Source organism: Pongo abelii, chromosome 16, assembly GCF_028885655.2.
Source record: "Pongo abelii isolate AG06213 chromosome 16, NHGRI_mPonAbe1-v2.0_pri, whole genome shotgun sequence".
NCBI classification, from domain to species: Eukaryota; Metazoa; Chordata; class Mammalia; order Primates; family Hominidae; genus Pongo; species Pongo abelii.
The window spans coordinates 82,203,130-82,333,275 of record NC_072001.2 but is presented as its reverse complement, the minus strand read 5'-3'; the positions used below and the strand labels follow the sequence as shown (position 1 = coordinate 82,333,275).

Genomic DNA, 130,146 nt, shown 5'->3' with positions numbered 1-130,146 from the left:
TAGGGTGATAAAGACCACGAGGACAACCATCAGGTGAACACTGAGGCTGGGACATCTAGCCTGAAACTTGGATAATGCAAAGCTAGACACCTATTGTTAAGGAAGCTGTGAGGTCATCACTCACTCACTCACCTTGAGAGGGAGCCGGGACTCCTCTTATAGGCCTGCTGGGCACCCCTCACAGATGGAAATAAAGGAAAATCTTGAGTTCCTTCAAGGGAAATTCCAGGTACCTAGCTCTCCCTGAGAAGCAAATAAGAAACTTGATAAGCAAGAAGGTAACAGTAGCCTGAAACAATAGCCAAGGAAGTTAGAATGATGGGATGTTCCCTATGGAAACCAAAGATAACCTCTTAATACATGCTATTTTTCAGAAACCCAGATGACCCTGGCACATAGTCCTCAGGTAAGGGGGAACCAGACTAACCGCTGTCCCCCACTCTTTGCTCTTCCTGAGGGGCCTGGAGGAGGTCATGCCCACGAGCCAAAGCTAACATTCTTTTCTGCTGATCCCAAATGTTTAGACAGAGCTTCTCTTCCTTAACCAATTACAAATCAGAAAATCTTTGAATCCACCTATGACCCATGTCCCCCTCCCCAAGATGTCTCGACTTCTTAGGTCCAACCAAATACATAGCCTCCATGTTTTGGAGGTTTGTTGGTAGTGTTTTTGTTTTTGTTTTTTGTTTTTTTTTTTTTTGAGAGAGAGAGAGAGTCTCGCTCTGTCACCCAGGCTGGCGTGATCTCGCTCACTGCAAGCTCCGCCTCCCGGGTTCATGCCATTCTCCTGCCTCAGCCTCCTGAGTAGCTGGGACTACAGGCGCCCGCCACCACGCCCGGCTAATTTTTTGTATTTTTAGTAGAGACAGGGTTTCACTGTGTTAGCCAGGATGGTCTCGGTCTCCTGACCTCGTGATCCACCCGCCTCAACCTCCCAAAGTGCTAGGATTACAGGCGTGAGCCACCGCGCCCGGCCTGGTGGTGGTGGTGGTGGTGGTGGTGGTGGTGGTGGTGGTGGTGGTAGTGGTGTTTATTTGAGACAGGGTCTCACTCTGTTGCCCAGGCTGGAGTGCAGTGGCGTGAATCATAGCTCATTGAAGCCTCAACCTGCTAGGCTCAGGTGATCCTCTTGCCTCCGCCTCCCGAGTAGCTAGGCCCACAGGTATGTGCCACCTTGCCCAGCCTGCCTCCATGTATTGATTTATGACATTGCCTGTAACCTCTGCCTCTTCACCTTTAAAAGCCCTTGCTGTAAGCCAGGGGGAATTCAGGTCTTAAGCATGAGCTGCCCGATCCTCCTTGCTGGGTGCCCTGCAATCATTGCCTCCCTTTCTCTGACTGCAATCCCAGTGCCAGTGTTTGGCTTTGCTGTACCAGGTGGGCAGACCCAAGTTCTGTTTGGTAACAACCTGCTGCAGATGGTCAGTGTTCTGATCCGGCAGGAGGCACTGGGCAATTCTCAGGGGATTTTTCAGGACCTACACTAGGATGAGGCAAGAGAAGCACCCACCCAGGCATAACAGTTAAGGGGCCACCAAAAAAAAAAAAAAAAAAAAAGTATTATTATTGAAATGAATAACATTTTACGGCAATATTTTAAAAAGTCAAAATTTACAATAAAATCCACAATGACCAAAATACCAAAATAATCAAAGACAGGATCAATATTTCTGGTGTTCTTATTTTGCCTCACACTTCAAAATGGCAGACACTGGGCCTCTTGGCCCTTGGTCAATGAATCATAAAATACTTCTATTGTCACGAAAGGAAATAGCACTCCAGGCTCCAGGCTAGTTCCTGGGGAGAGAGGCAGTGGGTTTGGTTAGCTTCTCTGTTTACTGGTGGATGTATGTGGTTGGTTGGATTTTTAGGGTCTCCCCTCCCAACTCTATGAAGGAGTTTTTTAAGGTCAGATGAAAATTTGCACCTGGCCTATTAGCATTCTTTGGTGTAAGTGGGTTTCACAATAGCAGATGGTGTCACCTGTTGATGTATGACTGCCCCTCAGCAGGCTTCATGCTCTTGCCTGGTGTTTAATGATTACAGTCTCTTTCCCAAGAGTGGCCCTGTGGAGGCCTCCCTGGCTGCCAGGCCAATAACAAGCTGAAGAGGCAGGTTGTTATTGTCAGGGGAGTATGAAGGTGCCACCCAGAACCACCCAGCCTTCAAGTATTCATGAAGCGCCTGTGTGTGCATACCCAGGTAACAAGCATCTAACCAGCTCCTGACCTCCCCGAGCCCATGACCCAGCTGAAGAGTGGAAAACCACAAGTCAAATAACGTGTGTCTAGCTCCTAGCCCACACATCGCTCCAGACTCCAGATCCTTATAGCCAACCACCTAGAAGCCATCTCAATTTGGGGGCCCTATGTCCACCTCCAACTCACCTGGACCAAACTGACCTCATCTTCTCCATCACATCTCAGTTCCCTCAACTCCCCCACTCAGTTGTGCAGGCCAGAAACCCAGAGGTCACCCCTAAGCCCTCATCTTTCTCTTCCTTCCCACAAAGGGTCACCACATCCAGTCAACATTAACCTCCAATTATCTTTATGATAGAGGCAGGAGGCAGAGAAATTCTAGGCAGACAAGGGCAGGTCCCCAGCAAAACCCCACCTTCCAGCTGAAAACTCTGAAACCCACAGCCCAAAATGAGAACTTATATCCCTGTTTGCCTGCTCTCTCCCAATTGGTTCTTTCTGAACAATGTTTTTTTTTTACCAATCAAATGTTGCCTTTTCGAAAACCACCTATGGCCCGCCCCACCCCCCATCCTGTGCCTATAAAGACCCCCAGATTCAGTTGGTAGAGGGGAAGAAGTGGCTTGACTGGAGAGAGGCAACTTGACTTCAGAGGAATGGCTGGACTTCAAAGGAGAGACAACTTAACCCAGAGAAGAGCCAGCTGGAGACAGCTGGACTTCAGGGAAGATAACCTGCCCATCCCACCACCTCTCCAGCTCCCCTCTCCGCTGAGAGCCGTTTCCACCACTAAATAAAATTCTCTGCCTCCACCATTCGTCAAGTGTCTATGTGACCTCATTCTTCTTGGACACTGGACAAGGGCTTGGGACCCACTTGGTACCCAAAAAAGGCTGTCACACTGGCCCATTGCCCTCGCTGGTGGAGGGCAACCACCCCACATGATGAGGCAAGGGACTCACTGAGCTGATAACACATCACTGTCCATGGACAGTGAAGCTAAGAAAGCATTGTAACACGCCCTGTGGGGTTTCAGGGGTCACAAGCACCTCCACCTGGGTGCCGCTGCGGCGCCTGCACAGAGCCTGCTCCTGCTAGTGCTCAAAGCAGCCAACCGGAGCTCACACTTGTTCACCCACGCCTGATCTGCCCGTGGGGCCTGCATGGAGCCATTATGCTAAGTGAAATAAGCCAGTCACAAAAGAACAAATTCTGTATGACACCAACTCATATGAAGTACCTAAAGTAGTCAAATTCATAGGGACAGTAAAATCGTGGCTGGCAGGGGCAGAAGGAATTTATTGTTTGATAAATATAGAGTTTCAGTTTTGCAAGGTGAAAAGAATTCTGGAGATGGACAGTAGTGGTAGCTGCACAATAATGTAAAATTCCTTAATGCTACTGAAACATACATTTAAAAGTGGTTAAGGCCTGGCACAGTGGCTCATGCCTGTAATCCCAGCACTTTGGGAAGCCAAGGCGAGTGGATCACTTGAGGTCAGGAGTTCGAAACCAGCCTGGCCATCATGGTGAAACCCCATTTCTACCAAAAATACAAAAATTGGTCAGGTGCACTGGCTCATGCCTGTAATCCCAGCATTTTGGGAGGCCGAGGCAGGTGGATCTTGAGGTCAGGAGTTCAAGACCAACCTCGCTAAGATGGTGAAACCGCATCTCTACTAAAAATACAAAAATTAGCCAGGCATGGTGGCATGCACCTGTAGTCCCAGCTACTCGGGAGGTTTGAGACAGGAGAATCGCTTGAACCCAGGAGGCGAAGGTTGCAGTGAATGGATATCATGCCACCGCACTCCAGCCTGGGCAACAGAGCAAGACTCTGTCTCAAAAAAAAAATAAGAGTAAGATGGTATATTTTATGTTATATGTATTTTACCACAATAAAAAATTTTAAATAACAACAAACCCATAATGCATAATGCATTATGCATTAACTTTTCAAAATAAAAAATAACCATTTTCCAAAACAAATAGCTTAGTGAGAAGACTAGCATCATTTTACATTTTTGCAAATCTCTTTAATATGTAGCTTAACAGAAGCAGCTGCTTCTGAATTCAATCAGCTATGATATCACAGGCCACGTAGACTTTGGAAAACTACTGTATGCTCATGAGAGAATAAGAAGGGAAAGGACAGATAATGTCTTAACATTGGTACAGAAATTGTCTCTACCTCACAAACGCCTTTCTTTTGAAAACCACCACTCTGCACCAAGCCTTGACTGGACTTGTGTAATCTTTTTTGTTTTTGTTTTGGAGACAGAGTCTCACTCTATCCCCCAGGCTGGAGTGCAGTGGTGGTGCCATCTCAGCTCACTGCAGCCTCCGCCTCCCCAGGCTCAAGCGATTCTCCTGCCTCAGCCTCCCGAGTATCTGAAAGTACAGGCCCACACCACCGATTCCAGCTGTTTTTTTTTTTTTTAATTTTTAGTAGAGACCAGGTTTCACCACGTTGGCCAGGCTGGTCTCGAACTCCTGACCTCAGGTGATCCACCCACCTCAGCCTCCCAAAGTGCTGAGATTACAGGAGTGAGCCACCGTGCCCACTAGACCTATATAATCTTGCCCTCTCAAACTCTCAGTCTTTCTGCATCCTTTCTTGGGCATTAATCTTCCTTTCAATCCTTTTTTCAGCTAGAGCCGAAGTGATCTTTCCAAACACCAATCTGATCATATTGCTCTTCTCCTTTAAATTCTCTAAGGGCACCCCATTCCTCTCAGGATAAAGTTCAAAATCTTTAATGTGGTCTCCAAAGAGGGGACCTGTGGTTTCCTTGTCTACCTCCTCTCTCCTGGCTTCCTGGGCTCCAGCCACACAAGCCTTCACTCTGTGTTTCCAACCAAGCTTCTTTCCAACTCTGAGCCTTTGCACATGCTATTCCCACTTTTCCTCAATATTTATCAGTTGGTCTTTCAAGACACCACACCTCTGTCATACTTTCTCATGCCTCCTGTTTCTTTTCCTTACATAATTTGTTACTTAATTCCTATCTTCCTCACTAAAGCATAAACTCCACAAGGGCAAAAACATGGCTGCTTTATTCAACACTGCCTGGTATATTGTCAAATTCTACAGTGAAGGTTTATCGAATAAATGAACCAGGTCTTTTCTATTCAAAATGTGACTCCTAAACCAGCAACATCTGGATGGCCTAGGAATTTATTAGAAATGCAGAATCTCAGGTCACAGCTAGAATTCCTGTATCAGAATCTGCATTTTTTGCTTTTTTTTTTTTTTTTTTTTTTTTTGAGACAGAGTCTCACTCTGTCGCTCAGGCTGGAGTGCAGTGGCGTGATCCCGGCTCGCTGCAACCTCCACCTCCCTGGTTCAAGCAATTCCCCTGGTTCAAGCAATTCCCCTGCCTCAGCCTCCTGAGTAGCTGGGATTACAGGCGCAAGCCATTGCCACCATGCCCGGCTAATTTTTTTGTATTTTTATTAGAGACAGGGTTCACCATGTTGGCCAGACTGGTCACGAACTCCTGACCTCAGGCAATCTGCTCACCTCGGCGTCCCAAAGTACTGGGATTACAGGTGTGAGCCACTGCGCCCAGCCAAGAATCTACAGTTTAACAACACCCCCAGGTGATTTGTATACACTTGACCATTTTAGAAGCACTGGTATAATATTGTAAAACAGTGATACTCTGTCTCAAAAAAAAAAAAGAAAAAGGAAAACCCTCCTACACATGCCCCAATGTAACCGTTCCCTATAGAAAGACCCTGTAAAACTAACCCACACACTACTCTTGAGGAGTAGCTGTTCCTTTTCCTTTCTTGGTTCTGGTTCCCTTGGGCACAAGCTAAAATAAACTTTCTTTGCTACTGTGTCTGGTGATCTCTCTTGATTTCTATCCTGAGAGATTATAAAAACCCAGGTTGCCACTAACAAAAACACCTACCACACCTAACTGTTTATTTTACTCTCAGCATGGTGGGCACCATCATCCCCATTTTGCAGATGAGGAAACCGAGACTGTTGCACAGCAAGTGTCCAGCTCGAAGTTAATAATAAATGTCAGAGCAAGGGTCTCCTATCAGGTTCACCTTCCCTTCCCACTTCCCTGCCTTCGTCAAAGCTGTTCCCTCCACCCTGAGCACCATTTTTGCTCTGTCTTTTCTGCCTTTCCAAATCCCATCCTTCTTCAAATGTCCTTCCCTCCAGGAAGCCTTTCCTGATTTTCTCCCAGCCAAGGGCTTCATCTGTACCCATCTCAGGTCAATAGGCTCTACCTGATGGCACAGACCCATGTCACTTCCTTCACACGAGATTCTACATGGGCCAGGGAAGTCTGACTTGGCTGTTGTCTCATGCAGCTCCCTGATCCATGTCTGACCCATGGGAAATGCTCAGGAATCAGGTCTGATTCAAAGTGAGGCTCCATGAAAAAGGAGATAAAGTGGACTTCACCCAAATTATAACTTCTGTGCATCAAAGGACATCATTAAGAAAATGAAAGGACAACCTATAGGAGGGCAGAAAATATTTGCAAATCAAGTATCTCACAATGGTTTAGTATTCAGAACACACAGAGAACCCCTATAACTCAACAACAAAAACCAGACAACCCAATTAAAAATCAATTAGCCAGGCGTGGTGGTGGGCACCTATAATCCCAGATACTTGGGGGGCTGAGGCAGGAGAATCGCTTGAACCCAGGAGGTGGAGGTTTCAGTGAGCCAAGATCAGGCCATTGCACTCCAGCCTGGGAAACAGAGCAAAGACTTCATCTAAAAAAAAAAAAATAGACAAAAGATTTGAATAGATATTTCTCCAGAGAAAATGCACAAATGGCCAACAAGCACATGAAAAGATGTTCAATAACACTGGTCATTAGGGAAACACACATCAAAACCACAATGAGATACCACTTCATGCCTACTAGAAGAGTTATGATCTTAAAAAAATGGAAAATAATAAGCGTCAGTGAGAATATGGAAAAATAAGAACCCTCATACATTGCTGGTGGAAATGCTAAATGGTTCGGCTGCTGTGAAAAAATAGTCTGGCGGTTTCTCAAAAAATAAACAGAGTCACCATATGACCCAGCAATTCCACTCCTAGGTTTATATCCAAGAGAAACAAAAATATGTCTTCACAGAAACTGGTACACAAATGTTCATAGCAGCATTATTCATAATAGCCAAAAGGTGAAAACAGGCCAAATGTCCATCAACAGATGAGTGGATTTTAAAAACGTAGTATAGGCCAGGTGTGGGGTGGCTCACACCTGTAATCCTAGCACTTTCGGAGGCTGAGGCTGAGGATGAATTGTTTGAGCTCAGGAGTTCCAGATCAGCCTGGGCAGTACTGTGAAACCTTGTCTCTACAAAAAAAAAATACAAAAATCAGCTGGGCATGGTGGGGAGTGCCTGTGGTCCCAGCTACTCAGGAGACTGAGGTGGGAGGATCGCCTGAGCCTGGGAGATGGAGGATTCAGTGAACTATGATCACACCACCGCACTCCAGGCTGGGCAACAGAGGGAGACTCTGTCTCAAAACCCTGTCTCAAAAACAAAAACAGGCCCCGTCGCTACTAAAAATACAAAAATTAGCTGGACGTGGTGGCATGCACCTGTAACCCCAGCTACTCAGGGTGGCTGACACAGGAGAATCACTTGAACCCAGAGGCAGAGGTTGCAGTGAGCCGAGATTGCACCACTGCACTCCAGCCCGGGTGACAGAGCGAGACTCCGTCTCAAAACACACACACACACACACACACACACACACACAACACAGTATAGCCATACAATAAAATATTACTCAGCTTTAAAAAGAAATAAGTACTAACGCATGTTATAACTTGGAAGAAACCTAGAAAACATTATGCTAAGTGAGAGAAGAGAGACACAAAAGGTCTCTTATCATATGATTCCTCTTACATGAAGTGTCCAGAATAGGCAAATCCATAGAGACAGAAAGCCAAGTAGTGGGTGCCAGGGGAATGGGGTGGGGAGAGGAGAATGAGGAATAATTAGTTCATGGGTATGGGATGTTCTTTGCAGGTGATGAAAAAGTTTGGAAACTAGAGAGAGGTGATAGTTGCACAACATTATAAATGCACTAAACACCACTGAATTATATGCTTTAAAATGGCCAATTTCATGTTATGTGAATTTTGCCTCAACAAAACAAGAGGAAAACTGGCTGTAGCTGCTCATTCACAAAGCACTTCAGATGTGATCAGGAGAGTATGTCGATTAATGGGATAACTGAATTGCGTACCTTAAAATGGTTGAGTATATGATATATGAATTTCACTTTAATTTTTTAAAAGCTAAAAAAAAAAGAAAGAAAGAAAGAGGGATTGGCAAGGGAGAGCTTCTCAGAGGAAGGGTCTTAAACTTGTTCTTGAAGGAATAGAAGCAGCCCAGGGTTTCTGGAGAGAAGAGGGGCTGGGGTGACCCAGATAAGGTAGATTGTAAGTGATGGGTTGAGCTGCAATGGGGTGAGGAGTCCAGGGAGAGAGGGGCCCCTGGGGGCGGCGGGGAGGTAGAGGCAGGTGGCGGGTGGTTGGGCCTGGGTATGGGGCTGGGTGGGTGGCTGGTCCCGGAAGTGTGCAGAGGCACCACAATAGGGCTTGGTGCTGAAATCTTGCAGGCTCAGTTCCTACCTGGCCTGATTCCATTTTCATTCAGTCAAGCCCTTATCAGCCCTTGTTTGCTTGTCTACTATGCAATTATTACCCAAATCAGACCAAGTGACTCATGACCCAGAAATAGTCAAGGCCCTTCTCATTGCCAGGAAGGGGAGTTAGAAATGTTCTGCTCACGTCGGGCAGGTCCAGGCAAACTTGCAATCCTCTCTGGTCACTGCCTCTTCTGGGTCTCTCCATGGCCCCAGCTGTGCCTTTCTATTTCTTTGTTCCCTCTAAACCTTGCACCCACCTGCAAACACCATCCACCCATTTTTGCTTCTCTCGAGAGACTTCTCAAGGCACCCACAAGCCTAATCAGGAGGTGAGCACAGCGCCTCCAAATGTCTCTATTCCAGGACCCAAAGCCCTTCAAACATCACCTTCAATGCCACAAGCCTTTTACCATCTGACTCAGAATAAACAGTAACAACCACTGCTACTGCTACTGCTACCGTTTGTGTTGTACCCACAGAGAGCCAGGCTCTGTGTTTGAGCACTAACACATGAGTGTGTTCCATTTCACTGAAGACACAGGAAACCAGGGGAGTGATTTTCAAAATATTTAACCACCCGTGTGGCGTGGGCACTGAACCACTCAGACTAACAGCCAAGCTGGTACAAACTGGCTAAAGATCAGTCAGCTGCAGGAAACCCAGAAAAGTCACAAAGGATTAAACATGAGTGTGTGGTGCAGATTATTAATTCAGGAGTTCAGGAAGAGGAAGTTTCCATAGAGGAGCAATTCAACTGGAGTGAAATTTGGAATGGGTTGGCGAGGGTGTGGCTAAGAAAGAGGAGAGGTGGGCAGAAGAATTGAGATGGCGCTGTGTTCAGGACAGGAAGTAGACCTGTGAACTGATGCTGAGTGCAGTGGTGGTCGGCATTACAAGCAGGATAAGGATAAATCACAGAGGGTCCTAAGTGCAAAGCAAAGGAGTATAGGATGTGAAAATCTGTGAACAAAGAGAGACTGAAGGAGGCCCTGGAGAAGAAACAACTGGAGGCTGTAACTGTGGGATTCAGAACTCCTGCCTCTGAACTCCAACTTCCCCTAGGGGCAGGAATTGTGCCAACTAACCTGGGATAAGCTCACACTGCACAGGAGTTTGCAGCTTGCAGAAAAGTCCAGAAATGAGTACTCTATTACAGGGCCAGGACTAGGGTGAGAGCAGTGAGGCATACTACTGAGGTGCAAAATGTAAGGGAGTGCCCAAAAATGCAGTAATCAAGATAAATAATACTTGAATGCAATATGTTTTAAAATGAAAAGTTAATGCAAAAAACACATGGTGAGCAAAATGTCACATTTTAAAAATAAATATGGGATCAGGCAGTTGCTCACGCCTGCAATCCCAGCACTTTGAGAGGTCGAGGTGGGCGGATCATCTGAGGTCAGGAGTTTGAGAACAGCCTGGCCAACATGGTGAAACCCTGTCTCTACTAAAAATACAAAAATTAGCCAGGCGTGGTGGTGTGTGCCTGTGATCCCAGCTACTCAGGAGGCTGAGACGGGAGAATTGCTTGAACCTGGGAGGCGGAGGTTGCAGTGAGCCGAGATAGCGCCATTGTACTACAGCCTGGGCAACAAGAGTGAAACTCCATCTCAAAAACAAATAAATAAATAATCGACCTTTGCACTTGCACAGCATAACCTCGCTGCTTCACCCTGATCCTGGCTGTGATGAAACACCAGCTTCTGGACTTTTCTGCAGGTCTCCACACTTTTCTTGGCTGTGGGTGCAGCATCTCCAGGTTTGGCCAAAGAGTTGGTGTTCTCCATGTTCTCTGACTTTCCAGGGGACAAACAGTGCCTTCTCATTCAGTCAATGGACATTTTTCAGGCTGTACTTCTCTGACCCACAGCCAAGGGAAGTAACCAAGGTGGCTAGGCAGGATGTCTCCTGGCCAACAGAACTAACAAGAGTTCAAATTCACATTACAAGGCAACTGAAGCTGCTTTGGCAGCTGAACCTCCTTGATGCAGACTTACACCCCTACTGTATTCGTTACCTTTTCCATTCTACAAACTTTGGTCACTCATCCCTGCATCCATCCATCCAACAATACAGCTGTTTGTCCATCTTGCCATGGACAGAGCCGTCTATCCAGCCATCCCTTCTTCTATTCATTCATCCACACGTGCCTCCAAACACATAGCCAGGCACCCAACCACTGAGCCAATGCTCTACCCACCTACCATATAAAATCAGCCCGTGGCTGTGGAAGGAGTCCCACCTCTTACCAGCCGACTTCTCCAAGTCTCAATCTCTTCATCTGAAAATTGAGTATGTGTATGCTCATAAGGGCCTTCACAGGGTTGTTATGAGCAGTAAATAACAAAACCCATGTGAATGGTGGCTATTATATTACCATGGTAAGAAAATGAATGTGGCGAAAGGCCCAGCTTGTCTGCTACAACGTTGGCTCTAACAGGTGATCTGGAAAATCAGTCAAACCAGTAGTTAACAGTTGTGGGGGGTGGGGGAGGGGGGTGATAAAGTTGTGTTATCCTTTTTGTTATCCCTAGATTCAGCTTAAGAAAAAGAATAAATGGATGTGGGGCAGGTAACAACGACTAGAACATTCATGCAGGAGGCATTCTGCATGCAGGCAGTGACTGCAGATTCCAGGACCTGTGGTTAGTGGACTCCTACTGATGTTTCTGGGAACTCTAGACCTGGAAGTTCAGGAAGGTAGGCAAGCCTCAGGACTCACCGTCATCACTTGTTCCCATGGGGCAAATGCTTTAGTGGAGTAGAACTCTGGACTCAGGTAGCCAGGGGTTCAAATCCCACTCTTACTTACTTGTGTGGCCTTAGACAATGTACATAAGTGCCTCAATTACCCCATCCATACAATGGGGAGTAAGAAGTGAAGACTCTGCTGATGTGCTGGCTGAGGCCTATAATCCTAGCACTTTGGGAGGCCGAGGCAGGTGGGTTGCCAGAGCTCAGGAGTTTGAGACCCGCCTGGGCAACATGGAGAAACCCCGTCTCTACTAAGATACAAAAAATTAGCTGGGCATGGTGGTGGGTCCCTGTAATCCCAGCCACTTAAGAGGCTGAAGCAGGAGAATTGCTTGAACTGGGGAGGTGGAGGTTGCAGTGAGCCGAGATCGTGCCATTGCACTCCAGCCTGGGTGACAGAGTGAGACTCTGTCTCCAAAAAAACTAAATAAATAAAAATAAAATAAAAGGTGAAGAGTCACAAAGTTTATTTGTGTGAGGCACTTGGAGCAGGGTCCAACACATCCCCATAAGAGGTCATGACTCTGACCACGGATACACCTGTTCTTTGCCCTTGGCCTCCCAGCCCCCATATGCACCAGACCCTCAGGCCAATGAGGCACCTGCCAGTTTGGGTGTTTCATCTGGTATATTGGTTTCCTCCTATTGTTGTGTTCTAATTACCACAAACTTAGAGGCTTATAACAGCACAAATGTATTCTACGGAAGTTCTGTAAGTCAGAAGTCCTTGTGGACTTGGTTGGTTCCCTGGAGGGTGTTGGGGAGAATCTGCTTGCAAGCTCATTCAGAGGGCTGGCAGAACGCAGTTCCATGGTGGTGAAGGGCTGAGATCCTGGTTTCCTTGCTGGCTGTCACTACAGTTATTTCCAGCTTCTAGAGGTTGCCTGTGTACCTTGGCTTTTGGCCCCCTTCAAAGCCAGCAGTGGCAGATAGAGTCCTTCTCATGATTCAGCACTCTCTGACCCCACCTGCCTCATCCTCCCCTCTGACTTCTCCGACCTCTCCTTCTGCCCCATCTCTCCGACTCTTCTCCTATGCTCTTCTGCTTCTAAAGGCCCACATGATTCCATAGGGCCCCTTGGATAACTCAGGATAATCCTATTTAAAGTCAGCTGATTCAAACGTTGATTCCATCTGCAAAGTCCTCCATGGCAGTCGCTAGATCGCGCTTGAGTGAATAGGAAGCTTTTGAGTTCTGCCTACCAGCCCTGTCCAGCCAAGACTGTGCCAGCAGCTCCAGTCCTCAGCCTCATTTCTGTAGAGGTGCAGAGGACTGGAACCACGGAGAAGCCCTCCAGCCAACTGGAGCCAGAGGGTCAGACAAACTCACCATGAAAGTGTGTGCAGGTAGCAAAGGACAAAAAGCACACAACGGAGCATCAGAAAAGCCCATGCATGGGGGGAGTCACTATTCTGGTGCCATGCTCAGGGCCAGGTATTTTACCTATAACTATATTTGAACTACATGACCGTATCTAACTACCCTGGAAAGCAGGGACACTTGCTCCATTTTACAGATAAGGAAACTGAGGCCCGGGGGTGGGGGCGGGCGGGAACCATTTGCTTAGGTCACACAGTGAATCTGTAGTAGGGCTAGAACCAAACATTGGTCTCCAATTAACCAGGTCAGTGCCCTCCATATCTCAGCACCCAGGGGCCCTGGCCTGCTGGAACGATCCACAAAGGAGGGTCACCAGGGACCTAGCGCAGGAGGCAGCTCTGGGGCCTGAGGTCTAGTATGCAGAGCTTTCAATTCCGACATCCTCCAAGTGGCTGGGATGGGCAGAGGAGTGAAGCATTCCAGGTACACATGAAGGGCAGGACATCTGCCTAGGGAGGACACCTTTATCCCAAGGCCAGCGACTCCTGTTCCAAATAGTAACTAAGCAGGGTCTTTTCTGAGACATATGCCTCAAAGCACAGAGAGATTGGTCACACCCAGAGGGGCATCCAGACAGAGATGGAGTCACAACCTAACGAAGATCTGCTTTATCTGAAAAAAGGTGCCTGCTGGAGCTCACCCTGGTTCCATGGAGATTCCATGTCCACGTGCCACACTGGCCACAGGAGAGGAGACAGACCGTGGGGGAGGCTCTTTAAATGCACATTTCTGAGCCCTACCCAGACCCAGTAGGTCATATCCCAGGAAAGAAGTCCAGGAATCTGCTTCCCCAGGTGCCTGAGAGGCAGAGTCTGGGCTAGAACATCAGGGGATGAAACACCAGTTGGAGGGAGGCCACGAAAGAGCTCAGATATGGCTCTACTCACAGGTTGGAAAGACACATTTTTAAAAAGAGAGGGCAGGGCACAGAGGCTCACATCTCTAATCCTAGTACTCTGGGAGGCTGAGGCAGGAGGATCACTTGAGCCCAGGAGTTTGAGACCTCATCTCTACTAAAAATACAAAAAAATTAGCTGGGCGTGATGGTACGAGCCTGTGGTCCCAGCTACTCAAAAGGCTGATGTGGGAGGATCTCCTGAGCCTGGGAGGCCAAGGCTGCAGTGAACTGTGATGGTGCCACTGAACTCCAACCTGGGTGGCAAGAGAGCCAGGCCCTGTCTCAAAATAAATAAATAAAAATTAAAAAATGAAGAGACAGAGAAAGAGCAAGCCCAGAGCAGAGAGCACTGCAGTAGGTCAAGGCTGGGTTCAGACACTCTCTGCGCACAGACTGGGAAAGTTACCATCTACTCTTGGGGCCTCAGTTTTCTCATCTGTAAAATGGGGGGTCAACAACATGCCACTTTGCGAGGTGATGATGTAAGTGAAGAACAGGGCGTCACTGGGCATTCGAGGCTACGGCACAGGCTGGTCTGAATCACCCTCTCCTCACCCAAAGCAGTGACAGCACCAGCCTCCTCAGCCTGGAATGCATGTTCTTCTGTCTGTCTCACACCCAGACCTTTACATACCATCTTCTTTAGCTTTGCAAACTACAGAGAATGGCCCTCCAGCTCTTAATGTAGCTTCCTCAGCAGAAAGACTAAAATGTCTATTGAGGGGGCAAAACAATTCACAAGGAGGTCGTCTAGCCTCTTCAGTCGTTAAGTCCACTCCAAGCAAAAGGGAAGCCAGGGAAATGTGGTTAACCAGGGCAGGGAGACGTGGGGAGTGTGGGGGAAAGTCCGAGGTGGAGACACACAGGGATGTGGGGGGTGTGAGGTGGGGACATGCAGGGATGTGGGGGGTATGAGGTGGGGACACGCAGGGAGATGGGGCTGCAAGGTGGAGACACGCAGGGACCTGAGGGGATGTGAGGTGGGGACAGGCAGGAAGATGGGAGGTGCAAGGCGGGGACAGGCAGGGACATAGGGGTGTGAGGTGGGGAAATGCAGGAAGATGGGGGGATGTGAGGTGGGGACTGGCAGGGATATGGGGGTGTGAGGTGGAGGCAGGCAGAGACATAGGGGTGTAAGGTGGCGACAGGCAGGGACATAGGGGTGTGAGGTGGGGATAGGCAGGGATATGGGGGTGTGAGGTGGAGGCAGACAGAGACATGGGGGTGTGAGGTGGGGACAGGCAGGGACATGGGGTGTGGTGGGGATAGGCAGGGAGATGGGGGGTGCGAGGTGGGGACAGGCAGGGACATAGGGGGTGTGAGGTGGGGACAGGCAGGGACATAAGGGTGTGAGGTGGAGACAGGCAGGGACATGGGGGGTGCGAGGTGGGGACAGGCAGGGAGATGGGGGTTGTGAGTTGGGGACAGGCAGGGAGATGGGGGGTGCAAGGTGGGGACAAGCAGGGACATAAGGGTGTGAGGTGGAGACAGGCAGGGACATAGGGGGTGCGAGGTAGGGACAGGCAGGGAGATGGGGGGTGCGAGGTGGGGACAAGCAGGGACATAAGGATGTGAGGTGGAGACAGGCAGGGAGATGGGAGGTGTGAGGTGGGGACAGGCAGGGACATGGGGGATGTGAGGTGGGGACAGGCAGGGACATGGGGGTGGGAGGTGGGGACAGGCAGGGACATGGGGGGTGGGAGGTGGGGACAGGCAGGGACATAGGGGTGTGAGGTGGAGACAGGCAGGGAGATGGGGGGTGTGAGGTGGGGACAGGCAGGGACATGGGGGGTGTGAGGTGGGGACAGGCAGGAACATAGGGGTGTGAGGTGGGGACAGGCAGGAAGATGGGAGGTGCAAGGCGGGGACAGGCAGGGACATAGGGGTGTGAGGTGGGGACAGGCAGGGACATAGGGGTGTGAGGTGGGGACAGGCAGGGAGATGGGGGGTGTGAGGTGGGGACAGGCAGGGACATGGGGGTTGTGAGGTGGGGACAGGCAGGGACATAGGGGTGTGGTGGGGCCAGGCAGGGAGATTGGGGGTACGAGGTGGGGACAGGCAGGGAGATGGGGGTGTGAGGTGGGGACAGGCAGGAAGATGGGAGGTGCAAGACGGGGACAGGCAGGGACATAGGGGTGTGAGTTGGGGAAATGCAGGGAGATGGGGGGATGCAAGGTGGGGGCCAGCAGGGATATGGGGGTGTGAGGTGGAGGCAGACAGAGACATGGGGGTATGAGGTGGGGACAGGCAGGGACATAGGGGTGTGGTTGGGATAGGCAGGGAGATGGGGAGTATGAGGTGGGGACAGGCAGGGACATGGTGGCTGTGAGGTGGGGACAGGCAGATACATAAGGGTGTGAGGTGGAGACAGGCGGGGACATGGGGGGTGCGAGGTGGTGACAGGCAGGGACATGGGGGGTGTGAGGTGGGGACAGGCAGGGACATGGGGGGTGCGAGGTGGGGACAGGCAGGGACATAAGGGTGTGAGTTGGGGACAGGCAGGGAGATGGGGGGGTGCGAGGTGGGGACAAGCAGGGACATAAGGGTGTGAGGTGGGGACAGGCAAGGACATGGGGGGTGCAAGGTGGGGACAGGCTGGGACATGGGGGTGGGAGGTGGGGACAGGCAGGGACATAGGGGGTGGGAGGTGGGGACAGGCTGGGACATGGGGGTGGGAGGTGGGGACAGGCAGGGACATAGGGGGTGGGAGGTGGGCACATTCAGGGAGATGGGGGGTGCGAGGTGGAGACAGGCAGGGAGATGGGGGGGTGCGAGGTGGGGACAAGCAGGGACATAAGGGTGTGAGGTGGGGACAGGCAGGGACATGGGGGGTGCGAGGTGGGGACAGGCAGGGACATGGGGGTGGGAGGTGGGGACAGGCAGGGACATAGGGGGTGCGAGGTGGGGACAGGCAGGGAGATGGAGGGTGCAAGGTGAAGACAGGCAGGGACACGGTGTGAGGTGGGGACAGGCAAGGACATGGGGGGTGCGAGTCGGGGATAGGCAGGGAGATGGGGGGGTGCGAGGTGGGGACACGCAGGGAGATGGGGGACGTGGGGATGGCGACACGCTGGGAGAGGAAGAGGCCAGGCTGAGACCTCCCCGCGCGGTGCCAGCCAGACCAGGCAGATCCAGGACTCAGCCAGGCCTGATAGCCAGATAAGCCCTTCCTCCCACAGGAGATAAGGGAGCGACGCGGCCGGGCGATAGGTGAACTAGAGCTGGCGGGTTAGTTGGCACCGCCCCCTCCCGCGAGCCCAGCCTGGGGGGAGTCCCGCCCACCCCGCCCCGCGCTCGCTCCGCCCCGCCCCGCGTTCGCACCCCCACTCCGCGCTCCCGCCGCTCCGCCGCGCTCGTGCCGCTCCGCCGCGCTCCCAGTCGCTGCTCTGGGCCGCCACCTCCGCGGACCCTGAGCGCCAGAGCCCAGCCGCCACCGCCGCGATGTGGGCCGCGCTGCCGCTGCTCTGCGCCGGGGCCTGCCTCCTGGGATCCCCCGTCTGCGGCGCCGCCGAACTGTCCGTGAACTCCTTAGGTACGCAGAGGGGGCGCCGCCCGAGAGGGGGCTAGCAGGCCCTAGAGTGGACGCTGGGAGAACTTGGCCAGGGGCGCACTGGGCTCCGGAGGAACGGGGCAGAGCTTTCCCCGGTGAGAGGCCAGGAACTCTGCGTGCTGGCACGGGGAGGGGTAAACTGCATTATAGGCGGGGGGTCTCGGAGGGTGGGCGGCTTGTAGGACCAGAGGAGCAGATGGGCTGAGTGTCCAGGGTCCCACTTAGCCAGGTGGCTCTCCAGCCTAGAATACCAAAGGAGCCCGCAGCTCCTTCCGCCTTCCCCAACTGGGGACACAGAGTGTCACACAGAGGACTCTGATCTGTCCCTGCCAGAGGTCAGCAAGGACTTCCCAGCCTTCTCTAGCAGCTTCCCCCGGGACTTGGCACACAGGGGATCCCCGTAGTGTCTTGGGAGTCCCATCTGTAGAGTAGGTTGGACGGGCTGTTTGGAAGAGTGAATCCCTGTGCAACGGCACCAGGGAAAGCACTCAGACCAGCAGCGCTTTTAACCGCACCCCAGGGCCCATGGTGTCAGGTGGAGCCCCAGGACTCCTCTTGTTGGCCAGGTTGGCTGCGACTGGTCCAGCTTCGTGCTGCCCTTGCATCCTGTCTACTGCCCGGGCTCAGGCACCTCCCCTGGCTGAAGGCAAGGAGCCTGCTCTTCCCTACTGCCTCCCTCCTTTCCTACTGCCCCTGGTCCAAGCCTCAGCCCACAGGCTCTGAACTTAAAGACCACCTGCCCCCTTCACAGAGAAAAGTAGCCAAGAAACAACCCGAGGAGCCACGAACCTATAGGGAGGGGGGTGCCCTGAGCTCTGGAGCAACGGGACAGGGCTTTCCCCCACCTAGAGGCTCAGGGGATGGGACAGAAATCACTGAGGCTGAATCTGGGCCAGAGGGTTGCCTCATTCCTTCCCACCTATTTATTAAAAAGGCCCCCCAGCCTTGCAAACCTCAGTGGGCGCCCAGCTCCAGGTCAGTTCCCGCCCAAGGAAAACCTAGCTGCCCCAAGCGAGGGCTGCCTGGAGAAGGCTGGCGCTGAGAGGCTGTCTGAATTCCAGAGCAGGGCTTGGCAAACTTTTTCTGGAAAAGACCAGACGGTAAATAACTTAGGCTTTACGGTGGTCTCTGTAGCAGCTGCTACCTCTGCCATGGTCGTGTGATAGCAACCATAGATGGTATGGAAGTGAGTGAGTATAACTGGGTTCTAATAAATGATTTTTATGGCCACTGAAATTTCAGTTTCAAGTGATTTTTGGGTGCTACGAAATATATTTCTTCTAACCATTTAAAAGCATAAGAAACTGTTTGTAGCTCAGGAGCTGTACAAAAACAGGAGCCAGGGACCGGGTGTGGTGGCTCACACCTGTAATCTCAGGACTTTGGGAGACCTAGGCAGTCCGATCACTTTAGGTCAGGAGTTCAAGACCAGCCTGGCCAACATGGTGAAACCCTGACTTTACTAAAAATACAAAAATTAGCTGGGTGTGGTAGCCAGGCGCCTCTAATCCCAGGTACTCGGGAGGCTGGGTCAGGAGAATCGCTTGAAACTGAGAGGTGGCGATCACTCCAGCCTGGGTGACAGAGAAAGACTCCATCTAAAACAAACAAACAAACAAACAGGGAAACACTGTAGTTTCCTGAAACCTGCTCTAAATCCAGGCAAGGCATTATGGCACTTTTAAAAGTCCTGACTAGATTGGAATGGATCTATTTGAGGGTAGGGCACGGTTCACCAGCAGATTATTCTGGCCCCAGAATAATCTCCCCAGAGGCAAACTGGTAGTCAATTGTCCTAAACTCAAACCCCGCCTCCAACTCTTGTCCTGAGTTGAGGTCTGTCTTCCTCTAAAGCCCTCAGCTGCAGCGGGGCCCTTAATCAACATCTGGAATCCCCTGAAACCCTAAAGGGAGCCATGTTGGGGGAATGTGCATTTTCCCCAGGGAAAACGGCCGTAGATTGGTCTCTGGAACAGGTTCGAGACCCAAAAACGGAGATCTAAATGCTGTGTGGTAGTGATCTTCACACTGGAGGTGTGGATCCTTGGGGAAACACAAAGATATTTCCAGTGATGCCGGCAGAGAGTGTTCTGGAAATCCATTTACAGACCTTTTATTTCCAAATGTCCTCTTTGCTAAAACTGGGAGAGAGCCCCTGAAGGCAAGGGGGAGCCTCTTTCCTCTCATTCAATCTGAACCTGAACCCATGGGTATAAAAACAATAGGGACGGCAAACAAAAAGACAAAATGGTAATAAATCGTTCATATCTGGCATTCTCAATTCCTCAAGGAAACTGAATTGAAGAGGAGAGGACTTCATGGGGATATCAACTGATGGGGTCTTAAAAATAATGTTGAGTGAGGCCAGGCGTGGGGGCTCATGCCTGTGATCCCAGCACTTTGGGAGGCCAAGGTGAGTGGATCACCTGAGGTCAGAAGTTTCAGACCAGATTGGCTAACATGGTGAAACCCCATCTCTACTAAAAATATAAAAATTAGCTGGGCATGGCACCTGTAATCCCAGCTACTTGGGAGGCTGAGATAGAATTGCTTGAACCGGGGAGGTGGAGGTTGCAGTGAGCGGATATCGTGCCGCTGCCCTCCAGCCTGGGCAACAGAGCCAGACTCCTTCTCAAAAAAAAGAAAAAGGAAGGGAGGGAGGGATGGCTGAGTGACAGAGCACTATGGGATTGGATGCATAGAAAGGAGTGCAAAGAATTAAGTGGCACTGCTCTTAAAAACTGCCTCCATTCCCAGCTGCTTATTTGAGCAGGGTTTCCCAGCCCTTTGACCTATAAGAAACAAAAATAAGACCAGAATTAATGCTGAACCTTTTCTCAACCAAACAATATTCACTCATAAAAATATAAATCCATTGCGGGGGATGGGCAGTAGAGTCCTGTTTATCACATTAAGAGATGCATTTCTGATACAATTTTACTTTTGATGTTTAACAATTACTTTTCATAATGTATAATACATTTGAAATGTTTTAATCAGTTGGGACACTAATAATTATGATTACTCAATCCAGAATAAATGTGTTTTTTTTTGAGACGGAGTCTCACTCTGTCGCCCAGGCTGGAGTGCAGTGGCGCGATCTTGGCTCACTGCAAGCCCTGTCTCCCGGGTTCACGCCATTCTCCTGCCTCAGCCTCCTGAGTAGCTGGGACTACAGGCACTCACCACCACGCCCAGCTAATTTTTTTTTTTTTTTTTGTATTTTTAGTAGAGTTGGGGTTTCACTGTGTTAGCCAGGATGGTCTCGATCTTCTGACCTCGTGATCCGCCCGTCTCAGCCTCTCAAAGTGCTGGGATTACAGGCATGAGCCACCACACCCGGCTCCAGAATAAATTTTTATAATATTCACAGATGTATGGGTCACAGGTAGTAAAAATAATTTAAATTTTTTTTTTTTTTAGACAGAGTCTCACTTTGTCACCCAGGCTGGAGTGCAGTGGCACGATCTCAGCTACTGCAACCTCTGCCTCCCGGGTTCAAGCAATTCTTCTGCCTCAGCCTGCCAAGTAGCTGGGACTACAGGTGCATGCCACCATGCCTGGCTAATTTTTGTATTTTTAGCAGAGATTCACCATGTTGGCCAGGCTGGTCACAAACTCCTGACCTCATGATCCACCCGCCTCAGCCTCCCAAAGTGCTGGGATTACAGGCATGAGCCACGGCGCCCAGCCAAAATAAATAATTTAAATTTAAACTTTTTGTTGTTGTTGCAGAAAAGAATGTGAAGGTGATCAAGTATAAAAATGTACGTTCCCTTAGGATAAAATTCTGCCAGGTGGGGATGGAGATAGGTGTTCGAGGAGAAAAAGAAACTCTGTATAATATCTCACTCTTTTTTGTTTTGTTTTCTTTATTTGAGATGGAGTTTTGCTCTTGTCACCCAGGCTGGAGTGCAGTGGCACGATCTCGGCTCACAGCAGCCTCTGCCTCCCGGGTTCAAGTGATCCTCCTGCCTCAGCCTCCTGAGTAGCTGGGATTACAGGTGCCCGCCACCATGCCCAGCTAATTTTTGTATTTTTAGTGGAGATGGGGTTTCGCCGTGTTGGCCAAGTTGGTCATGAGCTCCTGACCTCAGGTGATCTGCCCACCTCGGCCTCCCAAAGTGCCGGGATTACAGGCATGAGCCACCACACCCAGCCTAAATACCTGACTCTTATAGAAAAGTTTGTTCATGTTATTGATGGTGGATAGCAAATCATCATGGTATTTAGATTCCACTGGCTAGCTTTAAAAGAATGATATAACAATCTTATTTTTAGAGATTTTTTTTTTTTTTTTTTTTTTTGAGACAAGGTCTCACTCCTGTCACCTAGGCGGGAATGCAGTGGCGCTATCACAGCTCATTGCAGCCTCAACCTCCTGGGCTCAAGTGATCCTCCCGTCTAATTTTTTTTATTTTTTTGTAGAGACGAGATCTCCCTTTGTTGCCCAGACTGGTCCCAAACTCCTAGCCTCAAGGGATTCACCCATGTCAGCTTCCCAAAGTACTGAGATTATAGGCTTGGGCCACACTGCCAGGCCTTATTTTTAAATCTCAATATTTATAAGTTGGAATATGTCTTTGGAGGTATTCAAATTTACAATGAAATGTTTAGATAAGAACATACATGGGGAAATACGGCAGGAATCCAAAAACAAATGGCTGGCCTGCTTTTGTAAAATATTTTGTCTTGTTTGTTTCATTATGTTTTTGATAATATCTGTACATATTTGGGGGTACATGTGAGGTTTCGTTTTTGTGAAGTCTTGCGGGAACGCAGTCCTACCCATTAATGTTCACATTCTCAGTGGCTGCCTCTGAGCCGCAGGGGGAGAGTTGAGTAGTTGTGGCAGAGACCATATAGACGGCAAAGCCTGAAATATTTACTACCTGTCCCCATGAGGAAAAACAGTGCTTGCCCTTGGAATAGATAGGTTTGTTTTTTGTTATTGTTGTTTTTGTTTTTGAGACGGAGGCTCTCTCTGTCGCCCAGGCTGGAGTGCAGTGGCACGATCTCGGCTCACTGCAACCTCTGCCTCCTGGGTTCAAGCGATTCTCCAGCCTTAGCCTCCCGAGTAGCTGGGATTACAGGCACATGCCACCATACCCAGCTAATTTTTATATTTTTGTGGAGACGGGATTTCGCCATGTTGGCCAAGCTGGTCTTGAACTCCTGACCTCAGGCAATCGGCCCACCTCGGCCTCCCAAAGTGCTGGGATTACAGGCATGAGCCACCGCGCCCAGCTGGAGTAGATAGCTTTTTAAATTAACTTTTTACCGAAATATAACATCATACAGAAAGGGGCACAAATCACTGAGTATGCATTTCCATGAATTTTTGCAATCTAAACACACTCAGTTAACCAGCGCCCAGATGAAGAAACGGGACATGAGCAGCACCCCAGAAGTGCTTTCTGCACCCCCACCCAGTAGGCATAACCACCATCCTGACTTTCAACACCATTGACTAATAGTATATACTTTTTCACATTAATTTGGGGTACAAAAGGAAGAGTCGGAGTTTCTTTTTGCATTCTGCATTATATAACACCGTTTTTGGTGTTTTAAATTTAGCCCAGTTTTTGAAAATGCAAATCAGTTCTAAAGTGCCCTACTTTGCTATGGACTCAACATTACTGTGATGCGCCCAGACCTAATTTTTTTTTTTTTTTTAACAGAAAAGTTTCACTTCAAGTCATGGATGTCTAAGGTCAGTGCCCAACTTCTTCTTTCTGAAGTTTTTCATTTCACAAAGTTTCCTGTTATCAAACCAAACTGTCCCAGATTTGAGACAGTGAAAGAGGGAATTTCCAACTTTGCCTAGTGGGGCCTTTCCAGACGTTGAATTGGCCAAACACTGGGAAAGATACAGTTAAGTAAATTCCTTCCAAATAGTGGTCCCAAGTGATTAACTTGGCTGACAGCCTTCCAAGCCCTGGGATTCGTTTCTGTATTTTGTTTCCAAAGCACATTGTGGAGAATGTAAATTAGTACAACCATTGTAAAAAAAACAGTATGGAGGTTCCATCAAAAACTCAAAACAAAACTACCATATGACCCAGCAAGCCTACTACTGAGTATATATCCAAAAGAGAGGAAATTAGTATAATGGAGAGATATCTGCACCCTCATGTTTATTGCAGAACTAGTCACAATAGCCAAGATATGGAATCAACCTAAGTGCCTATCAATGGGTAAAGCAAATGTGGTGTGTATACACAATGGAATATTATTCAGCCATAACAAAGAATGAAATTCTGTCATTTGCAGCAACATGGATGGAACTGGAGGTCATTATGTTTGGTGAAATAAGCCAAGCATAGAAAGGCAAATATTGTATGTTCTCACTCATATGCAGGAGATAAAAAAGTGGATCTCGTGAAGAAAGACAGTAGAATGGTGACTACCAGAGGTTAGGAAGGGCAGGGAAGCAGGGATGAAGATAAACTGATTCATGAGTACAAAAAAAAATTTTTTTTTTTGAGACAGAGTCTCACTTTGTCACCCAGGCTGAAATGCAGTGGCACACCCTCGGCTCACTGCAACCTCCACCTTCTGGGTTCAAGCGATTCTCATGCCTCAGCCTCCTGAGTAGCTGGGATTACAAGTGCCTGCCACCATGCCCAGCTAATTTTTGTATTTTTAGTAGAGATGGGGGTTCGCCATGTTGGCCAGGTGGGTCTTGAACTCCTGACCTCAGGTGGTCCACCCGCCTCAGCCTCCCAAAGTGCTGGGATTACAGGCGTGAGCCACTGCGCCTGGCCCAAAAATAATTAGATAGAAGAAATGAGAACAAGTATTCAACAAACAAGTAGATTCGACTGTAGTAAGCAATAATTTATTGTGTATTTCCAAATAGCTAGTAGAGAATAATTTGAATGTTCCCGGCATAAAGAAATGTTTAAAGCAATGGATATCCCAATTACCTTGATTTGATTATTAACACATTATATGAATGTATCGAAATATTACATGTACCAAAAAAAGTACATCAGTTATATATCAATAAAAAATTATACACATTTGTTTTTAGAAAACCAAAGCACACTGTGTACTGGTTGCAGAATCAGTTGGGGAACACCAGTGCATGTGCTTTTGAAAAATGGTGATTTTTGCTGTAAACTTGACCCAGCACCAGCAGTGGCATCCAGGAGTGCCCCGCATGTGGCAGGTTTGTTCACCAGTGCCTCTCGGACCGCAAGCTGACTTTCACGCAGCTGCATGGTCTTCATTCTGGCCACAGGTCCCTGAAAACGGGGTTGTTTTGTAACTTCCCAAATTTCTCAGCAGTGCCCCGCCCAGTAACAGAGATTTGGCCTGAGAATCATAGCAGAAAGAAAACCTTCATCTTTCCTCTTATGAAAACAAAAAGGTCTCCCTCTAGGGAGCTGCAGCCTGTTTCCATGACTTGCTGTCGGCGTGTTTTGTTTTAGCACCGTAAGACCTACAGCACGGATGAGTACCACCACAGGCTGCAGACGTTTGCCAGCAACTGGAGGAAGATAAATGCCCACAACAATGGGAACCACACATTTAAAAGTATGTGGAACGCCTTCCTTCCTTCCTGGAAGGATGTCAGTTAGTGACCCAGCCCATGAAAGGGCCCGCTGGGGGCTGGTGGGTGGAGGGAGCAGAAGCCCAGGCTCTGAAGCTGTGTTTGGCTGACCTCAGATTGTGGCTCCACTGTTACTCTCTGTGTAATGTGGGATCGTAAATTTGGGACAAAGCTGGTACCCCTCTGGGTGGTTGTGAAGTTTACAAGAGACTCTGTAGAAGCCCCTGCCCCATTCCTGCCATCCGAGGGTCCAGCCTGGAAGCCAAGGTCTGTCTTTGGATTGTTGCGGGGGGTAGGGGTTGCTTATGGGCTCAGAGCAGCCCCTGGGAGCATCTGCCTTTACTCTGGATTAATTTCACTAGAAACTCACACACACAGGCTGGGCGTGGTGGCTCACACCTGTAATTCCAGCACTTTGGTAGGCCAAGATGGCTGGATCACCTGAGGTCGGGAGTTCAAGACCAGCCTAACCAACATGGAGAAACCCCATCTCTACCAAAAATACAAAATTAGCTGGGCTTGGTGGCGCATGTCTGTAATCCCAGCTATTTGGGAGGCTGAGGCAGGAGAATCACTTGATCCTGGGAGGCGGAGGTTGCGGTGAGCCGAGATAATGCCATTGCACTCCCTCCTGGGCAACAAGAGTGAAACTCCATCTCAAAAAAAAAGAAACTCACACACACGTCCAGCGTATTTCCTGAGGGCTCTGAGAAATATTGGTAGTTGACTAAATTGGTAATAAAGGCATCAAGCATGAGCTGGAAAGAAACTTGGGCTTGAACCTCATTTTTGCCCAGTCCTAGCCTGTGACCTTCAGGGATGCTAACATCGGCAGTAAAGAGGAAATGAGGCCAGGTGTGGTGGCCTACACCTATAATCCCTAAAGACAGGGTCAGGAGTTTGAGACCAGCCTGGCCAATGTGGTAAAACACCATCTCTACTAAAAATACAAAAATTAGCCAGGCATGGTGGCAGGTGCCTGTAGTCCCAGCTACTAGGGAAGCTGAGGCAGGAGAATCGCTTGAACCCGGGAGGCAGAGGTTGCAGTGAGCCAAGATCGCGCCACTGCCTCCAGCCTGGGTGACAGAGTGAGACTCTGTCTCAAAAAAAAAAAAAGAAAAGAAAAGAAAAAGCAAAAATGATCACGCATCCCTGCTGGGGCTGTGTAGAGACCAAATTAGGCAGCAAGTGGGAAGGCCCCTGGCACCAGTGGAGTGGTTCTTTACCTAGCCATGCATCAGACTCACGGGGGGAGTATCTAAAAAAGTAAGTGCCCAGGCCCCACCCCAGACTAACTGCATTAGTATCTCTGGAGTACAGCCTGGACATCTATCCCATTGAAAAAGCTCCCCCGGTATTTTGGCAGCACTGTTAAGGGCTGACCTTAGTATACTGACTTATATTAAATACAAAAACTTAAAGGAGATGGGTTGCAGTGGTTCTAAATAGGACACAGGTAAACAGGAAGTTTCATCACTTTTTCTTATTTTTTCATTAGTGATTCACTAACCACTTGTTTTGGTTTTTTCCTTCTTTTTTGTAGTGGCGCTGAACCAATTTTCAGACATGAGCTTTGCTGAAATAAAACACAAGTATCTTTGGTCAGAGCCTCAGGTAGGTATAATTCATTGCAACCAAATCTGAATCCTTTTACTGAAACCTTTGGAATAAATTTGGAGCCTGCTCTGCTTCTAGGCAGACTCAGTCCCATCCCCAGATGCAGCTGAGGGTATCCCCAGATTCTTTGGGGAACCAGAGGAGTCAGCTCTCAGCAGTTCCTCAGTCCAGGCACATGGTCTTAGCATTATGGACCCTTAACTTAGGGCTACCAGATTAAAATATAGATACTCAGTTAAAAATGAATTTCAGATAAACAACAAGTAATCCTTTAGCATAAGTATATTCTAAATATTGCACAGGATATACTTACACTACAAAGTTATTTGTTGTTTACCTGAAATTCAAATTTAACTAGGTGAGCTGTATTTTTATTTGCTATATCTGTCTACCCTATCCTAACGCTCTGGACTCTCAAGGGGACGTGTCATTTAGCATTTGGGACCGGTAGACAGGAGAGGGAAGGTTCTGACAGCTGCAGCCTTTCTCATTCTCTCTTGGTGATTCCATGTTTATACATTTCTTCTTCTTGTTGTCAGAAAGGTTTTTGGTTTTTGGTTTTGTTTATTTTCCTGAAAATAATGTGTTTGGTTGTTCCAGAATTGCTCAGCCACCAAAAGTAACTACCTTCGAGGTACTGGTCCCTACCCACCTTCCGTGGACTGGCGGAAAAAAGGAAATTTTGTCTCACCTGTGAAAAATCAGGTATGCCTGGCAATCTCCATCCTCTCCCTGCAAAACAGCCAGACTCCCAGACAATACACCAGGAAGAACAACTCAAAAGGTCCACAAAACCACCACAAGCACATCCCTGCCTCTCTTTGCCCTCAGCATCTCTCCAGCCCTCTTCCTTTGAGGGGCCAGGGAGGTCAGCACTTCTCTAGGCTGCTCTGGAGGATGGAAAAGTTCCTCTTTATTGGGCTAAAGTTTACTCCCTTCCTTCCCCACGCCCCAGATTTTCCCATTGGTCCCAGGTCTCTCCTACAGAGCCATCCAAAACGTTATGTTCCCTGTGCCCATCTGGACACCAGAACCTCATGCATCTCCTCTTCCCGCCTCCATCTTCTCCGAGCCACCAGGGTCCAGCCCCTGCCCTGGCTGGCCGCCTCCCTCTGGTTAGTCCATGTGTCATGCATCAGCAAGCTTCTCATGGCAGGGGCTGGCCTCCGTGGCCCTCGCTGTGGGGCACAGAGGGCTTGGCAAGGTGAGTGGCCCCGCCTTCCTCCATGGGGGAGTGGTCTGGGGGGGGTCTCAGCACAGGCCCTGTCCCAGAGAGTCTGGACCCTGCCCCCGCTGTTCTCCCGGCCTGCTGCGGCCCCTCCCCTAGCAGGGAACCTGCTGTGGCCTTCTTCAGAAAGATGCCGACCTCTGGACTCTAGGAAATATGAGGTGAAGGTTTCCTTCCTGGAAACTCCTGGCTTTCCATCGAAATTCTCCATGAGAAATGTTTTTTCACTTTCCAAAAAGCCATGCAGCACAGCTTTAAATCCTCCCGGGCTTGCAGTGTTCCTGGAGCCTGCCAACTGCGGGATGTTTAACTAGCACCAGGAGCCAAAGCAAACCTCCCCTTGCAGCAGGAGGTGGAGTAGAAGCCTGTCTTTGCCCCGTGACCTTTTTAGACCCTCTGAGAACCACATGACAAGTCAGAGCAACACGTAACCTAAACCTGCTCACCACTTGGACAGGTGGGAAAGAGAGGCCCACCAAGAATTTTCCAAGTCCTCCTGTTAACTGATCCTGGGCCATCAGGCAGGACGCAGCCGGCTGGGCTGAGGGAGCGGAATGAGGTGCTTCCTGTCGCAGATGTGTGCCATCTCGTCCTGTGGCCGCTGTGTGGGTATAGAGACGGACAGCAGCCACAGCGTCCATCAGCTCAGCACCCCCCTTGAGAGCTTCTCACTTTACAGAGGGGGAGTCTGAGAGGGAGGGTAGTTTGCCTGAGGTCCAAGATAAGTGAGTGACAAAGGGGACTCAAAACCAGGCCCCTGCCCCAAGTCTAGCACCTAAGGGTCAGCCCAGCTCCGCCTCCTTCAGCAGTGAGCATAGTCTCCCCCGAAGTGGCCACGTCTGCCTCGTTGACTGTCTCATGGACCCTCTCACCAGGCTGTCCCTCCCTCCCCCAGCTGAGAGAGAGATGTGAAGGGAAGAGATTGGATGAGGCCAGTGTGAACCTGGGGTGATGACCTGGGAGGCAGGAAGGGGACTTAGAGACATTTCAGAAGTAGAAGCTGGAAGACTGAACCAGCAAGGTGAGGAAACAGAGATGAACCTGAGAGAAATCCTTACAGCAGCCACGAGCATTGTGCCCACGGGGGTGACTGCCTGACCAGCAGAATCTGACCTAACCCTGCTAGCGTCCTGCAAGCAGGAACCCTCGCCATTCCCACTTTACAAGCAATGAAGCCAAGGCTTCGAGAGGGGAAGTGACTTGCCCAGGTCACCCACCTGGTGTGTGGCAGAGCTGGGATGTGAACCAGGCAGGCAGGCTGCAGCCCCCCACACCTAACCCTCATGTTATTCTGGAGGTGTGAATAAGGGGGCTAGGCAGCGGCAATGAACTGTTAGAAGGTGGGGAGATGGGTGGATGGGGCGGGTCCCCCAGAGTCTGGGGTGTCAGGGGTGTCTGGGTGGGGTTGTCTGGCAGTTAGTTGGATGTCTGAGCCTGAGTGGAGGTCAGCACTGGGCTAGGGTTTGGGGAGCTGTTAGTTTAACAGGACCGTGGGCAGAATGAGACTGGAGGTGGAAAGGTGAGAGAAGGTTCTAAAAGCAGAACTTTGGGGCATCCTTCTGCGGGGAACCAGTGGGGAAAAGAGGAGCCAGCTGAAGATCGAGAAGGAAGACAGCCAGAAGACTGTAGAATGGGGTGGGGGACTCCAGGCCCTGGCAGGATGGTGGGGATTGGCCACCAAGAGGTGGGGATTGGGAGTCCACAGGCGCTGGTCAGATGCCACCTGCTGTTCCTGCTCCTTTGCAAGCCTCTCAGGACTTGTGAGGCTCAGAATGAACAGATCTGGAACAGGTCTTTGTAAACTGTCGAGGCACCTGGGGACTCGGGGGCTCTGGCAGGGTCAGCAGAGGAAGGCAGAAGGCAGGGCTGTCTCACGGCATCCCCGTCACTGATGTCCTCTGCCCTCCCCTGGCCTTTCCAGGGTGCCTGTGGCAGTTGCTGGACTTTCTCCACCACAGGGGCCCTGGAGTCTGCGATCGCCATTGCAACTGGGAAGATGCTGTCCTTGGTAAGAAATCAGCCGCGGGCCACCCCCTGCAGAGGACACCCCATCCTGATGCGGGCCAGGCCTGGGCCTTTGGTTTCCCTGGAGCATTGTCTAAGGGCGCTGTTTCAGGTGGACCCAGATGCCCCAGCCTTGTGGACATCTGGCATGAGAATCTCAATTGATGCTTTTCCCGGGAAGGATCTGAGTTTATTAAGGAACCGGCCCAAGGGCTCATTCTTAGATGGATCTGGGTGGTCCTTAGCTTGACAGCCTAGAGCCTTCCTGGCGGAGGGGTTCAGAAAGGCGGAGCCTGCCTGGTGGGTAGCCAACTAGGAGCTACACCCTTCCCAGCAGCCTCAGTTGTCTTCATGAGGGAACAGCCAGGACCTATGCATCCATCCCCTCGCCCACAAGAGAGGGATGATGCCCCTGAAGGAACTGTCCTAGCCCTGCCTCTGTGTAGAAAGGAGGGAAAGTGCACAGCCGGCCTGGTGACGCCATGAGGACCCTGGGTTGTGGACAGGTGGGGGTAGGGTCTCTGGCTGGGCCTGTTTCCCCCATCCTATACACCGCTGTGGGACCCCACGCTCTGCATCGTATGGACACACCTACGGGGCAGGGGTTTGGACCCAACAGCCCTTGCCCCCTCTCACCTTCCCTGGCTGCCCCTGCTTACTGAGCCCCTCCCGACATGTGCCGGCTGCTGGGCTGGCACTGCAGGACATACAGCAATTGTCCCTGCCCTTGGGGAGTTTATAATTTGGTCACCTTGACACAGCACTGATGGGGCCTCAGATGTGGCTCAGCCAGGGAGGCTCAGCGCCTCGCGCCAAAGCCTTGATGGCTTCTCAGCTCGCAGGTCACTGGGTTGTGTCCTTCTTCCAGGCCGAACAGCAGCTGGTGGACTGCGCCCAGGACTTCAATAATCATGGCTGCCAAGGGTACGTCTCTGACCAGAAGGGGCCCAAAACTTCCTCATTTCCCACTGACCGCTTCGACAGGATCCAGTGTGTGCTGGCTCTGCCACAGATATAACCCACCACTGCCCTGGGTGATGGCAAAATGGTCTCTGTTGTACAGGAGCGGTCACCTCACATGGCCAGGTCTCATAGCCAGGACAGGGCAGAGCTGGAATCTGAGTCCAGGCCTCTGTCCTCTCTCCACTGTATCACCTGGCTCTCCACAGTGCAGTTGGCCTCACCCGCCACCAAGGCCTCTGGGAGTGTGGCCAAAAGAATTTAATAGAGTGAGCAACACACCATTACACATCATCCTCCAAACCCGAGATCCACACACAGATACAGGGTTGGCCTTTAGATGAACTCACTAAAGTCCCAGCCTCCCAAGCTCATTGTGCCCTGTGAGGGTGAGGTGGCTGTGCGTAAGGGCCGTACCTTGCCTGGACCTGCTTTCCTGGCCCACTGTGAAGCAGGTTGCCAGGAATTTGCCGACATTTCTACAGTGACTCTAGCCCTCCCTTCATGCAGTGCTCTGAGACATTTCCGTGGTCTTTGCTCACCTGGCACATGGTGTGCATAAAGCCAGGCTCTTGGGGTGCCCTGCCTCAGCTCCCCTCCACCTCCCTGGGGCACATCCCTCTCCCAGACCCCAGCCCCTCTGAGCTGGCTCTTCCTCCTGCAGGGAGCCGTGCTGCAGCCAAGTCCTGGGGACCCAGGGGTGACGTCATAGCCTGCTCTCAGATCCACCATCATGCTCAGTGTCCCCTCACTTTTGGTCTGTTTCTGCTCCACAGCTTAGAAACCCGACCCATAACAAAGTCTGACATTTGGGCACTCTGGGGTCCCACTGTTTTTATTTTTTATTTTATTTTTTTTTTTTTTTTTTGAGACGGAGTCTCAATCTGTTGCCCAGGCTGGAGTGCAGTGGCGCGATCTCAGCTCATTGCAAGCGCCGCCTCCTGGATTCACGCCATTCTCCTGCCTCAGCCTCCCAGGGAGCTGGGATTACAGGTGTGCGCCACCACGCCCAGCTAATTTTTGTATTTTTAGTAGAGACGGGGTTTCACCATGTTGGCCAGGCTAGTCTCGAACCCCTGACCTCAGGTGATCTGCCTGCCTTGGCCTCCCAAAGTGCTGGGATTACAGGTGTGAGCCACCACATCCAGCCTGTTTTTCAAAGGAGTCTATTTGCTTTGGTTCAGGACAGTACTTCCTTTTCTCATTCATACAACAAATATCACAGAGCACCCGCTGTGTGCAGGCCCTGGGGATACAGCGCTCAGCAGAACTGGAGGAACGGGCATTCTGGCAGGCTTAGAGAGACCACGGTCAAGGCTAGACTAGGTCAGGCAGTGCGGAATGCTATGGAGAGAAACAGAGAAGGGACGGGGATTGCTGGGCAGCTGCTGAGTTTTTGTTTATTCTGGGAGGCCATGTGATGTAGAAAAAGACCCACTTTTGGAACCACTTCCCAGCTTTAGCTGTGTGGCCCTGGCCAGGTTATTTGGCCTCTTTGCCTCAGCAAATGACAGCATCCACCACACAGGGTCGACACAAGGGGTCAGGGAGTCATGCCTGGGAAGCATCTGCCCAGGGGCTCGGCTGTGGCGATGACAGTGCTCTGGACTGATGCTGTTGACCATGGTGTGGGGCTGTGCACTCCTGACAGAGCGGCTGGCCTTGAGGGGTCTCTATCCCACTGAGGCACGTTTGGGCTGGTCCTTGGACTCCGGTGGCCTCACCTGAGTTTGCTGAGTCTTATCCCAAGGCTGGGCCTCTCAGAGATCCCCTCTGCCACTGGGACATGCCCAACCAAGTCCCCAGCCTGCCAGGCCAGATATCTCACCGCCCCAGTCCCCGAGGGCCCCGCCTCTATCAGGACGGCCCCGGGTGGGCTCACCTGTGTGTACTTCTTGCAGGGGTCTCCCCAGCCAGGCTTTCGAGTACATCCTGTACAACAAGGGGATCATGGGTGAAGACACCTACCCCTACCAGGGCAAGGTAACTCCAACAGCCTCCACTCTGTCTTCTTGGCGTACAGCATGCCTAGCTTCACTCCCTCCCCAGTCTTGGAAGACATCCCTTCTCCCCCCACCTCCCTCCCGCCAGAATTCTCACAATTGTCTGTTCTCTCCAAATTCTTCCTTCCCCTCCTCCACCCACCTGAGCCCACTGCTCTCACCAGTCCAGGGGCCTCTTATTATTCTCACCCCATACCTGCTCTGCGGCACCATCTCTTTCCTTCCCGAGCCAGACTTCTCAGGACCCCTCCTTCCCCCCACCTGCCCCATCTTCCTGGCTCCTCTCCCTCCTGCCACGAGCGCCATCCTCTCGCCTCTCACCTCTGTCCATGCAGTTGGCCTCTTGTGCCAAGGACCCTTTGGGGGCCTACCCCCGCCCCTACCCTATCGAGGCTGCTGGGCCTCCCACCATCACCTCCGCCCAGCCTGGCCACAGCCAAGCGCCTTCTTTCCCCGAGACCTGTTGCTCCTCCTTTATTTCCCCTCGTGGTGACGAGTGGCAGTGGCCTCCCTCAGAATTTCCTGGGTGTCCACAGTCCTGTTGGGCCGGTCCCCGTCCCCACCCCACCCTGCCGCCAGCCTGCTGACCACCACAGACCTCACACGACTCCCTTGGCCCATCTGTGTCGCTGACCACTCAGACCGGGGCCTCCATCCAGACCCCTGAGGGTGGCCTCCCCCAGGCCTCTCAGACCCAGCTCAGACCCCACACCTGCCTCGATCAGAACGCCGCAGAGGCTCCATGCGGCCTTCGGGAGAAAGCCCAGACTCCAACTCAGTCTCCCTGTCTCTTTTACTCTCCCTTTTTTTTTTTTGAGACAGAGTCTTGCTCTGTTGCCCAGGCTGGAGTGCAATGGCGCAATCTCGGCTCACTGCAACCTCCGCCTCCTGAGTTCAAGCAGTTAACTGCCTCAACCTCCTGAGTAGCTGGGAGTACAGGCACCCGCCACCATGCCCAGCTAATTTTTTATATTTTTAGTAGAGACAGGGTTTCACCATCTTGGCCAGACTGGTATTGAACTCCTGGCCTTGTGATCTACCGCCTTGGCCTCCCAAAGTGCTGTGATTACAGGCGTGAGCCACCGTGCCCAGCCAACTCTCCCTTCTTAACCTCACGCCCAGGCCCAGCCGCATGCTGGTTCCTAAATGCCAGGTCCTACCCTCCCTCCAGTCCCGTCCCTTGTCCTGCTGCCTTCTCTCCTGCCTTGAAAGGGCTGCGCTTCCCTCCTTGTGACCTTACCCCTGCACCTGCTTCTTGCCAGCGTTGTTTCCTGGGCTGAGACTGTCCCCACTCCCCTGCCACACAGGCTCTGATTCGGCTTCCACTTCTCAGCAAGTTTCCTCAGGCCGGGTGAGGCCCCTCCTCAGGCTCCCACCACACACCATGTGTACCCACCTCTGCCAAAGCCAGCACAGGACCATCTGCTACCAGACCCTAAGCTCCTTGAGGACAAGGATGCTCTAATTCTCTCTGAAATTATCCCATCCCCCAGGCCCTGGCACAACTTGTTTTGTTTAGTAAATGTTATTGAACTGCGTGGGGAGGCTGAGACTTCAGGTCCCTAACCTGTATTTCATGCCCTTTGCATCCTCAACAGGATGGTTATTGCAAGTTCCGACCTGGAGAGGCCATCGGCTTTGTCAAGGATGTAGCCAACATCACAATCGTGAGTGCCGATCCCCCTCTGGGATGGGGAATGTGTCCTGATGAGGAGGCCTCTATCACGCTGTTGGACAGCCAACGGGTCCAGCAAGGCAGCCCTTCTGGCAGCACATCCCTTTGACGAGTTCATATTATCACTGGGTCGTCTCAGTCGCTGTGATGGTGGCGAGGCAGGAGATGGGAGGGAGAGCGCAAACTGGCAGGCAGGCACTCTGGTTCTGAACTCCAGATCCACACATGCCTTCATTCTTGTGGTTCTATTTTCTTGCCTGTAAAATGCAAGCAATTGTCCACATCCTGCAGAAGAGGGTATGAGCACGTGCTTGACACAGCGTGTGTGAGACTGAGGAGGGTGTGTGTCACTCAGGATGAGCCAGGTTCTGTTGCAATAACAACCGTGCCCAATCTGCAAGGCTGACAACAGTCAAAGGGTGTGTGGCACTCCTGCGCCCATGCACAGCTTAGGGAGGGTGGTGTGTGCTCGGTGTCATTGGCCTCACGCCAGGACTAGAGGGAAAGAAGGTGGTAAATGATGCCCTAGCTCTAAAGCCAAAACAAGTCGCCCAGTCACAGTTGACCTCAAGTGAATAGGGAAGTGTGGTCTTACCCTGCTTCTCCGAGAGAGAACTGGAACGTGAATGAACACCCTCGTGACTCCAGTGTGCATGCGTGCAAGTGTGGCAGGGTGTGTGAGGAGTGGAGGAATATCGCTAAGGTTGTGTGTGTGCCCACGAATATATGTACAGTTCACAAACGTGATGTCTGTGTAATGACAGCAGCTGCCATTTAGTTGAGGCATGTGCCAAGCTCTCAGCAGTAACATCCTTAACTTGATGGAGTACTTCTAGGTGCTGTACCAACCCTCAACACGCACTATCCCCTCTAGACCGGAACTGGCCCTAGGAGATGAGTATCCTTATTACCTCATTCGACAGATGAGGAAACAGGGGCTCCAAGTGGTTAAGTAACGTGCCCAAGGCCACAGAGCTAGGAAATGGATGCTGGATTTGAACTAAGAATATGTCATTCCAGAACCAGGGCTCACTGCCTTGAGAACATACAGCCCAAATCCTGTACTCAGGATGTTACCTTCTTCAGAATGTTGCCGCTGTCACTCAAGCTGGCTGCTCTGGGCCATGATATCCCACGGACAGGTGAATTGGGGCCTCAAAGGTATCCTTTTGCATGGTCCCCAGGAGAGCCTCATGGGTGACACCTGCAGGGCCCTGACGACCAGGCCAGAACTAGCATTCAGCCCTCTTGGGCAGGCCCATGGGGTGGAAATGGTGCCACCTGCAGAAGTCATCACCCCTGTGCTGGGCCGGCCTCTGTGCCCTCCATGTCTCAGATATGCCCCGACCTGTTGGGTTCACAAGGCCTTGTCCGCATACCAGGAAGGAGGGCACTCCCTTGCCAGGCAGCTGTTTGCTTTTCACAGCTGGGTCTCTGTCCACCCCTCCAGGGAGGCAGGACTGAGGGAGGCTCGGTGCCCCGTCCCTCCTGCACTTGCTTTCCTTCAGCAGGGCCCTGGCCTCAGCACAGGTAACTTCGACCCTCATTTCAGCTCCCAGAGGTCTCTTGGTTAGCGCACTTGAACCCAGCCATCCCCAACCCAGAAGCTCCAAAAAGTGCCAATGCCTGGGATCCACCCTGCAGATACTGTTGTAGTTGGTCTGGGGCACAGCCTAGACTTGGACTTGGGGTTTGTTTAAGGTTCCACATGGGGTTCTACCTGCTGCTGTCACCTGGTCTCTGCAGCTCTGTTCCAAAGCTGAAGCCTCCATGAAGCCACCCTGACTTCCCCCACCTGCCTTCCCCCTTGGAGGGGACAGGTTCTACTCAGAAGGCACGCAGCCCTCGGATGGGTCTTCTCTTGTTTCCACCACCATCTGGGACCTACTCGTCCATGGTTTATAACCCCTGTGTTCTAGCAGCAAAGCTCTGTAGACTCTGGGTTTATGGGTGTAGGGGTGAGAGCTGCTGGCCCAGGAGAGGACCTCAGGGAATGGGTGTGAATGACTGAATGAGTAGGTCCACACTGTACCCCGTGGTCCCTATCCCAGAGGGTGCAGGGTTTCCTAGGAGCAAAGTTGGGGAGAGGAACGAGAGATGGCCAGACAGACCCAGCCAGAGACAGGAAGGGAGAGAGGCTACAGGGGAGCTAGTTCTGGCCATCCATGCTGCTCTGGGCCTCTAGCCCCTAGCCTGAGGCAAAAGGCTGTACTGTGAAAGGAGTGCGGAGGTGACAGGCCGTGTGTTTCTGTCTCGGTCCTGTTTCCACAGTATGACGAGGAAGCAATGGTGGAGGCTGTGGCCCTTTACAACCCTGTGAGCTTTGCCTTTGAGGTGACTCAGGACTTCATGATGTATAAAAGGGGCATCTACTCCAGGTGAGTCAGGTTCCCAGGAGCCAGGAGGGACAGTGGGGAGGGGCTTGGTGGGCCTCCTCACACCCCATTTGTGGGACTTGGGCTCGTGGCCCAGACTCCTGTGTGTCAGGCCCTTCATGACACCTGCCAGGTGCTGGGCGTTTTGCACATCCCTCAGTTAATCCTCATACAGCCCCAAGGGCCAGGAGCCATGGCCTCTTCTCACAGCAAAGGAGAGAAGGTCAGAAGGGATACAACAGACACAGGCCACCTGGCTAGTGAGAGCTAGGGCCAAAATTTGAGAGCTCTGTGCTCCTTAACAGAAAAGCTGCCTCCAGTTTAAAAAACCCATGTTCAGGCCAGTTGTGGTGGCTCATGCCTGTACTCCCAGCACTTTGGGAGGCCAAGGCAGGCGGATCACTTGAGGCCAGGAGTTCGAGACCAGCCTGGCCAACATGGCAAAACCCCATCTGTACTAAAAATACAAAAAAAAAAAAAAAAAGCCAGGCGTGGTGGTGCATGCCTGTAATCCCAGCTACTCAGGAGGCTGAGACACAAGAATTGCTTGAACCTAGCAGGTGGAAGTAGCACTAAGCCAAGATCGTGCCACTGCACTCCAACCTTGGTGACAGAGCGAAGCTCTGTCTCAGAAAAAAAAAACAAAAACCCATGTTTAAAGATTTGAAGACGTAAAATAGGGAGAAGAGTAGCTGCCCTCACACACTAGGATCCTGTGCTGGAGGAGTCACCCTAGGCTTCTTCAGAAAAACCAAGCTTTAGCCTCTTTACTGTGGGGTTTCTCTTACCCGCACCTTTTCGCCTGCCTGGTTTGCAGCCTCATTTCCCTCCCTTCATCAGTTGCTGCCCATTAATGTCACTCATGTCTGTGCTCTCCTCTCCCTCCCTGAGGCTCTGCCCCGGCCACCACTGTCCTTGGACCCCCTAACCCCCCAACACACTGTTCCAGCCTCCACTGGGAACTGTCTGCCTTCTGAAACACTCCTCTTGCCAACGCCAACCTTTGAATACACCAGTGTCCCTGCTTTCCCAGGGTCCTACCCTGAGGGGGACCCTCATGATCTGGTCCTCCCTCTTTTTCCACACTCATCTGCCATCAAACCCGTCCCGCCGTTCCACCCTGCAGCCCCCATCCCAGCCACGCAGAAGGGTTCACAGTTCCATGGGCGTTCCCCGCCTCCTCAGGGAGCCTTCCCTGACCCACCCCACCCACCCACCACCCCGCCGCTGGGTTGGATCCCCCCGCCTCCTGGGGGCTCTGTCGCCCTCCCACTGTCACAGCCCTCAGGCCACTGTAGAGAAGCAGCCTCTTTGCCCACCTGCTCCCTGCCAAACAGGGCTTCCAAGGGATAGTTATGCATGCTGCCTGGATCCCAGCAGCTGGCCCTGGGCCTGGCGCGAGCCTATGGCCCACTTACACATCAGCTGAATTCACACCTGACCACTGCAGTTTGTTCTCTTGAATTTCTTGGAATTTCCTTATGGAGGCTAGTTCACTTTTGTAAACAGAAAAAGTTGTATTTTTGCCATAGGTATAAAGTAATATTTAATAAATGCAGTGGCGACAAGCTGTGTTAAATTCTGCCAGACATTGTTGGCTGCAGAAGGTGCAGCAGGAAGGCAGCTCTCTCCTTGCCAGGAGAGAGGGAGTGGAAAGTGTCAGGGGTGAGACATGGGCCAGCACCATCTGGAGATTCTCCTGACAGAAGCACAAGAACCAAAAGAACTGAAAGGGCCGGGTGCGGTTGCTCACACCTGTAATCCCAGCACTTTGGGAGGCCGAGGTGGGTGGATCACCTGAGGTCGGGAGCTCGAGACCAACCTAGCCAACATGATGAAACACCATCTCTACCCAAAATACAAAAATTAGCCGGGTGTGGTGGCGCACGCCTGTAATCCCAGCTACTCGGGAGTCCAAGGCAGGAGAATCGTTTGAACCCTGGAGGTGGAGGCTGCAGTGAGCAGAGATCGCACCATTGCACTCCAGCCTGGGCAACAGAGTGAGACTCCGTCTCAAAAGAAAAAAAGAACTGAAAGGAGTTCTCTCACGGTGACTAATTGTGACTAAATCACCACCTTATATGCCTCCCTCATCCGCTGTGGGGAACATTGCTCTAAAGTGCTCAAAGAGGCATTGTTGGATGGGACTGTCATTGCTTTTATCCTTCCCATATGATCACCTCTTTTTGAATTTTGTTTTCCAGTACTTCCTGCCATAAAACTCCAGATAAAGTAAACCATGCAGTACTGGCTGTTGGGTATGGAGAAAAAAATGGGATCCCTTACTGGATCGTGAAAAATTCTTGGGGTCCCCAGTGGGGAATGAACGGGTAAGCAGCTCCTAGGTCCCATCGCTGGGAGGGGGATGTTGCTCAGGCCTGGAGGCCCTGGGGGCATCACTTCCACCTCAGAGTTACGGCTTCCACAGACGAGCTGGTCAGCCAAGCCCTAGGCCAGACCAGGGGGAAAGGGAGCATGAGAATGTAGCCTCCACATCTCCAAGCCCCCATATGCAGCCCTCACAGGGCCCCAGGTCTTCAGTACACTGCAGGGGGAGCAGGAGGCCAGCTGGCTCAGAAGGACTGCTAGGAAAACAGCTCAGAACTCGGAACTCTGCTGGCACGAAATCAGTGTCTGGGAGGGTCCATCTTTGAGAAATCAAGGCAACAAATGTACCCCTGATCACTGACAGCCCCTCCTTCCAGGAGAAAAGGCTGGCATGGGGCGGCCTGGGTGTATATGCTGCTGTGCCTTTGTCCTGTCCTCCTCCCAGACTCCATGTCCTTGTCTGAAAAGGAGAGCTTTCGTGTTCCCTCGGGGTCCTGGTGATAAAATAGCTGTGTGAGGGCCCAGCCAGGGCTAAGAGGGAGCCCTCGGTAAATTTTCGGGAGAAGTGGGATATGGATCGTTCATTTGGTAGCTAAGGAGAGGGAAGAATGAATTCTTCACAAAGTCAGGTCCGTGACTTACCGGTGATCAAATAAGCTGAATGCTACTGTTTTATGAATAAATTTAGAGGGTCTCACCCCTGAAGTCAGCTCTTGGTGAGCAGCAAAACATTCTAGAAAGGCCTGTGGTGGGGAGACCGCTGGCTGGGCCTCAGCTCCTCTCTCTGCTCAGGTACTTCCTCATCGAGCGCGGAAAGAACATGTGTGGCCTGGCCGCCTGCGCCTCCTACCCCATCCCTCTGGTGTGAGCCGTGGCAGCCACAGCGCGGACTGGCGGAGAAGGAGAGGAACGGGCAGCCTAGGCCTGAGTGGAAATCCTGCCCTGGAGGAAGTTGTGGGGAGATCCACTGGGACCCCCAACATTCTGCCCTCACCTCTGTGCCCAGCCTGGACACCTACAGACAAGGAGTAGTTCCACCATGAGCTCACCCGCGTCTATGACGCAAAGATCACCAGCCATGTGCCTTAGTGTCCTTCTTAACAGACTCAAACCACATGGACCACGAATATTCTTTCTGTCCAGAAGGGCTACTTTCCACATATAGAGCTCCAGGGACTGTCTTTTCTGTATTCGTTGTTCAATAAACATTGAGTGAGCACCTCCCCAGATGGAGCATGCTGGTCCTGGGCCATGACTCAGACCAGGTCTGTCCTCGCCACTCAGTCTCCCAGGAGGGAGGCATCCGGGGGGTGCCCAGGCTCTGGCTGGGAGGATGGTGGGGGTGCTGGTGGTATTGTCCACCAGATGGGGTATCCAGGAGGAAGAGCAGGCTTAATTTGAGATCTTGACTATTTGCCCCAAACCTGAGTGGAGAGGTGGGGAGGGAGGAGAAAAACGGGCCAGGCTGCGGCAGAGGCAGGATTCAAACCCACAATGTCAGCCCAGAAGCCTGTACTTCTCTGTGTGGCCTCCCCAGTCTCAGCTTCCTACCCCTACTCAGACTCTGACCCCACCTCCACATGAGACTGCCCACCCCTTCCTCACCAACCCCTTATTTCAAACGTGCCCAGATGCTCCCATCGTTTCCACGCCATCCCTTCCCTTACCTTGCCTTTTGAGAAATCTTGACCTCTGTTTAGAGGGCGGCCATGAAGTTGCTGCTGCTTCCTGAAGCCTCCGGGCTCTGGGGTGTCTGTAGAACAAGCTGGAGCCCACCAGCCCTTTGTCCTATGGCTCACAGACTTCCTTAATGATAAAAGCTGTCATGTTATTTGGGCTTCCTGAAAAGCTAAAGGCTTGGGAATACTTGAAAAATATATATGTTCATGATAAGGCTTATTTAGATAATGCAAATATAGTTTAACTTATTAGAAAATTCTAGTAACGTAAGACCACAACCGTATAAGACAAAAAACAATCATCTTGCTGGGCATGGTGGCTCACGCCTATAATCCCAGCACTTTGAGAGGCCAAGGCAGGTGGATCACCTGAGGTCAGGAGTTTGAGACTAGCCTGGCCAACATGGTGAAACCCCGTCTCTAATAAAAATACAAAAAAAAAAAAAAAATTAGCCAGGAGTGGTAGTGCATGCCTGTAGTCCCAGCTACTTGGGAGGCTGAGGCAAGAGAATCGCTTAAGCCTGGGAGATGGAGGTTTCAGTGAGCTGAGATCACGCCACTGCACTCCAACCTCAAAAACAAAAATAATAATAATCTTAATAGACTTCATTGGATGGAATTCTAGTCTAGATTTTTAAAAAAAAAACTAACATGAAATGAAAGCATAATTTCTTTTTCTTTTTCTTTTTTTTTTTTTAAGATGTAGTCTCACTCTGTCACCCAGGCTGGAGTGCAGTGGTGTGCTCTCAGCTCACTGCAACCTCTGCCTCCACAGTTCAAGCGATTCTCCTGCCTCAGCCTCCTGAATAGCTGGGATTACAGGCATGCCCCACCACTCCTGGCTAATTTATGCATTTTTAGTAGAGATGGGGTCTCACTATGTTGGTCAAGCTGGTTTTGAACTCCTGACCTCAAGTGATCCCAAAGTGCTGGGATTACAGGAGTGTGAGCAACCGCACCCAGCCTAAAAGCATAATTTCTGAATTTGACAAAGATTCTCAAATCAATGGTCAGTTGTATAAAAGGATTTCCATTGAAGTCAGTGGTATAAAAAGATTCCCACTGAAGATACATGGCAAATAAGAGTACCATACTTGCTTACATCTATCTGGAAGATCTGGCCGCTGTGATAAATAAACCCAATTAATATTTGCAGACAGCATGATAATGTGGCTAAAAACATTCAGGAGAATCAACAAAACTTAGAACTAATGAAAGAGTTCTGAAAGTGGCTGGATACCAGAAAAAAATTCAAAAACTCAGAAGAAATACACTATTTTTTGTTACTATTGCAACTTTACTATTGCAACAAAACCAGTAGCTAGGAATAACCACCAAAAAGGTCTTATACGAAGAAAATTACTAAATTAATAACACTATAAAGGAAGACTTAGATAAATGGAGAGGCACACCATATTCTTTTTTTTTTTTTTTTTTTTTTTTGAGACGGAGTCTCACACTGTTGCCCGGGCTGGAATGCAATGGCATGATCTTGGCTCACTGCAACCTCCGCCTCCCAGGTTCACGCGATTCTCCTGCCTCAGCCACCCGAGTAGCTGGGATTACAGGTACCCACCACCACACCTGGCTAATGTTTTGTATTTTTAGTAGAGACGGGGTTTCACTACATTGGCCAGACTGGTCTCAAACTCCTGACCTCGTGATCCACCCGCCTCGACCTCCCAAAGTGCTGGGATTACATGCATGAGCCACCATGCCCGGCTGAGGCACACCATATTCTTGAATGGAAAGATTAGCATAAATAAGTTGATTATTGCCAGAAATAAAAGTACAGATGGTATATTTCCAACTAAAATCCCAATAAAATTCTGTTATCCTTTTTATCTGGGGGAAAAAAGGCCAAGGTAGTTTTATAAATGAGCAATAAGGGTGGATTTTTTTCACATATTAAAATTTACAAAATGTTAACCCTTAAAACAGTGTGCCAATTAAGAATAGATTACTCACTCAGGGTCTAGGAAGTAAGAATTCGATACATCAGTCACAGGCGAGTCCATTTTTACTATTCAATTAAAGGTGCTAGAAGCTGGGTGCGGTGGCTCACGCCTGTAATCCCAGCACTTTGGGAGGCTGAGGCAGGTGGATCACGAAGTCAGGAGTTCAAGACCAGCCTGGCCAACATAGTGAAATCCCGTCTCTACTAAAAATACAAAAATTGGCCAGGCATGGTGGCGGGTGCCTATAATCCCAGCTACTCGGGAGGCTGAGGCAGGAGAATCACTTGAACCTGGGAGGCAGAGGTTGCAGTGAGCCGAGATCGCGCCCCTGCACTCCAGCCTGGGTGACAGAGCGAGACTCCATCTCAAAAAAAAAAAAAAATAGTGCTAGAAATTGAACAGTAGGTTGGAAAAACAATTTAACCTAAATCCTCACCCAGCTCTATACTGTTTTTAAAATGAACATTTTCTTTTCTAACGGGTTTAGATATAGAACGACTGTGGAGACAGAGGAGAGTTCTTGCACACCCACACCCAGATCTCTCTGCGATGAATGTAGTAGTTTGATACAAATGTCACAATTAATGATCCAATATAGAACATTATTAACCACATTCCAATTAAATACTCATTTAAAGGGAGGGTCCTGGGTGAGGTTCCAAAGAAATTCAAATTACCACAAAAATCAAATAACTGTTTTCAAAATTAGCCTCCCCTGAGGGATTTAGGTGCTTCGCAGGGACTGTGGGCTTGGGCTGGAACACAGACCTGAGACTTTGAAGCAGAGTTCTCCTTTCCACAAGAGCCCTGAATGTCTCAAACCCAGACAATGATGAGAGTCTTTTATTATAAAAAGGCCTGCAAGCCTGATGTGGTGGCTCCCGGCTTATAATCCCAGCACTTTGGGAGGCCAAGGTGGGCAGATCACCTGAGGTCAGGAGTTCGAGACCAGCCTGGCCAGCATGGTGAAACCCTGTCTCTACTAAAAACACAAAAAAATTACCTTGGCGTGGTGGCACGCATCTATAGTCCCAGCTACTTGGGAGGTTGAGGCAGGAGAATTGCTTGAACCCAGGAGGCGGAGGTTGCGGTGAGCCGAGATCGTGCCACTGCACTCCAGCCTGGCAAGAGAGCGAGACCCCGTCTCAAAAAAAAAGAGGGGGAGGGGGTGGGGTGGGGGGCTTGCAGGGGCCAATTCCCTCCTTTTCAGCCATTTACCAAACACCTACAGACTATCCACTGTGTGCAGTCCTCTCCTGTGCCAGGCACCAGGGAGCACACAGGATGTTTATAGCATCCAGTGTTGGCAGGACTGTTGTGAAACAAGCAGAATGGCCTGTGCCTTGATGCTGTTTGGATTTAAAGAGATCGGCAGACATGGCTACATCCAACTGAGATAAGTAAATTTCAAATGCACTTGAACCCTAAGGATGCTACAGAGCCTGGTACACAGCAGGTACTGCCTAATTGGTCTCAGTCGTCACCCCTGCCCCTACTCCATGACAGGCCCCGTGCGGACCTCTAGGAATCCCAGGCCCATGGACTATGTCTTTAACACTAAGGTGCTCCTGCACTTAGGGAAAAGATAGCAGAGTTTTAAAAAAACAAAAAACAGTTAAAAGTCCAAAGGTTAAAAACAAAGACATCACAAGAAAAGAAAACTACAGAGCAATGTTCCTTATCAATACAGATGTGAAAATCCTCAATAAAATACTAGCAGACCAAATCCGGCAATATATAAAAAGAATTATATACTATCTCTACTAAAAATACAAAAGTTATTTACCATCTCTACTAAAAATACAAAAATTAGCTAGCCGTGGTGGTGTGCACCTGTAATCCCAGCTGCTCCAGAGGCTGAGGCAGGAGAACTGCTTGAACCCGGGAGGTGGAGGCTGCAGTGAGCCAAGATTGTGCCACTGCACTCCAGCCTGGGTTAAAAAAAAAAAAAAAAAAAAAAAAAAAAGGCATTACTATATGAACCCAGTAATTCCACTTCTAAGAGAATTGAAAACATGTACACACAGAAACTTGTACATGAATATTCCTAACAACATTATATATAATTGCCAAAATGTGGAAACAACCCAGATGTCTGTCAACTGACAGATAAAATATGATACATCCATACAAAGAAACATCCAGCCTAAGAAGGAAGTGCTGACACACACACCATGGATGAACGTTGGAAACATCAGGCCAAGTGAAAGAAGCTAGACGCAAAAGACGACACATTGTGTAATTCTGTCTATGAGCCAGGCACAGTGGGCTCACACCTGTAATCACAGCACTTCTGGAGGCCAAGACAGGAGAATTTCTTGAGGCCAGGAGTTGAAGACCGTCCTGGGCAACATGGCAAAACTTCATCTCTACAAAAAAATACCAAACAAACAAAAAATTAGCTGGGCATGGTAGCAGAGCCTGTAGTCCCAGCTACTCAGGAGACTGAGAGGTGGGAGGATCGCTTGAGCCCAGGAGGTCAAGGCTCCAGTGAGCCATGATTGCATCACTGCACTTCAGCCTGAGTGAAGAGCAATACTGTCTCAAAAAAAAAAAAAAAAAAAGAAAAGAAAGAAAGAAAAAAAAAAAAGGCCGGGCATGGTGGCTCACGCCTGTAATCCCAGCACTGTGGGAGGCCGAGGCGGGTGGATCACGAGGTCAGGAGATCGAGACCATCCTGACTAACACAGTGAAACCCCATCTCTACTAAAAAATACAAAAAAATTAGCCGGGCGCGGCGGCAGGTGCCTGTAGTCCCAGCTACTCCGGAGGCTGAGGCAGGAGAATGGCGGGAACCCGGGAGGCGGAGTTTGCAGTGAGCCGAGATCGCGCCACTGCGCTCCAGCCTGGGGGACAGAGTGAGACTCCATCTCAAAAAAAATAAATAAATAAAAGAAAAAGAAAAAAAGCAGCAGAAGCCTGTGTATTCAAGACTTTAAAATTTCAAGACACGTTAATTGTCGGGGCTCAGGGCATGTCCCTGCCATGGTCATTATTAGTGTGAGTGAACTAAGCATCTCCTCCCAAAACCATAGTGTCCATGACAGGAAGCCCAGCTCCTGCCAGAATATCCAGTGGAAAGAATGTTAATGGAACACAGCTTTTTGGAAGCGGACACACCTGGATTCCAATCTCAGTTCTCCCTTGAATTTTCTGTGTGACCTTGGCGGTAGGGGGGGTGGGTGTTAGTTACCCTCTCTGAGCCTCCATTTCATTGTCTACAAATTGATATAATCATATTTCCTTCGTGATTTTTAGAAGTTTTCTAATTTTTGTAGAGATGGGGTTTCACTATGTTGCCCAGGCTGGTCTCAAGCTCCTGGACTCGAGCAATCATACCGCCTCAGCCTCCCAAAGTGCAGGGATCACAGGCGTGAGCCACCGCGCCTGGCCTTCTTCACGATTTTGTGGACAGAATTGAAAAGATTTATGGAAATACTCAGCGCCACATCTGGCTCTTAGTAAGCACTCATAAAAGAGAGTTATCTTTCACTCATTTGTCCAACAATCATGTATTAAACCGCGACACATGCCCAGCCCTGCCCTAGGAGGCAGAGGCGGCACACAGCAGGGGCAAGTCAGGTCTACTAGCTGCACCTACAAACTCATGAGCTTCCTCATCCAAGTGAGTCTTTTCACTTTGCCCTGGAGACAGCCAAGAGCCATCCTGCCAGCCAGGTTTCATGTGGGACTGTTGTAAAAGTTCCATCTGCGTAGATCAAGCTCTTATTCATTAAGCACCTAGTGCAGGCCAGGCTCTGTTCTGGCACTCCAATCATCTGACTTCCTTTAGTCCTCCCTCTGGCCTATGAGGCAAGATAGTCCCATTTATAGAAGAGGAAGCTGAAACTCAGTGAGATGACGTGGCTTGCCCATGGTTATAAGCCATAGGAGAGGAACCTGGGGTGGCCTGGGCCCTAGCCAGCACATGCTCCACCCAACCAGACACCTGTGACAAGGGCTGGATTCATCAGTACGGGAACCTTCTCTTTGGTACAAATGCTGGTGGCCTCTGGGAGTGATTCAGGGGCGTGTGCAAAAATGTCCACTCATGCAGAGCCGGGTGCAAGTTGATTTGCCCCCTTTTGTGAATTCAGCCACCACTGGAGGGCACAGAAGCTACCCTGCTGGGGACCAGGCTGAAGACCTTCAGCAGTCCTAAGATCAGGGAAGATTAAGCCCCTTCTCCTACTTAGATATGTGTGTGTGAATAAAATGTAAATAAATGTATATTGCTTGAAATGTCACAAATGGGCCGGGCATGGTGGCTCATGCCTGTAATCCCAGCACTTTGGGAGGCCGAGGCGGGTGGATCACCTGAGGTTGGGAGTTCAAGACCAGCCTAAGCCACATGGAGAAACCCCACCTCTACTACAAATACAAAATTAGCCGGGCATGGTGGCGCATGCCTATAGTCCCATCTACTTGGGAGGCTGAGGCTGGAGAATCGCTTGAACCCAGGAGGTGGAGTTTGCGGTGAGTCGAGATCTCGCCATTGCACTCCAGCTTGGGCAACAAGAGCAAAACTCCATCTCAAAAAGAAAAAAAAAAGAAAGAAAAAAGAAATGTCACAAATGTACATGCATGCAAAAATTAATAGCTTCCTTCTAGGTTGTCAAATTCTAGCTAAGGTCACTGAAGAAGAATTTGGGCTGGGAGTAGCCTTGTTTTGGGTGTGTGGTGACCAACCAGCCCGATTTGCCTGGGACTGGGAGTACTTCTGGGACCTGGAACTTTTAGTGCTATTAAAACTGCAAAAAGTCTCAGGAAAATGGCCAGGCAGGGCATATGACCAGTGAAGTCATACAGAGCTGGGGTTTTAATGCTCTGCCGTCATCATCTTAAACATGCATAATTATTTTCTCTTTGAATATGTGTTTTTATAAGTGAAGTCCAAGGGGACATATGACCAGTGAAGTCATACAGAGCTGGGGTTTTAATGCTCTGCCGTCATCATCTTAAACATGCATAATTATTTTCTCTTTGAATATGTGTTTTTATAAGTGAAGTCCAAGGGGACATATGACCAGTGAAGTCATACAGAGCTGGGGTTTTAATGCTCTGCCGTCATCATCTTAAACATGCATAATTATTTTCTCTTTGAATAGGTGTTTTTGTTATAAGTGAAGTCCAAGGGGACAACTGGAGCACATGCCAGGAGGCGTGGAGCCTTGGCTGACACGTGTTACCACCTCCCACCACCTTCTTGCCTCTCTTGGCCAGTTTCTGAGCCACTCACTTCTCCAACACATGGCAGAGGCCTGAATGAGAGATCGGGAGGATTTGGAGCCAGGCACACACGCTTCATAGCAGCTCAGGATGGGGCATGGTGGTGGCTACCCCTGACCCAGGCTGGCAGCTCTATGGCATGCCAGGTTCAGTGGGGGTGAACCTCTCACCAACCCCTGATCCAGATATAAAACATGTTCCAGCACAGAGGCTGCAATCCCTGTGGGCCACCTGTCTGCATGGGTAGGAGCAGCAGGTCCATGGAAGGGGGAGACTGACTTCCTGCCCCCGCTGAGTCCAGGCATTTGTTCGCAGGCTGATGGGCCATGTGTGCATGGGGTCGCACAGCAGGACCCCAGACGCCTATGACAGCCTGTACATGTCAGGCGATTCTCCCTATGCCCAAGGGAGCACAATATTAAATAACACATGGAAAATACTAAGAGAGGTCAAGACAGAGGCCACAGGAGAAAAGAAAATATTTTGTATTTTCTCATACCTTTAATGGCACTGGTTTCCTGCTTTGTTGTTTTTTGTTTTTTTTGAGACAGAGTCTTGCTCTGTTGCCCAAGCTGCAGTGCAGTAGCGTGATCTCAGCTCACTGCAACCTCCACCTCCCAGGTTCAAGTGATTCTTATGCCTCAGCCTCCCCAGTAGCGGGGATTACAGATGCATACCATCATGCCTGGCTAATTTTTATATTTTTAGTAGAGACGGAGTTTTGCCACATTGGCCAGGCTGGTCTCGAACTCCTGGCCTCACGTCATCCACCCGCCTCGGCCTCCCAAAGTGCTGGGATTACAGGCATGAGCCACTGTGCCCAGCCCGGTTTCCCGCTTTTTGAACAAGGGGTATTTTCACTTTGATGCAGCCAGCTGTACCAAGAGAAAGTGGTCACCCTATTTGGGTCCACCTGCCTTGTAAGTGCTCTGGTGTACATAAAGCCTTCATCTGCTCTTGGGGTCACTAGCCCTGATCTTGGTGGCCACCTGTGCCAGACCCCTCATTCAGAACATGTGCCAGGTAGAGGCCCAGAAACCGATCCAGGAATCCTCACTGGCTTCCAGAGCAGAAGGCATTCACAGCTCCAGCAGGAGCCATGTCATCATTCGTGGGAATTAATCATCACCCGAACACAAAGAAGGTACAATATGGTGGTGGCCTCTGGTTGCCTGGGTTCAAATTCCAGCTCAGCCATTCACTTTATCTTGAGCAAAAATCAATAAAAACCTACTCCAGTGTCCTTGCTGTATTATGCTGGACTATGCTATTTCACATTTATTACTTCCAGCCCTTACAATGACCTATAAGGTAGGATTTATTAATATCCTCATTTGACAGGTGGGAGAATGATTCACTTTCCCAAGGCCCTACAGCTAATGCAAGAGAGCTGGGATTCAAACCCAGGTCTAACTCCTAAAATCTTTACTGCTCTTCCTTCTTACTTCCCAACTCCTGCTGTGAGCCTCAAAAATGGAGGCGAGACTAACACCTTCCTCACAGGACTGCAGCATCTACTTAACATAATGGGTGTATGACCTGAAATTTTAAGGCCAAAGTATTTTTTAAAGATGTAGCATTGTTCTAAGGCTTCCAAATAAACAGATCATTACGTTTCCCATGGTAGAGTGACATTAGGATAAAACCCCAGCCCACAGGCACCACTACAATAAACCAGGGAAGACCCCACCATCAGCAATAAACCCAGTCCCCATTACATGTAATTACACAAAAAACCAAGAGGCCAAATTCAAGTCATTCCTTATCAAATGCTTTTTTCTTTACAGATAATAAAGTAAATATGCATATTGACTCTTATGGGTACACATATATTCTTCATTACAGAAACTCACTGAACTAATGAATGAAATCAGCAATCTTACTCTTAACTTCCCATTACAACACAACTCCTGAGGTTTTTCCCCTAGCAACATCAAGAAATGCCAAGCTCATCTCAAAAGTTAAGCTGAATGGAAGGTTTACCTGGTTCCCACCAGCAGTCACTTAATTCAGTTACGGGTTGAACTCAGGATGAAATATAAACTTTTTAAAACAGACAATCATTATACATGTTTATGGGGTACAATGTGATGTTTTGATATATGTACGCATTGCAGAAAGATTAATCAAACTTACATAACCAACACCTCACCTACTTACCCCTTTTTGTGGTGAAAATGCTTAAAATCTAGTCTTTTGGCTATTTTGAAATATATGGTCACCATACTGTGCAACAGATCTCTAAAACGTCTAACTGAAAGCAACATCTTTGACCAATATCTCCCTTTCCCTATATCTCCCCCTCCGACCTCTGCTAATCAACATTCTACTCTCTGCTTCTATGAGTTCAACTTTTTAAAATTCCACATATAAGTGAAGATCATGCAGTACTTGTTTTCTGTGTCTGGCTTATTTCACTTAGCATAAAATCCTTCAGGTTCATCCATGTTATCACAATGGCAGGATTTCCTTTTTAAAGGCTGTATAGTATTCCACTGTGTATCTATACATTTTCTTTAGTAATTGTTCCTAGCATCCAAACAGCACTCAGAGTTTAGGTAAACACAAGAGTTTCAGCATGAGGCTGTGTTAGCCTGGACTGACTTGGAGAGCGGGGCCAAAGGCAACTTGCATGAAGGACCACAGGGCCGCCTGGGAAACAACAACCATGGGGGACAGAGGAGGAAGCATCCCACCAGCTGGTTAAGAATACTGAATCAGGGCTGCAGCCCTTGTGGTGACCCCACCCAAGGGCACTCCTGGCCTGCCAAGCCCAAAGCCCCTGGGCCAGAAACCTAAGGAGAAGATGGTAAAACTGACAGAGTAGGCCAGGCGCAGTGACTCACGCCTGTAATCCCAGAACTTTGCGAGGCCGAGGTGGGCGGATCACGAGGTCAGGAGTTCAAGACCAGCCTGGCCAACATGGTGAAACCCCATCTCTACAAAAATACAAAAATTAGCCAGGCATGATGACGGGTGCCTGTAATCCCAGCTACTCGGGAGGCTGAAACAAGAGAATCGCTTGAACCAGGGAGGTGGAGGTTGCAGTGAGCCGAGATTGCACCATTGCACTCCAGCCTGGGTGACAGAGTGAGACTCCGTCTCAAAAATAAAACTGACAGAGTAATTTCCCCTATGCTCCTGAGGGACTCTGAGAGCCTACAGAGATGCTGGTCTTTTGATCTCTATCAAAGGGCAAGAGAGAAGCCCTTCCTTCTTGCGAGTGAAGCAGGTTAATCAACTCAAACACTGGTGTTTTCTTGGTTTCATTTAACAGACACTTTTTATTGGCCAGGCACTGCACTAAGAAGTATACAGCACACTAACTCCCCACAGCAACCCTGTGAGGTAGATGCTATCATGATCCCCACTTTCACATGAGGAAGCCGAGGCACAGATTGGTTAAGCAACTTGCCCCAAACCACAAAATCGGTTAGTGGCAGAATCAGGGTTTATACCCGAGCCCTCCAGCTCCAGAGTCTCTGTTCTCAGCCTCCCTCTCTGCTGCCTCTCCAAAGAGGATGCAGAGTCCTTAGGATTCTTAAAAAGTCTGAAAGTGACTCAAAATGACTATGCTCTGAGGAGACCTGGCCCTGCCTGCCAGGCCCAGGGTGATAACTGAGCTCTACGTAAGTCCATCTACGGCACTGCCCCATCTAAGGCCTGGTGGGTTCCCTCCTCCTGTCCACCTTGGTAAACAAGTCCTTTATCAAGCTCTCCTCACAGTACCCAGTAGACTGTGTTCTTTCTCAGGGAGCCTAGCCGATACAAGGGAGTAGCTGAAAAGTAATATTATGGGATGCTTTTTAAAAAATAGTTCATGGCATACTTTTAAAACATTTTAAGGGAATTATGCAAATGTAGAGTGACAGAGTAAGTCTAGGCTAGAGACAGAGAACAGATTTTCATTATTATGGGGAAAATCACGTGACCAACTTCCCGTGGTTATGTGAATGTAAAGTCAGTGTGTGTTGTTCTAGGGGAAGGCTATACACAAGATCTCCGGTTTGCTGTGTGTAGTTCAGCAAAGACGATCTCTCCCGGGATTCCAGGGTGCAAGGTAGACCAATTTGCACAGGAACCCAGAGATGAAGTTGGGGACAGCCATTCGGGTGGTCTGGGATGCGCTGAAGTAGGCTCATGGCAGGAAAAGATCTTAAGGGGACTCCCTCAGAAGGGAGGGGAAGAGAGGAGGCTGGCCCCAGTTCAGGATCTAAAATTTCACGGAGGCCAGGTTCGCACAGTGGGTAGGGCTGAGTGAAGCTGCTGCAGGATTGGAAACTCTGGTGGGTGTCCTACTGTGAGGGATGATGGCTGAACATCAGGTGGCCGAGAGAGGAGCAGCTTTAGGCACTGGAGTAGGATGCCGCCTCGGCCCTGTGAAGGTGGGCGGAATGGGCTGAGCCCATGGATTGTGGAGAAACCCTTACAACAGCGACACCTTATGGCCACTATGGTAACATAATGCGCACATCTAATTTTCTGGTCTCCCAGTATGGCTTCAGAAAGACTGTTAATTCTTGGATAATGAAGAGAAAGGTGATCAAGGGGGAAGAATGAGATTCTCTGCCTATGGAAGTAAAGTCTTGCACAATCCTCTGGAAAAGTAAAAGTGCAAGAATGTGTCCCAAGTTGACACAGGTGTACCAGGAACCTCCAAGGTCCCAGATCAGTCCACCCAGAGTGAGTATCCTTGTCTCCGGCTCTGGGCTCAGAAAGGGCAGGCTGACTTAGTTCCTGAAGGAAACCATGTAGCCCTCACATATGTCACAAGCATAGCGGAAACGTGCTACCTTTATTGCTCAGGTTCACCAGGGGGCTTTGCAATGCTGAGACCATTCCTAGGCCCAGGACAATCTGCCATTAGCTCTGCCCATGGTAACTTTATGCCACAGAGCACCAGGTCAAGGACATACCAAACTTCCCTCTTCACACACAAACACACACACACGCACACACTCAGAGGTTTGTCTAAACTTAATCACCCCTAGACACACCACCAGCAACCACCCAAACCCCTCCCCAGGACTGGAAGCATATCCCAGGCTCAGCTGCCCTTCTCTGTCTCCTCCAAGGCTGCATCACAAACGCACATGCTTCTGTTCTTCTGAAACCAACCATTCATCTCACATTTCTTCTTCCTCATTTTCAATTCTGATTTTCTTAATTGTTTCCAATATTCTAAATGTCAAGAAATAAATAAGTGTAAAGACTACTGCATGGTGGCTTGCACCTGTAGTGCCAGCTACTCGGAAGGATCACATAAGCCCACAAATTTGAGGCTGCAGTGAGCTATGACCATGCCACTGCACTCCAGCCTGGTTGACAGAGCAAGACCCTGTCTTTAAAAAAAAAACTTTTTTTAATTTTAGAAAATAAAGACTACTGGCCAGGCGTGGTGGTTCACACCTGTAAACCCAGCACTGTGGGAGGCCAAGGCGGGGGGGGGGGGGCGGGGATCACCTGCGGTCAGGAGTTCAGAACCAGCCTGGTCAACATGTTGAAACCCCGTCTCTACTAAAAATACAAAAAATTAGCCAGGCATGGTGGTGGGAGCCTGTAATCCCAGCTACTCAGGAGGCTGAGGCACAGGAATCGCTTGAACTAGGGAGGCGGAGGTTGCAGTGAGCCAAGATTGTGTCACTGCACTCCAGCCTGGGCCAACAAAAGCACAACTCCTTCTCAAAAAAAAAAAAAAAAAAAAGACTACTTTCCCTTCTGCCTGGTGAACTCTTCTCCATGCATCAGATCTCAACTTCAGCATCACCTCCTGAGGAAAGCCTTCCCTGACAAGGCCCCTCTCTAGGCTATCACAGAACTTCACACAGCTGTGATTTCGTATTTTTGGCGAAGGGGGCATTTTCCTGAGTTCTGAGAGTTATTCCAGCAATTTATTGAACATGGGGAGTCATGGGAACCTCTAAATTTATAGCCAGTTGTTCCAAAGTGCAGGTGGCCTCAGGACTCTGAAATTGCAGCTGTAATTTAAAATAAGGGCTCCCTTGGTGGGGACTGTGCCCTTTAACTTGTGAGGTCTGCCCTAAATCCAAGTGATGAGTGCTAGAATTGAATTAAGATACAGCCAGTTGGAATGGAAAAAGAAAAGCCTTTGGAGGGGGAAGGGCCATGTCTTCCTTCTTTCGTTCCCACTTCAATGTTTGTGATACAGACCCTATGACAGAAGGTTCAGCAGCCACCTCGAACCACCAAAAGGTGGCCTTGGGAATAGGAACCACGGATGGAGCAAGAGGTGCCTGGGTCCTTGGCCCCATACTATCATACTGAACTTCCTGTCTCCAGACTTCAAAATGCAAGAGAAAAAAGTAAACTTTTACCTTGTTTAAGCTGCTGGTCATTTGAGGCTCTACACTCTTCACAACCTGACCAAATCCTAACTAGTATAGACAGTCAATGGGTACTTGGATTTTTTTAAGGTATTACCAGATTGCATTCCACAAAAGGCTCTAATAATCCACATTTCTACCAGCCATGATGAGTACCCTTTCTCTATATCCCTACAAGAAATGGTAGCACTGCTTTTTAACTTTTAGCAACCTGGTAAGTCTCTATCCAAATTTTCTCTATTGAATAATGCAGTTTTTACCATAAGAAATAAAGAGTAAATTTTAGGCAGGGCGCAGTGGCTCACGCCTGTAATCCCAGCACTTTGGGAGGCCAAGGAGGGCGGATCACGAGATCAGGAGATCGAGACCATCCTGGCTAACACGGCGAAACCCCGTCTCTACTAAAAATACAAAAAAAATTAGCTGGGCGTGGTGGCAGGTGCCTGTAGTCCCAGCTACTCAGGAGGCTGAGGCAGGAGAATGGCGTGAACCTGGGAGGTGGAGCTTGCAGTGAGCTGAGGTTGCACCACTGCACTCCAGCCTGGGCAACAGAGTGAGACTCCGTCTCAAAAAAAAAAAAAAAAAAAGAAAAAAGAGTAAATACTAAATGTAAGGAATGACCAAAAAATAATAACATCATGCCTAGCACATAGAAATGATAGATTCTTTCCTTGGACTTTATACCAGGCAATATCATGATTGATGAAATCTGGCTGTGTGTTACTAGATAAGCTGAAATCATACAAACAATAGGTTAAAACTATTCTGGAAAACTATACAATAAAAGTCAATCAATTTTAGCAGAGCACAGACTCTTAAAGTCAACCAAGAAACTGAAGACCAAAATGACCCTGTACTTGAAAGGGACTGAATTTGAAACCTGGAATATTCAAAGATGTTCCCTCATATGATGTTTAAAAATTACTCCAGATTTTTTTCCATTTCAATGAGTTCTCCTTTAAGACGCCTTAAAAAATATTTTAGTATATCTAATCAATATCTTCCTGAGGTACCCTACTGTTCCTCCCAGGAAAGAACAGATCATTTCAGTGAGAAAACAGTCCACTCCAACCTAGAATGTTTCACTAGGATTACGCTGTAATCCCAGGGTTTTGAGCAGGCCTTGAATTCTTTGACATTCCTCCCACTGACAGGTAGAGTCTCTGTCCCCTGCACTTGAATCTGAAAAAGCTCTATGACTCCTCTCACCAATAAAAATAGCACTTTCGGCCGGGCGCGGTGGCTCACGCCTGTAATCCCAGCACTTTGGGAGGCCGAGGCAGGCGGATCACGAGGTCAGGAGATCGAGACCATCCTGGCTAACACGATGAAACCCTGTCTCTATTAAAAAATACAAAAAAAATTAGTCAGGCGTGGTGGTGGGCACCTGTAGTCCCAGCTACTCAGGAGGCTGAGGCAGGAGAATGGTGTGAACCCGGGAGGCAGAGCTTGCAGTGAGCCGAGATTGCACCACTGCACTCCAGCCTGGGCGACAGAGCGAGACTCCGTCCCAAAAAAAAAAAAAAAAAAAATAGCACTTTCAAGCACAGCCCTTAACTAGCCTGGCAGCTTCCATTTCTTATCTCTTTGAACCCTCGCTACTGGAGTCCTGAGATACCATGTAATTAGTCCAGCCAGCCTGAGGCTGGCAAGTCACAGTATGAGATGTGCAAACCATGCAGAGAAGCCCTCGGTGGTTGAGATGCTGTGTGGAGGAAAGAGGGGCCAAGGAACACAGAGGTACGAGATACATGAGTGAAGAAGCCATCTTGGAAGCAGATCCTCCAGTTTCAGCCACGGCAGCTGACGCCAAATGGATCAAAGATGAACTGCCCAACCAAGCCTATCCTGAATTCATGATTCAGAAAGGTATGAGCAAAACAAAATGGTTGTTTTAAGCTATAAAGTTCTGGGACAGTTTGTTAGCACAGCAAAAGACAGCCAGAAATCAAACCTCATATAAAGCTTTTCAAAAAAATCAAAACAATATAACCACAATTGTGTTTTAAAATAAAATGGTAATCCCAGCACTTTGGGAGGCGAAGGCAGGCGGATCACTTGAGGTCAGGAGTTCAAGACCAGCCTGGCCAACATGGTGAAACCCCGTCTCTACTAAAAATACAAAAAAAATTAGCTGGGTTATGGTGGCACACACCTGTAATCCCAGCTACTCGGGAGGCTGAGGCAAGAGAATTGCTTGAACCTGAGAGGTGGAGGTTGTGGTGAGCCAAGACTGCACTGCACTCCAGCCTGGGCAAAAAAGCGAGACTCCCCCTCAAAAAAAAATTTTTTTTTTAAATTAAAACAAATAAATAAAATAATGCTTCTGCCTGGTCCTTTGGAAAAGCCTGCCCCAGTAAAACAAGGTTTGGCCATTTGCCTTTTCATAATCCTTCCTCCATTTGGAAGAAATATAGAAATGTGATAACTATAACAAGGAGATACTGCTACCTCTCAGCTTGGGCAATTCCGAAACCCCCAAGAGGTGATGTATATGTGTTACAAGGAGCAAAGGAGGAGAATGAAGGCAAAACTGTTCTGGGTGCTGAAACCCCTGAGGCCACTTCTGAGCATCCCCCCTCTACCCCCAAAATAGAGACTGGACCCCAACAGCTGCTGTCAGGCAGCTAACAGAACAGCAAGTCACCAGGGAGGAGGAAGACCCTTCCCCCCCACCCCCGGCCCCCGACCCTTGCCTTCCAGTTTCCCTCTAATGCCCTCTACTGGCAGAACCTAACAAGAAGCCAGCTGACAAATAATTTAGGGTCCCAGCCACAGGATCACAGAACAGGATTTAGAGCTAAGACCCAGTAACTTCATAACCAACTCAGTCCTCCCCTTAGGATGTTAGGCATCCATATACATCCTTCTACACATTTTAATCACCATATACCACCACCACTTCATGCTATAGCCTAGTAAGATACAATATCCTTCATGCAAAGGTAGACACTCTCATCCTCTTCACCAGTGTCAACAGTCTATATCCCTCACTGTGCAATGTTAATTACTCTTCTAATTCAAATGTAATCCCATCTGAATATTCTATAACATGAAAAAAGGCACAAAGCTGTTATAGTCCTTGTCTTCATCATTGGTCGTAAGACCATAGGTAGTTGATATTTCTTCTTCTGCCTGCCTGTTCCATGTTTCCTTTGCTCTCAGCCAGCACCTCAGCTGTTTTTAGTTTTGGTCTTGTTTTGTCACCAGATAGGGTGACTTCAAAACTCATTCCTAAAAGAATCTGAAACCTCAGTGGTCTTGTGTTTTTTAATTTATGTACTTTTCTATTAAACTTTACCTAGGAACACAAAACTACTAAGACATATCCCAGAGAATCCTCTGGGTTCCAGACATGGTCCTTTCTCCCCTCATTGTATAGCAGCACCCAAATTTCTTCTTGGTAATCAGAGCCGATCATCTCAGCAAGTACAGTACCTCTCTTCTTTGCCTGTTGCCTGTGGTATGAGATGACCAAAATAGCTAGCTAACTTCCAATCCAATTGACCCATCATGTTGCCTGGATGACAGAATTTCTCCTTGGGAACCAAAACCTCTATACCAACTGAACCCAAAGTTACAGGAATGGGAAGCACACATTCTGTAATTGGTTTGTGATAGTGAGAAGCCACTCCTATTAATTTCCAAACCCGTGCATTCCATGAGAGATCACCATATATGGGCCATATTCACAGCATATACTGCATCCTTTAATTAAGAACCTCAACTTTTCAGGTCTCCCAACTGGCACCACAGCTGACTCCTCAATAGCTCATTCCATTTTCTTGGGCTGATAGGGTATGCCAGAAGCAATGTTACACGGAATACCATGAATAAAGGTTTCTGGGTCCATGGATGATGGTGTTAGCAAGAGCATTAGACAGGGGAAGTATTAATATTATATTAATAAATCCAGATATCCAGAATGCATGTCTATTCCAGTGAGGAAAAACTGGCATCCCTTCGATGATGGAAGGGGTCCAACGTAATTAACCTGTCACCAGGTGGCTGGCTTGTAACCTCAGGAAACGTACCATATAAGGCGATGGCAGATTTGGCAATCGCAATGGCAAGTAGCCAAGTGTTCAGGTCACCCACTACTACATAACAAACCACTCCAAAACTTAGTAGCTTGGAATATTATTTATCTGACTCACAAGTCTGCCATTTGGGTAGGAGCTGGAGGGGACAGCTCATCTCTGTCCCATTCTGCATCAGCTGGGAGGGCTCAAAGACTGGGAGCTATAATCATCAGAAGGCTCACTCACGTCTGGCAATGATGAGACCCTAGCTGGGGACGTGGTTAAAACACCTATAATTCTTCTTATACGAGATGACACATGGAAGCCTTGTCTATCATGAATGCCCTTTGGTGAACTTTCATACAAGACACTAATATCTTCACTCTGGATCTAAAGAGGCCCATCTACGTAACTCCTCCTCAGAAATCCTTGCATCAATCTTCCATATTGTATAAGGCAGGTCAATATTTGAAAAATTTGCGTAACTCAGTAAATATTTTCCAAATGACCAATGCAAAATCTTAGAAAATCATGTATGAGCAAAATATCCATGCAAACACTAAATGATTCTAATGTAACAATTCTAATGTAACAATTTTTTAAAATTGTGATATGCTTTCACAGTCCACCTTGCAATGAACATTTAAGAAACTAACTGTAATCCCAGCACTTTGGGAGGCCGAGGCGGGTGGATCACGAGGTCAGGAGATCGAGACCATCCTGGCTAACTAAAAACTAAAAATACAAAAAAATTAGCTGGGCGTGATGGCACGCGCCTGTAGTCTCCGCTACTTGGGAGGCTGAGGCAGGAGCATTGCTTAAACCCGGCAGGTGGAGGTTGCAGTGAGATGAGACTGCACCACTGCATTCCAGCTTGGGTGACAGCGAGACTCCATCTCAAAAAACAAAAAAACAAAGTAACTTTTTCTCCATTTCCTAAGACATTTTTTGAGTTTTGTCTGAAAATGTTTTCTTGAAGGTTTTTTACTGAGTTTAGAATTTTACGTTGCGGTTTTGTTTCAGCTTTCTAAACATACTCCATTGCCTCCTGGCTTCCATTATTTGCATTGTCAAGTCTTTTTAATTGGGATGCCTTTAATATTGTCTTTAGGTTTTAATTATACACTTTTTTTTTTTTAAGACGTCTTGGCTCTGTTACCCAGGCTGAAGCAATCCTCCCACCTCTGCCTCCCAAAGTGCTAGGATTACACTAATTAAGCTGCAGTGCCTAGTCTTAATATCTTTAACTGTTTTTTATTTTTGTCATGCTTAAAGTTAACACTTTATTAACAGTTCTGCAAAGTCATCAATCTCGATTATTGCCCCATTCGCTCCTGCAATAATTATATTTTCAGTTAGGTTAACCACTGCATTGTCTATCCTTAATGTCTCTGTCCCTCAATATGCTTATTTGTTTCCTGATCTATCTTCCCACTGTTAAACCTATTGAGTTCCTATTTTAGCTACTGTGTTTTGCATGTGGAATTCTGATATGCTTTTTAAAGTTTGCTGCTTAAGTTTTTATCTCATCTCTCTAAATATAGTAAGCATAGTTTTTTAAATGTCTTACGATGTCAATATCTGACTTTCCTTACTTAAGGAATGACGTAGGGCACTTTTTGAGACAGGGTCTTACTGTGTTGCCCAGGTTGGAGTCCAGTGGTGCAATTTCAGCTCACTGCAACCTCGATCTCCTGAGCTCAAGTGATTCTCCCACCTCAGCCTCCAGAGCAGCTGGGGCCACAGGTGTGTGCCACCATGTCCAGTTCATTTTTGTGTTTTTTTGTAAACGAGGTTTTGCCATGTTGCCCAGGCTGATCATCAACTCCTAGGCTCAAGTGATCTTCCTGCCTCAGCCTCCCAAAGTGCTAAGATCATAGGCGTGAGACATTATACCCTACCAGCACTTATTTCTTAAATTAAATTGGATCTACAACAGCCTATATCCTGTTTCTGTTTCTCAAGTGAGTTGATGTTTTCTCCAAGTACTTCTATTTCTTTTTTGAGACAAGGTCTCTCTGTTGCTCAGGCTGGAGTGCAGTGAGGCAATCAGCTCACTGCAGCCTTCCTGGGCTCAAGCAATCCCCCCACATCAGCCTCCCAAGTAGTTGGGACTACAGGCACACACCACCACACCTGACTTCATGTAGTTTTGTCTCACGCAAAACTAGCTATTTGCTGCATATGTTTGTAAAATTGTTTAAACAAATAATTAAATTTGGTTCATCTTTATTCCTGGGGTATATCCTTTTGGGGTCCTAATTTCTTGGCAGATATCAGACTCCAAATCATGTCCTTTAGTCCAAGTGAGACTATCAAAAGAACCAGACCATAAGCCTCTCTGACCTTTGCAAACAACTGCAAAATAAAAGCCACACTGAATATGGACTTACAGCCCTGAAACTCAATTCTCTACCAAATGCTGGCCCATTAAGTCTTCGCCATTTTCTTAGGTCTCCAATGCCTTCAAGTAGATGTTTTATATCTCTGCTTATTTTCTAGTCTTCAGTGGAAGATTGCTCTGAATTATTTACAAAGTATGCCATTACTTTATGCTGGTCTTGGTTAAGTATATTTTGTTCCCTTTTCTCACATTTTCAATTCTTTTTACATATTTTAAAGATACTTTGTATGTAGTATCTCTGTATTACCTAGATTGAAGGCAGGCAAAATTTTGGGGTTTTCAGTTTTAGTCTCTTCCCTTTTTTTGCTCATTTATGCATTTAACAGGAAATTGTATTTGGCTGGGTACAGTGGCTCACATCTGTAATCTCAGCACTTTGGGAGGCCGAGGTGGGCGGATTACCTGAGGTCAGGAGTTCGAGACCAGCCTGCCCAACATGACAAAACCCCATCTCTACTAAAAAATACAAAAAATTAGCCAGGCGTGGTGGTGGGTGCCTGTAATACCAGCTACTCGGGAGGCTGAGGCAGGAGAATCACTTCAACCTGGGAGACGGAGGTTGCAGTGAGCAGAGATTGCGCCACTGCACTCCAGCCTGGGACACAAAAACGAAACTCCGTCTCAGAAAAAAAAAAAAAAGGAAGAAATTACCCAGGTGTGGTGGCACAAGCCTGAGAGGCTGAGGCACGAGAATCACTTGATCTTGGGAGGTGAAGGCTGCAGTGAACCGAGAAAACCGAGATCGTGACATTGCACTCCAGCCCGGGTGACAGAGTATGACTTCATCTCAAAAAAAAAAAAAAAAAAGTCATATTTTATCTTACATTTCTAGGTATTCTGTAGTCTAGCTCCCCAGGACAGATCTCCAGACCTTAAAAAAACAAACCCAGCTGGGCGCGGGGGCTCACGCCTGTAATCCCAGCACTTTGGGAAGCCGAGGCAGGCAGATTACAAGGTCTGAAGTTGGTGACCAGCCTAGCCAATATGGTGAAACCATCTCTATGAAAAATACAAAAATTAGCCAGGCATGGTGGCGGGCGCCTACAGTCCCAGCTACTCAGAAGGCTGAGGCAGAAGAATCCCTTCAACCCAGGAGGCGGAGGTTGCAGTGAGCCAAGATCATGCCACTGCACGGCCTGGGCGACAGAGAGAGACTCTGTCTCAAAAAAAAAAAAAAAACAAAAAAAAAAACAAAAAAAGCAACCCACATATGTATATACCCTAGGAAATATGGTATTTTTTCATATACTGTATTATTGTTCTCCAACTTGCTTTTTCCATTCAACAGCATGTGAAAGCAAGCTTAGAAGCAAAAAGCAAAGGAGAACTGATTGAAACACAGCATGGTGATGTGAAGACTGGGGAAGCTTGTGGGCAAAGGATTACTCAGGTGCCGAGGTAAGAGACTGAAGGCACAAACTGTTTCAGTATAATAAAGAAAATAGTTAGAATAAGAATAGTTATAATACAAATTCAATATAGAGATTATCATGGACATTATCAGTCATTAGCATAAACATTATTAATCATTGGCTTTTACTATTACTCTTTATTGTACTACTAATATAACCAAGGAATAACCAGCAGGTATAGGGTCAGGTGCTGAAGGGACATTGTGAGAAGTAACCAAGGCGGCAAGAGGTAAGCCTTCTGTCACGCCTGCACAAAGGCCAGTTGAGGGCTCCTTGGTCAAGCGGCAACACCAGTGCCTGGGAAGGCACCCGTTACTTAGCAGACCGCGAAAGGGAGTCTCCCTTTCCTTGGAGGAGTCAGGGAACACTCTGCTCCACCAGCTTCCTGTGGGAGGCTGGATATTATCCAGGCCTGCCCGCAGTCATCCGGAGGCCTAAACCCCTCCCTGTGGTGCTGTGCTTCAATGGTCACTCTCCTTGTCCACTTTCATGCTCTTCCCGTACTCCTGGTTCCTCTTGGAAGTTCTTAGAAGATAGTGGTAGAAGAAATAGTTAAAGTCTTAAAAAGTCTTTCATCTTTCTGATAAGTGCATAGAAGAAAATGCTGACGTATGCTGCCTTCCCTCTCTGCTTCGGCTACCTAAAACGGAAGAATCCCGTCTCGTGATCACATGACTTGCTTGACCTTATCAATCACTTGGACGACTCACCTTCCTTACCCTGCCCCCTTGTCTTGCATGCAATAAACATCAACGCGCCCAGTGGTCCCCTGGGCCCAGCTGTTTTCTCTCTCTTTGTCTTGTGTCTTTATTTCCTACTATCTCTCGTCTCTGCACACGGGGAGAACACCCACTAAGCCCCATAGGGCTGGACCCTACAGAAGCTGTGTTTAGCTTCAGAGTTTGTACCTTAACCTAACTTGGCCTTTACTCCCATGATTCAAAACACTATCCTACAGGAAACCATTTGTTTTAAAGGAGAAAGGAGCATGATTATTTTAATCCAGAACACTATTAAAATACATTCTCCACTGTAGACATTTAAGAGGCAGAAGGGACAGACAAAACTATTTGGTAATTCATAAGACTCAGGAATTTAATGGATATGTGTGTGGCTGGGAAACAGGGTGGTGTTTAACTCAGCTCTGTCACTTCTTAGCTAAATGACCAGACCGTAGGCAAGGTTACTAAACCTCTGTAACTAACTTTGAAATATACACTGCAAAAATGACAGCAGATATTACAACAAATGCCCATAAGACATGGCAGTTATAAGGATGCCCGAGAAAGGAGAATCAAGGGCCAGTTACCTCGATTTTGAGGAAATAATTTCAAAACTTAGAAAATATCACAACTGATTAATGGGAGAAACTATAAAAACAGAAGTGCCTGGCTTGTGCTCACTGGAAATTAACAAATTTTTTTAAAAAGAAATAAAAAACCGGGATTCGTGACCAGCCTGGCCAACATGGTGAAATCCCGTCTCTACTAAAAATACAAAAATTAACCAGTGTGGTAGCACGCACCTGTAATCCCAGCTACTCAGGAGGCTGAGGCAGGAGAACCGCTTGAACCCGGGAAGGGGAGGTTGCAGCAGGCAGAAATCACACCATTGCACTTCCAGCCTGGGCAACAGAGCAAGACTCCATCTCAAAAAAGAAAAAAAAAGGGGTGAACTTTAAAAAACTATGTATTGAAGCCGGGTATGGTGGCTCACGCCTATAATCACAGCACTTTGGGAGGCCAACACAGGCAGATCACCTGAGGTCAGGAGTTCGAGACCAGCCTGACCAACATGGAGAAACCCTGTTTCCGCTAAAAATACAAAATTGGACAGGTGTGGTGGCGCATGCCTGTAATGCCAGCTACTCGGGAGGCTGAGGCAGAATAGCTTAAACCCACGAGGCGGAGGTTGCAGTGAGCCAAGATTGCGCCATTGCACTCAGGCCTGGGCAAAAAGAGCAAAACTCCTTCTCAAAAAAACAAAACAAAACAAGAAAAACTATGTATTGGCCAGGCGCAGTGGCTCACGCCTATAATCCCAGCACTTTAGGAGGCCAAGGCGGCAGATCACTTGAGGTCAGGAGTTCAAGACCAGCCTGGCCAACATGGTGAAAACCCCGTGTCTACTAAAAATACAAAAAATTAGCAGGGTGTGGCAACAGGTGCCTGTAATCCCAGCTAATCAGGAGGCTGAGGCAGGAGAATAACTTGAACCAGGGAGGTGGAGGTTACAGTGACCTGAGATCAAGCCACTACATTCTAAAGCAAGACTCGGTCTCAAAAAAAAGAAAAACGAGAAAAAACAAAACAAAACAAAACAAAAACCTATGTATTACTTAGATATAGACCAGAACCTTTAATTAGAAGCAGTAACAGGAAAAGGACAGGATGGCAAAGAACCAGAAGAATACTTGTCAAAATGCACCCTTCATCACAAGCCATGCTTCTTCCTACCCTTCCAGTAACTCTTCCTTCAATCTACTTGAATGATTAGTTCAAGAAATAAATTGAACACTAAAAATTCTAGACTGTACTACAAGGCAGCTAATCCAGGAAAATCTCTGACATGGCTGCGACTCAATCTGCCTGGGTTGTTTAATAAACACTAGAGAGTAAAAATACCTGGAAACATGGCGGGCGTGGTGGCTCAGGCTTGTAATCCCAGCACTTTGGGAGGCTGAGATGGGTGGATCAGTTGAGGTCAGGAATTCAAGGCCAGCCTGGCGACCACGGAGAAACCCCACCTCTACTAAAAATACAAAAATTAGCTGGGCACGGTGGCTTATACCTGTAGTCCCAGCTACTCGGGAGGCTGAGGCAGGAGAATCGCTTGAACCCAGGAGGCGGAGGTTGCAGTTAGCTGGAATCACACCACTGCACTCCAGCCTGGGCAAAACACACACACACACACACGTGCGCGCCTGGCCAACACACACACACACACGCGCGCCTGGCCAGCACAGTGAAACCCCATCTCTACTAAAAACACAAAAATTAGCTGGGCATGGTGGCATATGCCTGTAATTACTCCCAGCTACCCGGAAGGCTGAGGCAGGAGAATTGCTTCAACTTGGGAGGCGGAGGTTGCAGTGAGCCGATATCGCACCACTGCACTCCAGCTTGGGCAACAGTGCAAGACTCTGTCTCAAAAAATAAAAAATTAAGAAAAAACCGTATTAAAACCTAATGGTACTAATATTAATATTCATCTAATTTCATGTTTTGGTAAGCAATCATTAATCAGTATGATTCTGATTACAGCATTCCAGCTACTTACTACTAATACGTAAGATATTCTGAAGCGACATTAAAATTACTAGTAAATGAAAACATATTCAGAATACTCTGTAGATTTAATATCCAAAGATTACTGCCTCTTTTAGTGTCATCAGGTAAACCTATCAATGCTCTTTTCTAATGCTATATTTAAATGGAGGGAGGAAGCTTAATGAAGAAAATCGACTTTCAGGTTTTGTGAAGGACGTTTAAATTTCTGAATACAGAATCCTAAGATTGTTATAATCCTCAGGACACAAATATCTATAGCAGCAGTTCTCAACGAGTGGTCCAGGGATCTCTGCAGTACCTGAGATATTTTCATGCAGCCTATGAGGTTTAAGCTATTTTAAATCATTGCCTTTTTCTCGAGTGTACATGAAATTTTCCTGAGGTTACATGATGTGTGACAGTATCATTCTGATGACTAATGAACACACATATTTTTAAGTTTTAAAGTTTTAATTTCTAGCATAGTAAATATTGATAATATAAACGAAAAGATCGAGTGCTCAACTTTTTTTTAGGAGGCAGGGTCTCGCTCTGTCACCCAGGCTGGAACACAATGGTACAATCACAGCTCACTGCAGCCTTGATATCTTGGGGTCAGGTGATTTTCCTGCCTCAGCCTCTCAGGTAGCTTGGGACCATGGGTACACGCCACCATGTCAGGCTACTTTTAAAATTATTTGTAGAGGCCGGGTACAGTGGCTCACGCCTGTAATCCCAGCACTTTGGGAGGCCGAAGCAGGTAGATCATGAGGTCAGGAGATCGAGACCATTCTGGCTAACATGGCGAAACCCCATCTCTACTAAAAATACAAAAAATTGCCAAGCGTGGTGGCGGGTGCCTGTAGTCCCAGCTACTTGGGAGGCTGAGTCTGGAGAATGGCGTGAACCCGGGACACAGAGCTTGCAGTGAGCTGAGATCGCACCACTGCACTCCAGCCTGGGCGAGAGAGAGAGACTCTGCCTCAAAAAAAAAAATTTATTTGTAGAGACAAGGTCTCCTCCCTATGTTGCCCATGCTACTTTCAAACTCCTGGGCTCAAGTAATCCTCCCATCTCAGCCTCCCAAAGTGCTGAGATTACAGGTGTGAGCCACCACGCTCGGCAAGCAAATCTTTAAATACCTAACCAGTAACCGTGAGTACACATTAAAAAAAAAATCACATCTAGGGCTCATTTTGTTAGCAAAAATATTAAAAATTAAAACAATCAAGATTAGCATGGCCCCTGTGACAAGAATGACACATAAATTCTTGAAGTGTTTCATTTTTTTAAGTCACATCTAGATAAACAAGAACATTCAACAGCTGAAAGACCCCAGGCAACAACAATCCCTATTTGTTAGAAGTCCAACTAAGTCCAACTAAATCAGTACAGTTGTGACAAAAAGGAAAGGGTAAAGAAAAAGAGAACAAGTAAGCTGAATGAAGGAGGCGGCAGGAAGACAACTATGGGTAGAAGCAGTTCCCTTCAAACAACCCAGGCAAATTCTGCTTCTTTGGAACTTACTCCTATTTCCCTCTTGCACTCATTATCCCTCTTGTACTGCTGCTGTAACTCTTGCCATCCGAACTTATCTGCTGCTTTGCATTTTAATTCTGTTTTTTGAGGGGTTTTTTTTTTTTTTTTTGAGACAGAGTTTCACTCTTGTTGCCCAGGCTGGAGTGCAATGGCGCGATCTTGACTCACTGCAACCTCCGCCTCCTGAGTTCAAGCAATTCTCCTGCCTCGGCATCCTGAGTCGCTGGGATTACAAGCATGCGCCACAACGCCCGGCTAATATTTGTATTTTTAGTAGAGATGGGGTTTCTCCATGTTCATCAGGCTGGTGTCGAACTCCTGACCTCAGGTGATCTGCCCGCCTCAGCCTCCCAAAGTGCTGGGATTACAAACTTGAGCCACTGCACCCAGCCACATTTTAATTCTTAACGTCTGCCATCCTCTACCCAAGTACAGACCACTTTAGTGTCTCTATCAAAGGGGAGAAACGTTGCCCTTTACAACTTTTGTGTTATTTTAATACTGTGTTGTCTATTGACATTTTTGGCTGTTTCTAGAGTAAACCCACAAAAATAAACAATTATAGACAGAAAAAAGCTGACCATAATTTTACACAGGTGAAAATGCCCTTAATTAATGCCCAGAGTAAGTAACAATTTGGGGAAAGTAAAAAAAACAGTCATGTAAACTTCTAACTTTTTAGCTAAGACTCAAGACAGCAAACTGCCAAAGCTGCCATGGATTAGCGCTACGTACCAAAGCTAAAGCATCTCATTCCATAAAGGCCATACCAGAAACAAAGCACGCACCTGAAAAACCACTGTCTAAATACAAGGAATACACAAATATACAATGGTTTTTGTAAGGCATCAACACAAGCACATTGTTCTTTGAAATTTAAAGAAAAAATTTATTGAAGATCTGAAAAACAATTCCTAAAAGATTGACTTTTCCAGAAAACTAGCTACACAATGCATTGCGTCTATCATGTTAAAACGTGCATTAGACACAAATACAAAAACCATGAAACAAGCCACCATTCTTCAACAATTTGAGCCAAGATAAAATGCCTAAGTAACAACATGGATGACTTGCAAAGGATGGGCTCTTTACTTTAAGCACCATTAAAAAAAAAAAAAAAAAAAAAAGCACAAATGGATGAGTGTGTTCAGTTATATACACTGAATTGAACCTTTGGCACTAGGAATCAGAGCATTTTGTCATATAGCATTAACACGTATTATAAAAGTGCGTAGTGTCAAAGGAATAGAACCACCAGCATTCAAAAGCAGCTTTGTCAACTAGGCAATAAAACACTCTACAGCATATCCCTCTGTTGTCCATCATTGAAAACACTGGCAGCAACTTTGAAATGAAGAAAAAAAAAAAAAGAAAAGAAAAGAAAAAAGGAGCTATTACCCCTTTTATTTTCTCTGTTTAAAATCAAACAGAAAACAAACATCAATTGTTATACACTAACATCTTCAAAGCACATCGTTTGTACAAGAGATAGACTAAGAACAAAAATGTGTTTACGGAGATCCAAACATAAGTGAGTGAGAGTGCCTCTCACACAGCTTTCCGATGGTACTCAGGAGGAGCCACTTCATAATCGCTGGCACTAAACAAAGTTGCAGAATTCTTTGCCAGGTACCTAAAAATAAAATATTCATTACAAAAATTTTTAAAGGTCATTATCTTGATCCAAATCTCTTCCTATACATTATATACATAAGCCACAGGAAACACTTTCCTAAAATACATTAAATCAGACATTCTCTCACAGTAAAACCACACATAATGACAATTCAGGTAAATAAGTAAGGTTATACAATGAACACTATGCATATACAAAGGAATGAACTCTGGAGTTACTCCCCTATTTCTAAACAGCAAAGAACAGTTATGTCTTCAGAATACCAACTTGGGAGCTTGAACTATCTTTAAGAAACGGTTATTATCCTATTACATGACAGCATTACCCTAAAAGAACATCTAGACATTTTCTTTAGAAAAAAATCATATCAGCCGGGAGTGGTGGCTCACACCTGTAATCCCAGTACTTTGGGAGGCCAAGGCAGGGCAATCACCTGAGGTTGGGGTTCAAGACCAGCCTGACCAACGTGGAGAAACCCGTCTCTATTAAAGACACAAAATTAGCTGGACATGGTAGCGCATGCCTGTAATCCCAGATACTTGGGAGGCTGAGACAGGAGAACTGCTTGAACCTGGAGGCAGAGGTTGTGGTGAGCTGAGATCATACCACTGTACTCCAGCGTGGACAAGCGCGAAACTCCATCTCAAAAAAAAAAAGAAAGAAAGAAAAGAAAAAAGAAAAAAATTCTATCAGGCCAAGCACAGTTGCTTACACCTGTAATCACAGCACTTTGGGGGGCTGAGGCAGAAAAATTTGAGGCCAGGAGTTCAAGACCAGCCTGGCCAACATGGCAAAACCCCATCTCTACTAAAAATACAAACATCAGTCAGGCATGGTGGTGTACACCTGTAATCCCAGCTACTTGGGAGGCTGAGGCACAAGAATCACTTGAACCCAAGAGGCGGAGGTTGTAGTGAGCCGTGATCGCATCACTGCACTCCAGCCTGGGAAGACATAGCAAGACTCCATCTCTAAATGAATAAACTTTTTTTTTTAAAAATCATTATATAAAAGGGAACGTGAAATGTCAAGTAGTAGAGCACATTCCATGAAGAAACTGAGATCCAAAGAAGGTATTTATCATTAGTAAAGCACAGACGATAAATTTTGCCTAGATTCTCAAGTCCACGTTGCAGTTTTAAATTTACTGTAAAACAACTGTAATGAGAAAATTCATATACAGAAATATACAAAGTAGAAACTGAAAACTCCCACCCTTCCTCCCAACACTACGCCCAAGAAATAACCCAGTATTAACTAAGATCCACATTGGAAAGCCAGATCTGATGCAAAGATTAAAATAATGTTTCTCTACAAGTAACAATTACACCATACTCCTCTACTACAACTTCGCTGTTTTTCAATGGAAAACATGGACATCTTTATCAGTATGTTTAGAGTGACCTCATCCTTTTAATAAGTGCTTGTTTCAAATTCTTATAATAAAAATGCCCTCCAAACACTTGTAGAAACCAGGACTGCCCTTTTCTCCATTTCTTCAAACATTTAAGCCTTAGCCAATCTGACAAGTGCTACTTTACTGACAGTTTATACTTTTATCATTATTTTTGACATATTTTTAATGGTCCTTTGTGCTGCCATTGCTGTAAATTTCCTGTCCTACTTTTCACTGGTTTGTTCATTTCTTACTGAAGAACTCTGTGTGTATTAAAGGTACCAACCATTTATCATAAATGGAACACTATAGAACTATGAAAATATTACATTTGTCCTTTCATTATCTTAACAATTTAATTTTAAACTTCATGTTCATCTAGAATTTTGGTACATGACAAGTGTGGCTTTGTTCTCTTCCAAACTGTCAGCTGTCTTATCACCAATCTACCAGACTCCACTGCTTTCCCCTACTGCACCAATACACCATCTATATACCATCTATCATTTCTGAGACTCCCATGTATTTGCACTTACTTATATTGCTCCATTACCATCTATCTATGCCTGTACCAATACAATGTTTAATGTTTTAGCATCTATACTGCCAATCCCTCCCATTACACACTAATTTTCAAATTCATGTTTATAATTTCAAGCACAGACTTACTTTAGGAAATCGTGAAGATAGTTGAGTAATAAAGCAAGGCTCTTCTCATCCAGAGGTGTATAGGCCAACATTGCTCCAATTCGTACTATTTAAACAAGAGAATTTATCGAAAGTTACATCCAAGGCAGGGGCACTACAACCATGTATTTTAATTACGTGAGCAACCACCACCAATTCCTTTAAAATATATGATTTTAGGCCGGGCATGGTAGCTCACGCCTGTAATCCCAGCACTTTGGGAGGCCGAGGTAGGCAATCACTTGAGGTCAGGAATTCAAGACCACCTTTGCCAACGTGGTGAAACCCCATCTCTACTGGAAATACAAAAATTACCACAGGTGTGGTGGCGCACACCTGTGATCCCAACTACTTGGGAGGCTGAGGCAGGAGAATTGCTTGAACCCAGGAGGTGGAGGTTACAGTGAGCCAAGATCTCACCACTGCACTCCAGCCTGGGCAACAGAGTGAGACTCTGTCTCAAAAAAAAAATTATAAAATAAAATACACGATTTTTAAAACTCTTGCTCCCAAAGACATTTTGCTATTTAACATTCTAGATAAAAATTCAAATTAAAATGGAGTCATGTTTTGGAAAGTTAATTACTTTACCTCTTATTCATTTAGAGAAGACCCCCCAAAAAGTAAAATCCATTATTTTCTACATGACATATTACCAAATAATCTCAGGAGATGTGGCGCTCCATACACCTGGGACATGGGTGCATCGGGATGATCAGCAAGAATTTCGGCATACTGTGGTCTCTCAAATTTGTAGAGTAGCTGGGTACCCAACATTACGTTGAAGTATTCTTTTATCCCTGCCACAACTTCATTAACCGCATACTCCCTGATAAATGAACAAAAATATTCCAAAACTGGTCAATAAAAATAACTGAGATAAAGAATAATTCAACCAATTTAAAGAATTAAAAGCTGAGCTAGTAATAATGAACCATAGCTGAGATTTTTTTAAAGGGCATATGAAAGCAGGGTTTGACAAACTAAAGCAATTAAGATGATTCTTACATTTTCAGATGGTTAAATTTTAAATGGTTATGCAAATACCTACATGATAGCTTAAATTTTACCTAAAATATTTACTATCTGGCCCTTTAAGAAAAAGTCAGCCAGCCAACTCCTGGGTCAAAGCAGTGAAATTCTATTTTGCTAGTTTCTGGTGGTATTAATGTTTCGGAGTCAGTACAAGTTTCAGATGACTTATTTAGAAACTTTTTTAAATGTCTTTGAGTGTATCTGAAAAATTTATATTCTTACTTATTATCTGTGTTTCCACGAGATTTCTTGTAATTTGCATAATCCTCAAGAATGGAATCCACATTCTTCTTGGCAGGAAGATAAAAGAGCTATGAAGACAAAAACATGCTTAAATATAAGCACTCTCTTTTTTAAAGAAAAATCATACCAGGCAAGTTTTTATACAAAGATCAGGTAACAGTAACAGTATTTCAAATTAGTAAAGATACTATTCAGCACTTAAAACATGGATAATGTGGCTGAGAAACTAAAAATTTAATTACAGACAGTTCCCAACTTACAATGGTTTGACTTAATTTTCCAACTCTCTGCTGGGTTTATTGGGATGTAACCCCATTCTAAGTTATGGAGCATCTATATATTTAAACAGCCAAATGAGACTCTACCTAGACATAACAGCACAGCTTTTAAAAATGTCAATCTGTTAGACACACATAACAGACGTGAATGTGCCTTTGTGGTACTACCAAGTCATCATTTACTGTTATGCATATTATTTGCTAGATCTAGTCTAAAGCATTAAAATAATTATCTTTTCATCCTCTCATCAGCATTGTCAAATACGAACTATTATTCCATTAAATGCAGAAACAGAAGCACAAAAAGGCTAAGAAACTTGTCCAAACTCACAAATAATAAGTGATACAGCCATGCTTGAATCTTCGCAGTTTAGCTGTAATTGCATAATCCTCCAAAGGATTCAAATCACAATTCAAACTATATCCACGTACTGTATATGACTAATAGGTCTCATAATCCTCAAGCAGTCCCTAATCATCTCCCCCAACTATCCCTAACCCTACCTATGCCATTTGTTTAAATAGCTTCATTTGTCCTATAAAATTCTCAATTATAGAGTTCAATGATTGACAAACATGTCACTCCATTAAACATCCTATTTCCTGCAAACTAATAATAGATCCAGGTGCTTAGTAAGATTCAGGTTCTTTTCAGGATCATGAATACCTTGCAGGTGGTGGTGTGTGCTTTCTATGGCCTACCATTAGCAATGACAATAAGACACATACTTCTTCACCTTTATGAATTTTCAGAACGAGTTCTTGCCCTAGCAATCTCCAAAAATGAATTATTTCCACCTTTATCATTACAACCTCATAAAATTTATATGTGAACTTTTATTCTTCTAAGTTACTTTTTCTGGTAGTAGTTCTAAAGTGTTCAGCCTCTAAATTAAAATATTATTTTATCAGTCATACCTTAATAATTCAAGTCAATATAACACTTTCCTTTAAAAACTTTTTTTGCTAGCAAGAATGTATCATATAGCTTAACAATCTGGGTAGCTTTTCAAGTTACCTGTTTTTGCCTGGTAATTAAGTCCCAGTCATCAACAAGCCATGGTTTTAGCTCTTCAGGAATCTTTACTTTAACTTCAACTCTGTTCATGAACGTTTCCTCCTAAATAGAAACAGGAAGAGTATTAAAAACCTAACCTTTCTTGCTAAATACCAAACATGGAGGAGAGCTGACTTTTAGAGGCACTAGGGATAAATCTTAAAAGTAGCCAAGCATACAGCTGTACTGTCATTTTTAAAAATCATTAATGAAGAAGACCATACGCAGTTTGCTGTTGGGAGAAAAGAATCTGACCTGAACTATAGTCTATTTAGTGCGTTTTCTTGTAAAGGTAAAAATTCTTCAGTAAGGTTCCTCTTGTTCAGGAATGAAACACCCTGACTTGATACATTTTAACTTAATATTTTCTTATTTAACATTGGTATCAAAACTATTCCAAACACAATCATCTTAAAGGTACATCTTTAACTCATAAAAATAAATATCTAACACCAAAGAAACAGTCTTGTAGGCGAACATGAAGCTTACACAACAAATGACCAATTGGGTAGGTAAATCTGGAGCTACAGGCGAAATAAAGATGTACAGAAATTTATCCTTTACCCCCAAAAGAGAAAATTTTTAATTTCAGGAATTAACCATGTAAGCAAATCTTGTAGAGAATCAAAGCTCCCATGGTTATGTCATGTAACTGAGACTAAAAATCCTAACATGCTATTCATAAACTCAAGAAAAACTCACATTTTCAACAGTAGGATCTACCCGGGCCCTTTTCTTCCGAGGAGGCTGAGGGGTCTCACTGGTACTGCCACCATCTCCATTTCCAGGTGCTGTAAATGTTGGTGGGGAGGGGTCTCATTTAGCTAATTTAACAAACTCCATAAGGAAAATAGTCTCTTGACACATTATCCCTTTTCATTATTTCTCCATTACACAGCTGTTACCTCAATCTAAGTTAAAGAATCATATTCCTACCAAAAATATAACTTTCATGAAGAGCTCTACCAAACATTTAGTATAGACAATATTTAGTATCACCATCTTCCATTTACTTATAAATGTTATCTTCTCAGTGGGAGACATTAAGACTAAAGCAGATGAAAATAATGCTCACAAGTTTCTCCTTGGTAAAAAGAGGTCTCTACCACCATGTACCTATTTTATAACACTGCCGTGAGACTCCTATTTGAGATAATCAATAAACATAAGCTTACTCCAAAATTTCATAGCTTTCAAAATAAAAATGTCAATGTCATAGAGGTAACATAAATTAACGTTAAGAAAGTTAATATTCTTACTTTTCTGTTTGTTCTTTTTTGTTTTCCTAAAAGGAGAGAAAAAAAAGAAAAATAATTATTTCCAGTAAAACTGCCTTTGTTTCAACTCCCTTTATCAGGGTTAAGTTCACAAAGAAATACTAACTTGGACAAAAGATCAGGTGGTAAATATGTGTCCTACTCAGACGCAAGGATTTTTACTGATAGTTGGTTAAATTCCCATCTCTCTCCACATAATAGAAAAAAATAAACCAAGCCAGGCGCAGTGGCACATGCCTGTAATCCCAGCATTTTGGGAGGTGAAGGGGGGTGGATCTCTAGAGCTCAAAATTCGAGACCAGCCTGGGCAACACGGCAAATCCCATTCTCTACAAAAAATACAAAAATTAACTGGGCATAGTGGTAAATGCCTATAGTCCCAGCTACTTGGGAAGCAGAGGTGAGAGAATTGCTTGAGCCCAGGAGGCCAAGGCTGCAGTGAGCCTTGATTGCACCACTGCACTCCAGTCTTGGTGACAGAGTGAGATCCTGTCTCAAAGACAAAAAACCAGAAAAGCAAACCAAGAACACTTTAGTAAACAACTTCGTTCTTCCAGGGTTATATTAATATATGTTATAGTATACACTACATTATTAGGCCAACTAAAAAAAAACGTGTCAAAGGTTAAAATTTTTTTCCCAATTATTTTTGTTCCCCAAAATATTTTTAGATTTGTGTATTTTTTTTGTTTAAGTCTCCTCATCTTGATTATCATCTCTAACAGCAACTTAACCTCACGTCTACTTATATACTGCCAAATGGTAAACTGCTAATTTTGCTTTATTTATTTATTTAGAGACGGAGTCTTGCTCTGTTGGGTGATCTCGGCTCACTGCAACCTCCTCCTCCTGGGTTCAAGCGATTCTCCTGCCTCAGCCTTCCAAGTAGCTGGGACTAGAGGCACCCACCACCACTCCCAGCTAATTTTTGTATTTTAATAGAGATGGGATTTCACCATGTTGGCCAGGCTGGTCTCGAACTCCTGACCTCAAGTGATTCACATACCTCGGCCTTCCAAAATGCTGCTATTACAGGCGTGTGCCACCATGCCTGGCCTAATTTTGCTTTTTTACATTATTATTTCTAGACCACAAGGGAAACATTTATAAAGACCATGATTATGGATTACTTTCGACGGAAAGATACTATAACACCTGGATTTTTTACTTTTCTGTAGCTTTAAATAATACTTATAAATGTTATTAATTAAATATATTCATTTAATTTAGGTCTTAAGGTTTGACAATTCAAATTAACTTATGTTTGGATATAAACACAAAAATCTGGCCAATCTGAAGTATAGGTTTTCTCTTGTCTCTGTTAGTTTTGTAAAAATCTGTTGGACTGTATTTCTTGGTCAAAGTCAACCATGAACTTTACTTGCACGTGTCAATATGTGGAGACCAAGAGAAACCAAGAGTCCTCATACTCAATCCTTCACCCACTCAACTCTGTAATATAAAACTAAAATACTGACAAGGTGATCTCAACTCTAAAGTAAAAGATCTATAAAATATAGATGGGTTCAGCATCCCAAAGCCAAAATGCTCCAAAAATCCCAATTTTTTCAGCCAACATGACATTCAAAGGAAATGCTCATTGAAGCATTTTGGATTTTGGATTTGGGAATGTTCAACAGGTAAGTATAACGCAAACATTTCAAAATCCAAAAAAAGTCTGGAATCTGAAACGCTTCTGGTCCGAAACCCTTCAAATAAAGGATATTCAAACCATACACCTCAATAAGCCCCAGTAGTAAGAGCTTGACATTCATGCTTCAAACGTCTAGACTCATGATCCTTCAAAAGACTCAGAAGCCAGTTTGAAGAGGCTTCTACTGTCCAAGAATGGGAAATTTAAATTTTAAAGCTTTACTTCATATATTTACTCAGCCATTATTTTTGTAGTTGAGACTGCACAATGCTGTATTTAAATGCAAGTAACTTATGGGCATACTACCACTTGGATTTCTATATAATAACTTAGCACAGTGATAAAGAATTAGTTATAAACTATTACTTTTGATAAAAATCTATCTTTTCTATATAAATAGAAAATTACTGCCTTTTAAGATGTAATTACTATTAAATCCTAATGAAATACTACACTAGTTTTCCAAAGAACCCGATCATGAAAACATGTTACCACTTATTAAAACTATGAACAATCCTCAAATAGTAATACACTTAATCCTTGCCAAACCAATTATCTTCTCACCAAAAAGAGTTTAAAAAAAAAAAAAAAAACTTCAAACATCTCCAAATGCATTAAATACTAAATACCTCCATTAGTAACACCTTACTTTTTTTAAGAGGCTAGAGCGCAGTGGTGCAATCACAGATCACTGCAGCCTAGAACTCCTGGCCTCAAGCAATCCCTCTCGCCTCAGCCTCCCAAAGCACTGGGCATAACACCTTACTTTTAAGTAGAAAAGTCAGATCAGTAAGTCTGGTAGGAAATAAAATGACCTCTTAATAAAAGTTATAATCTTTGTTTTTATTATTACAAATACTTAAGAATACTTATTAAGTTACCATCATCCACTTTCAGGTACATCAACTTTTTTTTTCTTTTTAAAAGACAGGATCTCACTCAGTCGCCAAGACTAAAGTGCAGCCTTGACCTCCTGGGCTCAAGTGATCCTCCCACATCGGCCTCTTGAATAGGTGGGACTACAAGCATGTGCCACTACCCCCCGAGCTAATTTTTTTATTTTTCTGTAGAACCAGAGGCTCCCAATGTTGCCCAAGTTGGTCTCAAACTCCTGGGCTCAAACCATCCTCCTGCCTCAGCCTCCCAAAGTAGGGAGATTACAGGTGTGAGCCACCGCACCGTCCTACATAAACTTTAAACATACAAAATGTATGCATGCACATGACTTTCTCACTCTAGGCTTCTTATCAGATGTTCTAAAATCTAGAGTTAACAAGAAGTAATGGTTTTGTGCCGGGAGCAGTGGCTCATGCCTGTAATCCCAGCACTCTGGGAGGCTGAGGCAGGTGGATCACCTGAGGTCAGGAGGTCAGCCTGACCAACACGGTGAAACCCCATCTCTACTAAAAATACAAAAATCAGCCAGGCGTGGTGGCACATGCCTGTAATCCCAGCTACTTGGGAGGCTGAAGCAGGAGAATCACTTGAACCCGGGAGGCAGAGGTTGCAGTGAGCACAGATCACACCACTGCACTCCAGCCTGGGCAACAAGAGGGAAACTCTGTCTCAAAAAAGAGCAATGGTTTTCTTGGGGGTGGGGATGGGGAGGGCAGTTATTTGAAACCTTAACTTCTCACATATTCTTATCATGAGTTTCACCAAAGTTGGGGTTAGTTCGTATGTATTTTTAGCACTTGCTTTTTAGGTTTGAAAAGGCTTGCCAAAGTTATCTCAAAACTTATAACCACTAATACTATCTTTGTAAGAGAAAACATCACACACACATATATTTATACACACAAGTTAAAGGGAGGGGGAACCTGCTGAGGAAAATTAAGGAATATGTATTTTAAACTACTTTAATGACCTGATACCTGAGGAATGGGATTCTTACCGGTTCCAACAATGTTCCAAAGTTTCCATTTCAACACAGTCTAACACACAATGAATATAAAATATTATCTTCACATATAGTATGCAAAATCAAAACAAAGAGCTTCTTACACTTCAACATTTTTCTGTTGCAGACCAGATGTCTTCTTTCCTGGGGCAGCCCCTCTCATCTTCCCCTCTGCATACTGCTCCCTTCAAAAATAATTTCAGTAATGTCAACATAAAATGAGCATTTATGTGAAAAAAAAATTATGTCAGCCTGATTCCATTAGGAATTTATACTCAAATTCTGGCACCAAGTTTTTAACAAGCTGGACAGAGACATTTCCAAAAAAATCAAACAAAACACTCAAGAAACAGCAAAAGGCTCAATTAAAATCAATGTAATAAAAAGTGACTGTAATAGACTGTTCTCATAGAATTGAAAATTCCATTTGTTTTGGAATTCACTAATCCCAGTGTTTTATTTGTTCCCATTACCATTTTAATTCTTTTGTTTGTTTTTTGTTTTTTGAGACAAGAGTTTCGCTGTGTTGCCCAGGCTACAGTGCAGTGGTGCGATTTCCGCTCACTGCAAGCTCTGCATCCCGGGTTCACGCCATTCTCCTGCCTCAGCCTCCCAAGTAGCTGGGACTACAGGCGCCCGCCACCACGCCCGGCTAATTTTTTGAATTTTTAGTAGAGACAAGGTTTCACCGTGTTAGCCAGGATGGTCTCGATCTCCTGACCTCGTGATCCACCCACCTCAGCCTCCCAAAATGCTGGGATTACAGGCGTGAGTCACTGCGCCCAGCCATCATTTTAGTTTTTTTAAATATACATTTCAACTTTGAAATTACCCTATAAATCATATAGTCTTTCAGGGTCCCTTTTCCTGTGCTTTCAGAGATGAAAAACAGAATAGGAAATGCCTCGTTTGCTTTCTTGTTTCCCCACCAAAGTTGTCTTCCAGAGCCAGAAAGATTTTTATCAGTGAGTTCATACCTATAGCAATTTCCAACAACATTCTGCTGTTTTCTACCTAGGTCTAAGATAAGCTCAAGTAATGACAGGTATGCTACTTCCTTTAACTAGATATGGCTTGATCACTTGAAGTCAAAGCTGTAACACAGCAGCTGAGAGGTACCAGGAATCATTTTATAGGCAGGGCAGCCAACATGATCTCCATTGTTCATTCCATGTCCAAAATTAATCTACAGGCATTTCTCCTTAATATTCAGTTCACAAAACAAACTTACTGATTGGCTTTTTGAAGTTCTCGCTGTTTCTGCAAATTGGTGTCCACGTATTTGAGTACTCTGCTCTCCGGAACCCACTCATCCCAACTGAAAAAGAGGAAAGTTAAAATTTAACTCAAAAATACTCTGTTCTCCAACTAATTTTCTGAGATCCAAGAGGCAAGACTGGATTTCTCTTAAGTAATTTGATGAACTGGCACTACACACATATTCTCAACTAAAATGAAAATCTAATGGAAGTCTGTTCTGTAAAAAGGAAAACTTTTTATTTTCAAAAAGCAGCATTCCAAATCTAAGCTGCCAGAGTCCAAAAGCAGATTATTCAAATCATTTTTAGAAATGGCTTAAGAGTTTGGCACTTAATGTAAGATTCACTAAGTGATTAGTCTTATGTTATCTTAAAGACTTTTATTGTCAAAAATAAAGCACAGGAGTCAAAAACTCAGTTATTTTTAAAAATTAAAACCAGCTGTGTGTAATGACAAAGTTCCATATAGCTCTTTGTGTTTCCATTTCATTATCTATGAAATGAGGATAACAACAGTACTTATCTCAAATAACTGTTATGAGAATACACGTAAAACACCTGAGAATCCCTGACACAAAACACTAAAGGTATGTCAGAAACATATAAGGAAGTCTACAATACTCAAACACCAACTAGATTGACTTAGTTAAGTTTGTAAAGTATTAAAATGATTTGACACCACTCTTCACCTTCATTCAGTCACAAATGAATACACACTAACTTTCAAGGCTGATCAGAAAGCTGGCTTTCTAAACATTAGAAGGCAGAACCAACTCTCTTAAAAATGTTAAGGCATTCTGGCACTTCAAAGAGCTTGTTCAAAACACAATTTCTGATTATGTGTTTTCTCCCCAATAATGGCAAACAAAAACAATGTTATTTCTTAGGGAATGCTAACTTTTTTTGAGCAGTAAATCTTTTCTCCTGCTGATGGAGCTCCTTTAGTGACACAATTAGGTGTACTCTCAAGGCACCCAATTACAAAAAAAAAAAATTTAAGACTTTCTTTTGTTTAATGATTTCCCACCTCTGACCTCTTATATAATACAGCCAAAAGGAAAATAATAAAAAGCAATCCTGAACATGATTTCCTAGAGAAAATTTCAAAACATGCATTTACCTAGAGGTCAGGAGGGGGTGGTGTACTGAGGGAGCTCCTTCAGGAACAGGAAAAAGGGCTACAATATCCTCATGTGTCTTCAAAGATTTTTCAGAGCGCCTGGGCCTCACAGCACTTCTGATACAGACAGCATAGTACAAAGTAATCTCAGTGACCAGGTGCAGAATTTAGCTTCAGCTTTATTAAGATTCATTTACAAATGGAGTATTTAAGTGTCTGTGTCAATAAATTCCAATGAGGTTTGAAAATTTAGAAATCTCAATCATCTATTATGTTTTTGAAAAAAGATTAACTGAAGTTTAAGAAAATTCCAATTTAGGGATTAAGGTTTTGTTGTACGAATTTTAAAAAGTACCCTGCACAAGCCATTTTCAAAATGAGATTATTTTTGAGATATTTATGTGTGTGTGTGTGTGTATATATATATACACATATATATATTTTTATATGTTTTTATATATATACACACATATTTTTATATATATATATACGTGTGTGTATATATATATATATATATATATATATATATTTTTTTTTTGAGACACAGTTGCGCTCTCGTTGCCCAGGCTGGAGTGCAATGGCGTGAGCTTGGCTCACCACAACCTCTGCCTCCTGGGTTCTAGCGGTTCTCCTGCCCCAGCCTCCTGAGTAACTGGGATTACAGGCATGCGCCACCACGCCCAGCTAATTTTGTATTTTTAGTACAGATGGGGTTTCTCCATGTTGGTCAGGCTTGTCTCGAACTCCTAGCCTCAGATGATCCGCCCACCTCGGCTTCCCAAAGTGCTGGGACTACAGGTGCGCGCCACTACACCCAGCTAATTTTTAGTAGAGATGGCGTTTCACCACATTGGCCAGGCTGGTTTTGAACTCCTGACCTGGTGATCCACCTGCCTAGGCCTCCCAAAGTGCTGGGATTACAGGCATGAGCCATCGTGCCTGGCAAGAATTTCAGCTTTTTTTTTTTTTTTTTTTTTTTTAAAAGACAGAGTCTTGCTCTGTCGCCCAGGCTGGAGTGCAGTGGCGCGATCTCAGCTCACTGCAACCTCTGCCTCCCAGGTTCAAGCGGTTCTCCTGCCTCAGCCTACCAAGTAGCTGGGATTACAGGCATGAGCCACCACACCTGGCTAATTTTTGTATTTTTACTAGAGACGGGATTTCATCATGTTGGCCAGGCTGGTCTAGAACTCCTGACCTTGTGATCCGCCCACCTCGGCCTCCCAAAGTGCTGGGATTACAGGTGTGAGCCACTGCGCCTGGCCCATAATTTCATAGTTTTCTAACGGTAATGTGACTAATTCCCAGAGTCACAATGATCCATGGGCAGTACTTACATAGAGTAAATACACGACACACTAGGTATCTGAATAACTCCTTCCTCTTTCAAAATGAATTTAAAGGTTTGTTTAAAGACTTTATAAAGCTAAGATCATTCTTTCAATATTGCATATATTTATCTACATGCCAAGTCAACCAAAGACATTTCTGATATATTAATATTCCTCAATACATCTACAAAGATAGTAACAAATCTCTAATATTTGATGCTATTTTTTCTTAACTTTCCCCAACAGTAATTAATATGTGTCAAATTAGTTGAGAACAAAAAAATCTACACAAACCTATCATTTCTTTGAGTTACTGGACTACAATACACCAAAGAGGAAAATGCCCATTATTTTTCAAAGCAATAAAACCAGAAAATACAAGCATTTGATATTTTCACAATTTGTGACAAGCTACAAATGCCGCTTACAATCCAGTCTTTGCGCTGTACACATCTATGTGTGCAATTTTATACAGTTATCTATTATATGTGAAAAAGAACTAAGCACAAAAGCTGTATTCAGTTACTAAGGTGAAATCCTAAAATAATTTTTTAAGGTTTTTAAAAATATCTTCTTTACTCTATTCCCTTGTCATAGTTTCCCTTAGTTTTTTATGTGTTCAATCGCTTTTTTTTTTTTCCCCCGAGTCTCGCTCTGTTGCCTAGGCTAGAATACAGTGGTGCAATCTCAGCTCACTGCAACCTTCGCCTCCCGGTTTCAAGCGATTCTCCTGCCTCAGCCTCCCAAGCAGCTGGGACTACAGGCGTGTGCCACCACACCTGGCTAATTTTTTTATTTTTAGTAGAGATAGGGTTTCACCATGTTGGCCAGGCTGGACTTGAAACTCCTGACCTCAAATGATCCAGTGCTGAGATTACAGGCGTGAGCTACCACACCCAGCCTCAAACACTTTTTTAAAATTTTTATTTGCTTAATTATAAGAGGGGTGTCTAGCTATGTTGCCCAGGCTGGCCTCAAACTCCTGGGCTCAACCTCAGCCTCCCAAGAAGCTAAAACTATAGGCACCACCATACTGGCTCTAAAACAATTCCCTTAAAATGCAGGAGGTGGAGGAGGGTAAGCCTAAGCCATAAATGTGCTTTGTGTTTTTCTTTGATATCCTATATGGTCTTTCCCACTCATAGTATGCATAAAATTAAGATGTTATCTTTCCTACAGAGAAATGAAATTCTCCTAACACTCTCAACTTTATCTGGATATTGTCAGAATATCAACACATAAAATATAAGTCTAATAAAGATTGAAATGCAGTTTTAGCAAGGCATTGTTTAGTAATAAAAAGCTATGAGATACACTAGGAATCACTATTTTCCTGTTTCCTAGATATTAGAATCCGTTTAGTACTAAAAGCACAGTTTACTTCTACCAAGACAGTTTTCTCCATTACTTTCCCAATTTCTCAATATTTAAAATACAAGTCCATGAGGTTGGAGTTACCTATCATTATTAAATATTACCTATCATTATTAGAAATACATGTTTTTGTTTCTTTTTAAAGGAGTCCAGGTCTTGCTCTGTCACTCAGGCTAGAGTGCAGTGGCACATCATAGCTCACTGCAGCCCTGAACTCTTGGACTCAAGTAATCCTCCTGCCTCAGCCTTCCAGGTAGCTGAGGCTACAGGTGCACACCACCACACCTCACTGATTAGAAATACTTTAATTATCATTAACTGGGGAAAAAAAACCTGCAAGTTGTCAGGATGCACTTCTATGCATTTCAGGTATCTACCTTTCCACGTTTATATTAATGGAAGTGAAAGGTCTGATAAATTCTCAGCTGAAAACATCTGATATGTGAAAACAACTTCCTAACAAAGAAAGAAAATTAACTGGGTTGGTCACCTGCATAGAGTACTAGATGAAACAAGACCAAAGTCACAGGGCCAGTGAACTTCATAGGAAAAATAAACTCTTTCCATAGTAACAGAATACTCATCAAATCAGATGGCACTGCTCCCACGGTAAACCAGGTAAAAGAGCCTGAGTCAGGTGACACAAAGCCTTAAGTTACTAGAGGACAATTCCGCAAGAACAATACTAAATAGCAATGGCAGTGCTATCTTTGAAGGACGAAGCATCATTAATAAAACGTAAAACCTCCCATAGTAAAAATTACAAGTCTTTTGATTACAATCACCAAATAGGAGACTTGGGTAAATTTTTAGACAGGGTTATTTGTGAGGCCCAAGGAGAAAAGTCCCATCACTGAAAAACAGCTCCACTGGATGGACATTCTAGAATGTGTTCAATCTATACCCACTGTCCATTCCTGGAACAAGATCAATAACATCGGTGCTTTACATATACACACACACACAAAAAGGCCGGGCAGTGGCTCACACCTGTAATCCCAGCACTTTGGGAGGCTAAGGTGGGCGGATCACCTGAGGTCAAGAGTTCAAGACAGCCTGGCCAATGTGGTGAAACTCCGTCACTAAAAACACAAAAAATTAGCTGGGCATGGTGGCAGGTGCCTGTAATCCCAGCTACTCAGGAGGCTGAGGCAGGAGAATCACTTGCACCCCCGAGGCGGAGGTTGCAGTGAGCCGAGCTCACAACATTGCACTCCAGCCTGGGCAACAAAAGCGAAACTCCATCTCTCAAAAAAGGCTTAACTCTTAAGGGTGAGAAATTAAGACTCTATAATTGAATTTGTTTCTGTGTTAAATCATGCTAAAAAGTGAGTCACATGAAGTAATTTTCTGTCAACACTAAATAATGTTTCCAAAGTTCAGAATATGGATTGGTAAATTCTGTCTTTATTTCCCAATCAAGCAACCTTTATCGTTTCCCCTTTTCTAGACAGAAAACCCAACTAGTTTTTTTTTAGCACAGCTGTTTGAAATAACATATATAATCAACATGTTTGTGGTAAGGCCAAAAAATTCAGGCTATCCTAAAAATGTGTACCAAAACCAGGAAAAAGAAACAGAAAAATGTGATGCCACACTCAACCAGAATAATTGATTGACTATATGACTATTAGATATTACACTAGAACATAATAAATACTCCCAAGAACCAAGTGTATTTAAATAAAAATGGCTCAGTACTCTAATTTCTAATAGTTTTGTCATACTACGAATGATTCACCTTTGCTTCAATGTATGTACTATATTACATTAAAACTGCAGAATAATTGAAAAGCATATGCTTAAAGCCAGTCAGTGACACAAGCTATCTTGGAAATTATAAATAAAATTATAAGATCTAATACTCACTTTTTATTCCAGCCACTGTAATGTATAAAGTATTTCACTTGTTTGTCCTTTATGGCAACCTTTACACACTGAAATTCGAAAAAAAAAAAAAAATTCACTTAGAAGTTTTTTAAAGAGACACTACCTTTTCAAATCATCCTTCAAAGACACTCTACACAAGCTTTATGGTGGCCTAAACAAAATGACTAAGAACACTAAGCTTGTAGAATAGTCAAGTTACAAAACTGCAGATTAGTCACAAAAGGTCCAACAAAGCTGAGAACCACAAGCATAAAGGGTCACCTTAAATCTTTAATCAATGGATTACAAAAGCTATCCAAGGACAGCTAATGAAAGCTATGCTTGTGTTTTCTCAGTCTGATTAGCCAGGAGCTATATTTATTTCAAAAGCAAATTCCTCTAAAGCAAAGTCTTTAAACTATATTATAAAAGAACTTCATTAGCTTATGAAAGGCAGTAAACGGACCTGTTTCTGAAAAATTAGTTTAAACAACTTGTAAAGCAATGAATTAAAAATATTTCACTTTTCTTAAAAGCAGCCAGACAAAAGGAATTACTAGAGACAAGTCATTAACTATGACAAGTGATGACTATCTGGTTTTGGATTTAAAAGTCTTTAAGAGAAAACCAAAATAACCACAACAGTTTAATTTGTTTCAATAGCTTCAATTCAAAAATTGTTCACCAGAGTGTCAGCTGCCAGGAGAAAAATCAGCCAGTTTAGTAGAGTTTGCCAAAAGTTGATACAACAATAACATTCAGGGATAAAAATGATTAACAGGACATAAATTTTTTTTTTTTTTTTTTTTTTTTTGGTAGAGACAGACAGTCTTGCTATCTTGCCCAGACTGATCTCAAACTCCTGACCTCAAGCGATCCTCCTGCCTTGGCTCCCCAAAGCCCTGGGATTACAGGCTTGTACGTCAGGGCACCTGGCCATGAGTCGTAATTTAGCACTTATAAACATTGTATCATTAAGATGTATGTACATATACACATACTTAGAAATTCCTGACCATCTCCATACATCCAAATTCAGCCATTTTAGGATTTCTTTTTTAAGAGACAGTCTCCCAAGGGGTGATGGCTCACGCCTCTAATCCCAACACTTTGGGAGGCCGAGGCGGGTGGATCACGAGGTCAGGACTTCAAGACCAGCCTGGTCAACATGGTGAAACTCCGTCTCTACTAAAACTACAAAAATTAGCTGGGCGTGGTGGCTGGCGTCTGAAATCCCAGCTACTCCGGAGGCTGAGGCAGGAGAATTGCTTCAACCCGGGAGGGGGAGGTCATAGTGAGTGGAGATTGCACCACTGCACTCCAGCCTGGGCGACAGAGTAATACCGTCTCGGGGGGCGGGGGGCGGAGGGGGGAGGATAAAAATAAAGAGAGACAGTCTCGCTTCCAGACTGGCCTTGAACTCCTGGGCTCAAGCAATCCTCTAGCCTCAGCCTTCTGAGTAGCTGAAACTACTCAGCATGTGCCACCGCGTTTGGCTCTTTAGACCTTTAAAAATACACTTCTGTGTATTTAGAACACAGAAAAAAAAAGTAGTGAAAATGGCTAATATTTAGTCAGAATTGTCTGACACTTTAAGGCTATTTTCAGACACATATAGCATAAAACTATTCACCAAGAATTTATGCAGAAATTGCATAAATTAAACATTATACTGTTTTGTATTTTACGGGTTCATTTTTAGAGCTACAATTATTTAAGGTATAGTCAAGTCTTAAATATTTGTGCTAAAAAAGTTATCAGAAACAAAACACTGAAACTTTTTTTTACTTTGGAATGCATTCTCCTGCTTACCTTCTGCTAAATGTAAAATCAGTTTTTATAACTTGAGCACACCCTGATACAAAGGGAGCCTCCCAGAATACAAACTTTGCCAGACAAACCAACAATCAAAAGTTAAATGTACTTATTTTTAATATTAGCTTTTACCTTTAACCTAATATAATTAGCTCAATGCTTACTCAGCATATATTTACTTTTAAAAGTAACTTCAGCAATGTTTTCTCACCAAGTCATTAACCACAAAATGCTCTTTGTTCCCACAACCCATCTTCCCCTTCTAACATTCCCCTCAAATGCTACTTCCAGATCAGTAAGAAAAGTGGAAGAGAGTAGCAATGTTTTAATTCATTTGAGCCACTAAGCAAAACAATAAGAATCTCAGAAAGATGAAGAAATTAACTACGAACCAAAAAAGGCAACTCTCTTACTGAGGGAACAACAAAATACTGTACTTGTATATTAAATGGTCAGATCTAACCAGTAGTTTTGGCCAACTTCTCAAAAGAAAACAAGTTTCATACCTTTGCTTCATAAAGAAGAGGCCCATGAAAGCACAGCACTCGCTCACCTGTAAAGGGAGAAAAAGTACTGGATTAATTGTAATTTCTTCTCATGTATAAGAAGATTCACATCTTAGAGAGTCATCACACTTTTATTAGGGTATTCCTAGCCAAATTAGGAAAAATGAGGACGGCTATACAGAGCACCACTTTGGCTCAAAGATACCAACAAAAACACGTTGGTATCCGATGGTAAAAACAAAAACAATTTATTAGCAGGTCAATCTACTTAAATAATCAAATCATCTATCACCTGTTAAGCACATAAGCGGACTCTCCTGCAAAGCTGTCAAGGTTGGTTGGTTGGTTGGTTTTAACTATATATCTGAAAATACAGTTTTTTAAATGCTTTCCTCATCTGTTTTTCTAAGTTGAGGACCTTTACTCTCCACTTGTATCTCTGCTTCCAACCCTTTTACTCAGTGAAATATCCTACAAATTAAAATATCAACATGCATCAGAGATTGGCTGGATTAAGGGGTCTCACTACGTTCATTCCTCAAATGTGGAATGATGTTCTAGGTGCTAAGCTGCTTCAATGAACAAACAAATGAGACAATAAAGCCTAACCTTTGGAACGTTAAGAGTCTGTGTTGAGCCTACTTCAAGACTAAACAAAATGTCAGGACCTGGAAGTCTTGGACGCAATTCTAGGCAGTACCTCAGATTACATTTGACTGTAGCTTGAAAGATTTTGCACACATTATTTTCAGTCCACTTGGTTTCAACAGACCCATGGACAACTGAAATATCCAAGAATGTCAGCTCTTTTTTAGCTCTAAAATTAAAAGAGCAGGCGGGGCGAGGTGGCTCACGCCTGTAATCCCACCACTTAGGGAGGCCGGGGTGGCTGGATCACCTGAGGTCAGGAGTTTGAGACCAGCCTGGCCAACAGGCGAAACCCTGTCTCTTCTAAAAATACAAAAATCAGCCAGGCATGGTGGTGTGTGCCTGTAATCCCAGCTATTCGGGAGACTGAGGCACGAGAATCGCTTGAACCCGGGAGGTTGAGGTTGCAGTGAGCTAAGATCGCGCCACCGCACTCCAGCCTGGGTGAGAAGGAGACGCCCTCTCAAAAAAAAAAAAAAAAAAAAAAATCAGCCGGGCATGGTGGTGTACACCTGTAGTCCCAGCTACTCGGGAGGCTGAGACATGAGAATCGCTTGAACTCAGGAGCTGGAGGTCGCAGTGAGCAGAGATCACACCACTGCACTCCAGCCCGGATGGGAGAGCAAGACTGCCTCAAAAAAAAAAAATTTTAATTTAAAATATTTTTTAAAACTATGTATTTTCAAGCCTCACCAGAGACCCACATTACGAGACTCTCCCAGAGCACGACCTATTAACTTTATTTTTAAATCAGTTCTATAATTATTTTAAGTGGTTCACTCTATAAAGAATCACTGCTAAAGGCTGCTGGACCTACACATAGCATTTCTGAATTAAAGACAGAGACCGGAAAACAGGGAGATCAAAGACTTCTCCACCGGCCCAGGAACAAGAACTAAAATGGGTAAACTATACTGCTAATAAACAGCGCCAAAGATCAGATCAAATCTGTGTTTCCTAATTTCACTCCCCTGGTACATTTTAAAGGCACTCTGAAAATGGCCTACCATTTTTTTCCCCTTGGCTGCTGCTGCCGGAAAAAAAGTGCACTGAAACCGAGGCTCTGTGACCTCCATTCTAGCTACGAGGCCCTAGTATTCTGTTGAAAAAATATACAGCTAGCTGAGGAGTATGACCCAGGACAGCAAATGCTGTCTCAAAATCAAAACAAAACAAAAAAAGAATTTCCAATGGAAAACCAAGTCCAGTGCAAAGCAATCACTATGCCTTAAGAATTGCTTATACAACATACATTGCACGCCATTATCAAATAAAAAAACTTTTTTACAAGTTTACGAGTTTTTTTTGTTTTTTTTTTTTTAACAAGTTTACAAAAATCATTAAAAACCCTATTTCTCGGCCGGGCGCGGTGGCTCGCACCTGTAATCCCAGAACTTTGCGACGCCGAAGTAGGCGGATCACGAGGTCAGGAGATCGAGACCATTCTGGCCAACATGGTGAAACCCCGTCTCTACTAAAAATACAAAAATTAGCTGGGCGTGGTAGCGCGTGCCTATAATCCCAGCTACTCAGGAGGGTGAGGCAGGAGAATTGCTTGAACCCACGAGGCGGAGGCAGGAGAATTGCTTGAACCCAGGAGGCGGAGGCTGCAGTGACCCGAGATCGCGCCACTGGACTCCAGCCTGGGCGACAGAGCAAGACTGTCTCAAAAACAAAAAACAAAACAAAACAAAAAACAAAAAAACACTACTTCTCGCCACTCTTTTTTCTACCATTACATGAACTCTGCAGTGTTTCAAGACGATTCTGTTAGCACTCATCAAATATTCCTTTTCCCTTGCAAGATATTCTCCGATCATCTTATAAATAAATAAAATCTTTTTTTTTTTTTTGAAATGGACTCTTGCTCTGTGGCCCAGGCTGGAGTGCGATGGCACGATCTCGGCCTACTGCAACCCCCGACTCCCGGGTTCAAGCGATTTCCTGTCTCAGCCGCCCGAGTAGCTGGGATTACAAGAGCCTAACACCACGCCCCGCTAATTTTTGTATTTTTAGTAGAGACTGGGTTTCACCAGGCTGGCCAGGCTGGTCTCGAACTCCTGACCTCAGGTGATCCACCGCCCCCACCCACCTCGGCCTCCCAAAGTGCTAGGATTAGAGGCGTGAGCCACCGCGCCCCGCCCACTAAAATCATTTTTAAAAGGTGGTTATACAATTTCATTTTAAACGCAAGTAGAAAACACACCTGGAAAGTAATGTTAAGTACAGACTCTCTTACACAGCTTTCAAAACCTTACCTGGGGACACCTTGGTTCCTATTCTCCAATTACACCACTTAAAACGGCACAAGGAATTCTCCTCTACTGCTATTCCTCTCTTAACTAGCAACCCTCTAGAAATAAAGCGCTTCCTCCAGAACAGCCATCCTTAGGTTGTTCCCACAGCAGGGATTAACTTTTTGTGCCTTGACAGTCTGATAAAGCCTACGAGCCGAATAGTTTCATAAATACATAAAACACACCCTAATACAAAGGAAACCAACTGTACTGAAAACACTTTAAATGTCACGTTCTATGACATTACAGGACAAACAAGACTACTCTAATTTTGAAGAAATGAGAATGATTGCGATAACTGAAAACATCTTCCATAACTGTAATGTTGGGATATGAAAATATACTGAAAATGCTAATGTGGTGGTTTTTTTCGGGGTTTGGGGGGAGCAATTACACTGTTAATTGAAATACTAAACTTAAGTAGATAGAAAAAAAAACTTCCTCATTCAATTTCAGGCACCCTCCGAATTAATGCACTGACTCTACATTAAGAATATCTGCTCTAAAATGTCTAGTAAAATAACGAATCCATAGGAGATAGAGTCAACAGCTTCTCAAGGTGGGAGAGGGGTATTAAAAGTCACACGGCCGAGAGCGATGCCTCACGCCCGTAACCCCCCACACTTTGGGAGGCCGAGAAGGGTGGATCGCTTAAGCCCAGGAGTTCGAGACCAGCCTGGGCAACATGAAACCCCGTCTCTACCAAAAATACAAAAAAAAAAAGAAAACAAAACAAAAACTCTAAAAAACAAAACAGAACAAAACAAAACAAAACTTAGCCAGGCGTGATGGCGCGCGTCTGTGATCCCAGCTACTTGGGAGGCTCGCTTTAGCCCGGGGGTGGGGCAGAGGTGAGCCGAGATAGCGTCACCGCACTACAGCCTGGGTGACAGAGACATTGTCTCAAAAATATAAACAAAAAAAGTCACTCACTAACAAAATACCTCTAAAACCTCCTTAAATATCCCATAAACTTAAAATACGCAGTACTATGGTTTGAGGTTTATGGCTCTCAAAGGAATTCTAATGCAACTCTTAAAATCCCTAGAACAAAAATCGTACGCATGCAAACATCGTATTTACGGTAACTAGCATAAATTTCCATAGCAATGAAAACGAATGTTAAAGTGTTCCTCCTTTTCAACAGGATTTTACTTCCTTTTTAGCTATCAGACCTCCACCTTATTATACGTTAATTGAAGCGTTGTGAAAATTTAAAGAGCTGCCTCCCACTGGGAGTCAATCTAACCTTACCCAAAACTCATGTCAATCGAAAACCAATTAATAAACTCAACTTTCAAGTCATTGTTAAACACTGCAACTAATCAAACAATTGCTGCATTTAAAAAATGACGTCGAGGCAATGGGACTTACAAACGCAAACGGCGTTAACACTGCATTCAGATCATTTTTATTTACTTTTTACGAGCAACTGCAAAGCGAGAGCGCACTCACATTACCATAGGATCTTGGCACTGCGCCTAAGAATAGCAGACTGATGCCTCCAGGCAACACAAAGCGGAGGAAAACGCTCATCCCACTGATCCTTTTTTTTTCTGTCCCCACCCACCACCCTGAGGTAAGCCGAGGGCCCCGGCAACCTTGTGGTCGTCGTGGAAGGGGGCGCTGCATCTGCCCGTAAGCTGTGTCTGCATACGGGACCGAGACGCCGGCGGCCATGATGGCGCCGCCATCTTGCAACGGCCATTTTACAACGCACTTCTCCCGCCCCGTGGCGCCAAACCCACCCCCATCCGCAGCTCAGAGTTGCCACCGAACGCAACCACCCCGGGGCTCCAGGAAGCACCCAACCGCCCGTCGCGGCTGCCCAAGCGGCTGGGCGCGCCGCAAGACCGCCCGAAACAGCCGCCGCCCCTCCCCCCCGCCGCCACATCACTTCCCCTAACCGCCGCCATGGCGCTCCCGTCGCCTCCTTACAATAGGCTACTCTCTCCGCGCCCTCTTCCTCAGAACAATAACAAACACTTGACGAGGGTGTGCCACGCGCCAAACGCTCTCTCTCCCACTCTAACGCCTGTGTAGCACTCTCGCTTCACAAAGCGCTTTCTCACAATGACGCATCGGAATTGCCATCCGCAATGCGCTTTCCCTGCACAAAGCACCGTCCGCCGCCTTCTCAGGGCGCAGCCCGCGCCGCCCCCGGCCCTCAAGCCTCAACCACCTCGAGCCCGCCTCCATCTCCTGCGCCGTTAGGTGCCTTTTTCCCAAAGGCGCACACTCACCCTCCTGGAATTTAGGCTTCGGGTCCTGCTTCGGCGCCATTTATAAGTGATTCGCCGCCTCCTCCTTCTCCCACCACCCCCGACTACCGCCCCCTACTCTCTACCCCACCCAACTCCGCGTCAGACGCGCCGTCAGGCACTGCCAACTCTACATCCTGGGCCGGATTTGCCAGCGCCCGCAGACCTCACAGCACCGCGACCCGCGCAGCCGCTGCTCCAGCCAACGACAGCCCGCCGCGCACGCGCCCCTGCGCCCGCGCCGCCCCAGGGCACGCCGGGACTAGTAGTTCGGAGTCGGTGGAGGCGCCCCCGGATGGGGGAGGGGCCGGCTACTCCACCCCACCCAACCCCCGTTTGTCTTCCCATCCCCCCCGGCTGCTGCGGGTTGGTAAAGCGGGGATTTGATTTCGTGGGAGGCTAAGGCGGAGTTGGCGATGGGGGAGAGTGGGGGTGGTGAGCCACCAGTGATAATAGAATGGGAAAGGCCCAGTTGCGACGTCCCTTGGGCAAATAAGCCCCCGTTGATGTTGAAGTAGCCGGAGAGAATAGGGCTGACTCGGAAACCCACATTCAATAGCATTCCGCTAGTTTTTGCATAGAAAGGTTTTAGGATCAGCAATCTGGCCACAAGAGGGTGGGAAGTGGGGTCCGCTTCTGGAAGCTTCGTTGTTTAGCAAGCCCACTGCGGAGCCTATTTGGTGGGATGGATAGCCAATTGTTGGCTCCCAGGTCTACCTCCTCTTCTCCAGCCCAGCCTTGCGGAAATGAGGAAGTTGACGTGGGAAACACTAGTCAGGCTTTAGCTTTTTGAGATAATGGAGCTCTGCTTTCTGAAAAAGGCTAGTGTGAATACGTCAACGTCTGTATTCGTACCTGCCCTGTTTGTGCTTTTTGTCACTTTAAACAAACGGATTTCTTCAATAGTATACTTTTTTTTTTCTGAGATGGAGTCTCACTCCGTTGCCCAGACTGGAGTGCAGTAGCGCGATCTCGGCTCACTGCAGCCTTCGCCTCCCAGGTTCAAGCGATTCTCCTGCCTCAGCCTCCGGAGTAGCTGGGATTACAGGCACGTGTCACCACGCCCAGCTAATTTTTGTATTTTTAGTAGATACTGGGTTTCACCATGTTGGCCAGGCTGGTCTGGAACTCCTGACCTCGTGATCCACCCGGCTTGGCCTCCCAAAGTTCTGGGATTACAGGCGTGAGCCACCGTGCCTGGCCTAAACAAATGGATTTCTTTATGTCGTTCCCTGTTCAAAAACAGCTTCGTTGGCTAATCTGCAAAATAGCACCATTTCCGTCAGTTTATTGTGAGAATTACATATACGGGCTTAGCGCAGTGCCCAACAATGAATAAGTGCTCAGTGAACTTTAAACGATAAATCTCAAAGTCCTTAGCCTGGCATTTAAATCCTTCCACAAACAGTTCTTAGCCTACCTGCGTCCCCTATGCAAACCTTTGTTCTCCTACGCAAACCTTTGTCTCCATGGCTTTTCTTTTTTTTTTTTTTTTCTTTCTGAGACGGAGTTTCCCTCTTATTAACCAGGCCGTAGTGCAATGGTGCGATCTCAGCTCACTGCAACCTCTGCCTCCCAGGTTCAAGCGATTCTCCTGCCTCAGCCTCCCGAGTAGCTGGGATTACAGGCATGTGACACCACACCGGGCTAATTTTTGTATTTTTGTAGAGATGGGGTTTCTGCATGTTGGTCAGACTGGTCTTGAACTCCCGACCTTAGGTGACCCACCCGTCTTGGCCTCCTAAGAGTGCTGGGATTATAGGCGTGAGCCACTGCGCCCAGCCTGTCTCCATGGCTTTTCTAAGCCCTCCCCTGCCCGGGTTCCACACCCCACCAATTCTGGGCCCCTCTCCATTTATCTGACTTCCATTTCTCCTTCAGTCTTTTTAACACAACCCCTTCTCTGACAACAGAAACCCACAAAAACCTTCCTTATTCCAGTTGAATATACACCATCTTGTCACGACTAATTGCAAGCTTTTCCAACCTGCCTTATTTTGTTTTTGTTTTGTTTAGGCTTTTAGCACCCTGAAGCCATGGTTTTTAGTGATAAGTGGAAAAGAGGGATGAGGAAGGGGCTTTACTGGCCCAACCAGAAACAGAAACTAAAAACCCATGACTGTATTCACTCCCTTGGACACCATTGCTAAATTGTAAAAAGGGACAAGGGCTTCTTTGGACCCCACCCCACCAAAACTGTCTTGTATACTTTTAAATTTTTTATTGAATATAAAATACATACTTTTTTTAAATTATTTTTTTGAGACAGTCTTGCTCTGTAGCCAGGCTGGAGTGCAGTGGCACAATCTCAGCTAACTGCAACCTCTGCCTCCTGGGTTCAAGCGATTCCCCTGCTTCAGCCTCCTTAGTAGCTGGGACTACGGGAGCGCACCACTACGCCCGGCTAATTTTTTGTATCTTAGTGGAGATGGGGTTTCACCATGTTGGCCAGGATGGTCTCAATCTCCTGACCTCATGATCCTCCTGCCTCGGCCTCCCAGAGTGCTGGGATTACAGACGTGAGCCACTGCGCCCGGCCAATTTTTTGTTGTTGTTGTTGTTATGAGACCAAGTCTCACTCTGTCGCCCAGGCTAGAGGGTAGTGGTGCAGTCTCAGCTCACTGCAGCCTCCACCTCCTAGATTGAAGCGATTCTTCTGCCTCAGCCTCCCAAGTAGCTGGGATTACAGGCGCATACCACTATGGCCGGCTAATTTTTGTATATTTAGTGGGGATGGGGTTTCACCATGTTGGCCAGGCTGTTCTCGAACTCCTGACCTCAGGTGATCCACCTGCCTCAGCCTCTCAAAGTGCTGGGATTACAGACGTGAGCCACTGTGCCCAGCCTGCACGAACTTTTTTGATCCAAACGTTTAAAAATACAAAAATGAAAATAGTGGGCTGGGCGTGGTGGCTCACGCCTGTAATCCCAGCACTTTGAGAAGCCAAGGCGGGCGGATCACGAGGTCAGGAGATCAAGACCATCCTGGCTAACACGGTGAAACCCCATCTCTACTAAAAATACAAAAAATTAGCTGGGCGTGGTGGCGGGCGCCTGTAGTCCCAGCTACTCAGGAGGCTGAGGCAGGAGCATGGCGTGAACCCAAGAGGCGGAGCTTGCAGTGAGCCGAGATTGCAACACTGCATTCCAGCCTGGGTGACAGAGTGAGGCTCTGTCTCGAAAAAAAAAAAGAAAATAGTGACAGTCTCTTTCCCACCTCCACCCCTCATCTGCCCAGTTCCCCCCTGTTATGAGTTATTTGGGAATCCATGAGGAGTTTTTTTATCCTGGAATTCTCTTTGTGTTATTTCTGCTTTTGTATTGAAGTCAACTTATTTGCCTTTATGTGTTAATTACACAGGTAATATTCAAATATTTGGGCTCATGATGCAACAATTGAGAAATATAAAATACAGGGCAAAACTTAAGGAACATGTTTATTCCCCCCCCCCCCCATTTACCTTCCCACCATTTGGTGTGTGCATTTTTCTCCTTTTTTTTTTTTTTTTTTTACCATAAATGGTCTGTACATATTGTTCAGTTGCATTCTTTTTTTTTTTTTTTTTTTTTTGAGATGGAGTCTCGCTCTTTCGCCAGGCTGGAGTGCAGTGGTGTGATCTTGGCTCACTGCAACCTCCACCTCCCAGATTCCAGCGATTCTCCTGCCTCAGCCTCCTGAGTAGCTGGGATTACAGGCGCCCACCACCACGCCTGGCTTATTTTTGTATTTTTAGTAGAGACAGGGTTTCACCAAGTTGGCTAGGATGGTCTCGATCTCTTGACCTTGTGATCCCCCCACCTCGACCTCCCAAAGTGCTGGGATTACAGGCATGAGCCACCACGCCCATCCCAGTTGTATTCTTTTTTAACATAATAATATATCCTGGGGATTGTTCAAATTACATATAGGTCTATCTCACCCTTTTTTTTTTTGAAACACGGTCTTGCTCTGTCTCCGAGGCTGGAGCACAGTGGCATGATCATGGCTCACTGCAGCTTGCAGTTCTTGGGTTCAAGTGATCCTCCTGCCTCAGCCTCACCAGTAGCTGGGACTGCAGGTGGATGCCACCACACCCAACTAATACTTTTATTTTTGCAGAGATGTGCTCTCGCTATGTTGACCGGGCTGGTTTCCAACTCCTAGCCTCAAGTAATCCTTCCACCTCTGCCTCCCAAAGTGCTGGGATTACAAACATGAGTACCTCACATTTTCAATAGCTTTCGACATACCATAGTATAAACATAGTATAAATATTTCAAGATTTATCTAATCTTTGTGCACATTGCTTTTTCTTTTTTTTTTTTTTAAGAGACAGGGTCTCACTATGTTGTCCAGGGTAGCGTGTCGACATAGCCAGGCTATGTTGTCCTGGCTAGAGTGTCCAGGCTGGAATCCTAGGATCAAGCAGTCCTCATGCCTCAGCTTCCAGAGTAGCTGGGAATACAGATCATGCCACCATGCCTGCCTTCTGCACTTTGCTTTTATTTTTTTAGGACCCAAGAGGTAGAATTACTAGGTCAAAGAATGTGGGCATTTTAAATTGCCTTGTGAAAGGTTTCATCATTTTACATTTCAACTAGCAATTTAAGAAAAGGCTTGTTTTTCCACATTCTTGACAAACACGGCATCATAGAGTCTCTGAAAACTGGTGGTTGTTTTTTTTGAGATGGAGTCTCACTCTGTCGCCCAGGCTGGAGTACAGTGGCACGATCTTGGCTCACCGCAACCTCTGCCACCCGAGTTCAAGCGATTCTCCTGCCTCAGCCTCCCAAGTAGCTGGGATTACAGGCACCTGCTACCGCGCCCAGCTAATATTTGTAGTTTTAGTAGAGACAGGGTTTCACCATCTTGGCCAGGCTGGTCTTGATCTCATGACCTCATGATCCACCCGCCTCGGCCTCCCAAAGTGCTGGGATTACAGGCGTGAGCCACTGCGCCCAGCCTGTTTTTGTTTTGACGTGGAGCCTCTCTCTGTCACCCAGGCTGGAGTGTAATGGCATGATCTCGGCTCACTGCAAACTCCACCTCCCGGGTTCAAGCGATTCTCCTATCTCAGCCTCCCGAGTAGCTAGGATTACAAGTGCACACTGCCATGCCCAGCTAACATTTTGTATTTTAGTAGAGACAGGATTTCACCGTGTTGCCCAGGCTGGTCTTGAACTCCTGAGCTCAGGCCATCCACCCGCCTTGGCCTCCAAAAGTGCCAGGATTACAGGTGTGAGCCACTGCGCCCCACATGAAAACTGGCTTTAATATAACAGGAACTTGTGGTGTACAAAAGAAACCAGACATGAAAGAGTATATACTTTATCAATAGTGTTAGAAATTAGGGGCACTAGGAAACTACAGAACAGTGACAGAAATGTTCTGTATCTTAATCTGGTGTGGTGAGATGGTGTTATATGTTTTACACATGTAAAAATTCATCAAGCTGTACACTTACTAGTAATGCACCTTAACAAACCTACATTATACCTCAATAAAAATATTTTTAAAGTCACTTTTTAAAGATTTTATTATGAAAAGTTCAAACATACAGAAAAGTAGAAAGAACAATACATTTTAGCCAGGTGCAGTGGCTCATGCCTGTAATCCCAACACTTTGGGAGGCCGAGGCGGGTGGGTCACAAGGTCAACAGTTTGAGACCAGCCTGGCCAACATGGTGAAACCCCATTTCTACTAAAAATATAAAAATTAGCCGGGTGCTGTGGCACATGCCTGTAGTCTCAGCTACTCAGGAGGCTGAGGCAGGAGAATCATTTGAACCCGGGAGGCAGAGGTTGCAGTGAGCCAAGATTGTGCCACTGCACTCCAGCCTGGGTGACAGAGCAAGACTCTGTCTCAGAAAAAGAAAAAGAAGAAGAAGAAGAAAAAGACGTTTTATATCACCTCCATTAAACAACTGTGAACATTTCCCTGTATGTGCCTTATATTGACATATATTTATGTGGGATGTGTGTGTAAACACATAATAACCATTCACACCTGGTTTCTTTAGTATGTACTTCCAAAATAAGCATTTTCTACATGCCGCAATACCATATCACATCCAGCACAATAACATGCAGCCTGCTTTCAACTTGTTGCTATTAGAAACCTATGTCAACAGGGAATAACAATAGTTTCCTAAAATTATGCAGTACTCACTCCAGATTTCCTCACTTGTTTGTGTCCTCCTTTTTTCAAAACAAGAGCTGTTAAATAACAATGTATTACATTTGATTGTTAAATCTTTTTTTTTTTTTTTTCTTGAGACGGAGCTTCGCTCTTGTTACCCAGGCTGGAGTGCAATGGCACGATCTCGGCTCACCGCAACCTCTGCCTCCTGGGTTCAAGCAATTCTCCTGCCTCAGCCTCCTGAGTAGCTGAGATTACAGGCATGCGCCACTATGCCTGGCTAATTTTTGTATTTTTAGTAGAGATGAGATTTCTCCATGTTGGTCAGGCTGGTCTCGAACTCCCGACCTCAGGTGATCTGCCCGCCTCAGCCTCCTAAAGTGCTGGGGTCACAGGTGTGAGCCACCAATCCGGGCTAAAATCTCTTTTTTTTTTTTAATTATGCCCCAGAACTGAGCAATCTCTTGTTTTTTTGTTTGTTTGTTTTGGTTTTTTTGAGACAGTCTCAAATCTCAGCTCACTGTAACCTCTGCCTCCTGGGTTCAAGCCATTCTCCTGCCTCAGAGTAGCTGGGATTAGACACACACCACCACGCCCAGCTAATTTTTGTATTTTTAGTAGAGGCAGGATTTCACCATGTTGGCCAGGCTGGTCTTAAACTCCTGACCTCAAGTGATCCACCTCCCCCAGCCTCCCAAAGTGCTGGAATTACAGGCATGAGCCACCGTGCCTGGCCAAATCTCTTGTCTTTTTAAACCTAGAGCAGAAGTTCCTAAGCTAGGAGTCTGTGGATACAATTCAAAGGGTCCATGAAGTTGGATGAGGCAAAAATTACATTTTTATTTTCACCAAATTCTAATTAAAATGTAGCATTTCCTAGGCTGTGCGCAGTGGCTCACACCTGTAATCCCAGCACTTTGGGAGGCCGAGGCAGGCGGATCACAAGGTCAGGAGATCAACACCATCACCATCATGGCGAACACAGTGAAACCCCATCTCTACTAAAAATACAAAAAATTAGCCAGGCGCGGTGGCGGGCGCCTGTAGTCCCAGCTAGTCTGGAGGCTGAGGCAGGAGAATGCTGTGCACCTGGGAGGCAGAGCTTCCAGGGAGCTGAGATTGCGCCACTGCACTCCAGCCTGGGCGACAAAGCAAGACTTCATCTTAAAAAAAAAAAAAAATTTAGTATTTCCTTCCATTACGAATGAAGATAACAAACTACAATACTATGAGCTGTGGCTTTGTCATCAATATAAATTACAGATGTTTTCATATCACATTATGGCTATTGAAAATATCTCAGAAACATTATTTATATTCATCACTACTTTAAAACTACTATAGTTGGCCAGGCGCAGTGGTTCACGCTTGTAATCCCAGCACTTTGGGAAGCTGAGGCAGGCGATCACGAGGTCAGGAGTTCAAGACCAGCCTGGCCAACATGGTGAAATCCCGTCTCTACTAAAAATACAAAAATAGCTGGGTGTGGTGGTGCATGCCTGTAATCCCAGCTACTCGGGATGCTGAGGCAGGAGAATGGCTTGAACTCAGAGGTGGAGGTTGCAGTGAGCTGAGTTTGCACCACTGCACTCCAGCCTGGGTGACAGAGCAAGACCCTGTCTCTAAATAAATAAATAAAATAAAACTATTGTAGTTATTGGACCTGCTGCTACATCTTGTTATTTAATGCATAAATAATGGAACATGTGTATTCCATATTGTACTTTAAAATATTTTGATAACTACATTTCTCCGGGCGTGGTGGCTCACACCTGTAATCCCAGCACTTTGGAAGGCCAAGGTGGGCGGATCACCTAAGGTCAGGAGTTTGAGACCAGCCTGACCAACATGGAGAAACCCCGTCTCTACTAAAAATACAAAATTAGCCAGGTGTGGTGACACATGCCTGTAATTCCAGCTACTCGGGAGGCTGAGGCAGGAGAATCGCTTGAACCTGGGAGGCGGAGGTTGCGGTGAGCCGAGATCGCACCATTGCACTGCAGCCTGGGCAACAACAGCAAAACTCCATCTCAAAAAAAAAAAAACCTATTTTTTAATAATCCTGTTTTTTATTTTATGCATTTAAGACATTCTGAGAAAAGAATTCATTGGCTTCACCAGACTGTCAATGGGGCTGGAGGGGAAGCCTTTGGCTCAAATACAGTCTGCCCCCACACACATAGCCTTTATTAGTAGTGGTATTAGTCTTTGTTTAGTATTAGTATTTGCTTTCTGAAGAGCCCAGGCCTTTGTTGAATGTCTGACATTCTGGATTCACCTGATTGTTTACTCATGGTGTTACTTGTTACTTACATTTCCTATAAATGCAAAGTGAGGTCTAAAGACTTGATTAGATCTAAGTTGAGTGTTTTGACAAGATTATTTTAAAGGTGATGCTGTGCAGTTCTCATTGCATTACATCAGCAGGCACATGATATCTGGTTGTCTCACTGTTAGTGATGCTAAGTGTGATCACTGAGTACAGAAGTTAAGACACTTTTGTTTTTTGCATAATCTAATGATATTTAAATTTATGGAAAAATGTAAACATATACAATAGCAGAGGTGACAGTGTAATGAACTGTGTTGTATGGGTCACTCAGCTTCTACAGTTATTAACATGTGGCCAATCTTGTTTCATTGATATCTCTTCATTCCTCTCCCCCGAAAAATGCATATACACAGATTCCAGAGATCATGTCTATTTTATTCATAAACAATTTAGTATGTATCTCTAAATGATGTTATTGCATTTAATTGCAAATAACTCCTTATCTTCAAGTACCCAGTCTGTGTTCAGATTCCGTGATTGTCTCATACATGTTTCTTTATGACTGGTTCAAATCAAGATGGAAACAAAGTCCACACATTTCATTCCATTAAGATATCTCTGTCTCTTTTTTTGCCATTTACTTGTTGAAGAAACTGGACTGCATTAAATTAGCACACTGTCTTAAAGTGTTCATTTATAGATTAATTGAACATAAAATCTTCAAATATGAGTTCCATGGGAGAATAAAATGTATTTGATGTGGTATATCTTTGCATTTTTTAGTACAAATAGTAATAAGTCACTACTCAACATAATGAATCATCAGCCAAAATAAGAAAAAATATCCATTAAGATTAAGCTTGTTCCTTTCGGCCGGAACCGCCATCTTCCAGTAATCCGCCAAAATGACGAACACAAAGGGAAAGAGGAGAGGCACCCGATATATGTTCTCCAGGCCTTTTAGAAAACATGGAGTTGTTGCTTTGGCCACATATATGCGAATCTATAAGAAAAGTGATATTGTAGACATCAAGGGAATGGGTACCATTCAAAAAGGAATGCCCCACAATTGTTACCACGGCAAAACTGGAAGAGTCTATAATGTTCCCCAGCATGCTATTGGCATTGTTGTAAACAAACAAGTTAAGGGCAAGATTCTTGCCAAGAGAATTAATGTGCGTATTGAGCACATTAAGCACTCTAAAAGCCGAGATAGCTTCCTGAAATGTGTGAAGGAAAATGATCAGAAAAAGAAGGAAGCCAAAGAGAAAGTACCTGGGTTCAACAGAAGCACCAGCCTGCTCCACCCAGAGAAGCACACTTTGTGAGAACCAATGGGAAGGAACCTGAGCTGCTGGAACCTATTCCCTATGAATTCATGGCATAATAGGTGTTAAAAAATAAATAAATAAAAGACCTCTGGGCTGTAAAAAAAAAAAAAAAAAGATTAAGCTTGTTAAAATGCTACTTCTGAAGGCTCAGTGATCCTAACTTCCTCACTTAACCTTAACTTAGGACTGCATAAAAAAAAACTATTGTTTCTCATAGACTTTTGGGAATGAAGATGATGACAATTACTTAACATAAGGTAAAATAAAATAATAAATAATAAAATTTAAAATCAAAATTACCTCCCAACTGGAATACTGATTGTATTAGTTTCCCGGGACTGCCAAACATAAATTTATTATTTTACAGTTCTAGAGGCTAGACATCCCATGTAAAGGTATTGGTAGGTTTGGTTCCTTCTGAGGACTGTGAGGAAGAATCTGTGCCATTCCTCTCCCCTAGCTTCTGGTGGTTTGCTGGCAATCTTTGGCGTTCCTTAGCTTGCGGGAGCATTTGGTGTTCCTTAGCTTGTAGAAGCATTACCCCAGTTTCTGCCTTCGTCTGCACATGGCTTTCTCCCAGGTTTCCAGATGTTGGTGTCTAGGTTTGTGTGTCTTTTTCCAAATTTCCCCTTTTTTAATAAAGATACCAGTTAAAATGGATTAGGAGGCCACCTTACTCAGGTATGACCGCATCTTAACTAATTACATCTGCAACAGAGCTTTTTCCAAATAAGATCTCATTCTGAGGCTCTGAGGGTTAGGATTTTAACATATGAATTTTTGGGGGACACAAGTAACCCCGCTCTTCTATTTTAAATTAATGTATAACATTTTCATTGACCTTTCATCAATTTACCAATTTGCTTTTTTTCCCACCCGGTTTACTTCTCTGGAAAAAATCCGGGCCGGACGCAGTGACTTATGCCTGTGATTCCAGCCCTTTGGAAGGCCAAGGCAGGCAGATCACAAGGTCAGGAGTTCGAGGTCATCCTGGCCAACATGATGAAACTCCGTCTACACTAAAATACAAAAAGCTAGCCGGGTGTGGTGGTGTGGGCCTGTAGTCCCAGCTACTCAGGAGGCTGAGGCAGGGGAATCACTTGAACCCGGGAGACAGAGGTTGCAGTGAGCCAAGATCGCGCCACTGCACTCCAGCCTGGCAACAGAACGAGACTCTGTCTCAGAAAAATAAATAAATAAATAAATAAATAAATAAATAAATAAATAAATTCACCTCAACTCCCATCACCTAGAGATTAATTATGCATCTGTAATAATGGGGGTGTTTGGGTATCTTCATTTCTGATGCTGAAATTTTTTAATATCTTTCTAACAAGGTCTGAAATTGTATTTTGAATTGATGAGCTAACATATAGTAATTGTAGAGAACATTTGAGAATTGCTGGGAATGACTAAAAATATTTAGGACGAGGAAAAAACTTGCAGCTGTCAACATATAATAGTTTTGCTCAAAGAAAGTGAGCTTCTGGCCGGGCGCGGTGGCTCATGCCTATAATCCCAGCACTTTGAGAGGCCAAGACAGGTGGATCACAAGGTTAGGAGTTCAAGACCAGCCTGACAAATATGGTGAAACCCCATCTCTACTAAAATTCAAAAATTAGCCGGGTGTAGTGGCGTGCGCCTGTAGTCCCAGCTGCTCAGGAGGTTGAGCTGCTCAGGAGAATCGCTTGAACCCGGGAGGTGGAGGTTGCAGTGAGCCAAGATTGAGCCACTGCACTCCAACCTTGGTGACAAAGCGAGACTCCACCTCAAAAAAAGAAAAAAAGAAAAAAGAAAAGATAAAAGGGTATCTACATAGAAGCACACCAAAAAAAAAAAGGATAAAAAAGTTCTAAGGCTCTGTTCACGATAACCACCATATTCGTTCATCACTAAAACAATCTTAACAGTGGTTTAAAAATATACAGAATTGTTCTCCAAACTAATGTTCAATATCACATAATATTAAGTAAAAAATAAACATTTCAAACGTTTTAACAGATTACTTCGGCAATATTATGAACTCTACAATTTCATGAATTTTAATGTCTTCTTATCCCCTAACCTTTGGCGTTCGGCTGCCCTTCAAACAGGCCACTCAGCAACAAATACTTTTATACGGCAGATAGCCTTTAAGTGTGTAATTTACAAGATGAAATTTACTGGTTTCATTGTTCCTTTTTTTCTTTTTTTTGAGACGGACTCTTGCCCTGTCGCCCAGGCTGGAGTGCAATGGCCGGATCTCAGCTCACTGCAACCTCCATCTCCTGGGTTCAAGCAATTCTCCTGCCACAGCCTCCGATTCTCCTGCCACAGCCTCCCGAGCAGCTGAGACTACAGGCACGCGCCACCACGCCCAACTAATTCTTGTATTTTTAGTGGAGACGGGGTGGGGGACGGGGGTGGGGTGGTCTCACCATATTGGCCAGACTGGTCTCGAATTCCTGACCTCATGATCCACCCTTCTCGGCCTCTCAAAGTGTTGGGATTACAGGCGTGAGCCACCGCGCCAGGCCCATTGTTCCTTTTTTAAATTAGTCTTAGTAGTTTTGTAGGTATTGAATTATTTGAAAATAAGACCATCTGGGCTGAAGTCTGTTATTACCATTGATGAGAGCTGAAACTGGTGAAATTACTACTGTTGATGAGACCTGAAGTTGGTCGAATGAAAGCAAAACAAAGATCGCCCAACGTGGGGCTCGAACCCACGACCCTGGGATTAAGAGTCCCATGCTCTACCGACTGAGCTAGCCGGGCAGTTAGAGGAAAGTGTTCTTTCTAGATCTTTTCAAAGGAATAAGATTGTTTTGATTTGCTCCAATACATTTCGCATTAAATGATTTTTCCATATATGTATATATATATATTTTTTTTTCTTTGGTAAAGTTTTTCATGACTTTTAAAACTTGTGTTTCATGTCTGATTCTGTGCGCACAAACTTCTGTTATTTAATAAAAATGTATAAGCAGCCCTCTAGTGGTCAGCACCTTTCCGTTTCCTTAAAGGTAAGGCGGGCCAAGGAAGGCGATGCCGACTCCAGCCCCGGAGAATAGGAGTGAGTGTGGGGGTGCTTCCAGTTCATCCTAAAGATTCCCGCCGGCAGTGCGCCCACCCCTTGAAGCGCGGGGACCAGAGATGTTCTCAGCACCCGCGTGGCCCACTGCAAAAGACGGCTCGGGAGAAATGTCCTGCACACTCTCTGGAAACAATTGGAACTGAAAGCCTAGCTGCAGAGCTGGCTGGACTCTCGGGATCGTGTGACTTAGAGATTTTCGGAATTCTTTTCTTTGGCACGACAGTGGTTCAACTAAGACATACCATGGTGTTTACACGAAAGATTAGAAAGCTAAAGCAGTCTCAGCGAGTAATTGAAAATACCGTAGAGTTTGCTCACACTCAAAACTAAAAAGTGAAAACATTTATTCCATAGACTGATAGAACCTCAGTGTGGGAAGGGACCATTATTCCAAGCCTCTCCCTACTAAAACAAAAAAAAAAATACAGATTTATTCTGTTTTCCAGAATAAATGATTTCACAGTAGCCAAACAGTCCCAGTTAATGAGTGAAACTACTTTGTAAGAAAAAAACAAAGGCTGGGCGCGGTGGCTCACGCCTGTAATCCCAGCACTTTGGGAGACCGAGACGGGCAGATCACGAGGTTCAAGAGATCGAGACCATCCTGGCCAACATGGTGAAACCACGTCTCTACTAAAAGTACAATCCGGCGTGGTGGCGCGCGCCTGTAATCCCAGCTACTTGGGAGGCTGAGGCAGGAGAATCGCTTGAACCCGGGAGGCAGAGGTTGTAGTGAGCCGAGATCGTGCCACTGCACTCCAGCCTGGCGAGGGAGTAATACTCTGTCTCAAAAAAAAAAAAAAAAAAAAAAAAGCAGGATTAGAAAAGCATACTTTGGCAAATTCATTTATTATTATTATTATTGACATAGTCTTGCTCTGTTGCCCAGGCTGGAGTGCAATAGGGAGATCTCAGCTCACTGCAAGCCCCACCTCCAGGTTCAAGTGATCACTCCTGTCTCAGCCTCCTGAGTAGCTGAGATTACAGGCGTGCACCACCACACCTGGCTAATTTTTGTATTTTTAGTAGAGATGTAGTTTCACCATGTTGGCCAGACTGGCCTCAAATTCCTGACCTCAGGTGATCCACCCGCCTCGGCCTCCCAAAGTGCTGGGATTACAGGAGTGAACCACCACACCCAGCAGTGGCAAATTCTTTTAAACAAGGGTTATCAATTGTGGTTAAACCATTATGTTAATTTTATATGTTAATAGTTGGTGGAGAACTGGATATTTACAGGATCGAAGTAACACCACACAGGTTACTAGATGCAAGGAGGACAATCTCACTGAATGATGGTGGGTTCAGGTTGTTATTACCTTAATCCAGAAATTAATCTGAGTTTTGCTAGTGCTTTACTAATCTTCAACAAGATAGTGTATCTTTAGCAGTGATACAACACAAAATCAATGGTAATTATTTATTCTAGTCAAAAAATGTTTTTGATTAATTAGTATCTAAAGGTCCATAGGCCTTTTGATATTAATTCCAGTTTACAGGAAATATAAAGGATAGAGGGACAAGATGAATGACACCATAAGGAGCCAATAACACAAAGTCAGAGGGTGGGAAATTCTCCAGGACAACTAACCTTCAATAAGTATTATATATTTTTTAACGACTTTTGCTAGTTTTTTGTTTGTTTGTTTGTTTTTTTGAGACTGAGTTTTGCTCTTGTGGCCCAGGCTAGAGTGCAGTGGCACACTCTCGGCTCACTGCAATCTCTGCCTCCTGGGTTCAAGTGATTCTCTTGCCTCAGCCTCAGCCTCCCAAGTAGCTGGGATTACAGGTGCGTGCCACCACACCCAACTAATTTTTGTATTTTTAGTGGAGACAGGATTTCACCATGTTGGACAGGGTTTCACCATGTTGGCCATGGTCTCGAACTCCTGACCTCAGGTGATCCACCCGCCTTGGCCTCTGAAAGTACTGGGATTACGTGTGAGCCACCGTGCCTAGTCGACTTTTGCCAGATTAAAAGAGACAAAAGGGCCATAACAGTCAGATGCAATAGGTGATCCTAGATTGGATACTGTTCTGGAAAAACTAATTATAAAGAGATTTTGGAGTCAACTGGAGAAACTTGCATATTGTTTGAATACTGGATGAGATGAAAATTTACTGTAATGGAAAGTGGAGATGTTTGGCTGAAAAAAGCAAGTTACAGAATAAATGTAGTCACTCATTTTGGTAAAAAGAAGGCCATTTACTAAGATATTAATATTGTTATTTGGGTAGTGGGAATCTGAACGTTTTACTTTTTAAATTTTTTGCTTTATTTTCAAATTTTCTAAAATGCATATGTATACTTCTGTAATATTAAAAGGGTTATTTTTTAAAAGTACATGAGAAAGAAGAAAGAAAGGAAAGGAAAGATAAAACTTTAAAATGTGGCCAACAATTAGACTTACAGAAATGAGACCCAGGCCAGGAGAGGTGGCTCACCTGTGATCCTACTACTTTGGGAGGCCAAGGTAAGAGGATCACTTGAGCCCAGTAGTTCTAGACCAGCCCTAACAACATAGCAAGACCCCCCATGCCTAGCATGGTGACACACACCTGTAGTCCCAGCTACTTGAGAGGCTGAGGTGGGAGGATCTCTTGGGCCTCCCATCTCAGCCTGTCTTGGGAGGTCAAGACTGCAGTGAGCCTTGGTCACGTCATTGTACTCCAGTGTACTTCAGTGAGTGACAGTAAGAAACCTTGTCTCAAAAAAAAAAAAAAAAAAAAAAAAAAGAGACTCAGAAGTTCTGAATACTTCTTTTCTATAAGTAGACTACAAATCTCATCCGAAGCTTTCTAGCAGTCATGGTGGAAAAGGAAAGCTGATCAGTTACACAATTCATACGGTCCTCACAACGAAGCCATTTAAACCAAATCAACTCCTTGGTTACTCAGATCAAAAAGAGAGAGGAGTATATAGATCCTGTTATTCAGAAATAAATGCTGCTAAACCTAAGATATCTGGATCCTTGTTCCTTTTGTATGTGTGTGTCTGTGTTTCTTTCTTTTTCTTTTTTTTTTTTTAGACAGAGTCTTACTCTGTTGCCCAGGCTGGAGTGCAGTGGTGTGATCTTGGCTCACTGCAATCTCCGCCTCTTGGGTTCAAGCAATTCTCCTGTCTCAGCCTCCCAAGTAGTTGGGAGTACAGGCACCTGCCACCATGCCCAGCTAATTTTTGTATGTTTTTAGTAGAGACAGGGTTTCACCATATTGGCCAGGCTGATCTTGAACTCCTGACCTTGTAATCTGCCCGCCTCGGCCTCCCAAAGTGCTGGGATTATTACAGGCATGAGCCACCACGCCCAGCCTCTTTTTTTTTTTTTTTTTTAAATTGTGGCAAAATATACACAACATAAAATTTACCATCTTAACCATTTTTAAGTGCACAGTTCAATGGCATTAGGTACATTCACATTATTATGTGACCATCACCACCATCCATCACCAAAACTGTTTCATCACCCCAAACTGAAGCTCCATGCTTAGCAAACTGTAACTTCACATTGCCCTCTCCCCCCATCAGCTCCTGCAACGGCCATTTTTTAAATTTTTATTTATTTTTATTTTTTTGAGACGGAGTCTCGCTCTGTTGCCCAGGCTGGAGTGCAATGGCGCAATCTCGGCTTACTACAACCTCCACCTCCCGGGTTCAAGCGACTCTCCTCCCTCAGCCTCCTAAGTAGCTGGGATTACAGGTGCGCGCCACCACGCCCGGCCATTTTTTTTTTTTTTTTTTTTGAGATGGAGTCTCGCTCGGTGGCATGATCTCGACTCACTGCAAGCTCCGCCTCCCAAGTTCACGCCATTCTCCTGCCTCAGTCTCCTGAGTAGCTGGGACTACAGGCGCCTGCCACCACGCCCAGCCAATTTTTGTATTTTTAGTAGAGACGGGGTTTCACTGTGTTAGCCAGGAAGGTCTCGATCTTCTGCCCTCATGATCCGCCCGCCTCGGCCTCCCAAAGTGCTGGGATTACAGGCGTGAGCCACTGCACCAGGCCGACGCCCGGCTAATTTTTGTATGTAACCACCATTCTGCTGTCTCTATGAATTTGACTATTCTAGGTACTCATTTAGGTGGACTCATACAATTTTTGTCTTTTTGTGTCAGGCTTATTTTATTTCACATAATGTCTTCAAGGTCCATCCATATGGTAGCATGTATCAGAATTTCGTCTCTTTTGAATGCTGAATAACATTCCCTTATATGTATATATCAGGGAATTTTTGTTTACCCATTCATTGGTTGATGAACATTTGGGTTGCTTCCACCTTTTGGCTATTGTGACTAATGTTGTTATGAACATTGGTATGGAAATATCCGTTTGAGCTCGTGCTTTCAATTCTTTTGGGTATATACTCAGAAGTGGAATTGTTGAATCATGTAATTCTATTTTTAATTTTTTAAGAGTTCCTCTGGAATTTTTTTTTTTTCTGAGATGGAGTCTTGCTCTGCCACCCAGGCTGGAGTACAGTGGTGCAATCTTGGCTCACTGCAACCTCTGCCTCCTGGATTCCAGCAATTCTCCTGCCTCAGCCTCCTGAGTAGCTGGGATTACAGACACGCACCACCATGCCCGTCTTTTTTTTTTTTTTTTTTTTTTTTTTTGTAGAGTTGGGGTTTCACCATGTTGGCCAGGCTGGTCTCAAACTCCTGACCTTAAATGATCCGCCTGCCTCAGCCTTCCAAAGTGCTGGGATTACAAGCGTGAGCCACCGCGCCCGGCCCCTTTGGAATTTTAACCTTTATGAGAGTCACTTCCATAATGCAGGCCTCTGTTTCTTCATCTACAAATAAAAAGGCGTGGTGAGAGGCAGAGGGAGGGCTAAGTCAAGGGAGGGCTTTAGGAGATCTCTAAAGAGCCTCCCAGCCTTACAGCTCATGACTTGATGATCACTCAGAACCCTGGACAAGAGTGCTGGTCCCCTCTTTAGAGTCTCTGTGAGTAAGTACGAGAAGAAAGGCTCTTCTTTCCAAGAGGCACAACTTGATTTTTACTTGGTGCTGGTTCTGGAGGGGCCTGGGGCTGGAGAACGGAGGATGGGTGGCCAAGATCGCACAGGCTGGTGGCACTACAGGGCCCCTCCACTTCTCCCCATCTCATCCCAGTATTTCTTTCCCCACCCCCTCACTTACTCAGTTTGCCTCTGTGTGTCAGAGAGAAGGGGATGAAGCCAAGGTCTAGGCCAGCATGAAACAAAACACTTGAAATTTCAGCAAGGAAATTTCATTAGAAGGAACTGTGCCATCTTCCAGTGTCACCATGGAGATGGCTGAGATGAGACTCAAAAATCCTTGGACTCCAGTCTCCTTCCCTTCTCCCCCATGTATCAGCTGCAGCTAAACCAGACTCCTCAGTGATTTTTGGAGATCTCTGCAGCCAGCACAATCATTCTGATATTTCTCTAAAACTCTGCAAAATTACCCACTGCTTCAGGATGAAGTCCAAAGTCCAAACTCCTTAACAAGGCCTACCACATCTTGCACGGTCTAGCTTCAGCTTACCTCTCAGGCCTAATTGATTGACAACCCATACAGGATGTTCCAGCCACGTGGAGCTGCTGGAAAGGGCAAAGCCAGGCACTTTCTTTTCTTTCTTTTTCTTTTCTTTTCTTTTCTTTTTTTTTTGAGACGGAGTCATGCTGTGTCATCCAGGATGGAGTGCAATGTCGCGATCTTGGCTCACTGCAACAACCTCTGCCTCCCAGCTTCACGCAATTCTCTTGTCTCAGCCTCCCAAGTAGCTGGGATTACCGGCCTACGCCACCACGCCCGACTAATTTTTTTGTATTTTTAGTAGAGACGGGGTTTCACCATATTGGCCAGGCTGGTCTGGAACTCCTGACCTTGTGATCCACCCGCCTCGGCCTCCGAAAGTGCTGGGATTACAGGCGTGAGACACCGCACCCAGCCTTTTTTTTTTAAATTGATTAATTAAAAAAATTTGGCTGGGCGCGGTGGCTCACGCCTGTAATCCCAGCACTTTGGGAGGCCGAGGCGGGCGGATCACGAGGCCAAGAGATCAAGACCATCCTGGCCAACATGGTGAAACCCATTTCTACTAAAAATACAAAATTAGCTGGGCATGTTGGCACGCGTCTGTAGTCCCAGCTACTCGGGAGGCTGAGGCATGAGAATCACTTGAACCCAGGAGGCGGAGGTTGCAGTGAGCAGAGATCGCACCACTGCACTCCAGCCTGGTGACAGAGTGAGACTCCATCTAAAAAAAAAAAAATTTGGCCGGGCACAGTTGCTCAAGTCTATAATCCCAGCATTTTGGGAGGCCAACCAAGGCAGACGGATCACTTGAGGTCAGGAGTTCGAGACCAGCCTGGTCAAAATGGAGAAACTCTGTCTCTACTAAAAATACAAAAATTAGCCATGCATGGTGGCACATGCCTGTAGTCCCAGCTACTTGGGAGGCGGAGGCACAAGAACTGCTTGAACCAGAGGTGGAGGCTGCAGTGAGTGAAGATCACACCACTGCACTCCAGCGTGAGTGACAGAGCGAGACTCTGTCTCCTCCAGCCAAAAAAAAAAAAAAAAAAAAATTATACAGATGGGGTCTTGCTATGCTGCCCAGGCTGGTCTCAAACACCTGGCCTCAAGCCATCCTCCCACCTCAGGCTCCCAAAGTGCTAGAATTACAGGCATGAGCCACGGTGCCTGGCCAAGTCATGCACTTTCAAGCTTCCAGGATGCCAACCGCACTCCTCCCTTACCTTGGAATACTTGCTCCCCACTCTCCTTTCTCAACTCTATCCTGGAAGACCTCTATCAGGAAGCACCTCCTCCAGGAAGGCCTTACAGCTTACCAGGAAGGCAAATGTCCTCTCTCGTGCACCCACACTTGACTATACTCCCTTTTGAGTCAACACAGTCCCTCTGCCGTAGCTAGTGCAGAGAGGAAACACCCAGTGATACCACCTAGGTTCAAATCCTGACCAGGCCACTCATAAAACCATAGGACATTGAAAATTGCCTACCTACCTCATAGGAGCATTGTGAGGACTGGATGAATGAACATGTGTGGTACGTGCTGCCTGACATGTAGAGCACTTGGCTTCCTCCCATCAATCTGTGAACTCAGCCAGACCTTGTGCTCTACCCTTAATGGGTGCCCTTTTTTTTCTTTCTTTCATTCATTTATTTATTTTTATTTTAGTGTCAGGGTCTCACTCTATCACCCAGGTTGGAGTGCAGTAGCACAATAATAGCTCACTGAAGCCTTGAACTCCTGGGCTCAAGAGATCTTTCCTCCTCAGCCTCCCTAGTAGCTGGAATTACAGAGTGACTAGGGCTACAGGCCCCCACCGCCATACCTGGCTAACTTTTATTTTTTATTGATTTGTTTATTTCAGTAGAGATGGAGTCTCTCTATGTTGTCCAGGCTGGTCTGGAACTCTTGGTCTCAAGGGATCCATCTGCCTCAGCCTCCCAAAGTGCTGGGATTACAGGCATGAGCCACCGTGCCTGGGATGCCCATTAAATTAGGGACTTGGTGTCATGTGCTCTCCAGTTATCTCATTCACATCGAGGAGATGGTATGTAGTTCACATAAGGTTGGATTGTAAGGGAAGGGGCAACCAAGGCGGATTCAGGGGCATTGTGGGGATGGGGACAAGGGAGCAGCCTGAGAGGCAAGGAGAGGCCACACTGCTGCCAAGCTGCTAGCATGAAAAAGACAGATCATAACGAGTGTTGGAGAGATGGGGAGAAATTGGAACCTTCATACATTGTTGGTAGGAATGTCAAATGGTGTAGTTGGAAAATTGTATGGCAGTTCCTTAAAAGGTTATACATAGAGTTACCATATGACCCAGCAACTCCACTCCTAGGTAGAGACCCAAGAGACATGAAAATGTGTCCACACTAAAACTTGTACAGAAATGTTCATAGGAACATTATTCAAAATTGCCAAAAAGTGAAAACAAACCACATGTCCATCAATTCGTGAAGAGAGACATAAAATCTTCTGTAATATTATATTCTATATAATGGAATATTATTCAACCACAAAGTAAATGAAGTACTAATACGTGCTACAGCATTCTACTCTGAAAACATTCTACTCTGAAAACATCCTACTCTGTGAAGAAAAGTCAGTCACGAAAGATTGCGTATTGTATGATTCCATGCAGGAGGCAGATCCACAGAGACAGAAACTAGATTAGTGGCCGGACGCGGTGGTTCATGTCTGTAATCCCAGCACTTTGGGAGGTTGAGGTGGGTGGACCACCTGAGGTCAGGAGTTCGAGACCAGCCTGGCCAACATGGTGAAACCCTATCTCTACTAAAAACACAAAAAATTAGCCGGACATGGTGGTGGGTGCCTGTAATGCCAGCTACTCGGGAGGCTAAGGCAGGAGGATCACTTGAACCCAGGAGGTGGAGGTTGCAGTGAGCCAGATCACGCCACTGCACTCCAGCCTGGGCAACAGAGCAAGACCCCGTTTCAAAGAAAAAAAAAGAAAGTAGATTAAAGGTTGCCAGGGGCTGGGAGGAAGGATGAAGAAAATGGTATAAAATTAGATAATGATGATGATTGCACACATATATACACTAAGAACCATTGAATTGTACAATTTAACAGGGTAAACTTTGTGGTATGTAAATTATATCTTAATAAGCTGTTATTTTAAAAGGAAGGGAAAACATGACAAAACAAGAGTATCAGGGTTTAGATATTTTCTAAATATTTATTTAAGTTGCAAGATAAATGTCTGCTTTGTTGCATCTTGTCAGTGTGTTTAATGATAGAATAGACAATTCTGTAAGGAGAAAAGGTCAAATGTCTAGAGTCAAAATGTCTCAAATGTCCTTTGGGAATGTATGGCCTGGAGCAGCAGGACCCCCTGCTGCCCCCCATGTGAGGCTCTGGTTCCAGCCCCAAGCCCGCTGCTGATTTGCCCTGTGGTGCCAGGCAAGTCTCCTTCCCACTGGAGTTCCAGGCTCTCCATTTACATAACAAGGAGACTGCTGCAAAGGATCCTGCAGGCTGTCCCTTCTCTGGCATCCTGCACAACTCTGACCTTCCGTGAAGTCAGCTGGTGGAATTCTGCATGGACCCCCACGCGTTCCCACCCAGGCCCCAGATGGCATCCCTTCAGGTTGAAAGGACAGAAAGGAAATTGTGAGCCCTGTGAGCTCACAATGGTGCCATTGTGCCCTGCAGAGCCTCTTTGTTCTTTTCAGCCCTCTTTCTGATCAATATCCATTCCCCAGCTCTGGAAGGGGTGGGCAGCAGGGCTAGTGAATGCTACAGAATTAAGCCAAGAGGATTTAGCAGGCACTTTATGAACATAGTAGCCATTTGTGGAGTCTCCACTTTGTGGAGGCCCTTCAAGTACTAAAAGGACCTCAGCAAGGCTAAATGACTTGTCCAATACCGCACAGCTAGCTTAGTGGCAGTGCTGGGCTTCACACACAGTCCTGGACAACTTCAAAGCCTCCAGTTACCAATGCCACGGTCACTTCCTTCTGTACCTCTTCTCATTTTGCATGTCCCAGAGACTTTCCTAAGACTTCGTGTATGTTAACTCATGTAAGCCTCATAACAATCCTGGAAGGAGGGAGTGTTGTCATCATCACAAGGATAAAGAAACTGAGGCACAGAGTGGTTAGGTAACTTGCTCAAGGTCACACAGCTAATAAATGGCAGAGCTGGAACTTGGATAAAGCAGTCAGGCTCCAAAGTCCACGCTCTTACCATTACGTACCAGACAGCTGAAGAGTTCTTGAATGTGACCTTTCACTTTGAGAAACTTATGAAGAATTTCTTGATTGACTGAATAGAGATTTACGTATAGTTGTAAGAGCTCTGGTGCCCAGGTCTGCCATTGACTGGATGAGTGAAGGGCCAGAGGTGCCTGTGAGACTGGTTTTTTTAAATGTCTGATCTAAAGGGGCAGCCACTTCTGGATGTATAGGCCCAAGATCACTGGTTCTGCTGACTTGATTTAGAAAGGAACCGGAAATCTGGATTTTAAGTTAAAACTTCTGATTTTTTGTGTTTTTTTTTGAGATGGAGTTTCACTCTTGTTCCCCAGGCTGGAGTGCAATGGTGCGATCTCTGCTCACTGCAACCTCTGCCTCCTGGGTTCAAGCGATTCTCCTGCCTCAGCCTCCCGAATAGCTGGGAATACTAGCATGCACCACCATGCCCGGGGAATTTTGTATTTTTAGTAGAAACGGGGTTTTTCTATGTTGGTCAGGCTGGTCTAGAACTCCCGACCTTAGGTGATCTGCCCGCCTCAGCCTCCCAAAGTGCTGGGATTACAAGCATGAGCCACCATGCTCGGCCAACTCCTGATTTTTAAATGTTGGCAACTAACATTTTTTTGGGTGGTCGGGGGACAGGGTCTCACTCTCTTGTCCAGGCTGGAGTACAGTGGTGTGATCTCAGCTTACTGCAATCTCTGCCTCCCAGGTTCAAGTGATCCTCCCAATGTCAGCCTCCTGAGTAGTTGGAACTACAGGTGCACACCACCACATCCAGCTAATTTTTTGTATTTTTTGTAGAGACAGGGTTTCCCCATGTTGTCAAGGCTGATCTCGAACTCCTGGACTCAAGTGATCCACCTGCCGAGATCACACCACTGCACTCCAGCTTGGGTGACAAAGTGAGACCCTGTCTTAAAAAAAAAAAAAAAAAAAAAAAAAAGGCCAGGCACGGTGGCTTATGCCTGTAATTCCAGCACTTTGGGAGGCCGAGACAGTTTCGAGGATTAGATTGAATAAACTGTTTAATTAAATTGTACAATTCAATGGTTTTTAATATATGTGTGTGTGTGTGTGTGTGTGTGTGTGTGTGTAAACATCACCACTATCTAATTTTATACCATTTTCTTCATCCTTCCTCCCAGCCCCTGGCAACCAGGTCAAAAAAGTCTCCTGTTGAGAATTCATAACTATAGTGTGGATTTGGTTTATGGTTTTAGGGCCTAAAGCATATACTTCATGTACTAAGATGTGGTCCAAAACAATACAAGCTGTTCTGTTTTTGTTTTTGTTTTTGAGACAGAGTCTTGCTCTGTCACGCAGGCTGGAGTGCAATGGCATGATCTTGGCTCACTGCAACATCTGCCTCCCAGGTTCAAGCAATTCTCCTGTCTCAGCCTCCTGAGTAGCTGGGACTACAGGTGCACACCACCACGCCTGGCTAATTTTTGTATTTTTAGTAGAGACAGGGTTTCATTCACCATGTTGGGCAGGCTGGTCTTGAACTCCTGACCTCAAGTGATCTGTCTGCCTCTGCCTTCCAAGGTGCTAGGATTACAGGCATGAGTCACTGTGCCCTGCCCAAGCTGTATCTTAATTAAAAGTAGCAGAAGTAAATGAAAATCTCTCTGGTGAAGACTACCTTCAATCCAGATGGCAAAGAATTCCTAGATGTAAAGTGTGTATAAACATGACCTCACAATCAGAAGTGACATCAACAGACATGACTGACAGCAGAATTATGCCCATAAAAACTTAAGCTGCTATGATTAAACTATAATAACATTTAGTTTAAAGAAATAAAAGATCTACTTGAAAACATGAGTAAGAAACAAAAGACTAACAAAAATGGGAAGGAGCCAGGTGTTGTGGCTCACACTTGCAATCCCAGCGCTTTGGGAGGTCAAGGCAAGAGGGGCGCTTGAGCCCACCAGTTCAAGGCCAACGTAAGCAACAAAGCAAGACCTTGTTTCTATAAAATGAAATAAATAGCTGGGCGCAGTGGCTCACACCTGTAATCCCAGCACTTTGGGAGGCCGAGGTCACTTTGGGCGGATCACGAGGTCAGGAGATCGAGACCATCCTGGCTAACACGGTGAAACCCTGTCTCTACTAAAAATACAAAAAAATTACCCTGGTGTGGTGGCAGGTGCCTGTAGTCCCAGCTACTCGGGAGGCTGAGGAAGGAGAATGGCATGAACCTGGGAGGTGGAGCTTGCAGTGAGCGGAGATTGCGCCACTGCACTCCAGCCTGGGCGACAGAGCGAGACTCTGTCTAAAAAAAAAAAAATAAATAAAATAAAATAAATTAGCCAGGTGAGGTGGTGTGCACTCATAGTCCCAGCTCTTCGAGAGGCTGAAATGAGAGGATCACTTCAGCTCAGGAGTTCGAGGCTGCAGTGAGCTATGATCTGTGATTGGGCCACTGTACTCCAGCTTGGATGACAGAGCAAGACCATGTCTCTTAAAAAACAAACAAACAAACAAAAACTTAAAGCAGCCAGAGGGAAAAGACAGATTACCTAAAATAAATCAACAATTAAATCAGCTGGGCACGGTGGCTCACACCTGTAATCCCAGCACTTTGGGAGGCCGAGGTGGGTGGATCACCTGAGGTCAGGAGTTTGAGACCAGCCTTACCAACCTGGTAAAACCGTGTCTCTACTAAAAATACAAAAATTAGCCAGGCGTGGTGGCGCATGCCTGTAATCCCAGCTACTCGGGAGGCTGAGACAGGAGAATTGCTTGAATTCGGGAGGTGGAGGGTGCAATGAGTGGAGACCGTACCATTGCACTCCAGCCTGAGCAACAAGAGTGAAATGCTGTCTCAAAACAAAACAAAACAAAACAATTAAATCGATAGCAGACTTTTCAAAAGCAAGGATGGAAAACCAGAAGACAGTAGAATAATGTCTTCAAAGAGCTGGAATAAAAAGAACAGTCAACTTACAATTAAACTAATGAAGCTATATTTCAAGAATGATAAGAAAATCAGATCATTTTCAGACAAAGAAAAATTAAGTTTATCAACAAACCTTCACTAAAGACATGTTTAAAGGAAATAGTTCAGAAAAAGAGAAAATGAGCCTCAGATAAGTTTGAGATTCAAGAAGAAATGTTGAACATTATAGGATAGTTATTAAAAGACTAAACGTAGAGCATACTACTCTCAAACTACTAGAGGGAAAAAATGAAATGAGAAAAATAATTAAATCCAAATGAAAGGAAATTAAAACATAGAAAAACAAAGATAATGATAAAACATCAAATATGATAGAAACATATCTAGCCATTACAGTGAAAACCATAATAAATGTGAATGAACTAAATTAGGAAGGTAAAAGACAAAAATTGTCAAGCTGGATTAAAAGTAAAACAAAACCAAGTTTATAAGAGAAACACCTAAAACAGACACAGATAAAAATATGCCTAACAACATCTAACTAAAAGAAAGCTGGCTGGTTAGCTTGGGCAACATAGTAAGACCCAATATCTACAAAAAAAAAATTAAAATAAGAAAATTAAATACAAAATTAGCCAGGCGTGGTGGTGTGCACCTGTAATCCCAGTTACTCAGGAGGCTGAGGCAGGAGAATTGCTTGAACCCGGGATGTGAGAGGTTGCAGTGAGCCAAGATTGTGCCACTGCACTCCCGCCTGGGCAACAGAGCAAGACTCCATCTCAAAAAAAAAAAAAAAAAAAAAAAAAAAAGCCAGGGGCAGTGGCTCACTCCTGTAATCCCAGGACTTTGGAAGGCCAAGGAGGGCGGATCACAAGTTCAGGAGTTCGAGAACAGCCTGAACCACGTGGTGAAACCCCATCTGTACTAAAAATACGAAAATTAGCCAAGCGTGGTGGCAGGCGCCTGTAATCCCAGCTACTCGGGAGGCTGAGGCAGGAGAATCGCTTGAACCCAGGAGGCGGAGCTTGCAGTGAGTTGAGATCTTGCTACTGCACTCCAGCCTGGGTGACAGAGCGAGACTCCGTCTCAAAAAAAAAGAAAAGAAAAGAAAAGAAAATTAGCTGGGCTTGGTGGCATGCACCTGTAGTCCCAGCTACTGGGGAGGCTGAGGTGAGAGGATTGTTTTGAGCCCAGGAGTTCGAGGCGCCTATAATCACACCACCGCAGCCTGAGCAACAGAGTGAGACCTGGTCTCAAAAAAAAAAGAAAAAAGAAAAGAAAGCTGGTGAGACTGTATTAATACAAAAAAGGGGAAAAAAGAATTGTAAGAAATGAAAAGATGACCAGATATTAGGGATGTAGGGATGAAAAAGACAAGGCATTGCCCCATAAGCATTGACTGTAGTAGGGGAAACTTGGACTAGACATACATAAACAAAAAAAGAAATACCAATGCCAGTGAGTATTATTTTGGAAAAGCACAGAGAACTCAAAGGAAAACTGTGGTAAAGACACCTATCTTAGACTAGAGGTCAGGGAAGAACTTTTTGAAGAAGTGCCATTTCAGCTGAGACCCGAAGGCTGTCACCTGAGGCAGGAGATGAGGGGCAGAATGTCCTGGAGAGACAGAACCAACTTCAAGAGTGAAAGCCCCAAATGGGGGAAGAGCTGATCATAGGAGGAGAAACAGAAAGAAGACTGGCTGTGGCCAGTGAATGAGGATGGATAATCCCATCTCTTCCCAATGGAAACACTGACTGTCATCATCTAACTTTTGCTGTATGAATTGAGAACCTCGCCTTTTGATTTGGACAGTTGCAAAGAGTTTAAGTGCAGTGAGTTTATGTGAGAGCTCCCACAGGGAAGCCTGAGCTGGAAGGCGAGCCCACCCCATCTATTCTAAGAACAGCAGAGCTCCTGAGCTGCTCTTTCGTCCAGGTCATTCTTGCCACCAGGGCCCTGAACATCCTGGGCTAACCAGAGCCACTCCCACAGGTACCCTAGAGATCAGGTAGGGCAGCCTTGGTCTACAGGCCAGTTTGTTTGAATAAAAGGAGTTGAGATTTCTTGGTTGCTTTCCAGAGGAGCTAAGTTGGAAGAGAAGTTTCCTCCCCTGGAAGGAGAAAGTCAGGGTTGCGACCCCAGGGAGGAGAGACAGACATCCTGGCCCTCAACACTTCTCTTCAGGACTGTGCTGCCAGGGATGGATAGCAAATAAATGAATATGGCGGGGCACAGTGGCTCACGTCTGTAATCCCAGCACTTTGAGAGGCCAAGGCGGGCAGATCACCTGAGGTCAGGAGTTCAAGACCAGCCTGGCCAACATGATGAAACCCTGTCTCTACTAAAAAATACAAAAATTAGCTGGGCGTGGTGGTGGGCACCTGTAATCCCAGCTACTCGGGAGGCTGAGGCAGGAGAATCGCTGGAACCCAAGAGGCGGAGGTTGCAGTGAACTGAGATCATGCCACTGCACTCCAGCCCAGGTGACAGAGTGCTAATCTGTCTCAAAAAAAAAAAAAAAAAGTGAATGTCACACTAGGGCCAGACCCTCCCCACGGAAGAGAATGGTAAGGGTCAAAGTCCCCATGAGTGTCAGCAAGGTCCCCCGCCCCATATATCAATTCATTAAACAGTCATTAAATGTCATCTTTATCAATGCCTACTGTGTATGTAGCACAGGGCTGGATGTAGGAGCCTAGAGTCAAAGAATCAAGACCTAGATAGAGCCTTGGAGATCACCGACTCTGACCTACTTATCTCACAGAGGGGAAGCAGAGGCCCAGAGAGGAAAGGGCTTTGCTTACATCACTCACATGAGGGACAGACTTGGGACAAGCCCTGTCTCCTGATACCCAGACCAGTGCCCTGCCCCACAGCCCTGCTCCCCTCCATTTACTCCACCTCCACCTGCCCACATCCAGTCTTCCTTACTGTTGGATTAGGGCAGCTCTGTATAGAGAAGACATGAGCCTCCATCAGAATCCAGCTCAGTTCTGAGAATTTAAGGAGAAAAGAAGCTCTGGTGAAAAGCCTATTGGTTTCCTCTGCATGGAGACTGATACATATTTAAAGCAGAGTTAAGTTCTGAACCTGCAGGAGCCAGGAGGTAAAATCTTAAATTTCCATCCATAGAGAATTCCAGTGCCTTCACTAACCGCTGGCTGACTCCCCCATACCTCAAAGGCAAGGACCAACTAGATCTAGAACCACCAGGGAGTCGAGATAAGAAGAGCTACCTTTTGGCCAGATGCAGTGGCTCATGCCTACAATCCCAGCACTTTGGGAAGCCGAGGCAGGCGGATCACTTGAGGACAGGAGTTCAAGACCAGCCTGGCCAACATGGTGAAACTCTATCTCTACAAAAAATACAAAAATTAGCTGAGTGTGATGAGATGCACCTGTAATCCTAACTACTCAAGAAGCTGAGGCAGGAGAATCACTTGAACCCAGGAGACGGAGGTGGCAGTGAATAGAGATCACACCACTGAACTCCAGCCTGGACATCAGAGCAAGACTCAAAAAAACAAAAAAAGTTTCAAAAAAAAAAAAAGAACAGCTACCTTTTACTGAGTGCTTACTATGTGCCAGGCAATTTGCAGTTGTTTCTCCTTTACTTCTCAGAGCAACTCAACAAGGTAGATACTTACATTTCTCACTTCACACATGGGGAAACCAAGACTCAGAGAGATGCAGGAATTTACTCAGGGTCACACAGAGAGCACGGAACAGAGCTAGCTGGATTTCTCCAAACTGCAAAACATCAGAAAGACTTGCCAGCACGTTGCTAAACTGAACCTCTCAAAATACATACCATGTGGATGTACATTTATTGAAATAAATGTTTACAGAGATCAAAGTTAAACAGCCCAACAGAGATTTTAAAAATCGTATCTTTTGTACAGACAGAGCACAACAGTCAAAGACGGGCAGAGCTGGAGGCCCAGAGGGAAGTGCCTAGCAAGGCAGACACTGGGAAGCTTTAGAGCCTCAGCCACCTTAGGCCTGGCGGCCCACCTCACTGCCAGCTGGACCATTGGTCCTGCTGGGTCCAAGTGACAGACTGGGCCTCAGATACCTCTGCCTTTTCACTCTTTTAGAACTCGTCTGGAAGGCTTTATAGCCAGAGAGAGAAACCATGACCCACCATTGGGGTTTGCCTGAGGCTGTCTCAGTGTTAGCAATAAGTTTCAGGTGCCAGGAATTCCCTCAGTCCCAAGCAAACCGGATGCTTGGTTACCCTGTCCGGGGTGGCCTGGCTTCCTCCTGGGACTCTGTCAGACTGAGAGAGGCAAGTTGTGACATCTCTTCTTGGTGTATCCTCGGACAGCAGCTTCCCTCCCTGGACCTCAATTTCCCCATCTCTAAAAGAGGGGCATTTAGGCCGGGCGTAGTGGCTCATGCCTGTAATCCCAGCACTGTGGGAGGCCAAGGCAGGAGGATTGCCTGAGGTCAGGAGTTCGAGATCAGCCTGGCCAACATGATGAAACCCCGTCTCTACTAAAAATACAAAAATTAGCCGGGTGTGGTGGCACACACCTGTAGTTCCAGCTACTCGGGAGGTTGAGGCAGGAGAATCATTGAACTGGGAGGCAGAGGTTGCAGTGAGCTGAGATCGCACCACTGCACTCCAGCCTGGGTAACAGAGCAAGACTCCATCTCAACAACAACAACAAAAGGCTGGGGGGAGGTATTTGAAAGCACCTCTGAGGATGCTTCTAGCTTACACGTTCCACAGTTTCTGAACCAATGTTTTGTTGATTAATAGCATTTTTTGCTCCCTTGCCTATATTGCCAACTCCCTGGGGCAGTGCTGAAAAACCACAGTGACCACTAGATCCCTGCAGGGGTGGCCTCCCCAACTCCCCGCACAGAGTCTTACTTTTTCCATTCTCAAAGGGTGTCATTTAGGAGATGATTATTCATGCCAGCCACAGCAGAAGGGCATTTAAAATGGAGCCCTGTTCCACTCCCCATGGAATTAAAAATGGGTTTACAGATCCCTGCTTACTTGACATTTTAATCAAGGAGTTAAGAGCAGAGAAACTTAAAGGGGAAAGGTCAAGAGCCAGGGCCACACACATTTCCATTTCAGCAAGGAATATTCCACTGCCCACTCCAAGCCAAAGGCTGTTGTGGGGGAGACACACACAGACAGCAGAAGCACGGTCCCAGCTTCCAGAAGCTCCTGCTCAGCCCAGGAAGGGGGGCCATGCCCACAAGGGATGGAACCAGAAGTACCCTGTGGCAAGTGCTCTTCAGGACCCCCAGGAACCAGAGGAAGCCTGAACAAGTACATGACTTAGTACAAACCTGCAGTATCTGGGCATCTAAAACATTAACTCCATCAGGCCCAAATCACTGTCGGTGGAACCTGAGTGCTTTAAAAGAGGTGATAAAAAATGCTTTGAGAGGCAAGAAGCTGGTTCTGACTCAGGACGCTGAGTCTAGGGATCAGCAGCCAGGACAACGGAGCACCGCAGTACCAGATACACAAGGGACTGTGGGAGCCCAAGAACACCTCCCACCCAGCAGAGCAGGGCAGGACTGGCACTCCAGGCAGAAGGAACAGCGGGAAGTGGATTTGCTCAGGGCACAGGCATGAGGGACATAGCCAGAGAAGACTGGAGAGGGAGCCTGGGCCATGCCAAGGCCATGGCGGAGACAAAGGATTCTGGGCTTTACCTTGCTTCTCAAAGTTCATGCTTCTCAGACTGGGGCTCTCCACAGTGCTACTCAGGATATAGTTGGAGTATCTTCCAAGAGCGTCAGTCACTTGAGGATGGGGGAAGGGGATCATTCTTTTTTGCTGTAAAATAAACTTGTATACAGTAGGCAGCAGACAACCAACTAGACTACTTTTGAAGACAAAACTCAAGATTTTGGCCGGGCATGATGGCTCATGCCTGTAATCCCAGCATGTTGGGAGGCCAAGGTGGGTGGGATCACTTGAGGTCAGGAGTTCAAGACCAGTCTGGCCAATATGGTGAAATCCCATATCTACTAAAACTAAAAAAATTAGCTGGGCATGGTGGTGCTCACCCATAATCCCAGCTACTTGGGAGGCTGAGGCAAGAGAATCGCTTGAGACTGGGAGGCGGAGGTTGCAGTGAGCTGAGATTGTGCCACAGCACTCCAGTCTGGGCGACAGACCAAGACTCTGTCTCAAAAAAAAAGGAAAAAAAATTTTTTTAAAAGGCATGCTTCACTCACAACCGAATGCACAGCCCAGAAGTGACTGTGCTCACGCTTTCTCCTCCGTGCCACACTACCTGTACTGCAACCAGAGCCACCTTCCCTTTCGCGCTGTCTCTCCTTCTCACTCAACTAGCCTCCTTGAGCCCAAAACCTCTGCTGTGGCTCCCTGTTAGACCATGTGGGGCCACTCCTATACTTCTAATCTTGGGCTGGACTTCAACATATTTTTTTGGAGGTGGGGGCACACAATTCAATGTACAATAGCACCTTCTTTCAAATATGTTTGTCAATCTTGGAGTTCATGCTATCTACAACTACCTCCCCCAGCCCCCTTAATAACTCCAGGTGTTCTCATCCCTCGCAAGTGCTCACTCTTCCACGGTCTCCTCTCTCTTCTGTCTTCAGCCTCTTCTGCTCTCCTGGCTCCTTCCCACTAGTACCTAAAGAGCCACCTGCTTCTCTCACAAACCTACGGCAACTTCCCATTCTCTTTCTCCATCCCAGGCCATGTTGAAAGGGCCGTCTGCATTTGCAGTCTCAGCTCCTCGCCTCCCATGTGCTGACATCGCAGACCCTTCTCCTCACCTCCCACCTATCCCTCCAGCCGCTGTGATCTGGTTTTCCCTGCTCTGCTTCTCTCCCATCCTGTCCTGGGAGGTTGGAATTTAGCCAGGAGTGGCCTTATATCAGTCAGTGGTCAAGACTCCATTTCTCGGACAGTATCTTGAAGCCTCTGCTGCAAGCCTCAAGCAACCCCCACAAATCCAAAAGCCTCTAGGACAGCCTCTATTAAGATAAAACAACTGTTGGCCGGACGTGGTGGCTCACACCTGTAATCTTAGCACTTTGGGAGGCCGAGGCGGGGGGATCTCCTGAAGTCAGGAGTTTAAGACCAGCCTGGCCAACATGGTGAAACCCCACCTATACTAAAAATACAAAAATTACCCAGGTGTGCCTGTAGTCCCAGCTACTCGGGAGGCAGGAGAATCGCTTGAGCCCAGGAGGCGGAGGTTGCAGTGAGCCAAGATAGCACCACTGCTCTCCAGCCTGGGTGACAGAGTGAGACTCTGTCTCAAAAATAAATAAATAAATAAATAAATAAATAAAATAAAACAACTATAGAAAGTAGCAAGCCATCAGTCACCTCCACATTTACTCTAATCATTTCTGTCTTGATTAACTCCTGTCTGACAACTCTTATTAAAAGCAGTGCAGGGTGGGGGACCTGGGATTGTCTCTCAGCTCTGTTGTTACAGCTCTGTGGCATACAGGAGCAGCTGTATGCGTATGCCACTCCTCTGCTTGAAGCCTCAGTTTGCTCCTCCAGGAGATGGGAATAATAATGAGATCCAGCTCCCAAAGATGCTATGAGGATTAACTGAGATGATGACATAAAGGGGAATGTGGCAGGCTGAACAAATGTGAGTGCCAGAGAAGACTCAGGCCAGCTGGCCCATTCCTCAAGAGCTTGGATTTTAGAAGCAGCCTTCTGCAATCTATGCAAGGCTTTGGCAGACTCTGCTCAGGCTAAGGGAATGAGGAAAGAGACCGAAGACAGCATCATACACAGGCGAACTGGAGAGTGAGGATGTACCATGTAGAGTGTACTCATATATTGGTTATTTATTGAGAACCTACTGTATAAGCAATTCAAGCAAAAGTCAGACACAGACATTGACAGTTCATAATTGAAAAGAAGACAGGAAAGCATACTCAGCATTCACAGGCAAAGCACTGTGCCGCGGGAGCCAGGTAGGCCAGAGGAAGTGCAGGGTGCCCAGGAGTGGAGAGTGAGAGCCACAATACAGACAGAGAACGGGCACAGGGCACACGGGGGTGGAGCAGGGGCACGAAGTGGGAATACAAGGGCCCCCAAGAGAGCAGGCTGGGGCTGAGGAAAAGACTAGAATAGTTTTTTCTTTTTCTTTTTTTTTTTTTTTTGAGACAGAGTCTCCCTCCATCGCCCAGGCTGGAGTGCCGATCTCGGCTCACTGCAGCCTCTGCCTCCGCCTCCTGGGTTCAAGTGATTCTCGTGTCTTAGCCTCTGGTGTAGCTGGGGTTACAGGTGCCTGCCACTACGCCCGGCTAATTTTTGTATTTTTAGTAGAGACGGGGTTTCACCATGTTGGCCAACTGGTCTCGAATTCCTGACCTCAGGTGATCCACCTGCCTTGGCCTCCCAAAGTGCTGGGGTTACAGGCATGAGCCACCGCACCCGGCCAGGACTAGAACATTTCTGCCTGAGGTTCCAACACCTGGAAGATTCCACAGAGGGGAAGGAGTGAGGTGGAATAGAAGAGAAAGAAAGGCTCAGCCGCTGTCCTGTCTGAAGGGGAAAAGACAAATGTGGCCAGAGTCAGGAGGGGCTCCACACCAGCGAGGCTGTGTGACTTAGGGTGGGGAGCTCAGAGAAGCAGCCTGCCCTCTTCAGGAGAGAATTCAGCACAGAAAGCTTGACAGGGGCCTAGCCTGCAGAAGCCAGGCTGCTGTGAGAGGTGGGGGACACCTCTGTGAGCTGAAGATGCTCTTTCAGCTACCCACCCACTTTTGCCCTCTTGGAGGGGGTGCAGGAGATGGAGAGCTGCCCCTCACACCCCTCCCCCATTTGCCGCTGAGGGGACTGGGATGTGCTGGGATGAATGACAATATCACACATGCTTATGATTTGCTCAGGACACCGCTTCTCACCCTCCTCCCCTCCTCTGCAGCATCTGACACCAACACCAACCCAGCCGCCATTCATTCATTCACCCAGAGCACCTATTCTTTTCCCAGGTGCCTAGCTCCTTTGTTGCCTCTGTGCACAGGATATAAGTTCTTATTTGAACTTTTCGAGCACTTTGCTCCCCTTCTTGGCACCTGGCAGATGAGCCATTAGTGATTATGAGTTTGGAGCCAGGCACAGTGGCTCATGCCTGTAATCTCAGCACGTTTTGAGGCCAAGGTGGGAGGACTGCTTGAGCCCAGAAGTTCAAGACCAGTCTGGGCAACATAGTGAGACTCTGTCTCAATACAAAATAAAATAAAATAAGGCAAAATAAGGCCGGTGCAGTGGCTCACCCCTGTAATCTCAGCACTTTGGGAGGCCGAGGCAGATGGATCACCTGAGGTCAGGATTTCAAGACCAGCCTGACTAACATGGTGAAACCTCGTCTCTACTAAAAATACAAAATTAGCATGACGTGGTGGTGCATGCCTGTAATCCCAGCTACTAGGGAGGCTGAGGCAGGAGAACCACTTGAACCCGGGAGATGGAGGTTGCAGTGAGCCAATATCACGCTGTTGCACTCCAGCCTGGGCAACAAGAGCGAAATTCTGTCTCAAAAATAAATAAATAAATAAGATAAAAATAAATAAAATAAAAGCTTGGCATGGTGTCATGTGCCTGTGGTCCCAGCTACTAGGGAAGCTGAGGTGGAAGGATCACTTGAGCCCAGAAGGTCTAGGTTGCCGTTAGCCATGATTGCACCACTGTACTCCAATCTGGGCAACAGAGACCCTGCCTCAAGGACAAAAACAAAAACAAAACAAAACAAAACAAATGAAAAACCCCAAGAGTTTGGACTTCAGAATCAGGGAGCTGTGAACTGAAATACTTGCTATGCCACCTTGTAAGCTGTGTGACCGTGGGCAATTTCATAACCTCTCTGAGCCTCAGTTTCTCCCCTACAGCATAAATAATATGATGCACTCAAAACATTTGTGAAGGTTAAACATACACAAAGTGCTGCACCTGCCTCATTGTCAAGTGCTCAATAAATGCCAGCTCATGGCTCTTTTACAAGCTCTGGGGTTTGTTCTTTCCTTCAGAAATCTCATGTACTCTGCATTTCTCTGCATGCATTTCCTTTGTGTCTCTCTTCTCTGCATTCATTGACTACTCACTCTTCCAGCCACCCTATCCAGACCACCTTCACCATGTAACCCCATGCCTTCCCTTGGAGGCACACTAGAGACCCATGTCCATGCTGTAGCACAGTTCCCAGAGGACTCAAGAGCACAGCTCAGAGCTGGGCGCACAGTCCAGTACTAGCAATATGTGTATTTATTTGATCTTCCCCTCTTAAGAGTCAGTCCTCTTCTGGGTGAACAACTGATGCTTTTATAACAAAAGCCAATAAAATTTCACCCTGACCTTGATAAAAGAAAACATTCAGAAACTAAAAGTTCACTATTTTCTAGGATCTCAACTTTGTGGCAAGAAATGACCCAAAAACAATTTGTGCATAAAGAGTAATTAGAAAATAATACAGAGTGGGTAAAAATTAACCACTGATATGAAAAATGCACAAGGAATTCTCAACTTTTCTCATTTTATAGATAAGGAAACCGGGGTTCAGAGAGGCAAAGTTACTTGCTTAAGGTCACAGGGCAAGGCAGAGTAGGGGCTTCTGACCAGGCTGACTCCAAGTTGAATGCCTTTGCCTCCACACCCTGCTGTCCACTATATGGTGTTTATGGAGTAACTGGCATAGTTTTCTGCAATATTCTTAAAGAGAATGGTTTTAGAAGTGACTGTTGGCCAGGATCAGTGGCTCACACCTGTAATCCTAGCACTTTGGGAGGCTAAGGTGGGCGGATTACTTGAGGTCAGGAGTTTGAGACCAGCCTGGGCAACATGGTGAAACCCCGTCTCTACTAAAAATACAAAAATTAGCTGGGCGTAGGCCAGGAGTGGTGGCTTACGCCTGTAATTCCAGGACTTTGGGAGGCTGAGGCGGGCAGATCATGAGGTCAGGAGATTGAGACCATCCTGGCTAACATGGTGAAACCTCATCTCTACTAAAAATACAAAAATTAGCCAGTCGTGGTGGTAGGCGCCTGTAGTCCCAGCTACTTGAGAGGCTGAGGCAGGAGAATCACTTGAATCCGGGAGGTGGAGGTTGCAGTGAGCCGAGATTATGCCACTTCACTCCAACCTGGTGACAGAGCAAGACTCCGTCTAAAAAAAAAAAAAAAAATTAGCTGGGTGTGGCGGGCACTTGCAATCCCAGCTACTTAGGAGGCTGAGGCAGGAGAACCGCTTGAACCTGGGAGGTAGAGGTTCCAGATCACGCCATTGCACTCCTGCTTGGGCAACAAGAGTGACACTCCATCTCAAAAAAACAAAAAAAAAAAAGAAAAAGAAAAAAGTGACTTTTGCCCTGGGGTTCTCTTTAGTAAGGTATTCTTTCTTTCTTTTTCGGGGGTGGGGGACAGGGTCTCACTTTGTCACCCAGGCTGGAATGCAGTGGCATGATCTTGGCTCACTGAAACCTCTGCTCCCAGGTTCAAGTGATTCTCCTGCTTCAGCCTCCCTAGTAGCTGGCATTACAGGCAGGTGCCACCATGCCTGGCTAAGTTTTATATATATATATATACATATATATATATATTTTTAGTAGAGATGGAGTTTCACCATGTTGGCCAGGCTGATCTGGAACTTCTGGCCTCAAGTGATCCGCTGGCCTCAGCCTCCCAAAGTGCTGGGATTACAGGCGGTGAGCCACTGCCACTGCACCTGGCCTCCACCCTTTTAATTCTTTTTTTTTTTTTTTTTTTTTTTTTTTTTTGAGACAGAATCTCGCTCTGTTGCCCAGGCTAGAGTGCAGTGGCATGATCTTGGCTCACTGCAACCTCTGACTCCTGGGTTCAAGCGATTCTCCCGCCTCAGCACTCTTTTCATTCTTAGGACTGGTTCTAACTCATGGGATAGGCTGCAGGAAGATAGGGGAAAGCATCAGTAGGGAATTCTCCCTCCTATTGCTCCCACAAAACACACACCCCCTGCACTTGAGGGAGAAATGAGCTACAAATGACTCACTTCATTTATTTTTATTTTTTATTTTTTTTGAGACAGAGTTTAGC

General features: G+C 45.9%; 2 protein-coding genes, 2 long non-coding RNA genes, 1 other non-coding gene and 2 pseudogenes across 7 annotated transcripts; 4 read left to right on the top strand and 3 right to left on the bottom strand.

The window, feature by feature from the left end:
• The first annotated feature begins 140 nt into the window (after positions 1-140).
• LOC129050169 (uncharacterized) lies at positions 141-3,000 on the top strand. 2 transcript variants are annotated; one of them, XR_008513701.2, is made up of 5 exons: positions 141-278; positions 375-406; positions 1,064-1,162; positions 2,047-2,202; positions 2,789-3,000. It is a non-coding gene; the product is annotated as an uncharacterized LOC129050169 (long non-coding RNA). The 2 variants fall into 2 exon arrangements; XR_008513700.2 differs by having other exon boundaries at positions 2,047-3,000.
• A 14,182-nt stretch (positions 3,001-17,182) lies between these two features.
• CTSH (cathepsin H) lies at positions 17,183-40,411 on the top strand. Of its 2 annotated transcripts, none has more exons than XM_024232725.3 (12): positions 17,183-17,418; positions 23,118-23,149; positions 24,873-24,978; positions 26,538-26,608; positions 27,212-27,316; positions 29,761-29,847; positions 30,712-30,767; positions 32,705-32,786; positions 34,405-34,473; positions 36,753-36,859; positions 39,061-39,186; positions 39,977-40,411. In XM_024232725.3, exons 1-12 carry the CDS (start codon positions 17,328-17,330, stop codon positions 40,050-40,052), a joined length of 1,008 nt encoding a protein of 335 aa, XP_024088493.1. In that variant the 5' UTR covers positions 17,183-17,327; the 3' UTR covers positions 40,053-40,411. The 2 variants fall into 2 exon arrangements, with proteins under 2 accessions (XP_024088493.1, XP_024088495.1); XM_024232727.2 differs by having other exon boundaries at positions 17,311-17,531.
• A 26,284-nt stretch (positions 40,412-66,695) lies between these two features.
• LOC112129148 (U6 spliceosomal RNA) lies at positions 66,696-66,792 on the top strand (annotated as a pseudogene).
• A 1,116-nt stretch (positions 66,793-67,908) lies between these two features.
• On the bottom strand, positions 67,909-92,721 carry MORF4L1 (mortality factor 4 like 1; the record flags this gene model as incomplete). The annotated part of the gene is given in 12 exon segments (NM_001134207.1): positions 67,909-68,673; positions 70,742-70,826; positions 71,416-71,588; positions 72,017-72,105; positions 73,334-73,435; positions 74,075-74,163; positions 74,632-74,657; positions 78,308-78,388; positions 79,435-79,521; positions 85,154-85,221; positions 87,475-87,521; positions 92,663-92,721. Coding segments are annotated over 12 exon segments (972 nt in total). The 3' UTR covers positions 67,909-68,588.
• Positions 92,722-101,847: 9,126 nt separating this feature from the next.
• Positions 101,848-102,487, top strand: LOC100459455 (large ribosomal subunit protein eL21-like; annotated as a pseudogene).
• A 2,599-nt stretch (positions 102,488-105,086) lies between these two features.
• Positions 105,087-105,159, bottom strand: TRNAK-CUU (transfer RNA lysine (anticodon CUU)). Its single transcript has one exon. It is a non-coding gene; the product is annotated as a tRNA-Lys (tRNA).
• A 538-nt stretch (positions 105,160-105,697) lies between these two features.
• Positions 105,698-129,383, bottom strand: LOC134760216 (uncharacterized). Its single transcript, XR_010137200.1, has 4 exons — positions 124,144-129,383; positions 123,787-123,910; positions 121,752-121,854; positions 105,698-106,260 (listed from the first exon to the last, which is right to left on the bottom strand). It is a non-coding gene; the product is annotated as an uncharacterized LOC134760216 (long non-coding RNA).
• Between the last annotated feature and the right edge of the window lie 763 nt (positions 129,384-130,146).

Excerpts from the sequence above, each read along its gene's own strand:
- CTSH (XM_024232725.3), top strand. The coding sequence starts at position 17,328 with ATGTGGGCCGCGCTGCCGCTGCTCTGCGCCGGGGCCTGCCTCCTGGGA. Across the intron at positions 27,317-29,760 it reads TCTCACCTGTGAAAAATCAG|GGTGCCTGTGGCAGTTGCTG; the intron begins GTATGCCTGGCA and ends TGGCCTTTCCAG. Across the intron at positions 36,860-39,060 it reads AAAAGGGGCATCTACTCCAG|TACTTCCTGCCATAAAACTC; the intron begins GTGAGTCAGGTT and ends TTTGTTTTCCAG.